The following is a 144,179-nucleotide window of genomic DNA, read 5'->3' as shown; positions in this document are numbered from 1 at the left end:
CAACAAGGATCTCTCCCGATGAACTAGTTTGAAAATAATTCTTAATTTTTGAGGTAGGGTAGTGGTGAGACGAAACATGTAGGTATCTTTTAGTGTGTGTGTTGGCTTCCTAAAGATAGACATCTTGAGACCATCAGTTGTTCTAGTAAGTTTTATATCCAGAAAAGCCAAAATACCATTCTTCTGGTTCGTATGTGATGTTTATATTTTGATGAAAATTGTTTAAATGATCCAGAAAGGTTTGCAAGTTTTCCGGCCGTGCTCCCAAATCAGCAAAATGTCGCTCATGTAACGAAGCCATATTATGGGTTTCAGTGTCGCTGAGGAAATGACTCTTTCCTCAAAATATTCAAGAAAAACGTTGGCTAATACAGAAAACAATGGGATACCCATGACCAAGCCACTTTCTGTTTGTAGATCTGTCTTCAAATAAGAAGTAGCCCGAATCCACACAATGAACAAGTAAGGCGAAAATATACTTAGATAACTTTTTTTTTGTAGAAGACTAAGAACTTCCTTGGGTTGGAACGTTCATGAACAGTGAGACCATGTCGAAGCTTACCATTCTGTGTGCTTCGGTAAGTTGGAGGTTCTTGATCTTTGAGACAAAATCCGCCGAGTTCTTGATATATGAAAAAGATTTTCCTGTGAGAATTTTCAAGGATGAAACAAGATATTTCGAGAGATTGTATGTAGGAGAGTCGATACCTGCAACTATTGGTCTTAAAGGTCTTAGATAACTTATATAACTTTTTACTTTTGATCTTAGGGAAGCCATATAAACGTGGAAAAAGTGGATAGAGAGAGAGAGAGAGAGGAGTAACAGGCGGATATTACTAGGTAATTCAGAGGTGGATTTGAGGAGATTATTTGTCCGGTTATGTAGTTCTCTCGTGGGATCACTTTGAAGTTCAGAGTAAGTATTACAATCTAATAATTCACAGATCTAGAGGCGATAATCTAGTGAACGTCATCAACAAAGCAATCTCTTATATCTCTTGTATCTTTTATAGTTTTGCTTTCTTGGTGTTTAAGTCAGTTAATAATTATAACCACGTCATTAAACCGAGTCAATCACTTTTTAAATATATTATATACAAGAAATATAACACGAAATGTTACAAGAAATGTAAACGTTAATTGAAAAGTCATAGCGATATATATGTTGAATTTTTAAATGTATTATTATTTGTTTATATACCGTTATTTTTTCTTTAAACTACTGCATTATAGGTGGCGTTGCTAGAAAGCGATTGTGATTTATATAGTGCCTTTATTTTTGGATGCGCCCTCTATAAAATATATCAGTTGAGATTTCCACGAAGTGGGATTTTTAAGTATTTTCTATGAGGTGAAATTTATTTAACGGTTGCTAAATTTGTTTTACCCTGTCGTTAAATGGGAAGAAAGGAAATTATCCTTTCAAAGGAGAGAAACAGTCTGTTGCTGAAAAGAGGTATGTATAAGATTTTCGCCTCTTTAATTTCCTAATGAAATTTTTCTCGCTGTACCAAAGTTTACGATAAGCGCGTAATCAGGGTTAGCAAGCACATGTATAATTAATGAGGTAAACGATGAGTCATGATTAAAATTATTCTCATGACAATAATATATAAGAATTTTAAATGACAAAGAACAAAATTATACATTGCAATAATATTTGCATTTTTGTAACAGTTTGAGTTTAGTGTTAGTCTGTGCCATATTCAGATTTTAAAAGGAGATTGCATGCTTATCGTTATTAAATTCAGCAATGCTTTATTGTGTTTATGTGATTATACTTCGTGGGTAAGTTTAAGTTATGCTTTCGAAACTTTTACGAAACCAAACTTATGGTTTGGTTTCGTAAAAGCCCTGAATTTATACATAGGGGAACTCTCAGCGTATTCCGTATTATATTCAAATTTGTGAGCACATGATAAGATAACGTTTAATGAAAATAAACTATCCCGCGGACCCCCTTGAATTACTCGCGGATCCCAGGTTGGGAATCACTGATCTAGATTATGTCTTTGAGAAAATACAAGACATCCATGTTTACAAGTTCATTCTTTCACGAAAAGAGCTTCCTTCAAATACAGTTCGCTTAGCCCAGCCTTTTGACTTTCATCCTGTTAAGCGCTACCACGTGATCCTTTTGTATGCGATTTTAAAATTTGAATGTATACCTGATTTCTACTCGAAATCGTTTCCTTATGCGTTACTAACTGTATATCAGTGTATATCCGTATTCTTTATTTTAAGAGTCTTTATTCTCTTTAATATATGTTTTCTTTAGTGAATAAGGTCATTTACTGAAGCGAGTTTCGTAGCGGTTTGGAACAATATTGGTTTTCCGTTGTATCTTCCGAAAGTCACTTCACATATGACAGAATCATTACATTTTTCGACAGATCGGTGTTCGATTGGTCATAACGCAAGCTGCCTCTAAAGGTATTGTCCTATAAACTTTACGTATTCATATTAGGCGTTGAAGGTTGTTGAAGATTTATTTTGCATTTTATGTGTGTACTTGTGTTTGTGCGTGTGTGTGCGCGCATTGCGTATATTACACGAGGCTTCTAAATAAGTGATCAAAATTTATTGTGATATTTTTCTATTAATATTCATGTGTGTGCGTGTGTGTCCGGTCAGGTAGCCTAGTGGCTATGCGCTCCGCAAATACATGCTCTGGGCTCGAATCCCATCGCCGACGATGGGATTCGAGCATGAGGATCTTTCTTAGACATAGCCAAGTTAGCCGGTCTTGGGGATGGACAGCAGGTTTTTTTCCAAAGTTTATCTGGGGTTTTTCCTCCCGCAAACATGCAAACTGGCCTGCATAGAATATACCGGGAGGCATAGGGCTAGTCACGTTATCTTTGGGAGGGGTACGACTTAGAAGGGCTTAAGATACCTCTGCAACAAGCCATAAGGCCTGACATGTAGAAGGGAGAAGAAGAAGAATATATATACACGTATTCGCAAGTTAACATCCATATTTTCATATTATTCACATTTATTTAATTTTATGTTTACATATTTTACATTACATAATTCAAACACTATGAGCAGTACATTAATTTACAATCATCTGAAGTTGATGCTTCGGAAAAATTTAATAATTTTGTGTACTGATAGCCACTGGTCTCTTGAAGTGATGAAGTCTTGTATTAGGGACATCCGGATGGAGCCCAGAAGTTCACAGTCATAGAGAAAGTGATCGACAATTTCTTGAAGGCGTTGACAATAGATGAAAAATGGCGATTGGAGAATATGAAATCTATTTAGATAATGTCTGATTTTCCTTTTTCTGTTAGTAGCATGGTTAAACCTGGTCTAAATAAATTACAAACCGTTCGTTTATAATTTATTTTGTATTTCTTTCTGTATGATTAATCCGAAATAGAAATGCTATTTCGGATTAATTTTGGATAAATGCTAAAAATAAACTGATACTTCTGTTGGCGTGGTTATAAAGCAAAATCGTAATACCATCGCTTTCCAAAACAGTCCTCAAATAATTTAACATAAGAGCTTCCAGGATGTCAGTCATAAGAACAAATCAAAAACATATTGCAATTTAGCACTAAAAACAAGTATGTAATTAAATTTATTCAACATTTTACATTTATCCTTAGTAATGTAATGTAGTTATCATAGTATTATTGATTATTCATAACCAACTTTCATTAATTATCTTGGCTGCAATTATCTTATAGCTTATTAATGTATTTCTGTATTTATATTATTGCAATTTCATAATACGCTTTGTGTTAATTAGCAGTTTAATTACTTTAAGTGAAATTAAACCAGACAAAAATTTCGACCTTCGTAAACAAATGGGAAAGTGTATGCAGCACGTCGTTGCAGGTTCGAAGTACTTGCACGAATGCAATTCAAGACTTTCTTTGTGTATATGTAATTATTTGTGTATATAAAAATATTGTGTAGGTAAATATATCATTATTTAACATATATAAATCAGAAAAAACATTATTAATCATATTCCTTTCTTAATTTATCGGATTCATCGTAAGAAAGTTATCTTGTCTTATGTAATTAGTTTAGTCGGAATAAACATCCTTTTGGTCGTCTACAATTCCAAGATTTATAATGGACTTTTTGAACGGGAAGTAAGTTATGCAGTTGCAAATAGGTTGCAGATTTTTTTCTTTTCGAAACCTCGCGGTTTTCATCTCGCAAACAGGCAAACCGGCCAGAAGATCACATGCGAGTGACAGACACAACACGCTATTTCATAGTTGCTTTGGATGTAATTCCTGATAATACCTTCGGGAATGCGAGCGATGATATATTTCTCTGTAAAGTGTTTCACACTCCGCACCCATAATGCTAAGATATGCTAAGATTCCGGTTACTGAAAAAAAAAAATCTGACCTCCTTTCCGTGTTAACTATTATCACTCATTTTCTAAAAATATTCATTCTGTTTTCATTCATTTCTTCGTGTCAGTCTTGCCTCTATTGTATTCAATTTTCTTCGTCGCGAATTTCCGTTTAATAAAACGACATTCGTGTCAAAGCTTATAACGGCAAAAGAAAAAAAATCAATTCCTTGTCTAATATCACTACAAGTTTTCTTAATTTCGACGGTGCTTGTGCTCTCGCTTTAAATAAAATACACCCTTACTCTTCACCAAGTTAATCTTGCATCGGTTTACCTTTGTATATAATTCCAATCTCTCCAAATCTTCTTGGTGATACTTTGTAAAACTTCTGTTCTTTATCTTGCATCAATAGCAATGACCTGCTATTGTATCGTATTAAGTGTAAAATTAAAATAAATGTATTAATTATAATTAAATATAAACTAGTTCTTGAAGAAATTATGCTAATCAATATGCACTATTTTCATTCATAAAGGAAATTAACCATGCTAGACCAATTGGTAACAGTCACCAAGGCCGTTATTTGAAAAACTTGTAATTTCTCTGAGGAGTTTCTTCTCCTTAACAAAAAATGGTTCGAATAACATGCAAATTGTGTAGATATGAATATTTCCCGCTTGTTAAGGTATCACGCTTTTCTGAAATCAATTTACTTGGCTGTAACAAATTTGTGACACAAGCACATTGAAAGGGGTAAAGAAAATGAAATAAATAATTTTGTATCAAATTTAATAAATGCAAAGTAAAAAAATCTGTAAACAGATTTCGTCGAATTTTAAGGTTCGACATCGATTTCTGAAGAAAGGTAGTTCAGTAGATTCTATAAAATTACTATAAATTACTATAAAATTCTGTATCTCTATAAACACCATCTCAAATAAATATACATGTATTTTTTAAAACTTTCTTATTATGTAAGCTTTCATGAATCGTATTATATTTTATATGACTGAAGTATGGTCCAAGCGAATAATCCTCTAAGTCTATTATGTTTTGTATTACTGAAATTACGGTGCTGGTAAACTACTTTTATAGACAAAAAGTAGATTTTGAGAGGGTTAAATATAATCTGCCATTTTCCTGGGGTTGTAGACGACATTCAATTCCAAATCTTTACAGTGAAGAGAGTAAATTTCTGGACACATCCACACTATTGCGCTACCGAGGAACGTTATAGAAGTTTGTACGAGTGAACTACGAGTTTGTAATAACTCAGAAATCTCGTTATTGGTACAGTCTTTTAACCAATTTTGTACGAAATTCATTAAATTTGATACAAAATTATTTATTTCATTTCATTTCAGTTTACAAATTATTTATTTCATTTCATTTCAGTTTACAAATTATTCCTAATTTAGTTCGTAATTTTCGTTAGTAACTAATTAGGAATTATTTTTATTTAAACTTTTGCACCAACGAAACCAATTACTGTTCATTTTATTTTGCGTTTTATTCTTTATTGCAGTCTACTACAGGAAAAGAAAATTATGAGAAGTTAGAATTCATTTCACAGGGAGTTATGCGGAAGATTGTCCTAAAAGCAATATAGGTGGTAAAAAGAAACTGTCCAGGAATATGACAATTTTAAGGATAGAATTGATTCAGTAAAGGAATGTGTGGTTGAAATATATACAAATACCTTACAGATGAAGATGACATGCACAAGCAGTTATTGTCGTTACTAGAATATAAATAGGATAATTTCGCAATCAAAGGGAATATTGAACATACAGCGGTATATGCTGAAAGTTCTAATATATTATTATGAATTATCTCAGTATTTCCTCATAAGTAGGAGCATTTCATTTGTAAACTCTACGGAGGAAGTAAAAACTGATTCACATAAACATTCTTGCAAAACTGTTGAAAGCAATTTAATAAAGGGCTGACTCAGAGGCGACATTCACTTTGATGTTAAACAGAAACTCTCAAAGTCAAACTCTATATAAAAATATTTTAACATAATTAACCATATGTGTTATTTAAATTCAAATTCAAGAAATGTCATTCGTATGTAAAATATGTGAGAAAAGATTTTCATCTAAGCTTTCTTTCACAATTCATATGAGAATTCATACTCGAGAGAAAATTTACTGTTCTGAAATATGTGGAAAGAAATTTTCACCAAACAGCAATGGAAACACTCACATGAGGGTGCACACTCAAAAGAAACCTTTCAGTTGCGAAATCTGTTTCAAGAAGTTTTCACAAAAACATCATCTCAAAAACCACATAAGGGTTCACACTCGAGAGCAATCTTTCACTTGTGAAATATGTGAAAATAAATTTTCACATAGATGTAGTCTCAAACAGCACTTAAAGGTTCATACTCGTGAGCAACCCTTCACTTGTGGAATATGTGAAAAGAAATTTTCACATAGATGTAGTCTCAAAGACCACTTAAAGGTTCATACTCGTGAGCAACCCTTCACTTGTGAAGTATGTGAAAAGAAATTTTCACAAAGAGGTAATCTCAAAGACCACTTAAAGGTTCATACTCGTGAGCAACACTTCACTTGTGAAATATGTGAAAAGGAATTTTCTAAAAGCTGGAATCTGAAACAGCACTTAAAAGTTCATACTCGTGAGAAACCCTTCACTTGTGAAATATGTGAAAAGAAATTTTCACGAAGAGGTAGTCTCAAAGAGCACTTAAAGGTTCATACTCGTGAGCAACCCTTCACCTGTGAAATATGTGAAAAGAAATTTTCACAAAGAGGTAGTCTCAAAGAGCACTTCAAGGTTCATACTCGTGAGCAACCATTCACTTGTGAAATATGTGAAAAGAAATTTTCACAAAGAGGTAGTCTCAAAGAGCACTTAAAAGTTCATACTCGTGAGAAACCCTTCACTTGTGAAATATGTGAAAAGAAATTTTCACATAGATGTAGTCTCAAAGACCACTTAAAGGTTCATACTCATGAGCAACCATTCACTTGTGAAGTATGTGAAAAGAAATTTTCACAAAAAGGTTATCTCAAAGTCCACTTAAAGGTTCATACTCGTGAGCAACCCTTCACTTGTGAAATATGTGAAAAGAAATTCTCACAAAAAGGTCATCTCAAAGTCCACTTAAAGGTTCATACTCGTGAGCAACCCTTCACTTGTGAAATATGTGAAAAGAAATTTTCACAAAGAGGTAGTCTCAAAGAGCACTTCAAGGTTCATACTCGTGAGCAACCATTCACTTGTGAAATATGTGAAAAGAAATTTTCACAAAGAGGTAGTCTCAAAGAGCACTTAAAAGTTCATACTCGTGAGAAACCCTTCACTTGTGAAATATGTGAAAAGAAATTTTCACATAGATGTAGTCTCAAAGACCACTTAAAGGTTCATACTCGTGAGCAACCATTCACTTGTGAAGTATGTGAAAAGAAATTTTCACAAAAAGGTTATCTCAAAGTCCACTTAAAGGTTCATACTCGTGAGAAACCCTTCACTTGTGAAATATGTGAAAAGAAATTTTCACATAGATGTAGTCTCAAAGCGCACTTAAAGGTTCATTCTCGTGAGCAACCCTTCACTTGTGAAATATGTGAAAAGAAATTTTCACAAAGAGGTAGTCTCAAAGAGCACTTAAAGGTTCATACGCGTGAGAAACCCTTCACTTGTGAAATATGTGAAAAGAAATTTTCACAAAGAGGTAGTCTCAAAGAGCACTTAAAAGTTCATACTCGTGAGAAACCCTTCACTTGTGAAATATGTGAAAATAAATTTTCACGAAGAGGTAGTCTCAGAGACCACTTAAATATCCATTCTCGTGAGCAACCCTTCACTTGTGAAGTGTGTGAAAAGAAATTTTCACACAGAGGTAATCTCAAAAGGCACTTGAAGGTTCATACTCTTGAAAATCGGTACAATGAGGTCTGTGAAAAAAAATAGCAGGAATCTGCATTCTTAATAGGCACCGAAAGATTTACACTTGTGAAGGTTTTCGGTTGTCACATCTTAAAAATAACACTTTTAATAATATCATCTGAGATCTTGTTAAATCCCCCAAAAAAATTTTTATTTAATTATTTCTTCCAATTTCCTTAGAGTACATTTCCACTGGAAATGTACTCTTAGTATTCTCTTCTCGTGAAATATAAGAAAAGACATCAACGTATTCTTCGAAAAGATTTAAGAGAACGGTGTAAGATTCACATCTTTACTTTCTGTAGAAAACAGTCTTCTTGTTTCACAACCAGGATTGTTCAACAGAATGAAATTGCAAAGAAACTTTCATATAATTATTCCTTTATATTTAAGGATGCATAACCGAAATCATATTTCTAGTTGTAAAGTCTATGAAAAATCTTTCGGATCATTGCAAACCCAGCATTTCGTAGCTCATACTGAAGAAAAATCTTTTTTGAGTTGCCTGTTAGCACAATATTAGAAATATATTGAACTATTAGAAATATTAGAGAGATTTTTGTATTTTGTGAAATTGTCTGTAATATTCTATGAACAGTTATTATTTGGATTAAAAATAAAGTCTCTGGAGGTTTCGTTTCATGTGGTGCTATTTCTTGAATGAATATCCGAAATATTTTTTTGATTTAATCAGTATAGTCAAGTGTATTTTCAATGGATATCTGGATATCATTTATATTTTAACAATTTCCTTAAGAAATTTTATACAAATTAAAATATCTCATAAAATCATCTAACTTATAAATCACCCACCTATGTGGTCAGGTATATACACTTGAAAAAGTTTATAATAATGAATTTTTCACAAAGAAAGCGATTTCAATAATTTCGAAATTTGTGATTCCATGAATTGTGTTTAAATACAGTAAGATCCTTGACGATATTAGAAATAATGACATTCCTGCAATTATGATTACATAAATACACTTGCTGGTATCACAAATATCAGTTTCAATTTTTATGTGCAAAACATATTTGATGTTACAAATTTTATTGCTGTGTAAGCTTTTTCTTCGTATATTTCTTCATATTTCTCTCTATTCTAAGAGAACATTGTAGTGTTGAAGTGGATCCTTCAATATGTTTGGATTCCGTGAAGAATCGCTAATATGATGATAATTCGGCTACGTTCAGCTTCACATGGACTACTGAATTCATATTTGGTAATCTGGCGTTTTTCGAGTTAGAAAGTGGTAAAGAGGATCCTGAGGACAAGTGGCGAATGTATACTATGATATGATTATTAATAGATATGATTCATATCTATTAATGAATATAAAAAATTATTCATTTCCCATGAACTACTTAATTGTACCTGATGTTAAGAATCGAATATTGTCATACTTGTTTTAAGACAATTCTTTCTTAATATTTGAAAAGTTTATTTATTTAGAATTTTTATAAAAATCTATCATGATTTATTTATTTTTGTGCTTTAATGAACAATTAATCATAAATTGAGAATGAAGTACACAGAAATCGTCGCTATATATATATGATATTATTTTACGACTCGAATATTTTTATTATCTATTAAACAAATATCAAAACCATGACTGTAGTGTACATTTTGTTACATGTTATTAAAATTATTATAATGAGGATTAGGGGATAATATAATTAGATAGTGCATTTTAGAATTGTCTGTTATGTTTAGTTGCTATTTTGTGATTTTGTAATGACGATGCCTATGATAATTTCTACTAATATGGGAGAGTTAGAATCCCACCACAGACAGAAAAGTTTTTTAATTGTATTTGGATGTAATTCTCTGCGGCTAGAACAACTTTAAGCTACAAAGCCAGAATGTTATGCGTGTAAATCGCTTGTATTCTTCTGGCGTGTTTATCTGTGTTTGCAAGATTAAAATGCCGGCATTCAGGATGAAGACTTTTATGTTGTATACTACAAAAGCAACGCGTAGACAAATGAAAGCTCTGTATACTATCATGATACATGATATATACTTCTGAAAAACAGTATTCCTAAAGCAAATGTTAAGTTTGCCTATTTGGAGTGAAGTTCTTATTTTATTCCTAATTTGTTACAAATGGTGAGTGAGGATTAAGATGTATATAATTCTGGAGCACGTGGTTTTTAGTGGGTGGTACTGTTAAACTGTGAATGAAATTATTTTGTATGTTTTTGTTCTTTATTCACATTTAACATAATATACCATATACCAAGCAAGACTTGTGTAAATATTATTTAATGTAAACAACTTATTTTACAATTTAATATTCATATAACTACCTTTCATTTTATCTAATATTTAATTAATTAATCAAAGATATATGTATTAATAATGAAAAGACTGTATTAAATATTATTAAGCTATTTTATTTATTATTATATTAATATTATAAGAACTTGTAATTGATAATTTAACTGCGCATTAATTCAAATGTAAATATTCTCTGTTTATTCCTAGTTGTAGAAGTTTAACATTATGCAATAGCTCAATTTTATTATGTTTTGTTTTGTTGTTATGGAAACGTATGTAAGTAAGCGAGCGCGAGTTTGGAATAGTATGTGAGGAGAAGGTTTATTGAAAAGAGTTAGTAAAAGAGATCACAAGAACAATTTAGGTGGGAAGAACGGATATATAAAGGATGAACGCTGAAAATATAGATTAGTGGAAAAATGACGGCTCACGTGTTAGTGTTAAAAAATCTGTAGTTTAGAACTCGCCATTTTAAGGTGAAATATTTGCTACCGATGCTGGTTGATCGATTTGATCTACGGGATATTTACATTGGGCTCTAGGACCCATTTCTCAAACTTTATTCTAATAGAGTTGTTGCCTTCTATCAGACATGACAAAACCTCTCAATGAAAGCATATTCGAAGAAGTTTACAGAGAATTCCTAAGATTAGGAAAACTATTGAGCAACAACTGGCCAGGGAAAGTAAAGCTATTAGATACATTCCCCTCCTACAGCAGTCACAGAAGATAGGATGGATGATTTTAATGAAGTAAGTATGTTGACTGAACCAGAATTAAGCCACTCCACGGATATAGAGGATGCTGCATCTCTGGACAATACTCCGCAGTTTTTGGAAACCAACACAGAATTCCAAACAGTCAAAAAGAAAAGGAAAATCTCCTCTACTGCAGATACACTCAAAACAGCTGAGATAGAACCAGATAATGTAATTAAAGAAAGGGTACCCCCAGTTGTCCTAAGGGCCAAGAGCACTGGGCGCCCGTTGCATCCACACTGAAATCTTCAGATATCACCTTCATTAAAGCCACAAACACAGAAGAAGGGATTCGCATACAACCTAAAACATCATCAGACTACAGAAAAATGACCAAACTTCTAGACAACAACAATTTGCCATACCACACTTTTGCACTCAACAGTGAGAAAATTTTAAAAGTAGTGTTAAGGGGAGTAACTGAAACATTACAAATAGAAGACCTCACTGCAGACCTCCAACTTAAGGGATTTAGCCCAATTAAAGTCAGCCGAATGCAGAAAGCTGATAAAACACCCTATCCCCTAATTCTGGTGGAAATGAGTAAAGACCAAAAACATATATACAATCTCCAAACCATCTGTGATCTAGTCATAAAAGTTGAGGCATTGAAACATAAATCAACTACAACCCAGTGCCATAGATGCCAGAAGATTGGGCATGCACAACGATGCTGCAAGGCTGAATTTCGTTGCGTGAAATGTGGTGGCAAACATGCATCAAATGAATGCCATAAACCTCGTACACTTCCAGCAAAGTGTGCAAACTGGAGAGGACCACACACTGCAAACTATAGGGGCTGTATAGCATTTCCCCAAAACCAAAAGATACAACTCAAAACCAGTAAACCTCTTCAAGAACAAGCATCCTCCCATCAAACCATAGTCTCCACAACTGATGGAAGATCGTATGCTGAAGTTACAAGATCAACCTTTCAAAAAGACCCAAAACCAAAGCAGTCACAGCAAACCAACAAACCTATCCTACTGAACATAACAAGCCACTTAGGTGAAATGCTTGCTGGACTCCAACAAATCAACCCAACTCAAGAAGCCAAAGATATCATCTTAAGGCATACACAATCACTCTTTATGGAAATTCTTAATGGATACGTCTAAAAGAAAACCGAAATCGTTACAAATTGTTTCATGGAACGCAAATGGTTTATCTATCAAATTACAGGAGCAGCAGAAGTTTGCAGCAGAAACCCAAGCAGACATTATCCTCATAAATGAAACACATCTTCGTCCAAGTGACAAAATCAGAATCAACGGTTATAGCACTTACCGTACAAGATGCTTTGCTAGAGGTGGAGGCACTGCCATCTTTGTGAAAAGAAATGCGAACCCCAAACAATAGCAGAACCACAAACAATACACATGGAAACTACAGGAATAGAAATACATATGGAAAACACAAGCAGCATTACGATATATGCAGCCTACAACTCCCCCCCAAATAAAAAACTCCTTGAATCTGACTTAGATGTGATACTAAATACAGCAGAGCAGTGATTATAGCTGGAGATTTTAATGCCAAACATTCAGTCTGGAACAGCAGAAACTCAAATATTAACGGAATACTCAACTCTTACACCACTTCAAGAAATATAACAATAATAGGACCCACTGAACCCACACATTACGGAGATACCAGACGTCCTCATGTACTAGATATAGCTATATTAAAAAACATAGCGCACAGTTATCAGATACAAGCAATCAACGGCTTAAGTTCTGATCATAACCCATCATATTACAACTAGGCACCATACAAGATTTAACAGAAAACACCACCACATTTATAAATTGGAAACAACTTCCCTCAGCCTTCCAGGAAAACCTTGGTCCAATACCGCATATAACATCTGCCGAAGATGTAGAAAAAGCAGTGAAGACTCTTGAAAAACAACTGCTGACAGCTATAACACAGGTACCAAATATAACCAAATGTACACCATTACATAAACTTCCAGAGGATATAACACGTCTTATCCAAGTGAAAAACAGAATAAGAAGACAATATCAGAGAACAATGGACTCAGCGGATAAACAAGCATCAATAGAGCAACAAACCAGGTTCGATATGCCCTAAAGGTCCGTAACCAACTCTGAAATAACAAAATTCTCCAGTTAAACACAGAAGATCAATCAATATGGAAAATGATGAAATCACTCCGTTCAAAGCGTTTTACATTTCCTTCAATCAAAGGTGAATCTAATGTTGTCTACAACGACGAGGAAAAAGGTGAAGCATTTGCTGACAATTTAGAAAAACAATGCAGCCCCAATTATATCAATACAGGTATAAATTTCATAAGTAAAATTCACACCCAATTGCGTAAAATAACTCAAAATGCCTCAATCCAATCCAATAACAAATCCGTGTCACCAAAAGAAGTATATGAGATTTTAAGAAAACTAAATAACAAAAAGGTTCCAGGTCCAGATGGAATAACAAACAAGGTACTCAAGTTATTTCCCCGCAAAGGGATTATGCATCTAGTAGCCATCATTAATGCCATCCTCCGGCTAAATTATTTCCCACAGCGATGGAAAATTGCCGACGTTTTCCTAATTCCCAAACCTGGAAAAAATACACAGTTTCCTGTAAATTACAGACCAATCAGCCTTCTTTCATGCATAGGTAAGATAGCCGAACGTGCTATTCTCACACGGGTTCAAGAGGCAACAGATATCAACCATATAATTCAAGATGAACAATTCGACTTTAGGAAATATCACTCCACAACGCTACAAATTTACAGAGTTATCGAACATATAACCCAAGAGTATGAATGGCACCAACACTCTGGCGCAGTTTTTCTAGGCATCACTCAGGCATATGATAGAGTGTGGCATCATGGACTAATTTTTAAACTACACGAAGTTGGTATCCATTGCCACTAGTTCTTCTTATCAAATCATATCTAAATAACAGAAAATTTAAGATAAAACTCAACGGTATCAGATCCACAGAGAGGAGAATCACGGCCGGAGTACCTCAAGGCTCTCTGCTATCTCTCCTACTCTTCTCCATATACATGGTAGATCTCCCCAAACTGTCTCCAGCTATCACCGTTTTGTATGGTGACGACACAATCATTATAGCCAGATCCCTCCGTCCACACCTGGCCACAATCAAGCTGCAGAGAGCAGTCAATGAATTGGAGGATTGGTACATCAAGTGGTGTATCGCAATTAATCCAAACAAAAGCTCTGCAGTACTTTTCACCAGATGTAAAGCAGAACCGAATACAAGCATACAAATGTTTGGTAAAATCATCCCTTGGCTCAATTCTACCAAATATCTGGGAATTCATCTTGATAGGCGTCTAAACTTCAAGTCACATATGGATAATGTTGCCACTAAGGCAAGTCAGACTATAGCACAGATATATCCACTTTTAAACAGGAACAGCTTCCTAAGCATAAGCAACAAAATCCTCCTTTTCAAATCGGTAATCAGACCGCAACTAACTTACGCATCTCCAACCTGGGGTCACACGACTAAAAGCAGCATCAACAGACTTCAGATAATACAGAATAAATACCTAAGAATGGCATTTAATGCCCAATGGTTCATCAGAAACATCCAGTTACATCAAGAAGCCAATCTTCCAGATATTAAGACCTACATGACAAGCATTGCAGAGAAATTCTTCACAATCACTGATAATCACCCAAATCAGCTAGTTCGACAGGCAGTGGACTACAAGCCCTCAGATCGTTTCAAACATAAAAAACCGAAATCCTCCATCGCAAGAGAAAGCTGATACAGCCTCAAAATGAGAGGGTAAATTACCCACAATCTAAAATCCAAATGAAGGGATAAAGAGTCAAGGACTCAGTCCATCAACCAATTAAGCTCAGAGTTCAAAGTTCAATATAGATTACAGAGAGAGAGAAAGGAAAGGATTAGCATTCGGTTGGAATTGGAGCATTGAACATTCGGGGAATCAGAGTGCGGTAATAGCGAGTGGGTAAGTCACTCAAGCAGCCAAATAAAGTCTACTAGTCGAGAGGTGGTTAGCTAATAAGTTGTAGAATAACAATTATAGCTACTGAAGACAGCTGAGTGACTACTAAATAGACTCGCAATACTTGAGTTGAGATTTAATTTCAGGGCCGACCTTCAAGGACACACAGAATCTTGAAGCATAGCATCGAGTAACTAGAGAATAGTAAAGGCTGTAAAGTTGAAGTTTACCGATAGCTGTGTTTAGAATTATAGTGCCTAAAGAATTAATTGAATGCAGGAGGAATGAATAACTGCGCATATAAAACCTCAAGTTAAGGAATTATTGTGTGTTGCCTTAATTCAGGAGTGATCAGTAGTACTTCATGCGAGAACGTTTGTTTATGTGTATTGTGACCGATGATTAATTCAGTTATTGCTTAGAAGATTTATTTTAATGAGTGCCGTTTACTGTTTAAAGTGTTTACAGTTATAAAAAGTGTTTACGGATAAGTAGATGAAGAAAAAAAGATTATTGGTAAGATTATTCCAACCTTTAATATTCCTATACAGAGAAGTGTGTGAGTTTCATCCTAGAATTTCCTTATACTAACAGCAACTATTTCGCAGAATTAGCTGAAGTGTAAAATTAAAAGTGTTTGTTTGTGAAGAGGTGTTACTACGATTTTATTGTATTTTGGAACTTAAGGAACTGTGAGAAGACTGTACTAGAGATAACAGATTTACCATTGTCTGAGTTTGTATGATTGTACTTATCAGAGAAGCTAAAATGTTTGTGATATCTTAATTACTGATTTGAAATTAAGTGTAAAATTTGTGATTTTAAAATTAAATGTTTCTTTTTGTTAATCAAAAGTTGTAATTTGCCTGAATCTCTTTTACTGCACCATTCATAAATTATTCGAACCAAAGCGGGTGAATTAAGTAAGTTAAATATACTCGGCCAGTATATATATTAATAACACATTAAGGAGAAATAGTTGAGAGTTGGTTTTTCTTCAGTTCTTGAACTAATTCAAATATAGAGTGGAGCAGTCAATAAATATAAATTTTCTCTATATTTGTATTAGAAATCAACTAGCAACTTAATTTTAGGTTAAGAACATCGTAATAACTAAATGTCGGATCCAAGGTATAGATTAAGACAAAGTAGGATCCAACAGTACATACACAGCTCCTGAGAGCATCCATTCTACAATGCAAGTTTCGAAATTGGTTTGACGTAATCGAAATGCTGTCCCATGTGCGAGTCAGTATATCGCGAGGGTAGCTCTTAACCTTCAAACAACCTTGAAGTTTTCTTTTTAAATTTTATCCGTAATTCACAAATGCGTGAGCGAACGAAAACCATTCTGGCTAGGACACTTGTTTGTGAAAAGAAATGCAGTCAACATTCCATAAATGTATGGAATGTTTACATACGCTTGCCTAAAACATCGATAAAACTGGGAATACAGTTTTCGCAGAATTTATTCTCCATCCTAATAGGAAAATATCGGAAAACAAACAGCTTTATTGCCTGTAACCAAACAAGCGGATGATTCACTTTATAAAATAGTTTGTCTTTTTAGATTATATAAGTTTATTGTATTGTTGTAATTCAAAATTCAGAAAGTGAAAAATATCATCCTGTAAATGAAATGTGTCCTTCGATTGGAAAAGACCTGGGTTCGATTCTCGTCGTGACGAGGAATCCTTATATGGGCTTTTTCAGTTGAAGGTGAGTTAGCTGATCTCATACGGTGGTAGCAGGTTTTTTTTCTCCCGGAAACTCGGGATTTTCATCCCGCCAATGCGGGATGAAATCGGCCTCCAGAACACACTCAATTTACAGACAAAAAATACTGTTGTTGGTGATGATGGGCGATAAATGGTGTTGATGGTAGTAGTATCGTAGTTGGAGAATTAAGTAGTAGTGGAGAGCATGAGATATATTTAGCGAAGTAGAGTACTGTGCCCTCCCATGATGAGTCCTTCGACTCCCTAGAGGAGTCACGTAATAATAATAATATATCGACCATAGATAAAGGTTAAAGACATTCACATTTTTTTACTGTAGCAATATTAAAAAATAATTGATATAAAAAATATTTGTATTATTTATGCTTTTCGATATCACATTTTTATTATCTTGAAAACACTAAAACTATTATTAAATTCATGCTTGAGTATTATACACACTTATTATGTATATATAATAATTAATATGTGTGCTAACAGTGCATTGAACGGAATTTTTAGGAGGTTCGTGGTGTGGTGCGAATAGAAATGTAGCTTAATATAAATTGATTTTGCTTTTTAAAATATTTTATTTGGTTGAATTGACTTTGATTTTTGCCTTCAAATTAAATATCTCTCCTATGTCTGTGTTTTATTCTGTGATAAAGTGGCCCTTTCGATTATTTCAAAAACGTATTACTCCAAAACTGAATTTTTGTTGTTCCAAATCATCAAAGAAGATTCTAAAAATTCCCTGACTTCTTGGAAGATTGTGTCATGGTAACTTAGTGCTTCAATTGCAAGTCCTACAGGTGTTAAATAATTTAATATATGTTAAATAATTTTTGTGTATTTGTCCTTTCGTAAATAATATATTTTTTTGGTATTAATAATCTGCCATTCCTTTCTAATGAATCCCAAGGTTTTATAGTTCAAAATGACCGGTGACTTTATTTTTTTACTCTTTATCATTTGTTTTTGCAAAACAGAATTTCTTGTTCGAGAATATTTAACCCAATTTTCTCATATACTACACATACCGGCCACTGAATTGGAAACTTCGCAGAAATCAGTAGTTTTCGTATGCGAATGCGACTGCCATTACCGATCCTTTTCAATTCCCTGTGCAAAGATATCGGTTAGATTTGGATCCGGAACAGCCTTCGCAAGGTGAGGAGCTTAGGATCATACAATCCTTCTCAGAGAGGACGGCGATTTCGTTCCTGAGGGACTGTCTTAGGACTGCAGATACACCTCTTAGACAAGCACTGTGGGTTATTTTTCCACTGATTAAACACCAGGATATCTCACCTTTTTGAGAAACCAGTCAGATCTGCTGTTTTCAGAATGGGGGAAGCAGCCAGACGTGCTTCCACAATACCCCTTTGTGGAACTCCGAAATATCCTTTTGTTTTTCCGATTGTGATCAACACTGTTGACGATTACTGACCAACAGCGTTCTTAAATAGTTTACTAAAACACGTAGTGACACCCGCGAACATGTATTTTCCATATACACTGCATAAGATACCTTTCGTTACGTTTACTTTACTTATATATTGATAATGCTTTCTAATTCAGTGGACGGTATGTGAGATATTAAAGAGAAAACATCATTTCGTGAAGCATATTCTTCATTATCAGAGCGAAATTTGTTTTGTTTCTTCTTCTTCATCTTATCCGAAGCGCATAGCCGAGTAGCTATGCGCTTCGCAACCACATTTCTGAGAAAGGGGTTCAATTCCCGTTGTTGACGTGAGGAGCTTAGGATCTTTCTCAGCCAGTCTTGGGTCTGGACTGCAGGAATTTTCTCCCCAGTTTCTCTGGGGGTTTTCCTCCCGGAAGCAGGCAAACCGCCCCGTGAACACACGCATCTACAGACATAGGATACACCGGAAGGTATAGGACTAGTCACATTATCCTCGGCACAGTATGGCTTGAAATATCTTAAAATAGCTCCGTAACAGGCTAGTAGGCCTAATACGAAAAAAGGAAGAAGAAAAAGAAGAATGTGATATAAAACTCTTCTCTCACAGAAAAATGAAGTGTAAATGTAACTTAAGTGTTGAATGACTGAAGATAATTTTCCGTACTTTTTTTCGTTTCTTTAACTAAAAAAATGGCCTTTACAGCATAACAAGTATCATGAATTCTTAATTACATTAGTCCTATACTGGACACTTTGAACAAGATCAAGGTCAAGATTAGATAAGGATTCGTGACGTCCTTGTGTGATAAGATGATTGATGTCATTGTGTGTGTGACATCATGAATTGGAATTTTTGGAATTTTCTGGGGAACATATGTATCAGTGACAGCACATGGTGTGTTTTTGTTTGCGTATGGAATTGTGGGTGATAGTTAGAGATAAGGAATTGTGTCGTGATTGATGGGGCACTTTAAACGAAATAGGGGCAGGATGAATGGTGGAAGCGACGTCAGTGTCATGGGTGTGTGTTGTTATTAGATGTAGATAAGTGACATAATTTGTTAGCTGTAAATAAGTGACATAATTTGTTAGCTGTAAATAAGTGACATCATTGATTGGAATGGAAAAGGAAGTTATAGTAGTGGATAAGGATTCGTGCCGTGATGGAACACTTTAAACTAAATTGGGGTAGGGTAAATGGGGGAAGCGACGTCAGTGTCATGGATGTGTGTTGTTATCAGATGTAGAGAATGGTTTGCGTATGGAATTGTGGGTTAGGGATAAGATAGAATATGGAATGATTGGAATTTCGCTGGGGGACCCCATCTGTCATTGACCTCACGTTTTGTCTTTAGTTGTCTATAGTTGGCAGTACGAATTTTCCAATATAGGTTTGTGGTATTTCATTCCTGTTATTGAGTATGGGAATTTTAGTTTGGAGTGAAGAGATGGCGGCTGCATTTAGACCTTTTCTCAATAATTAATTATAGTCTATCATTCCTGTCCCCTCAAACACACACACACACACACACACACACACACACACACACACACACACACACACACACACACACACACACACACACACACACACACACACACTTTTTTTCTTGTTCACATTTCTGAAATAATTAATTACTGACTATCACTGGAGTCCCTTAACCGCTCAAGCACACACAGTTTTTTTTCCCATGTACATAATTCATCCGAATATTTTGATTTGTCTAAAATTTTAATATCTTAAAGTTCATTGCTTTTCTAATTAATATTTTCTTTATTACAAACGTTTTTGGCTATTGGAATTTTTACTTTAAAGTCAAGAGATGGCCTCAGCCTTTTGATATTAAAATGAGTTATTTTTTGAATGAAAACCAAATTGCATTTTTTTTAAAAAGATAAACGGAGATTTAAATGGATTACAAGAACTTTTGTATGCAGTCTAGAAAAATTCTAACGATAATTATGATTAACTTGCATTCTCTCCAGAATGGCTCTTCTGAATGCAAATAGATATTCCAAAATAAATGAATTATAATCATATATTCCAGAACAACACACACGAACACAAGGGCTGAAAGAACGAAATTGCTGTAAATAACCTGGAAAGGTTATTGACTCTTGTTCCTTAGCGGTTTCCATCCGTTTCGCTAATTAATTCGCATCGTAGCTCATTTCTATGTTTTTTTCCCGAGATGCGAACGTGACATTCACGTGATTTTCTGCAATATGACACTCAACTTCAAAACTTTATTCATTCTGATCGTGAGAAATTGTTACTGTAGTAAACTTAATGCTTACATTTTATTTTTTCAAACCAATACATATAATTCTAATCAGAATAACTGGGCAAAAAATAGATAAATAAATAAAAAATAAATTGCGTGTGAATTCACTGTGATTTCAAAATAAAAAAAAAATAATAAATAAATATATATATATATATATATATATATATATATATATATATATATATATATATATATATATATATATATATATATATATATATATATATACAGGGTGGCCATAAATTAACTTGTCAATCGAATTGGGGAAAAATGGCGGAAGATGAATACCGGCGTGATGGTTGCTGTTGCGAAGAATGTTTTTGATTTCAGTGGTGATTAGTGAGTTTTAGATTTTGTGAAGCTTCTTTGATAGCGGAATACAAGGTACGACTTTGACTTTTGATGCAATTTTCCGGCCCTAGCCCGTTCTCTTGGCCATTATAATTTTTCTGTCCCTCATTGTACACAAGGATGGAGAATGTGAAAGATATAGTACGCCATTCAACAGTTAAACAAAGATATGTCACTTAACATTCTCAAATTCATCCTAAAGAAATTTAAAACAGATTATCCTGGTTGCTTGAATCTCTTCACTCAAGTAAATGACACTGAAGATGATGATTTGGACATCGAAGAGGGCATTACACCTATTCCACCTACAAAGACTCCCAGACAGTTCGATTCTTCTCAGGAGGAACAATCTAATAAAAGACGCCGAACATCGAAAGGTGGAATGGAAGATGATGTAACAACTCACCAAAATCAGATCACCCGAGATAGAAAAGAAAATGTCCCTCCAGTTATCCTTCGATATAAAGATAAATGGACCTCAGTCTCAAGATTCCTAGGAGAACAAAATATCAATTTCTCCTGAGCAAGAAATACTGAGGAGGGTGTAAAGATTTACCCTACCACTGTCACAGATTACCGCATGATGACGAAATGCTGGACAACTCTAAATTGTCCTTCCACACCTTTGCGCTAGCTAGCGAGAAGAACTTAAAAGTAGTTCTAAGAGGAGTGGCTGAGGGCATCACAACTGATGAGATCACAGCTGACCTCATCAATCAAGGATTGACCCCAATCAAAGTCAGTAGAATGTTGAGGCCAGATAAAACACCAATGCCACTGGTGTTGGTCGAAATCTCCAACATACAAAAAATAATCTATGAAGTTACCGACATTTGTAAACTTAAAATTACAACCGAACCTCTAAGGAAGAATGCATCGGCAGGGCAGTGCCACAGATGCCAGAGGTTCGGGCATGTCCAAAAACTGTGCAAAGCTGCCTACAGATGCCTAAAATGCGGTGAGTGTCACCAAACTATCTCCTGCACCAAGCCCAGATCCATACCTGCCTGCTGTGCTAATTGTAGAGGTTCACATCCTTCTAATTACAAGGGATGCCTTTTCCATCCAAAAAACCCAGGATCAACATGAACTAACCACGCTCCTCCAAGCAATGACACAAACAACGAAACAGGTCGCCCTACAGATCATAATACCTTACATTCGGCAACACAGGAAGGCACTCGACCTTCATCCATGTCCAAATCATATGCGGAAGCGGTAAGAACCGAAACTCCTTCATCGCAAGAGCGAAGAAGCTCTAATCTCACATCAGCTTTAACCTCGTCACTTGCAACAATGCTGCATGAATTCAGCAAAGCAAGCACCTCACCATCCTCCAGAAAGAGATTCTATCTAGAAACCCATTCCATATTAACAGCACTCTATAATGTTTAAAAAATTTAAACTGAATTCTCTCATGATAACAGCATGGAATGTCAATGGCTTAACAATAAAATTCTCGAGCTGCAAGAATTCGCAAAAAGATACAATCCAGACATAATCTTGATCAGTGAATCCCACCTCAGATCATCAAACAACCCAAAACTAAGAGGTTATAATTTATATTGGACAGACAAACTTAATTCTAGTGGAGGAAGCACAGCTATTTTTATTAAAAATTATTTAAGCAACAACTCGCTGACCAATCCCCAAACTCTAAACCTTGAGGTGACAGGTGTGGAGGTGCACACTAATAACGCAGGCAAACTCAAAATCTACACAGCGTACAATCCTCCCAGCATTCCACTATTGACAGCAGACTTAGATTCCATCCTCGGCTCCACTGGTTCCATAATTATAGCAGGAGACCTAAACTCCAAACATACGGCCTGTTCAGTTCATCAATCAACTCCAAAGGCCTTACCTTATTCAACCACACGTTACTCAACTCATCAATAGTAGCTCGGACCACTGAGCCCACCCACTACAGCCCATCAGGAAGTTCTGATGTATTAGACATAGTTATCCTCAGAAACATCAAATATCAATACCAGCTGGAGACATTAGAAGAGCTTAACTCAGATCATAATCCCATCCTGCTTAGGTTAGGACTTCAAGATCAGCTCTCTCCATCATTCTTTCATACCATGGGACAAGCTCTCTGAGGTTCTCCCAGTCCACATTGGTTTACCCCCTTTCATTCTTTAAAAAGAAGAAATAGACTAAGCTCTAAGCAATTTAACTAGGCAAATCAACACAGCAATAGCATCAGTAACTCAAACCGCTGTCTTCCACGCTCCCAACTGGATCCCAGAACAGATAATGGACCTGCTTAGGGCCAAAAATAAAGCCAGAAATTGAATATCAATGGACTAGGAAGTATCAATGAACTAGCAAACTGGTTCAACAACTGGAGGATTCAAATGAACCCCCTCAAACGCTCAGCCATGTTGTTTTCAAGAAGAAAGGTCTGCATTAAAAAGACATCCTGCTCTCTGGTCATAAGATAGATCCCATGGCAATCAGAGACCAAATATCTTGGGGTATTAATGGATAAGAAACTCCTTTTTAACAAGCACATCAATCTCATTTGCTCCAAATCTTCCAAAGTAATAGCACAGCTCTACCCATTGATCAACCGCAAGAGCAAATTGAACCTACATAATAAATTGATTCTTTACCGGATGGTAATACGTCCAGTCATTACCTTCGCCTTACCAGCATGGAGTCACACTTCAAGATCAAACATTTCGAAAATTGCAGAGAATTCAAAACAAATGCCTTAGGATGATCCTGGATGCACCGAGAAACCAGCATTCCATACATTTCCTCCTTTCTTATTAATCTTGCAGTCAATTTGAATTGCAATTCAATTTGAATGTGAAGTCAAGTTCACATTTAAAACCCACTAATCGTACAAGCTGTCAATTACAATGAGACTGATTTCTACAAACACAAAAGACCGAAGGCTATTCTTCTCTCAACTGATCATAGCTAACACAACAGCCCTCAGAGGGTGAGCTTAACTGCTCACAAACCTCCCATTCCCAATTAACTCTCATTACAGATAAAGCCTTACCAGCATGGTAAGGAATATGAAAAGCACTAGTGCTTCACCCATCCTGTCAGTAATGTTAATGGTTAAAAATAAATTAACTTTCCATCTTTGGAGGTATCTGTAGCTAAAACTAATACACGGAATAAAACCACATTTTATATTGAGACTCTCAAAGGCATGGGGAGATGAATAATGCTAAAAAAAATATTTAATACCAAAAGTAGCCGATAGGAAAAAGTTTGGCGCTGGTGGAGCCGAAAGCAATCAAATATTTGCAGTAAACGCAAGTAAAAAGGATTATGCAAATTTTGCTGTGCGTATGTGACAGAAGCGCCACCAATTCAAATTTAAAAGGGATTGGGAACATTCAGGCAGTTATTCGAATGCCTGAATTGTACTCAATATGCATCCGACCTTTCCTCAGCGTGCTTTACTTGCTAAGTTGTTTTACCTTACACAGTGCAATGCCGTGCAAGAAGAGACAGTAACAGACGTTGCTACTGCGGTGTTTGACGACACAGGGACCAGTACTAGTCCAAGCACTTGTGCCATAGCTCACAAACTTGGTATGGTTTGTGAAAATCATACAGTCTGGAAAATCTTACGGAAAATGCTTCCCTTCTATCCATATACCTTCGCGCTAATGTTTCTTGCCCGAATGGAGGTCGACAATGACTGGCCTTGGAGAATATTGTAGGGTGATGAGGCTCATTTTTATCTCAATGGGTCAGTCAACACTCACAACTGCAGAATTTGGGCATCTGAACATCCCCAAGCGATCCAGCAAGTACCATGGAATTCTTCACATCCGATTTCATAATACGACTATATTTTGTTGAGCATATTACCCCCACAAGTCCTGTAAAATGCTGCATTACTGGACAGATTCATTAACGAATGCTGGAAAATTTAGTCATTCCTGCATTGTAGCAAAGACAATGTTGGACTCCATAATTTTTATGCAGGATGGAGCATGGCCACACATTAAATGTTCAGTACAGCACCTTTTATGCCAACATTTCAGTAATGAGAGGGTTATCAGTCAGTTATTTCTGATGTATGGCCTCCTTGAGCCCTGGACATCACTTCATGTAACTTTTGACTGTGGGGGTATTTGAAATCCGTTGTGTAGTTTGGTGGCATTCCCAACTTGCATATCTCGAAAGAGAACATAAAACGTGCTGTTATGAACATCCGATCTGACTCCTTACGCTCAACTATAGGGCATGTCGCCCAATGGATGCAATTTGTTGTACACAAGAAAGGTGAGCACATTGAAAATCGTGTATGTGGTCCAGGGGACCCTGATTCTGATGAATAAAACATTATTTCCTGTGAGTTCAATCACTGCATTAATTTCTGTCTCTTGCAAGTTGTTGTTTTAGTTTAATAATAATTATTATTTTTATCATTGTAATGTGCCACATATCCAGTTGGAATAAGTGACACGGCTGTGGCTTACACCGTCGAAATGTTATTATTCCATTTTATCTGTATTTAATGCAATTATCCACTTGTTTTCTGCTCCGCTAGCGCCAAAATTTCCCATATCGACAACTTTTGGTATTAAATCTATTTTTCGCGGAAATCATCTCCCCATGCCTTCAAAAGTCTCAATATAAAATTTGGTCTCATTCCGTTTATTGGTTTTAGCTACAGATGCTTTCAAAGAGGGAAAGTTATTTTATGGCCAGCCCATGTGTGTGTGTGTGTATAACACATCAATGATACGATAAATTGTTCATTTAAGTTTACACATTTAATTTGACTGAATATTATTTACAATATTGTATTTATGAATCTAGCATACAGCAATTAAATAAAGTAAAAAAACCATTCTATTTTTGTTCCTTACTCTTATTGTGACATTAACGGTGTTGTTCAAAGGTATGATTCCCCACACTCTTGGATGTTTCCCAACGATTGTGGACGTCACACTCATCTACTAAAGTTTATTCATTTCTGACCGTGGGAATTGTTACTGTAGTAAAATTAACGCTTATATTTTTATTGTTTTATTCTGTTTTTAACTCTTTCAGGTAATTCTTTCCAAATACATGGTGATTTTATCATTGCATATCTTACAATAATTCCATCAGAAATACAAATTTCTTTAGGAAATAAATTTGACACCTTATCAATAAGAATTGAACATCAATAACACCAGTGATATCTGAAAATTCATGTTTTTCCCCCAATTTAGATTTTTCATTTCTGTTATCTTTAATGATGCCTCATTTCTGGTCTTTTGTGGCGACCATCTTGTGGGTGTAATGACAAATCGATGCTAAAGGATTTACAATCAGTTCTTATTTTCGAGTAAATGGACGATTTGTTTACATTAGGTTAGCTACCAAGGTTTTGGAATTTGGTCTCATATGAGTGGTTAGAACTATGGTGATTGGATGTCACATGTTCTTGTTGTTGGTTTTCCATTGGTTATGATTCTTTATATACAGTTACGGTTTCGGAAATTGCATATTGTGGTTATTTCAACTGTTTTGTAATATCTATTTTTGCTTTCAGAACTTCATTAGTTGTAAGATGAGCCATTCTGGAGAAAAAGTAAGTTAATGTTTCTTTTGTGTAACTTAAACATAGCAATTGATAATAGTAATTTCAACTGACCACTGCTCATATGTTTTGGTAAGCAGAATTCTAATTCTAATACTGAATAGTTTTTCACAAGATTAATCATTGGGTACATACATTAGAGACTACGTGTGTAGAGGCTTAAGTGCTCTGAGGACATCATGTTGGAGGCTTAATGGATTTTTACATCACTCAAAAAGAATTAAAATAGAATTTAATGCTTCCTATATTTTGTCCTGGTCACTTGGACATCTACGGGGATTACAAAAATAACTAATGTAACATAACATTAGTTATTTTTGTATCACAAATATAACACAAATATCATACAATACTAAGCCCAACACATGGTTGGGCTTAGTATTGTATGATATTTGTGTTATGTTACATTAATTATTTTTGTAATCCCTGTAGATGTCCTAGTGACTAGGACGAAATATAGGAAGTATTAAATTCTATTTTAATTTTCTTTTTGAGTGTTGTAAAAACCCATTAAGCCTCCAACATGATATTAGAGACTACATTAGCGAATTTTCATTTCTAAGTTAGTAATATATGGTTATAAGGTGTTTTGGGCAATGAAAAAATAAAAAATAAGATAAAAATATTTCCAAATGTTTTGTGTTAAGTGAAATGTCCATAAGTCATAATATTTTTGGCTGTTAGTGTGAGGGAAAGGGTGGGATGAATAGTAAAATTGTGTTAGAGAACGGATCATGTAATGTCAAAATTGCAAAAAAAACTTATAATGAGTAACATTTATTCATTTTGTAAAAGAGATCTCTGAAATCTAAAATGTATTTTTTTTTATTAGCGATCATCCGTAATTCGCTATGTTGATGCTGATGGGATTGTCTATAAGCAAGCTCCCTTAATTGTTGAGGTTGATTTGAGAGATACATCGGCAGTAGTAAATGAACAACACACAGTTAGTGATGTTAATCATTGTGTTGCAGTTGCTGGTGTGGCAGCAGGGAGCTGCAACCCTCACAATTTTTGCATTCCCATTCTGTATGGGAACCAAATGTCCTTCTTTTTCTAGTATTGAGACCTCACTCTACGGGCATTTTTATACAGTTTCAGTGGGTCGGTCACGATTCTCTATCAAATATCAAACTCATCAAATGGATTACCATATTAGATTTTGTGGCCTTGAACAATTCTCAACAGAATCGTTTTTCGAAATGTTTTGAGATATGCTTAATGAGATCATTCATCGATTATCAACTTTAGGAACTTTTTCTCACATTCGGTTGAGTGTTAGTGCATCCAGTTTAGGGAGCAACATAAATTTACCATTTATGTTGCCCTCTCAATTAACTAATCAAAGGATAGTTGATGCCTATTATGCTGTCACCAAATCGAAACGTGAGTTCCTTTTGGCAAATGATCTTTCTATTGATAATGTACTTATTAATATCAATACCCCAGGTAGTGGAAGAACCAATGCGAAACAAAGAATGCTGCTTAGCCTGGATGAATTGCTGAAAACCAAAATTGGTTTGTGAAACTTAACAACAAAGACAATCTTTGCATGGCCCAAGCAATTGTTCTGGGTATTTCTTCACACACTGATAATGTTGAAACATATAGACAAGGGCATTTAGATTGTAAAAAAATGATACAAAGAGGGCTTTAACTCTTTACAAAATTCCAGGGATTCAGCTCAATTCATGTGGTATTCAAGAGGCTCTTTCAGAATCATTTGACTCTGGAATACCAAATAGTAATTTTGCATATTCTCAAAAAAATCAAAATTGCAGATTCTGATTTTTTGTGATGTTTCGGGGGAACCAATTGCTTAAAAACAGATCTGTCTTTTATATCGCTCTTCTCATTATAATTTCGTGTGTAGTGTCCCAGCTCTTTTTGGAGGTTCCTATTATTGCCCCAATTGCATAAAACATTCAAAAATGCAATCGAATTGCAAATGCATAAATGTTTAAATTTATGGTTCCACAATCATAGTGTGTAGGACCTTCTTTTGTGCGAGTTATGCAATAAATTTTTCTATGGCAACGAATGTCTGAATTTGCACATACAAAATTATATTTGGCCAAAATTCTGTAATTGTGGACAATGTTTGGCTACTTTCTCTACAGATCACGTCTGTCCACCTGAAAATTACTGCCAGCACTGCAAGTTGGAACACTCAACACAGAAAAGTTTTGTGCGAAAATTGGAGGTCTCAAATAAGCAAATTTCTATGATCTATTTTGACACAGAAACTCTTGCTTAAAATCATCGTGATGTTTCAGTATTGTGTATAGCTGATTTTGGTAGTCACGAACGTGAGTTCTGTGGTGAAAACTGTGTGGGTCAGTTTCCAGATGAGTTGTTTTCTGTCAAGAAAATCATGAAATGGGGTCAAGATGGTAGGATCCTTCAGACTATCAAAACAAAAACGAAAATGTCCGTGTGATTGAACACAATGTTCATCGTTTTGATGGGTATTTTATGTTGGAATATCTTTTTGCAAAACATTTCCAGCCCCATGTAGTGTTTGATGAATCAAAGATACTTGCTATCTATTATGACCTGTTAAACATCATATTTCTTGACAGTATTTCATAGTATACTAATGTATGAAAATACATTAGTGTACCTCTAAGGAAATTGCCAGCCATGTTCGCTCTCCCAGAAGTTTGTAAGGAACTTATGAGGAAAGGTTTCTTTCCTCATAAGTTCCATACATCTGATTTGATTGATTATCAGGGAGTCATTCCCAAAAAATCATATTTCCAGCTGGAATTTTCCAGCTAGACACTGAATACTGTCTGAAAGTGGAACTTTTGACTTATATGAAAGATGATGTGCATGTTTTGCATGACAGCTGCAACACTTTTCGCACTCTCTTCATACAGCTCATGTAGATTGATCTGTTTCTCCATGACATAACAATTGCAGGAATATGTTTGAGAGTGTTTCTCCAGAAATTTTTAAAATCTAACACTTTGGCCATATGCATGGATAGGCTTATGTGTTCGTCAGACATGTTTGTAATAGATTTCACGGTTTGATATGAACACAGATGATTAAAAAATAACTATTTATTAACTTAAAAGCTAATATTTCACTGGTATTATATCGAGCATTTTCAGAGCACACAACACAAAGTTTGTGACAAATGCAAAACAACCACAATCTAATGTAACAGTGGGGCTAGTAAAAGTAATTGCAGCATGCAACACATGACTAAAGTCCTAATATGGCGCCATCTAGGTTTAAAAAAAATTCAAAGTTTTGAAATAGTTGTCCAAATGAAAGTCTTAGAAAGTTTGAAAAAATGAAATAAAATAAAAGTAATAAATGTTAATTTGGTCTTAAGATGACTGTCTCCCAAATCTTTGGTAGATTTATACAGTCATACTTGTTAAGGTTCAGAGTATGTTTTAAGGCTTCTGTTGATTCCAGGAACAATCTCTCTGACTTGTAGAAGCTTCTGTGCATTACTTTTGTTTCTTTTCAATTGATCCTGTGTGCAGGGGTATCTAAAGCATGGTCTGCCAGACCCGACTTGCCATAGCAAAAGTGTCAGATATATTTTTTGTGTTCACTGAGGCAGATGTCCACAGTTCTTCCTGTCTGTCCATAGTAGACTTGATGGCAAGAACAGGACACTTCATAGACTCCTGGATGTGATAAAGGAGTGCATTTGTACTTAGGTGAATGGATAAGAGTTGCTAATTTTACATGAGGTTTAAATACTGTGCATAGTTGGTGTTTGTTAAGTACCCTAGATATCTATTCAGGTGTGCCTTTAATGTGTGGGATGGTGATAGTTTTGTTGTAGTCTTCTCTGGTAGATAGAGGGGATTTCTGGGTAGCATTTAGTATGTTATCTATTTTATGGGTATTATAACCGTTGGTTAAGAAGGTGTGTTGTAGGTGAGAAAGTTCAGCAGTGAGAGCAATGTCATTGGAACAGATTGCTCTAGCTCTATGGGTTAGTGTTTTTAAGACACCATATTGTTGAGAAGGGGGTTGGTGTGATTGTTTGTGTGAGTATCTCCTGTATATGTGGATTTTCTATAAACCGAAAATGATAAGGAACCTTCTGGAAGATGTGTGATCAGTGTGTCCAGGAACGGTAGGCAGTCATTGGCTTCCACTTCCATTGTAAGGTGGATTTTAGGGTGCTGGCTATTTAGATGCACTAAAAATGTATTCAATGTGTCTGGGCCATGTGGCCAAATAGCAAACACATCATCAACATAGCCAGAGACTACGTTTGAGAGTGGCTGTGTTGATAGCTAATTTTTCCAGATGCACTATGTAGAAATTGGCTAAGGGGGAGAAAGGGGCCAACCCATAGCTGTCCCATCTAAATGTTTGTATATTTTCCCTCTCCAAGTAAAATAACCTGCCTGTACTGTGAATTTAAATAGCTGAAATATATCTGGAGGAAATTGTGAATTTAGTAAGTTAAGTGTTTCAATCAGTGGTACATTAGTGAATAATGAGGTGATATCAAAACTCACCATTAGGTCTGAACTATTTAAGGTGTGGTTTTCTAAAATACTTTTTAGGTGGGTAGAATTTTTAGGCCGGTAGAACAAAGTGACTTTGTTCAATAACTTGCACACCTTATTCTTTTGTGAGTTGGTGGGATCTCGATTTATGATTTGATATGTAGACCGGTCTTGGAGCAGTGTATGCATTTTGTTTTGTGTTGTGTGCTCTGAAGATGCTGGATATAATACCAGCGAAATATTAGCTTTTAAGTTAATAAATAGTTATTTTCTTAATCATCTGTGTTCGTATCAAACCGTGAAATCTATTACAAACTTTGGCCATACTTCCTGCTTGGGGTTACAGGGGGAAAATGCACAAAGTCAAAAGGCTTTGATGTGGTTCAAAACAACATATTGCTAGAACAACATATCCATACAACATGCACGTTCTGTGTGGTGGGAAGTACTCATCAGAACTTATTTTGTCGAAGGGAAAAGTGGAAACATTATATATGAGTTCTATGGTTGTTTCCACCATGCTTGTCAAAAATGCTACAGACCAAATACTTAACAATCATACAGAAACGAACATCATTACCCTTTTTGAGCAAACAAAGGATCGTGAAAACTATTTTTGTAGCAAAGGATTCGATGTGATCTCACTTTGGGAATATCAACTAAATACGGAAATTTCGGAAAACATAGCCATGAAAAACTTTATTGCTGCTCTTAAAATTCCAGATTCCATTTTACCTGGTAGTGCTCTGCATGGTGGCCGACTGCTACAAATTATATCACAAAACTCAGACAGAAGGGGAAGTTATTTGATAGTTGGACTTCAATAGCCTTTATCCATGGGTAATGAAACACCAATTATTCCCTATGGGACATCCCGAAGTTATTCTCGATAATTTCGACTATAGTCCTGGGGCATACTTTGTATTTGCAATGCAAAAGTGGAAGCACCTGCCGAACTCTTTTTACCGTTTTTGCCCATCACAGTGAATGAAAAATTAATCTTCCCCCTCTGTGGTATGTGTGCTTCTGAAATAGCCCCATTGTGCTCTCATACGGACCGATCGTTTACTGGTTTTTGGTGCACTCCAGAATTAGATTTAGCCCGTGCTCGCAGTTATAAAGTTTTAGAATTTTACAAGGTGTGGCATTTTTCTAAAAAAATTTAAAGGTGAAGAAAACTTCTTTGCTCAGTACATTGATACCTTTCTGAAGCTGAATCAGGAATCATCTGGATGGTCTGAGGGTAAAAACCAACAAGCTTATCTGGATGAGTTTTTGTTAAGGGAAGGTATTATGTTAAATAGTGAACATATTATTAAAAACCCTGGTAAACATTCGCTTGCTAAGCTTTTTTTGAATTCCCTATGGGAACAGCTTGGTATGAGAATGTTAAGAACTTAAACCCAGGTGGTTTCCTCTTACAAACACCTCATAAAACTGTTCCTAGATAACAGTATATTTATCCAAAATGCCAGGTTAGTTTCGGAAGAGAAGATAATTGTTGCCTATTGAAGGCACCGAGCCTGAAAATAGGAAAGGGGATGCTGTCATCTCTTCATTTGTAGCTGCCTACAGTAGGATAAAATTATATAAGGTCATGGAACTTTTGCAAAGACGGCTTTTGTACAGAGATATGGATTCTGTCATTTTCATTGAAAAACTGGGTGATTACTCACTATCCATTGGGGAGCTAGGCATCGAATTTAATGGTGATGTTATTGTTGAATTTGTTACGACAGGCCCCAAATCTTATTCCTACAGAACTCGGGGGAGGGGTAAGATTGGGACAAAATGCAAAGGATTACTTTAAATTCTTGCGCGGCAACTGATATTAATCTGGAATCTATGCTAGCAGCAGTAAGGGGCGAGCCACAAAACATCCAAATTCCTGTGGCCATTTTCTGTCCATAGAGACAAATGGAGCTGTCAACTCAAAATGACCTCCGTAACAAAAAGATTTGGATACACTTTTGCTAAGTGCATAGTGTCAACAGACACATACACTTTGCACTATGGGTATTTTTAAAGGATAATTCCTTACACTCACATACCCCATAAGCAAAAGATGCCAACTATGTGTCAGAAAACTAAACAACATTCTACCTGGTAAGTAAAAAAAAATTCCATGGTTGTTTCCGACACAATAATCTGCAGTGTTGCCTTTCTCTTGTGCAACATACACATCACTGTTATTGTTACTATTATTAAAAATAGCCCTTTTTTCTTAGAATTTAAAACGTTTAGAATTAAAAAAAAATCTTTGTCTTGGAATGATTACATGGCGACTGTGATTAAAAAAAATCTGGATGGGAAGATTTTATTGGTATTAAAAAACAAGTATGTATCTATTTTTACATGATCTCTGATTATATAAAAATAATCACAGTCTAAATATGTTATTATTTTCGCTATGTTCATACATCTATTTACATGCATAATTTCGGGAGCTACTCAGGTAGGAAAAACAACCTTCGTGTTGCCTCTCATAGAACATTGTAAACATCTAATAAGCCCACCACCGGAGTGAATCGTATACTGTTACAGTGGAAATCAGGATAATTTAAACAAATTACCAACATAGAATTCGTGAATGGTTTGAAGTTACCAGAATTTGATTCAAATATGAGAAATTTACTCATAATCGATGATTTGGTTCACCAGGGTAAGGACAGCATGTGAATAGCTGATGTTTTCATAAGAGCTTCACATCACCTTAACCTCAGCATCACTCTGCTGACACAAAATTTATTGTATCGAGGAACATATTTTTGGACAATATCTCTCAATAGCCATTATGTTATTGCTTTTAAAAATGCTCGAGAGTCATTTCAATTTTCTCATCTTGCTGTGCAAGTGTTTCCAGGGCACACAGGTGTGGAGATTTATAAAGATGTAACCCGGGAACCCCACTCATCTTTAATTTTATACTTTAGACAGGAAACACCTGATATTTTACTCTTACGCTCACGGATATTCCCTGGTACAAAGTGTTCAAGCAAATAATATTTGCTAGAATATAAATAAATAAAAATAAGTATTCGATTAATTAAATTTAATAATAAAATTGATTAACTTTAATTAATAACTTTCACTTGAGAATCTCCGATACATGTTCTTCATCTTTCCAGTCATGTATTAAAAAAAAAAAATAGACAACAATATGATTGTTACGATTTACGGCCACGAGATGACACCACTTGCTGTCATACAGATTGATTTTACCAGGGATATTTTAGCGCAGTGTGTCCCAATGTTGGGACACACTGCGCTAAACAGGGGGGGGGGGGGGGATTTGAATATTTTAGGGGACAAGTAGAAAACGATGTTACATTCGTCATTCATCAACCAATATAGGTCAAGAAATCACCATTGTTGGTGATAAATTATCGATGTTGCAACCCTGACTTTCTGAGAAAAAAAAGCTGGCAACACCATTGCAGTAGTCAACATAAATACTTGACAGCGTTAGTGTGTTAAGGTTAGATCACAGCACCTGCCACTTACGAAAAGTAAACAGTATAGAAACAACAAGTGTTTGTTTAATTTTTTCATTGTTGTCAATGTTTTTTATTGCTAGCAGACGTTTTTTATGTAACATTTTTACATGTTGTTAATTTTCTGGTTACCCAAAAGTTGCTTTTTTATTATTTTAACTTTTTATTTGTGATATGTGTTTGTATCAGGGGCGAATGCTGGTCTTGAAATTCACGCTTGCTCTTGTTATCATTCAGGGAGTGTGAGGTGTGATTGAAGTTTGATTCGGTTTCATACCCATTCCTCAGGATGAACGGTCACCATTCAGTCTATTGTGCGAATATTGCTTGACCAACGAATCAATGAAAAAAAGGTCGTCTCGAACACATTTGAAGGCGAAACATAGCACTTATGAACTATGATTTGAACCAATTTAAGTCTCTAAAGGAGAAGGTTGAAAAAAGATCAACAATAGATTCATTGTTCTCTGTACGAACTGCTACCCAAAATCGTACTCTTGAAGCTAGTTATGAAATTTCTCTGCTCATAGCTAAATCAGGAAAAAATCATACTATAGGGAAGGATTTAATTAAACCAGCGATATCAACTTTTCTCAAAACAGTTCTGGAGAAAGATGACAAAGTTATCAAAGGAATGCCACTGAGCAATGACACTGTTAGCAGTAGGATAGATGAGATGGCAAAAGATGTGGAAACACAACTTATTGAAAAGTTGAGATCAAGGAAATTCTCAATACAGTTGGATGAATCAACTGTAAGAGAGAGTAAGGCTGTATTGATGGCCTATGTAAGATATATTGACAATGGTGAATTTGCTGAAGAGATGTTGTTCTGTGAAGCATTGAAAACCACCACTACTTCCATGGATATATCAAATAAACTCAAATATTATTTAGGCGAAGCTCAAATATCAATGAAAAAAATTACATCTTGTGCTACAGATGGCGCGCCTGTTATGATGGACAAGAAAAGTGGCTGTTTAAAATTAATGAAGGATGACAATCCTGTAATGTGGCTTGTGCATTGTGTTATTCACAGAGAAAATTTAGTTTTCAAAAAACTTTCACCTGTTCAAAATGAGATATTGAATTCAGTTATAAAATGTATCAACACTATCAAAGCTAATATCAAATGTGAGTTTCTCTTCAAACAATTTTGCGTGGATAAAACTGCTGACCATGTAAGACTACTGCTTCACAACGAGGTGAGATGGCTGTCGCAAAGGAATTGCTTGAGAAGATTCATGGAACTATTTGATATTCTGAGTGAGTTTTTGAATGACAAACCTGAAATTAAACTCTTACAAACAGTTGATGGTCATGCATTTGTGAGTCATTTGGCAGATATCTTTCTAAAGCTGAATATGTAAAATAAGCAACTGCAGGGAGCAAATAAGATCCATGTTGATGCAATGGCTAAGATGGTTTCATTGCATTTCTTCAATTATGTCAAAATAATGGTTCAGACAAACCATTAGACCAATTTTATTGGCTAAATAAGTGTGAGGTAACTCATGCTACTGTTTGTTAGAGTTGATCATCTAAGCAAAATGGGCTGTGATTTAAATGACTGGCATTCAGATTTAAAAGAAATTTATTTTCAATCTTGGATAACTCAACCAATGCAAGTGGACCTAACTGTTGTGACCTTGCAGTATCAAGAAGAACTCTCAGAAATGCAAAATGATGAGTCTAGTAGAACTTTATTCAGCATTAAAGGAACAATGACGAGACAGAAACGAAATACCCAAATTCAACTAGTTTTGCAAGAAAATTACTGTTGCTATTCCCGTCATCATATTTAGTTGAATGTAGTTTTAGTGCTGTAAATGACTTGTTACTGAAAAACGAAATCGTCTGGATATTACAAACCGTGGGGATTTGAGATTGAAATTGACTAAATTAGTTATGCTAGAGGGGGCATAAAATCTTTGAGGCGTTCAGATGGGGCACGATCCAAAAAATGTTGGTAACTACTGTTTTAGCAGTTGGGATCATTATCAGTGAGCCTTGAAGCATGGAGACGAACTGCATGGCTATCTTGAACAGTTAAGATTAATATATATAATATTCATCAAAGCTTGATTTGCTTCCTCAGTCTTAAGAAAAGGCTGGTTATATTCCACTAATTCGAGCCCTACCCAAGGGCCTATGAGTTGTGGAAATACTTTCTGAAAATGAAAGCTGTGCCGAACAAAGCGGCCTTTTGCAGCTGTCCAATTTTTAATTCATCTAACTCGAGTGCTTCTAGATGTTCTTTCAATGTTTCAGGCATGGCGCCTAAAGCACCTATTATTATGGAAACAACTTTCGTTTTCTTTTGCCAGATTCGTTCAACTTCGATTTGCAAATCGCGATACTTTGTGATTTTTTCATTTTCTTTGTCGTCAATCCGACTATCTCCTGGTACTGATATTTCGATAAACTTAACACCCTTGTTTTCACTTTTTTCAACCACTGTTATATCGGGTGTATTACATTCCAAGATTTTGTCAGTCTGGATTTTGAAGTATTTTAGTTTTTTCATTCTCAACCACTTTCTGGTGAACTTTATGCTTCCCATAGTCTTCAGATACTTTAAACCCATACTTTTTACATAAATGCCAGTGAATTATCTTACCTACGTTATCATGCCTTTTACGGTACTCAATTTGTGCGATTTTGCTGCATCCACTTATAATGTGGTCCTTTTCTTTGCACAATCTATTTACTGTCTTCTTGAATTTCTTGTGTTTTTGCCTTCATAACGTTGGTTTTAATGGCCTGTTCTTGTGCTGCAAAAATTACCGATTCTGTTTCTTTCTTTAGTGCTCCATTTCTCAACCATTGCCAGGTCAAGTTACTGTCAGCGCTGTCCTATATGCTGTGAAGGTATTTTCCATCTTTCAGTTCTCACTTTTACTTGGTTGGTTTTGTATTCCAATTTTGTCTCCATGGGTTTTCCGTTGTTGGCTGCAGACAATCATTCAAATGTCGTTTTCTTCTTCAATAACTTGCTTTACTTGTAATAATCCTCTACCTCCTTTTTTGACTGATAGATATAGCCTATCAATGTCACTGTGCTGATTAAGGGAATGGTGCACTGTCATTAATTTTCGAGTTTTTCGGTCTAAATCTTCCACCTGTAGTTAGGTCCATTCAACAATGCCTGATGTTGCATCGCAGAACAGATATGGCCCAGGTATTAATTCCTTTTATCAAATTTCGAGCATTAAGCATTGACTTAAGGAGTTTTCTTAGTCGTCTTATGAATTCTTCTCTGGTTTTTTCTTTGATCTTATTTTGCAGAATTTGTGATGCTGCTTCTAAAATCCCCAAATATCTGTAGCTATCTTCGAATTTTATTGTCTTGATTATTTTACCACTGAGCAGCTAAGCAGCTATATATATATATATATATATATAAAAAAAACCACAAAATTTTAGCGCTATACAGGGTGTTCGGGATAAATTTGACATATTTATAATTAATTATATTTTTCCGTAAGTTACATGTATTAACACACACTTCTCTTCATTTAAAAGTTTGGACCCTTCTTCATTCATATACAAGATGTCAGAAAGGATGGATAGCTGGAACCCACCTGAATCATGGAAGAGAATAACTTGTATCATGATGATTCGTGCCCGCCATCAAAATAAGGATATTACGACTGCTTCCCAATGCTCCCTGAATACAGTAAAAACAATCAGGCATGAACTAGAGACTTGCAATGGTGACTACGAGGATGTAGCAAGAAGAAAGATCCCTAGCAGACGATCTGATTGCGTTCGTACAGCAGAATTCCTCGCAAATCTGCAGGAACAGGTGTTGAAGAACCCTGGCATTGGAATTCGGGCTTTGTTCGTGGAGTTGCTAACTGTAGTCAAGCCCTGGATAACAAGGGTAGCCAATGGTAGGCCGTATGTATGGCAGCAGGATTCGGCCCCTTGCCACACCTCTGGGAAAAGTCAAAAATGGTTGTCTGAAAATTTCTACGACTTCACCAGTCCAAATGTTTGGCCTCCAAACTCCCCAGACCTTAACCCCATGGATTATTTTGTATGGGGCGCAGTTGAAAAAGACACCAATCGCACTTCCAGTAATACAAAAGCCCAGTTAATGGATAAAATTAAAACAGTTTTTGCGGCCCTTCCCAGGGAGACTGTAGCATCAGCTTGTTCGAGGTTCCGAAGCAGAATTGAAGCTGTGATCGATGCTAATGGTGGTTATTTTGAGTAAATCTTGTTGATAGTATTGTAATTAACTCTGCCTGTAATGTTTTTTTGTCAATTCATTAAATTTAATAGATACAAAGAAGATTTTCTTTTTCCTTACGAAACTGTCAAATTTATCCCGAACACCCTGTATAATATACAGAATGCTTATATAGTAAGAAGATAATTAGGACATAGTGATACACCAGTTTGATTGTTAACTATATAATAACACGTAAGCCACAATAAATAACTTTTTTATTATGTAAATATTTCATCTTGTGTATCATAAGATCATGAGTACAATTTTCGAAGAACAATGAGAATTCCAAACCAGTAGCTCATGCTTAAATTGGAATCCCACGTAAGTATACAGTCGGGTGTTCATGGATTAAAACTACTGACCGAAATTAAAATTACTTTACTTAAATTAAAATATAACAAATAAATTATTTAATACAGTTGAGGATAGCAATTTTCGAAACTTTTGGGACAGTGAGACAATCGTTTCGATTAAGATTAGGTCCATGAAGTGAGGCTTCAGCACTTTCTTTATGATAATATGAATGTTTATATATGGATCTATGTAGTAGCTTAGCGTTTTGTCATTGGATTCTGTGGTTCCATGTTGTGCAAGGCTAGATTTTCGAGGTTTGATAAAACGGATGCGATCTTGATGTTCACAGATACGTTTATTTATGGATCTGCTTATTTGTCCATGAATATGGTACTTCGTATACACCAGGTAGCATCACTGGTGAGAGTGTGTCTTTTGAAGAAGGCAGCAAGTCGTGATTTGGTTGATGGGTTTATAGGTAGAAATGAGTTGATATTTTTTCATAAATTTTGCTACACGTTCAAAGATGCGTTTATGGTATAAGAGTCCTGTGGGCTTCTTCTTGTCTGGATTGCATTATAGGAGAATGGTTGATTATTTGGGGGAGGGGGTATTATTGGATTATATCCATTTAGTAAGGTTGCTTCTTTCATAATTTCCAATTCTTGTTTTATGTGTACATCAAGAAAGGAAACACTTTTTGATTACTCTTTTTTAGGGTGAACTGAATACGATGCAGGGTGTTGACGTTTGACTGTTATGTACCAAAGTATAAATTATCCAATTACTATTACAAATTTTGTTTTATTTATATGAAATATAAGTCATAATTTAGTGTTTCACGAGCATTTCTTTGAAACAATTCCACAGTTAGATACTGTATTTGATTTTTGTGTAAACACTAATAGGAAAAAATAACCAAAATGATTTCGAAATTTACTCTATGTTATGTTATAAATAATGCATGCAGATCATTTTCCTGAAATTTCTGCGTAACATTAAGAATCCATCGTGTCACAATAAGACATAATCATAATATGCGATTACTGAATGTGAGGCGACATTTAAAATGGACTTCGGACGAGGTTATTATCACAGAGTTAAACATCAGTTATCAAATTTTGAGACTACAGCACAATTAAACCTTCTGAAATCCAGAATAACTAATATTATTGTCAGGGTTGAGGTCAGGACTCTGCTCAGGCCAGGGCAGTCGTTTAACACCCATCTCTACATACCATTTCATAACAACCGCAGCTTTGTGGATGGGACATTGTTGTCTTGATAGTATCACGGGTCAGTTCCATAAAATCTCTACAGTGTAGGCAGAACCTGATTATCCAGAATATCAAGGTACTGAGCTGCCTTCATGGAACCACGGACAACGACCAGTGGTCCCACTTCAAACCAGCTGAATGCACCCCACACCATTACTCCACCACCACCAAACTTTACTGTTGTACAACGCACTGTGATAACAAGCGTTCACCAGGCTGCCTCTACACCCACACCCTATCATCAGATTGGAAACAGGTGTGTCCAATTGTCCCGTTCACATGCACTTTGCACCAGGCCAGACGAGCTGCCTTGTTCGTTGTTGTGATGTTCGGCTTGTGTGCTGCTGCTGTTCTTCTGTAGAATCCCAGTAAACAGAGTTCTTTTCTTACAGTATTAGTGCTCACCATGGTGTTACTGGTGCTCTGGAACTCATCATGGATGGTCTGTGCCGATTGTAGCCAGTTTTTGCGTGCCACCCGTTTTTAACACCTTCCTGTCCCTGTCAGTCATTGTTGGCGGCCGCCCTGAGTGTTTTCTTGCACTAGTGATGCCAGAACGTCTCCATTTGTTGATCACATCGCCAACTGTTGATTTTGGATGCTCTAGTTCAGCGGCAATATCACGTATAGACATGTCACCAATGTGACAGCCCACGATGATACCTCTCTCGAAGTTACTGAGTTCACGTCGGGTTGCCATACCACCTGTATTCCACTGCTACTATGTAAAAACTGCTTCCTACTATCTGTACGTATATATATATATATATATATATATATATACACACACGCTGAAAAAGTATAGTACTAATACTAATACATTAAGATAGAGAATAATCATTTCAACATAGAAGCCTTGGTAGTACAGTAGCGAATAAATTAATCTGACCAAGCCGAATTTTCGTCACGTTTTTGGTTTGTTTCAGTTCCGAATAATTTTGTTTTCGGTTTACTATTTCTGGTTTTGGTTTCAGTTCGCTATTGTGTTGTGCTTTTTCGATAGTTTAAACAAGTTGACATTCGTAGTGTTTTATTCATTTTGTGTACCTATAAAATGGATATATCTCCAAGAAAGCGTTTAAAAATATGTACTCTTTCCAAGTACACATCCATGACTTAAAGACAAATTGCCGATAAGTGTGGTGTTGGTTTGGGTACTGTTAATGCTATTTTAAAGAGAGACAGGACTTTTTCTTCTGAAAAGAAAAAATATGGGCGTAAAAGGAAATTACACTTACTCAAGATCGTTTACTAGTTATGAAAAGCAAAATGAATCCAAGATTGTTTATTGTAGACTTAAATATAGACTTGGCAGCTATTGGGATTAATGTTTCTGACACGGCAGTCCGACGAAGATTGTTGGAAGCAGGGAGGACTATCCACAGACCAAAAAGAAACAACTGATGGCGAAGGCTATGCAGAGAAAGAGGCTCCAGTGTACAAAGATTGGACTGCTGAGAAGTGGAAGAATGTCATCTTCTCAGATGAGAGCCATTTCTTTGTCCAAGAGAGCGAGTATCATATATTCACAAATCAGCGGTTGAAACGACTTTTCCCAATCACCTTCAACAAGCTCTTAAACACCCATCTAAAAAAGATGTTCTGGCGTTGTTTTATACATGCCGGTCCAGGATCACTTGTGCCTGTTGACGGTGTTATGAAAAGTGATCAATACATAAAAATATTGGATAAACGATTGGTCCCACAGATCCAGAAAGACAAAGAACTCAGCTTCCAATAGGATCTCACTCCATGCCACACTTCAAAAAACGTGAAAGAGTTTATCAAAAATCACAACATCCAATTGCTTCAGTGGCCAAGTAACTCTCCAGATATTAACCCAATAGAAAATTTGTAGGCCAGAGTGAAAAAGAGACGTGTAAAATTAAATTGTTATACAAAGGATAACTTAATACAGTCCATTATAAAAGTATGGTTTCGAGATGCAGAAATAAGAAAAATGTGTTCTACGTTGGCAGAGTCCATACCTAAGTGAATTATTGAACTTATTAGGAACAGAGCAGCACATAAATTAATAGGTAAAGTTGGAGTTGAAGTTTTGTGCTTATTTTCTTGCGATATTAAAATTTTCCTTTAAAATGTGAGTGTTCGGATTAATTTGTTTCACTGCCGTAATTGCTTCCAAGATTCTTCCTAAGATAGAGATATTGACTAATATTGTGACATGATCAAATAAAATAATTAAAATAAAAATAATTGCTTTACTTTCTTGGTTAACGGACGTTTAATGAAACGAAATTGGAGCTGCAGTAATTAATTTTTGAAACAGTAGAACGCTAAGGGTTGGTTTATCCAAAATTCAATTATGAAAAGCCGATGTTTCATTACTGCCCACGTGAGATAAATGCAGTTGTTCAGTAGTTTCACGTATACTGTCCGTGGGAGCATACACGTTTTTTTTTTTGAACAACTAAACATTTTTGTCCGCTTACAGTTTTTGATTAAATGAATACTGGATAGAGAAATGTCTGCAACATGTAAGAAGAAAACCTAGAAAATGTTGGATAACAATAAAATAATCTCATTGATAGATGAGCGAAATAAATGGAAAAACAAGCTAAATAATAAGAGTAAAGAGGAATATGGAAGATTAAGAAACTGAGTTACTTTAGAGTGAAGAAGACCGATGGAAACGTGGATGCATAAAGGATGACAGGAGATTGAAAATAAGCTAAAAGAGGGAGATGGAACGGACAATGCATACAAATTAATAAAAGAAATTAAATATTGTGGAAAAATCAGAAATACTGTAATAAAAGATCACAATGATAAGATAAGATGTGATCAAACCTGAATTTTTGAACTTATTAAAGAAATTTCAGAAATGGAGAAACACGTGACATACTGCAAACAGAACGTAATTTTCCTGACACCAAAGAAAACTAATGCTTCAGATTGTAAACATTATCTTATAATTAACTTCTTGTCGCATGCTTCCAAAAATTCTTTGCAATTCTTTAGATGTGTTTCTAAATCCAAACTGGTAGAAGGTAAGCAGCCCTTGCCTTAAGACAACACCTAGAAAAGAGAAAGAAGATAGGAAAGGATACAAACATTTCTTTTGTGGATTTATAGAAGGCATTTGACCATGTAAAGTGGGTAAGATTATTCAAAAGTATGCAAAGAACTAACATAGACTTGCGGGACACGGGGTTATAAAGAAACAGCTAAATAAGAAGAGATAAGAATTTGCTTAAATAAAAAGAAGTATCAAGTAGGGTTATTATTATTATTATTATTATTTCTGGAAACTCCAAGGAGTCAACAGACTCATCGAGGGTGGCCCTAACATCATGTCAAGAACAATTATTCGACATTCACACAGTATCTATCATATCTCGCCTTGAACTCATTCACGGTCGTAGCACCCACAATAGACTCTGGCAGCCTATTCCACTCATTCACCACTCTCCAAGTAAAAAACCTAGCTCTAACACCCCTGCTAACCATATTCTTGCCCAGGCTTCCATGTATGGCCCCTAGTCCTCCCACCACCAGTCCTATTCTCAAAAATATCTTCTGGATTAATCTTATAGAAACCCTTCAGTAATTTGAATGTCTCAATCATATCACTCCTTTTCCGCCTATCGACCAATTTTTGCAAACTTTTGACATCCTGTGCACTCACTATTGCTCTACCAACTTTGCATCATCAGCAAACAAGTGAACACTTCCTCTCAGATCCTTTCCTATATCGTTAATGAACAAATTGAAAAGTAGTGGTCCAAGAACAGAACTCTGCGGCATGCCACTAGTCACAAGCCATCTTTTGAACTCTACTCCTGAATAAACCACTCTCTGATATCTCTCCATCAGTCACCCTCCTATCCATCTCACCAACCCTATATCCATCCCCATATGATGCAGTCTACTGATTAGAGTTCCATGTGATATCCTGTCAAAGGCCTTAGTAATTGCCTCAACAACATGAGCAAGTTACTGAGCCATGATCTACCTTCACAAAACCATGTTGTCCCCCATACAGTATCATCTATCATTTTCATCTATCCAATCCTGTATTCTTCTCTTGACTAATTTCTCCAAGATCGTGACAACGATTCCTGATATGCTAATCGGTCGGTAATTTACAACAGCAGTCTTGGAACCTCATTTATGCAGTGGAAATATTTTCCCCTCTTTCAATCCCCTCGGGACTAACCCAGACCCGAGACTCATATTAAACAAAATGGTCAAGGGTACTGACCATTCTTTATCCGCTTCACGTACGACACCAGCTGGTATACCATCCAATCCCACAGATGTATTGACATTGAGGTTATGCAATAGACTACTCACCTCCACTTCATTCACCACAATTCCCGTAAAATCTACTGGTACATTCATTTCTGCAATGTCACCACCTGGATGAGATATTCTTGCAAAGTGCTCACTCAGTAACTCAACTATATCAACTGATTCAGTTACCTCCCTACCATCGGCATTCTTTAAAATCATTCTACCATGTACATTTTTTCTTTTACTTGCTACATATCTAAAAAACTGTTTAGGATTCTCTTTAGCCTGCATGGCCAATGTTCTTTCGTAATCCTTTTTTGCTTTTCTTACCACACTCGTTACCCTTCTGGCCTGCGCTTTATACGTTCGTGTGCCTTTCGGTCACCTTTCTCCTTCAATTCCCTCCATAGTTGTTTCTTTTTTTGCAGCTCAAGCTTAATGGTGTTATTCATCCATTTAACCCCTAGGTGATATATTATTCGGACTCTAGGTATACAGTCAGCCATTGCTTCATGCAAACACTTCTTAACTACCTCCCATGCACTATCGACTTCTAGTCCCTGCAGTTGTACATGCCATAGCACTGAACCAATCAAACTCCTAAGCTTGTCATACTTACCAGCCCGATAATTCCACATGTACCCTGTCTTAATTGAAAATTCCACACCTTTAGCTACCTCCCAAGTCAAGACCCTATGATCATTCTCACCAGTTGGTGGCAACGTGGTCATATTCGTTAAAGCCAAATTCTCAGATGCAATTACTAGGTCAAGCACTCTCTGACCCCTAGTATTTTCCATTACATGCTGTCGCAGATAGTTATCCTTTGATAACCGCATAAAATCCAATTCCTTCCTCTCATGTGTCCTCTCCTCCTTCCATTCAATGTTACCATAGTTGAAATCACCCATAATAATTACCCTCCTTCCATCCATTTCTTCTATTTGCTAATGCATACTATCCCCACCATCTATTCCATCACTTGGTCTATAGCAGCACCCAACTGTATATTTTGTTCTGCTAGTTTCAATCTCACACCAAATAGCCTCAAATGTGCTCTTTTCTCTATCCTGCACTTCCACTTCTATTCTCCTTGGCTGTAGCTCATCAGCTATCATCAATAACACTCCTCCCCCATTTTATTCTCCCTATCACTCCTGAACACACCATACCTCTCACATTCAATCCCACTAGCTATATCATCTTCTGTCAGCCATGTTTCACTAATGCCAATAACCTGTGGCCTGGAAATGCCAACCAAGGCCAAAAATTCTTCCTTCTTGTTCCTAATACTTCTGGCATTAGGAATTGCAGAAGCCGATTTGTCCCATCCATATTTTGATGCCTTATACTAACTATCCCATTCTGATTTGTGGTCTTTCGTACTCGCTTGGGCATATTACACACATTCATACATTCAACTGTTTCTCCCTAAAGTCTGCATATCTACTTCCCTCCCCCTTAATAACTCTAGTTTCCCTGATTCTGCACATTCACTTCCACTACATTCGACAACATCCTTTCAAGTCTCCGTACACCAAATCCATTGAAATGTAAACCATCCATCTTATATAAATCCTTTCGCCCATCGAACTCACTCCACACTTCCACAAATTCCACACCACTCGTCCTGCATAATTCACCCATAAAGTGATTAGCAATTATGGCCCTCCTTCTATACTCTTCACTGTCATACCGCGGTAACAAACTCACCATCCTAATTCTCTCACTCTTCTGTTTTGCTTCCTCAAGCAATTCCTTCTCATCCTCACTCATAGCCACATTTCTCCTTTCAGATCATTTTTACCTGCTACCACTATTAATTCTTTCACCCGCTGCTTTTGCATTCTAATTGACTCGCTTACATCCTTAAAGATCGCACCGGGTTGGTACGGTTTTGTTAAACTCTCAACTAACACACCTCTTACCAAGGAATCTCCATACAACACTCGCTCTTTCATTTTGTTTACACTCACTATCATACTCTTATTTTTTTTATCATACGTTTGCCGTTTATTAGTCGGTACACTTGGTAAACATTTTTGCCAACGCTCCAGCTGCCGATTTACTCTGTGTACCCCCCCCGCGTAACCGAGCGATCTCACTCATTGCATTAGTCTCATCATTTTTATTCTCCAGTAATTCATTCATTCGTTCTGTATGTTTACCTTCGTTCTCACTTTCAACGCCACTCTCACAGCTATCAGGTACTACCTCGCAAACATCCCTATTCATACCACACATATCACTGTTATCCAGATTCTCACTATCAACAACGATATCACTCACAACCTGAAGCACTCTTGAAATCCTCACATTCTTTACACTTTCTGCACACATTCACTCCACTATCGTTGTTAACCAGACTCCAACCGCTCTCCTCAATGCATAGATTTCGCAAATGGTACACTGAATCAAATCCTTTAAATTAAAATTTTTAGACAAAGATCGCGACCTTGTCGTCATCTTTGTAATCTTCTTTATGGGGGCCATGTGCACAAATAATCGTAATCTATCAATTTACTATTTAAAATACTCAGAAAACAAAAAAATCACCTAGATTTTTTTGTAATAAAATACGAAAAGTAAACAATACTATATAAATATTTTGCAAATTCACCAATTATTACTCAAAATAACACTTATCTGTTCAGGAGCTATCTGCAAACACTACACGCCATGTAGCCCTCTAGTGGCTACTTATGTGATGATAGGATTGCTCTCTATCATCACTTCTTTTTAGTTTATATATTGAAGAAGCTAAAATATACTCATCAGTGACCAAAGCGTACTCTTGATTAGATTTGCAGATGACATTGCAGTAACTGCTAAATGAGAGAATGAACTTCGAAATGTTTTGGAGGTCATGGAGCGATTTTTTTTAAAATAAAAAATGTCTATAAATACTAATTAAACCAAAGTTCTGGTTACAACTAAAAACCCCGCTGATCTATTCTAAAATCTCGCTGAAAAGTGATAAAATAGTACAAATTTCAAATAATAAATATTCAATGAGAGTAATAACGAACAATAGTAGAATTGAAAAGGACATAAGATGCAGAATTTCAATGGCAAAGGAAGGTTTAGCAAAAATGAAATATTCATTCTCCTTCAACATCAATTTGGGACTACGAAAAAAATTATAAATATTTATGTTTAAAGTTAGTGTCGTTTATATATGTGAAACATGGACTTTGTCAAACCAAAACATTAGAAGAATAGAAGCATTTGAGTTATGGTGTTAGTGCCAAACTAGAAAGTACTTCAAAGAATAACAGACGATAGAAACATCATTAGGAGAGTAGAAAAACGAAGAGCAAATGGACAGGGCATTTTCTGAAACACAGCAATTTTGTTCAAATAATTTTAGTAGGAAAGTTGATGTGTAAGAAACAGCATGGAAGACCAAGACAGAAGTTTAGGGAACAAGTGATGAAGTAATCATAATACGGCAAATAAAAAGGATGGTGACAGATAAGCCCGAATAGCATCAGTAGCATTCTTTTCCATGACTCTGAAGACAAGGAAAGTCCTTACACGCACATCACATTCAAACAAGAACAAAGGTAATCACAAATGCACCTAAAGACAAAGAGAAAGAACGAAATCAGATATTCCTTGGAGTACACTCGATCTTCCAGCAATATTTGGGGGACGCATTTCATACCACTGATCATGTCCCACGCCACGACATCTCCTCCAGAACTTTGAGTTGTGTTTACAAGGCACGCTGAGTTCGTTGCTTCATAGGGCTCCTGCAAAACTTACTGCCTACCGCCGGTACAGAAGAAGGTGTATATACCGTAACTCGACGGACCACATGTCAATTTTTCTAGTCTTCTAGTGTTCAGTCACGGTGTTGCTGACTGACTGTTCAGGTGAAATCAGTCAAGTGTTCTGACTACTTTCTGCGAAGAATATTTCGGTTCTTCTCAGAAATCAGTGGCTTCCGTTTGCCATTGCTATTGCCAATACCGATCCTCTTCAATTCCCTGCCATAGTTCATTGAGATGAATCGGGAAAAGCCTTTATTAGATGCTTTAGTCAGTTACTGCACAGGAAATTCTGTTTTTATCCGTACAAGCCTTCTCAGACGACGGCGATCTTGTTCCACACAGAGTTTCTTAGGACCACAGTTATGCCTCTTATACAAGCATCAGATTTTTCCCCATTGATTAAGTTTATCTAAACTGCTTATTAAATACGGAGCACAAATATCAATGCAGCGCTTCTCAAGAAAAGATAGTTAGCAAAAGCCTGTACGTTATTAAAGTTTAGTGTGTATTTTTTTAAACGTAGAGGGAATACCCATGTTTGAAATTCGAATCTGGCCAAATTGTCCTCTTTATGCTGTTAATTCCCTTTATCAATATATTTATTTTTCTTTAATTTCTGACTCATGTAGGCTTTCCTGCTTTCTTCAGAAAGCTAGTGCTAGAAAAGAATGTACCGAATCTTTATTTAATTCATCGAATGAAGACAAAGGAAAACTTTCCAGCTTAATTACGATGCCAAAGGGCATCGAACATGAGGATAAGGCCAGATTCGATTGATTTTTTGTAATGGCAGAAGGTGTCTCTTAGCGATGATTGCTGACTAGCAGAATTTCAAATTGTATGTTATTATTATTTATTACTGAGCGCTCACTGTCATCTTCACCACCGGGAACTCCTCGTTTTCGAGTTGGCTGGAAGTGGTTCATGTTCATTTTATCCTCCTTCCTCCGAATGATTTAGTTAATTAAGAAATATTTCCCAAATTTATGCGAATGTTGTCTCCGCACCATCTTTTCTTTCTTCTGTGTAAGTTTTTTTTTTTCGATTCCGGTAAGTTCTTGTACCTGTCGTTGGTGTATCAGAATGATTGAATATTGGTCCCTCGGAAATTAATTTGGCTTATCTCTCTGTCTTAATTAATTAAAGCAAAGAGTTAGTACGACTGCCATTTTATTAACATCGCTAACTGCACTTTGTACTTTTTTCCTACCAACCTAAATTAAGCTTTGAAATCAGTGTACTTTTTAAGACAATGATGATTATGGAGTTCAGAACTGTTTAACTGCAGGAATTTCTCGTTTTAAAGCGTATAAATAAAGCATAAAATTAATGGACTCATTACAGATAATTATAATACATGTGTATTCTGAATACTATCTAATAATATTGTTTGTTTTTATTTATTTATTATTCATTTGTAATTGTCTGTGAAAATAGAGTTGTGGTGTTGGGCGATAGATGGCGTTGGTGTAGATGATGATGATGATGGTAGTTGCGGTTGGTGGAGACAGAGTTGTAGAGTAGGTGCTCTCTCTCTCTCTCTCTCTCTCTCTCTCGATGAGTATTTGGACTCCCTGGAGGCGTCATATAATAATAATAATAATAATAATAATAATAATAATAATAATAATAATAATAATAATAATTTTATTAAAACAAATTTATTTATGTTTCTACTGTCTTTCTTGTCATATTGGAAATGTGGACATGTTCATGTATTCCTGATGTTTTGTTAATATAATAATAGTTTTGAGCTCAGTCCGGTCTTTTCTTCTTATTTTTTTCTCGTTTGGTTTATCATTTAGTATTTGTTTTTGTTTTCAAGTATTTGCTATTATTTTAGACGTTCTTTTTAGTTTTCCATTAATTTCAGTCTTAATTATTTTAATAAATTTTGTGTTAAACTAATGCATGTAATTTTCTAGGTTTTTTTCGTTAACTGTTATTTCGAATCATTGAATAATAATAGGCATTTCCCTTTATTGGAATGCTGGACTAGCTGATATCATAAACTGATATCACGTGTTTCACGTTAGATAATGATATCTTGTATTGATTTGTAATGATTATGCAATATTGCTATTCCAGATACTGGAATAAGTCTGGTGTCTCATATAGAGTTTATTATCAGTGTGTGTGTGTGTGTGTGTGTGTGTGTGTGTACAACAATCCCTCGATTAGTGCGCCTAATGAATTCTTTAAAACAGCGTATTAATCGAAAACGCGCTAATCGAGTATAATAACCTATGGAAAAAAGTATAATTCATTCCTCAAATTTCTTTTTTCACCCTTGATTTTTTTTATAAAAGAATTAGGGTATGTCTCAGGGCCTAGTTAAAGGAAAACTATGAAGCTGAAAGACAATAAAACATATTCAAAATATAAATCTATTATTCTAGCGGGCACTCTGTTTCTTTTTTTTTTTTTTTTTTCATACAAAATTTTCCTGCTTCTCTCTTCAGAAAGGCCAGTCTCTAAGCATTGCTACTCAAAAGTTTCGGTTGCACAAAAAATATTTTAAATTTGTTTCTGTGAAATCTCTTTGGGTTTGTCAGTGATTCAATTTTCTTCATATTCTTCATGATCTTCCCGCTGTGCATCTAAATTTAGCAGATCGGAATCACTCAGCTTCTGAGAATGAGAACCAATTAACTTAGATTCATTTGAAAAACCTCTAAAATCATTTGCACAATGTGGAAGAATGCGCTTCCAAATGGATCGCATTTGTTAGCAGTAATTTCATTCGACTTTGCGACTTTAGAACCAGGCTCAGATTTTTCTGATTTAGCCAGAAAAGTTTAGGAAGGCATTGGCTTCCAAAAAAAGGCCAGTTTCATCGACTAAATATTTGTTGGTCACAATAGCCCCCTTCTTATACAATTTTCTTCAAATCTCTGGATAATTTTTGGCATCCTCCTTATCGGTACTTGCAGCTTCGTCTGTGATTAAAACATCATGTAGGCTATTTCCCAAACCACTCAACATTTAACGTGGAATTCTCCTTTTCCATCATTGGTAGCCCTTTCTTTCAAGGTTGCAAAGAGACTTAATGCTTTTGATTTAACAAGGTCAGTTCTTAGCAGGATCCGTTTTTGGTTACAATCTTCGATCCGTGTACAAAGATGTCTCTCTAATTCAATCATTGTAATACTTTGTATTCAGCAGCTTTGCTTAAAATTTCTCTTATAGTTGATTCACCCATTTTTGTGTTCTTGTCTTATCTTTGCTCTGGACTCGCCTTGTTCACATTCTTTATTTCAAGTTTTTTCCCAATGAGATTACTTTTCGAATCATTTTCACACTTTCACTTTTTTGTTCACTAATCCTTTTACTCATGATGAAAGGTTGGGAAAATACTTTAAGATAAAATTTAAAAAAATGTAAGGAAAATAATTGCAAAGGAGGTACGATATATGATCAGGAAAATGCTATGTAATTAGCAGACGACATAAATTTTCGCGGTAAAAATTTGGAACAGAGTATGCATAGCGTACATGGAAGTAATGTAGTATGCCATTAAAAATAACTTTGCAAAATGTTTTAAATCAGTAACTAAATTATTTCATTCTGGGGAGTGATTTTTTTTTTAAATAGTTAGCCATAAATATGTATAGATAAAAAAATTTTTAAATCTCTAAAAGGCCTCCCCTACTCTCTATTAGGGAATACATTTTTTAATTTTTTTTAGAACATTTATTTTTATGATGTATATAGGCGCATTAATCGAGTTTTAGAGGCGCACTAATCGAATTTGGGTATCGAAAAAAAATGACGCACTAATCGGGGGCGCATTAATCGAGGGATTACTGTACATGCAAACGTTTCTTTGTTTGTTGTTGTTGTTTTGTCTTCCTTGCCTTTACTTGGTAAGAGAACCTAAACGGGAGATGATTGAATTTTCATTTCCCGTCTGTAATAACGATCTCATTGAGTTCCGAATCTGTAATTGTAAGCAGTTAGTTGTCACAGGATAGTACAATTGTTGAAACGTTTTCTTATCTTTCTATTTCTCCTGTCATCTACTAAAATTATCCCCTCTAATTTCTAATGGAAATTTTCATATGAGCCTCTTTTTACGACGATTCTAATTATGATGGTTGCAAAGAGAAAAAATTAAATAATAATAAAAAAAGAAAAAAAATTTCTCCATGGAAATAAAATCGAAATTCCTCACGAGAAAAAATAAATACATTGGAAAAATGTATAAAAAGTAAAAAAAAAAAGAAAGAAAGAAAATTAAAAGATGACCAGTTGTGGTGGAAGCCAGAGAACATGGCAATGAGAAGGCGCGCAAGCCCATACTTTTTGAGAGGAAAAATATGACGGTTACATGAAGAATAGTGACTGGAGAAAAACGATTATGTATTTTGAACTCTGAACTTTGCTAATTGAAATGTCACAACCATTGTTTCAAGACTTTCTTTATATCGAAAACCTTCAGGAAACTTACTCCGGCAAAAACTCAGGTCCATCAGTAATTTGTTGCATGATCCATGAATGTTGGATAACAATGATAATTTTTATTTGTTATTATACATCGAAAGGAGCTTTCAAAACCTGCTGAAATAAAATGAATTGAGCTGATTCGCATAATTCAGTTCAAGTCAGATTTACGATATTTAATGTTATTCAGCATTCTTATTATATGATTTACATGATTAAGGAAAAATAAAGCTGAAGTCTCCTTTTTTCTTTTTTACTTTCAAATGGCAATGTTAATAGCATGCGTATCAGTATTAAAATGATCATTTTTATCCACCTAGTAAAAGTATTTTGTCATTTTCATTATCAGAACAAAATCATAAATTGGGAGGCGGAAGTAATATTATACACAGTATTCGGCAACGTTCAGCTAGCGAGCTGCATGCAGTTCTCTAGACATGTACTCATATTTGCGGCTCTTTAACTTTTAGCCTCCAAGTATGAAAAGCGCACGCTCCAGACACTTCTCCGTTTAGTTTGTCTGTCGCGAATAGAGAACACATACTGCAAGGGATCGATAGCTAATCGTTGCGGCAGTTTAATATTTAAAATAGTTAAATATAAAATAGGTAAATAAACAACTTCAGGCTTTAAATAAAGCCAGGTTTTTGTGCTGCATAGGAAAGTGAAGATCATCTCCCACTTCGTGGGTCATTTTTTATTTACCTCATACATAGGTGATAAAAGAACATATAGTACGTCAGTGACGTGTGTGGTGTACAGATAGGATTGAGAAAGAAGAAATCTGACACTTTTCTTCAAGAGATGCAGGTTGTAGTTGTTGGGAAACACTTTATGAGGAAGGCTGTCCCAGAAGAAAGAGGTGGATGGAATGAGAACTAGGTTCGATGTGCTTGCAGGTGTACTGAAAAGGGATGTTACTTCTCTTGTCTTAACAGAACTAACAGCAATTGGAGAAATTATGTTTGCCAATTCACTGGATCAATGACCATGGAAGTACCCTCAGAAGAGATACGGTTGCTGAGCCAAATTTCTTCCATGGCTTTTCAATTTGTAATGAGCGATTCGTGGAAATGGGGAGGGGAATTGTAACTATAGATGAATGTCCTGCTAAGCGCCTGTACCACAATTGGAAGAACAATGGAAGATTGGCCCACCTCAGTTCGATTCTTGTTCAACAAGAAGAATTTTTTTTTATATGAGCTATCTCACTTAAAGATAAGTTAGCAGCCTTTTTTTGATCCCGGAAATTCGAATTCTCTCCCTAATACAGCCAAAGAATGCACGTCATTCACAGACGGTAATATACTATTAGTGGGCTGTAGATGGTATAATGTGCAGATTATGGACAGTGATATAGTGTTAAGATGGAAGATAAAGTAGACAATGGATTTTGTTTTGTGGAGGATGCTCCCGTGGTGAGTCCTTGGTCAAAATAATACAAACTTTTGTGTAAAGAGACATGTTTTGGTTTTTATAAAGAACAACCGTAGAGGTGCGAGACTATAAGCATTATTTGAAGTAATTTCTTATTCGGATTATGAAACAGCAACAAAACATTTCAGAACTAACAGGGAACTATTTTATAATTCGGACATATGCGATTAATGTAAAAAAAATACTGTACTTCTTTCATGAAACTTACATTCAGTACAGTTTTTCGAGAATAAAGAATGCACTGTCAATCAAGCGTACTAAGGCAAATTAACAACAACAGCAACAAGAAAATTCAGATATTGTTTTTATCAGGAAGATACGATATTTATATGAAGCACATGTTTAAGTTTCTCAATGATGAAAATATATATATATACATGCTTCCATACATGCATGCAGAGAAGAAACATGGCATGACATGATCTACTTCGGGCTCTAAATAAAGGACAATTTTGTTTATACACAACACACAAAGATTTTGTGTGTGTATGTATATATACATACATACTGTGTAGAAACATGAAATATCTATCACTTATTCTAATTAAGCTAGTTCAAATTCATTGAAGAAGTTCGATTTATTATTAAATTCAGTATTATACAAAAAAAGTAATATATATTCTATCTAAGTTTTAGAATGAGATCAAAATAAGGATCAAACCTTTTATTTATCTAGGTGGCCATTCACTGCAAAGGATAACATTTCTGATTTACATTCTTTGTAACACTTTGTGTATACACATTAGTGGTCACAAGTATGGGTTGATAGCAAATGCAAATTACATTCTTTCAAAATTTCAAATTAATTTAAAATTATGCACTTTTTATTTGAAATTAAAAAATAATTTTAAATAAAAGTAAAGAAAAGGACGGAGCAGCAGCAATTAACAATTCACATCTACTCTGATTCACCCACCCACACATAGTGGTCCATATGGAAAGAAATATGCTACCTTAGAGTCCAGTCGCAACATTACCCCCTCGGCCATTGTAGCCAATCATAGAATGGTTCCCAGTAAACGTAATAAAAGTTCGGGACGGAAATAGATTTATATCGCTAGTACAAAAGTTGAAAGAAATAGTTTTTCGGCATTTAAGTGATTAAAAAAAATCTTCCAAAAATTCTTTTTTCTTTTTTTTTTCTTTCTTTTTTTTTTTTGAAATGTTGAAATTAACTTTATGTTAATTATTCCAATAAACAAATAAACAATATTCCAAAAGAGTGGAAAGAGGGTAAAATTGTTCCAATTCATAAGGGAGGTGATAAGAGTAAGGCTTTGAATTATAGACCAGTCTGTGTGTCTGGAGTTGTGGTCAAGGTATTAGAGAAGTTAGTTAGGAATAAAGTTCAGAATTGGGTTGACAACAAAAAAATACTCTTTGGTGGCCAGCATGGATTTACTAAAGGAAAATCATGCTTTAGCAACCTGCTTACTTTTAATAATAAAGTGACAAATGCGTTGGATAAGGGTATTGCATATACAGTGGTATATTTAGATTTTGCAAAGGCGTTTGATAAATTGCCACATGACAAGCTGGTAATTAAATTGGAACGGATGGGGCTGAACAGTAGATTGATTCACTGGATTGGAGATTGGTTGTCTGATAGGTATCAGCGAGTTGTCTATGGAGGAGCGATATCCCAGAAGAGGAAAGTTACTAGTGGTGTACCTCATGGGTCTGTTTTGGGTCCATTGCTGTTTAATTTGTATGTAAATGATATCTGGAGAGGTCTGAATGGGGATGTGCAGTTGTTTGCAGATGATGCAAAGTTGGGCAGAGCTATCAGGAGTAGTGTGGATGCTGTAGCTTTGCAAGAGGACTTGAATATACTGTCTAAATGGGTAAATAAGTGGGGATGTCACTTCGATGTCTCAAAGTGTAAGGTTTTGAAATTTGGGAAGCAGAGGTGGGATGTAAAGTACACAATCGGTGCGAATATCTTGGAAGAGGCAGAGGAAATGAGAGATCTGGGAGTGATTGTAGACAAGGACCTAAAATATCGGGGACATGTTACTAAAATAGTGAAGACAACACAGCAGATAACGGGAATGATGCGGAGGACATTGACTTGTAGAAGTAAGGATGTTATGGTTCCTTTGTATAAGGCTTTGATCAGGCCACATATGGATTACTGCACAGATCTGGTCACCTGGTTTTCAAAAAGATGAAATTGCGTTGGAAAAAGTTCAGAGGCGATTGACTAAGGTGGTTTCTAGTCTCTGGAATATAGAGTATGAAGACAGATTGACAAAATGCAATTTGCAGAAATTGGTGGATAGAAGGAGGAGGGGGGATATGATTGAGACATATCAGCTGTTGAGTGGTTATTACCAGATTAACGTCGGGGAGGTTTTGCACAGAATGGGTGAGGATAGCAGGAGAAGAAGAGGTCATTCCTGGAAGCTATATAAGGAGGGTGTGAGCAAGGGAGTGAGGAGCAGGTTTTTTTGCATGGAGAGTGGTGAGTGATTGGAATGCTTTGCCCGAAAGTGTGGTGTGTGCAGAGACAGTGAATATATTTAAGGCGCAGTATGATAAACTGTGTGTATAACAGTGGACCTCCCACGATGAGTCTTTGACTCCATGGAGGTTTTTATAATAATAATGATAATGATAATAATAAACGACCACTAGTTCCGTTTTCAGCGCAGAGGGCGCTAGTGCCATTATAATAAAGCTGTTCTAATACACGTAGCTTGAATTTTATTAATTTCATTAGAAAAATGCAAAGGAAAATAGCAAGTTGTCTTGTTGATTTCTTACTAGTTGAGTTACACATTTAAACTTACTAATTGAATTACACAAAAAAAAAAAATTCATATGTGACCAATAAAAAAAAATTTACTCTTTACTTGATCCATTCTTTGGACATTTGAAATCAAACATTCCTCACCTACCATAACAATGGAAACAACGCTAAGCTTGTACGAACTGAAACATTCGAAAGTAATTTTATGACGAAATACATAAATTAAAATGAGATTAGCGTGAAGACTGTGTTTGCTTTATAACGAAAGAACTTAGCTATATGAAAATTGAAAACAATTACCAGCTTCCTTCTTTTAACATCACAGCTTCAATCACGTGCAGAATACTGCGCAGTAATACTTTCTCCTGATTGGCCTATTTCACATTTGGAGCCTTTTTATCATGAAACTGAACATTTAAGTGAATTAGGAGTATTCCTTATAAGATGTCACTTTTAGAGACTTCTCGTCAACTCCCAGCCATAAAAATTATCAGGAACTTCAGGCATGGCTCCTTTTTTATTTAAATGTATAAATTCGTACATGAAGTTTTGCAGTGCAATTTTTTATAAATTTATTTCTCTTTTAAAATTTAACTCTTATCAATACTTATTGATATTTTTATAAAATATTATAAATTGAGTTTATTTTATTTTTTTACTTCTCGCTATAAATCAATGGGCGGTTTTAATATTTATTAAAACTTAATAAATGTTCTTAAATATTTATTAAGTATTTTCTCTAAAACTATTTTGTTATGTAGAGAGATAATTGGTATAACTTTTATGATTTCTAAAATTTTCAAAATGCATCAGCATTCTTCATTCTAATCTGAAAAATTAAAAATTTTGTAAGATATTCAATCATTTCAGGTACAAAAATACGAACTATAATTAAGGAGTCGACTTTAAAAAAAAAAAAAAAAGAACACTATGGATTACTCTTAATATGATTGGCTAAAGCCTTTACACCCGCAAAAGTTTCTTGAGCAGTGGGGATGATCAGTGATTTGGGCAAGAGGAAGCCGTAACGGCCTTTATCCCTAAGCTCAACTGCGAAACTGTATTTGGCTTTAGTTGCATCGTACACCCAGTCGGTAGAAGAACCAGTTGCAGGATCTGAAATAATATTTAAAAAAATAATAAAATAAAATGTTCATTAGAAATATCAGATACATAAGAACTACTACATTTAGAACAATTTTTCTACATACAAAAATTCTGTTGTGTATGTATGTATGTACGTGTTATCGTTACCAAAATGTAACTCTTATTTGATTGTTGTACCAATTTAAGATAAATAACAGATGTATTTGATTTCTCCATTTTGGAATAAGCATTCAGGATGTGTGGAGTATTAGAAAAGCAATATATATATATATATATATATATATATATATATATATATATATATATATATATATATATATATATATATATATATATATATATATATACACAGCAATCCCTCGATTAGTGCGTCTAATGCGTTCCTTAAAATAGGCGCATTAATCGAAAACGCTCTAATCGAGTATAATAACCTATGGAAAAAAGTATAATTCGTTCCTCAAATTTCTTTTTTTACCCTTGATTATTTTTATAAAAGAATTCAGGTATGTCTCAGGGTCTAATGGTCTCTAAAGAGAAAACTATGAAGCTGAAATACAATAAACCCTATTCAAAATATAAATCTATTATTCTGGGCAGGCATTCTGTTTCTTTTTTTCATAAAACTGCCTAATCTGCAAATTTTCCTGTTGCTCTCTTCACAAGAGTCGGTCTCTAAGCATTGCTACTTAAAAGTTTCGGTTGCACGAAACATATTTTAAATTTGTTTCTGTGAAATCTCTTTGGGCTTGTCAGTGATTCAATTTTCTTCTTATTCTTGAGGATTTTCCGTTGTGTATCTAAATTTAGCAGGTTGGAATCACTCAGTTTCTGAGAATGAGAATTAATTAACTTAGATTCATTTGAAAAGCCTCTAAAATCATTTGCACAATATGGAAGAATGTGCATCCAAATGGATTCCATATTGCTAGCAGTAATTTCCTTCTTCTTTGCGACTTTATAACCAGGCTGAGATTTCTCTGATTTAGCCAGAAAAGTCTTGGAAGGCATTGGCTTCCAAAAAAAAAAAAAAAGCGAGTTTCATCGACATTAAATATTTGTTGGTCACGATAGCTCCCTTCTTATGCAATTTTTTTCTTCAAATCTCTGGATAAGTGTCACCTCCTTATCAGCACTTGCAGCTTCTCTTGTGATTAAAACATCATGTAGGCTATTTCTCAAACCACTCAACATTTAACGTGGAATTCTTCTTTTCCATCTGCTTTTGATTTAACAAGGTCAGTTCTTAGCAGGATCCGTTTTTGGTTACAATCATCGATCCGTGTACAAACAAGTCTTTCTAATTCAATCATTATAATACTTTGTATTCAGCAGCTTTGCTTAAAATTGTTCTTATAGTTCATTCACCCATTTTTGTGTTCTTGTCTTATCTTTACTCTGGACTCGCCTTGTTAACTTTCTTTATTATTTCAAGTTTTTCTTCCAATGAGATTACTTTTCGAATCATTTTCACACTTTCACTTTTTTGGCTCATTAATTCTTTTACTCATGATGAAAGGTTGGGAAAATACTTTAAAATAAAATTTTTAAAAAATGTAAGAAAAATAATCGCAAAGGAGATACGAGATATGATCATTAAAATGCTATGTAATTAGCAGACGACATAAATTTTAGCGGTAAAAATTTGGAACATAGTATGCATGGCTTACATTGAAGTAGTGTGATATGCCATTAAAAATAACTTTGTAAAATATTTTAAATCAGTAACTAAATTATTTCATTCTGGTGAGTGATTTTTTTAAATAGTTAGCCATAAATATATATAGATAGAAAATTTTTAAAATCTGTGACATTTATTTTTAAGATGTATATAGGCGCATTAATCGAATTTTAGAGGCGCACTAATCGAATTTGGGTATCGAAATAAATTGACGCACTAATCGAAAACGCGCTAATCGCGGGCGCATTAATCGAGGGATTACTGTATATATATATATTGTATACGGAAAGATATCTGTTGCATTTGTGGCATTCAAGAAAAAAACAGAAGAAACAAAAATAAATAATGGGTGATATTTAATTGTACGGTTTAAATGAAGACGTTTAAAAAATAATTTGATAGGAATCCTCTTTGCTTTTCAAATTTCAGTTTAAATTTGAATGTTCATTCTCAAATTTCTTTTTTTTTCTTTTTTTTTTTTGCTAGATGGGTGAACTTTTCATATTCCCCGTTATCTGTAGAAGAAATTTTATGGATGTTGCATTAATATAGGGCTATAAACTCTGATCATGGCAGGAGGATAACAGCAATAGCCGAACATCAGTTAAAACTTCATTGGCTACAGCATTGTCATCCAATACCCTCCCTAGGTACCCATTTCAGTTGCCTCGTGCGACATAGCATGGGCTACAGTGGGACTATTCTTAACCTGGCCACTAATTAAATTTCATGTTCGTATAGATTATTATTTAAACTTCCTTTTAATCAGTAAATAAATGGTATCTTTTAATAATCACGTTTTTTATTAAAATATTTAAATAATGCACAAATTCTTATTTCATTTTTTGTTATTTTTCTTTTTCTTTTTTTTAATTTTTTCTTCTATAGTTATATCTTCAATGCAAGATACTGTAGGATCTGTTAGTAAATACACATTTAATTTACCTTTAATTTTTTTCTCTTTGAAATTTCGAAAATTTCCTTTTAATTCTGGATAGGAAAAGTTCTTAAAAGTCTTTAACTTTTAAAATTCATTGTAATTACGATTTAATTACTAACTAATACAAAGATCTTGTCAGAGGTAACTCTGACAAGACCTTTCTTTTAGTTAGCAAACTTGACTTACCTGTCTCTTTGCTTACTTGGGAAAAAAAGGATTAAAACCAAGTTTATAAAATTGCTTAGTATCTCTAACGTATAGTATGCCCAAGGTAAAAAAGTTTCTACATCTTTCTCTCATCCTGAGATTTTTATTTAATAAGGTCAAAGCACATTGTAGTAACTTGTATAGGTAAAATTTATAACTTCTGCATTACTTCAACCTTGGCATCTCAGGATCTGGCTCTCGCTGATGAGACCTGAATATAGGTCGAAACCCGTCTGGGTCTGGCTCCGAGAGGCTCTGCTTTGGAATAGGTTTTTGTCTGTCTGAGTGGGGCCACCGCTGAGATTGCGGCTCAGCCTGGTGGTAGGGTGAGCCTGTCACTGAGTGGAACAACGCTGAGTTGGGCGATCTTTCGGGATCGTCTTATTTTTAGCGCCCTCTTCACCTATACAATGGTCAAAACCGGCGCAAACTTGACTTACCTGTCTGTTTGCTTACTTGGGAAAAAGGATTAAAACCAAGTTTATAAAATTGATCGGTATCTTTAATATATATATATATATATATATATTCATACTACTTACATATGACATGCGCAATTGTTCCAATCCGATAATCTTCCCAATGAACTGATCTTATGGCATTAGCAACAACCTGCAGTGCTCTCATCTGAAATGTAATTAATATATTATTATATAAATAGAAAAATAGTATATCAATGTTTAAATTAAATCCCAACATTGTTTATTGTCAAGTATTATTTAGTGTGGGTATTAACCATTTATTTGAGAAATATAACTTTACAAAAAAGTCCATTTTAACTAAAATTGTTATGGTAATTCTGCCAATATAATGGCTCAAGAACTTATAGTACAGCAATGTAGCATGAAAGACAAGCGTTAGATAAAAATAAAAAGTTATTAGCGTGTATTTCTGGAAAATAAATCAGTTCGATGGATTGTAAGACGAGAATAAAAAATTAGTTCGGTAAGTTTGAAGGCTTAAATGTGTGTTGCTGGAGGAAAGCAAATAGAGAAGCGCCCATACGAATACCTGTAGATCGAGGCGGCTGTAACAGATGCCATTTAACTAATCATAAAAATGACGACTAAATTTCTTTAGAGATCTTTGGTCTATACATATTGATAACATTGCCGGAATGCGCAAGGAAAATATTTCAATAACAATGAGACAGACTAGATTTAAGAACTAGTAGTGCTTTCAATAAATATCACGTGATATCAAAAATCGTACTTGCCATATCATTATAGTCTTGAGGAACAGTGTAACTGTGTCCAAATGGACACATCCATAGCTGAGAAAATGAATGGAAGCTAAGGTAAGCTTTCAATCTGCTTTTTACTTGGAGTACACCATCCCGAACGGCTCTGCTTTCGGCTTCTGAAAATGCGTTTGCACCTCTGTAGATATCCGAGCACGGATCTGGACTGGTCCCTGCTCCTATGTTAAGGAAACGATTAAATAAACAAAAAGTAAATAAAAAAATAAAATACATAATTTAAGAAAGTTTAAATTTAAAAACTTAAATATAGATAACAAGAACCCTCTGCAATATGACAACTTTTTTTAATTAATTAATTAATTTTTTAAAAATTCGAATTCATGTAAACCAATCCATGGAGGAGAACTCCGATGATATGATCGAATTATGAAAATGTAATTAAATATTCTTACGTTCGAGATTTACGGTACACACACACATACCGGCTACTGAATTAGAAATCTTTATGCAGATATACATAAGCGTCACTTACGCAGTGTATATGCAAAATACTTGTTCATGTGTGGCACCACTTCTTTAGGCAACTATTTAAGAATGTTGCCGGTCAATAAACAATAGTGTTGAACACAAATGAGAAAAACAAAGGATCTTTCGTAGTTACATAAAGGACTTACTGTGGATGCACTTCTGGCTGGAGCCACGATTTTGAAAACAGCAGAGCTGAGCTGGTTTGTCAAAAGGTGAGATATCCCGGTTGTTTAATCATTGGAAAAATAACCCAAATTGCTTCTCTAAGAGCTGTAACTCTGATCCTAAGACAGTCTGTCAGGAACGAGACCGCCGTCATCTGAGAAGGCTTGTACGGACAAACAGAATTTCCTGTGTGCAGCAATTTGACTGAAGCATTCAGTGAAGGCTGTTCCCGAACCATATCTCACCGAACTATGTGCAGGGAATTGAAGAGGATGGTATGTCATTCGCATGCCTATACGGAAACCACTGGTTTCTACGAAAAAAACCGGAAAGTTCGTCTACATGGATGTCAGGAACACCGTGACTGGACACTGGAAGACTGGAAAAAAGCCATGTGGTCTGTCGAGTTACAGTATATATATGTTCTGTACCGAAGGTAGGCAGAGGGTTTGATGAGAGCCTCATGAAGTAATGAACCCAGTTTGCCTCCTAAATACACTTCAAAATTCTGGAGGTGGTGGTATGTTCTGTTGGTATGGAACGGATCCTCTGATGTTGCTGGAAGGTCGGGTGTCCTCCAAGGAATATTCGAACATTGTTTCCAATCAAGTCCATCCTGCAAAGTTGAGTTTTTTTCAGCACGTGACAGTTGTTTTATGGACGGCAATGCTTCTGTCCATCGCTCAGGAACTGTTGAGCAGTGGTTCAGCGAGCATCAGCGATTTCTACCATCTTTCCTGGACACCGCAGGGTCCGTATCTGAACATCATTGAGAATGTATTCGACGTGTTAGAAAAACAGATCAGTGGAAAGTCCTCTTACGTCAAATCTGAGCCAGTTAAAGGACTGTCTGGTGAACGCCTGATAGGTTGTTGTTGACATAGATGCAATCCAGCACCTTGTGAAATGTATGCCAAACTGCATATGTGCTGAAATTCGGGCTAAGAAGTTGAACACGGTATTAAATAAAATTTTTTAATTCAGTGGCCGATATGTGCAGTTTTAAAGTAATCCCACTCTCCTCCTAATATATTCCAATAATCAAAATCTAATCGGATTTGTGTTGGGGTGTTTACCGATGGTTTGGTGTATACACATTCACTAGAAATAAATAATAATTTTTTTTTTTTAAATAATTCTATTCAAAAGTTTATTATTTTAAAACTAATTTGACTCAGTAGTGATTGACTTTAGTATAGAGATCATTATAAAATATTAAACAAAAAACTTTTATAAGTTTTGGTTTTCAATGTACTTCATTTCTTATTAATTGCAATAGATTGTTAACTAACAATTAAGCCTTAGATGAAATAATGTACTTCATCGCACTAATAATGTATAATAAACTGCAATGTACTTATTTCGGACTGTTCATTCGTTTTGCTTTTTTTTTCTGTTGTTATTGTTGTATTTGTTCATCCTGCACAAAGGAATAATGTTCAATATTCATTCTCATTCAATGGATCGATTTTTTATTCATACGTAATATGAGGTTCTTTTCGGCGAGTAAAAAAAATCACTTTCGTCTCCACTATGCAAACCATGTTTTTTCCAGTATTCATACTAACTCATTCGAAACACGAATATCCACTGCTATTTATCTCGGATAAGAGTTTTCCTTTCATGAATCGATCGTAAATTGTCAATAAAAATAAAGATGGTAATTATTTAATTAAAACTAAATCCTCACCATAAATGAAAATACTTGAAATGAATCCATACATTAATAGGACATTATCGTGGCAAAAAAGCATTGTATTTTAAGATGAAAAGCCAAACGGCTATATTTTCTGGCGAAGTTAGTTAAATTAAGGGGATAAAAATCCTTTATTATTTTACAGCCAGTATGCGAAACTCTAAGATCGAAAACCACGATCTACGAACTACTCGTAGATCGTAGTTTTCGATCTTAGAGTTTCGCATACTGGCTGTAAAATAATAAGGGATTTTATCCCCTTAATTTAGCATTATATTTTGTTTCAATATAACAAGAAAGACTCTGTAACCAATATTGAAATCAATAATAATAATAATTTATTTTAAATATTACCTCCAAAGTGAATGTCGAAATTTCTGTTTGGATCAACCCCTTTACACCAGCTGTTCTTAGAAGATGCTACAGTGTTTTTCCTCCACATTCGATTCTGTTTCAATGAGTAATCAATGTAAATATAACGTGTAAGTGAAACTGGAAGAAAATTTAAAACAAAAAGCACACAACACATTCCTTTGCTTTTTGTTTTTTGTCCAAGGTTATAATTTTGTTCAAAGAACAATTAGAATTAAAAGACTTAAAGCATTGATATTACATTACGTTAAATAATTAATTCCTTAAAAGGATTGGCTAGATGGGCAAGCAAGAATGCTTTTCATATTCCCCGCTATCTGTAGAGGAACAGTGTAAGGATAGGGTGTTGTTAAGCTATATAAAGCTCTGATCATGGCAGGAGGGTAACAGCAATAGCCTCAGCTAGAACTTCATTGGCTTAAATTTTAAACTTAAATTTTTTTTCTTAGATTTTTATACCAATTTATATTTCCATGAAGTTTATATAAGAAATAAGTAAATATATAGAAGTAATAAAATAACACAACATAAAGTCGATATAAAAAAAAACTAAATTTCATCATGATGATTACATTATTACACATCACTTTGTAAATAAAAAAGAAATCGTCATTGTGTTAATTTTATTCACTACATTTAGTGCATGAAAGTACATCTGGACATATTTATATTCGAGCTTTTAGAATTATGAATTTTAATTGAGAATTTTTACATGCGTTTATAAATTATGCCGAAAAACTACTTACATTCGTCCATGTATACTTATAACCATCAGGGTTAATTACGGGAAATATCTGCCACTCAAAAGTGTCTACTAAGTCCTTAATCTCAGTATTATTTTTGTAACCAGACAACAGTTGATCGATAATGTAGATTGCTGTAGCAGGGGCTACCCACTCGCGACTATGAATTCCAGCATCGATGAAAATCACCGGCTTATCAGCAGCGGGACCAATCTACAAACATATTGCAAATATTAAGATTGCAGATATTATGGGGAAAGGAGTATAAAAATTCAATTGTTGGAATAATTATTACAAAATGTAATTATAAAATATTATCTCATGAATGTAATCTGTTTGTTTAATGATAATTTTGAGGGTTATATAACAGACAAGATTATTAGTTTCATGTTTAGTAAATCATCTGCACAATATATTTTATTTCAGTCGGGGTGTGACGTTTTCGTATTCTAATAAGTATTAAAAACTGTTCCACTTACTTTCACACCTCGAATTGCGTTTCCTTCAGCTGTGGTTCCAATCGTGGCGAGCGTTGCTAGGTTACCATACTTCGAACTAACACTGGAAAGGTACGTCATGATCTAAAATGGTGGAAGAATAGTCTTTATATTAAAATGAAAAAGAAGCTTGGATTAAAAGTCATTATTTTTACTGACAATCACGTCCACTTTTTCAGGAATAAAAATGATTTATTAATGTACTAATTGTATTTCATACGACTAATCGCCTGGTAGAAACATTCTCCATGTTCACCATTGATAGCACCCAAGTTAGGAGGAAAGAAATCCAGTGAATGCAGAAAGAGAGGCTTTGATGTGTGAAACCCCACGGCTTCACATACGTGTAATATGTCTTTTACGAGATCTGCTGTTATTTAAACAGATCCTAAAAAGTGGTGTTACTTATAGTCTGACTGTAAGTGTATACAAATTTGTTGGCCATTAAAAATGCCTTCTATCAATTTTGCATCACTATGGGGAACTCGTCCTTCATATACCAGACACAATCGCCATTCTTTTGTTTAAAGTGATGGCGAAATTTTCCATCAAAACGAGTTAGTGTGAGGGAAAGACAAGAGAAATGTTTCATACTTCGCAAAAAGAAGATATGGGACTTTTTTCCCCGAAAGTAAACTTCATCAAACTGGACATTTTCTTAACTATTAGGACAGCAAATGGTGTTAGCGAAATAATATCTTAAATGCTATCAGGAAGGCTAACAATGTCCAGTCCTAATCTTGCACTGTACATCCAGATTATAACTCATGACATTCTTGATTACAAGCATGAATGATTGTCTCATTCATTTTAATATCACACCTCGATAGAGAGTTTGCACAATTCAAATTCATACATTTACGAGATATCAAGCACCCTCATCTTCAAACAGAGATCAAAGTCTCACAAAATTGTGATCTTTATTCATAATTGTAAGAGCAACTTGATGCGTGACAAATGAGTAACTATTAACAACAATATCAACAATATCTAAGCACGAACATATACAAATGAATACACGCTCTTCACTGATGAGCCAAAATATTATAAGCACCCAATTAGTAGTATGTTGGGCCTCCTTCGGCAGAAGACTATTTTAAGTTCCAGTATTCTGGCAGAGTGAGGTGTCGACCGGCTGTTGCTGACTTCCACACGATCCCACAAACGTTCGATATGCTCTTCAAACTATGCTTATGCACAAGACTTATGATGCAGGCGTTGTCTTGCTGGACTTGTCCTGATCCATCTGACTACACTGTTACCATGTAGGACAATACCCGGTTAAAAACAATCCCCTGGTAAGAATTAGCTATCAAGTTTTGTTCATTGAGAGATGATAGGACCTGGTGATGTCCATGATAACAATCCCCATACCAGGACACCGACACCTATTCCTGGCTAACTGTGCAGTCTGAATGGCTGGAAACAGGCTGGTTGGTCATAATGTTTTGGCTCATGAGTGTATATTAATCTAGGAATCATGAAACTCAAGATATTATTCTCATATCTTGTGATCTATTAAGCCCTATCAAAGAAAGTAGTCTGATTTTTTTTTGATAATACAGATTATTTTGCAATAATAATCTGACAATTTTCCAATTCTCAAAGACAAACTGGAAACAATTTTGTAGACCTTATTCTGTACCACTCAGTCAGTGACCGAAGTTTAATGCAAACGAAAAAAAAAAGATTAAATGAAAATTTTCATGCATGACCAAATGGTCATGTAAATTGTCTAAAGTGTTACATAATGTTCAACAGATATGGAGGGAAGATGGAGAAATCAGTCTAATAACTTTTTGATAGGCGTATCAAAATGCTTACCAAACAAAATTCAGGCTATAAATATCTTACTTCATCATAGCTATGATAACTGTCAAAGGAAAACGGAAATCTTTCTGTAAGAGCTTGAGTGATTTGGGGATTCTCTGTGTTTTCTCGATCAATCCATCTAAAAATACAGAAAAGATTAATATCAGGGAAGTACTACAGTGAACGGACTAAATAATTAGTTGAGCTGAGAAGTAATGCAATTATAGTCAAAAACCAAATTGATTACTTGCTAATTAATCAACGATTTCGAAGTTCCATAATGAGCACATAACCTATCCTAGTGCGGGTCTTCTGATCATAATCTACAGAGTTAAAACTTAGACTGAAAACTATACTTAAGAAATATCAACAAAAAAAAAGATTTGATCCAGGAAAGTTAAAAAACTCAAGAGATAAGAAACAAATTTAAGTCAAGATCTGAATCAAGAGATAGCACTTATCAAGAACGATGACGTCATGAGGGCTGATGAATCATGGGACAAATTAAAATCTGTCTTCATAGAGAAATGTGTCAATACTTTGGGTCCTGATAGAGCAGTAAAAAAGAAAGATTGGATCACCGATGAAATTCTTTCTCTCATGAATCAACGCAGATCATATAAAAATCATAGTCTAACAAAATATAAAGAGTTTAAAAAACTTCCAACAAAATATAAAGAGTTTAAAAAACTTCCAACAAAATATAAAGAGGTTCAGAAAATTATTAAAGAGAAGATCAAAGAGGCAAAAGAAATCTGGATGAATGAAAATGTAAAGACACAGAATTTCTACAGGAAAGCATGACAATTTTAATCTACTCAAAAAGCTGAAAGAGACTTCGTGTATATTTAAGAAAAAAACAACTGTATCCTTCGCTACAAAAAGAGAGAAATAATATCCGAAAAGGATAATAAAATACAAGAATGAATGAAATATGTAGAAACACTCTTTACTGATCAGACAAAATCCAGAAAATACTCATGAACAGATGGAAGGTCCATGTATTCTAAGATCAGAGATAGAATATGCGCTGAACGCAGCTAACAATGATAAAGCTTTAGGCCCTGATAGAATATCAGCAAAAAGTAGTAACGTTATTAGAAGGTGATAACATTAGTTTTTAAATAAAGCTATTTAATAAGATCTACGATACAAGCATAATTCCTAAACACTGGTTACAGTCGACCTTCATCATGCTACCTGAAAAGCAAAGGCCAAAACTTGTAATGACTATAGAATGATCAGCGTAACGTTCTCAAAATGTTCCTGAAAATAATTAAAAAGAGAATATACAGAAAATGTGAGGCTACCATCAGTGATACGCAATTCGACTTTAGAAGTGGTTTTGGAAGAGAGAGAGAGAGAGAGAGAGAGAGAGAGAATGCTCTTTTCTGTTCTCAAATCTTATTCCAAAAATGTACTGACCAAAACAAGGAAGTATTCACTTTACCAACTTCGAGAAAGAATTTAACAAAGTCAAACACACTAAAACAATTGAATTATTAAAAAGAATTGGATTAGATGGTAAAGACATCAGGATTATCGAAAACTTATTTTGGAACCAAAAGGCATCTGTTCAAGTTGAGGACATTATTACAGCTCCATTAACATCAAACGAGGAGTAAGGCAAGGATGAGTGTTGTCGCTTCTCCTTTTAACATATACTCAGAAGCCATATTTCAAAAAATCTTAAAAGGAAGAGGAAGGAATTAATGTAAATGATGAAATCATCAATAACATCCGATATGTTGATGACACAGCTCTCTTGACTGACAATATTCAGGATCTACAAAATCTTCTGAAACTAGTGAAAGAAGAGAGTGAAAAAATGGGATTAAGAATAAATATCACCAAAACTAAATTCATGGTCACAAGCAAGAAACCAATTCTTAATTCAGCACTTTTTTAAACGGGAAACAAATAGAAAAAGTGATACAATTGAAATATCTCGGATGCTGGTTAAATGAAGAATGCAACCCAGAAATGGAAATAAAAGTTAGAATTGAAATGACAAGGAAAAACTTTTCTGCTGATGAAATCAACACTGTGTAACCGCAGTTTAAATTCAAAGGTAAAATGCTATATATGGTCTGTATTGCTGTACGGTACAGAAACTTGGACCTTGAAGACAACATGAAAAAAACACTTGAAGCCCTTGAGATGTGGTTATACAGATGAATGTTAAAAATCCCATGGACAGCAAAATTTCCAATCAAGAAGTACTTGGAACAAATGAGAAAATCACGTGAACTTTTAGATACCATAAAAGGAAGAAAAACTGAATATCTTAGTCACCTACTTCGTAATGAAAAATATAAGATACTTCAATTGATTATTAAAGGAAGATAAATGGAAGAAAAGGACAAAGAAAACGAAGAAAAACATGGCTGGCAGACATTACCCAGTGGACTGATATGAACCTTGAAAGACTATTCAGAATGGCTGAAGATTACTCAAAATTTGCCAAGGTGGTCATCTACCTCCGATAGGAGATGGCACTCCAAGAAGAAAAAGAAGAAGAAGAAGAAGCGCATTAAAAAAAATACACTCCTTTTAAGAAAACTTGGTATAAAAGTTAAATCTAATTATCTGTTTTAGTATTGACTATATAGGAATGAATGAAATTGCTTACTCTTGAAGGTTTTCTGTGTTCACTGAATAATAGATTCCTTTAAGCTTCAATTGTTCCTCTACCCTTTTAGAAATCTTCGGGTTTAACAGCAAGCTTACCTTTTCGAATAAAGCATGCGGTTCGTTCCAGAAGTCAACCTGTCAACGAAATACCGAAAAACCGCAATGTAGGTTAAAATGAAATTTTAAAAAAGTTCACCATTTTATAACTTCTTTTAGTGCCCGAAACCTACAAGGGCAGTGTATTTATATTGCATAATTAACTGTCCATATTTAAATCGTTTTAATTTAAATTATTGAACCCATAACTTAATTCGCATTAAATGGAATAGGCATTAAAAAACATTTTTGAGTTTTTACTGATTTAAATAATTCAATATAATAATAAGTAATCTTTATTTTTTAAAATTTTCTATAATTAATTTGTTATGAAAGAAATTTTCTACCTGTCATACGATAACAGAAAGAGGAAATAGGCAATCATTGTTGCTACTCGAGATAGGAATCAAAAGATGGTCATCATTTATTTGATAACATAACATATAAAATAATAACTGTCTTTTCTACATTGTGATTATGTATATATGAATGGTATCTTTTACAATCAGCAAGTTTTTATGTATAAAATTTAAAATAAAATAAGTAATTACCTTAGATTAAAACTATTTTAGTTTTTATACGTTTATTTATACCCTCTGTCCAAAAAGAAACCGAACTTTTCCGAAATAGAAGAAACTAGTGGTGCCACCTGTTGTATGTTTTTGTTGTCGAAAGCGGCAACCTTCATTAGTGTTGTGTCAACTGTTTATAACATTCATTTCATTAGAAGCCAAGTAATAGTGCCAAGAGTGACTGCGTTTTGACGAACGGTTGGAAAATGAGTTTCAAAGAGAGAGCTGCGATTGACTTTTGTATTAAACTTGGTAAACGTTTTATCGAAACGCATTAAATGATTCAAAAAGCATACGGTGATGAATGCTTATCCCGTACTCAAATTTACGAGTGGCTTAAGCGATTTCAAACTGGTTGACACGCTCGAGGACGACGAAAAACCGGGCCGTCCAAAAACTGAACTGAGCGAAGTTAACATCCAATAAGTGTGATTTCATCAAAGAAAACCCGAAATTGTCCGTGAGATTGATTGAAGATATGAATTCGGGATTCCAAAATCAACTGTGCACAACATTTTTACCCTAGAGTTTGGGCCTTCATAAATTGAATTCGCGATGTGTTCCCCACAAGTTGACCGACGACCAAACAATTTATATAATTGAACACTGCAAGGATCTCATTAAAACCGCTCGTAAGGACTCAAACTTCCTTGAAACTATCGTTACTGGTGACGAAACACGATGTTTTGAGTATGAACCCGAAACAAAGCGCCAGAGTGCTGAGTGGAGACCACCAGAAGAGAGACATTCGAAAAAAAGTCACTTGGAGAAGTCTAAAGTAAAGACAATGCTGATTTATTTCTACGATTCCAAGGGCATTCTCCACAAAGAATTCGTTCCGCCTGGCCAAAAGGTCAATGGTGAGTTTTATCTCGAAGATGAAACGATTGATAGCAAGAATTCGTCGCATACGGCATGAATATCGTAATGCAGGCAGCTGGTCACTTTTGCACGATAATGCACCAACTCATCGTTCGAACATTGTGAGACAGTTTTTGAGCAAAAACCAAGTTTGTGTGTTGGATCACTCGCCGTATTTACCTGATTTAGCACTCTGTGATTTCTTTCTCTTCCCCCGACTTCATTTGCCGATGAAAGGAAAGCAATACGACACCATTCAAAACGTTCAAGTGGCAGTAACCACGACCTTCAAGAGTATCTCAAAAACCGATATAAAAAAAAATTCATTTTACGAATTAATTGACCATGAAAAACGCTGTGTCGAAGCTGAGGGAGAATATATTGATTGAAATAAATGATTGGAATTATTATAATTGGCCTGTGTTTTATTTTCTATCAAAAGTTCGGTTTCTTTTTGGAGGGTGTATATCTGTCTTACAAGTTGATTTAAATAAAATTCTATTGTTGATAATGGAGGCGTAATGATGGTTGCATATATTTAAGAAAAAGATTCACTTTTTCGCTAACACGAGAATTTATTATCAATTTGCTACTACCAATAGCATTTTTTAAAAAAAATCTATTGTCTTAGAGACAATCTAGTTGTCTTTAAGTCTGTATTTTTTTAGTTGTCTCCATTGTCTGTATTTTAGTGCTAATTCTTCTACACTATCAAAGATTGGTAAAGGTGAATAAATCCTTGTCGATCCATGATCCAAATTCACATTAGTGATCCTTAGAAATGAGATTTCGGATACTGTGGAAGTTCAATTTAATGAATTTCTTCAAGTATTTAGAAGGCACTGGTGTAAGAATCAGAATAATAATTACACAGAATAAGAATGGTTTTGTCATGCTTTTATCTTTCGTTTTCTCTTATCTCATTATCTCAAGGAAGGTGAGCTTCTGGGAGAACTCTTTTCTTTCATCTCTTGTACCGATGACATTCCTGATAGCCTTTTGTTAGAAAGACACCAGAAAAATCCTGAATAGTACTGATCTCAACAAGTCTTTTTGAAGATCAACAAAATGTACTCCTCGACAAAATGTCCTCCAAATCTGTGTTCCAGATTTAAAATCCTTTTATATCTTGTTTACAATCTTATTATTTAGCGTCGGCCCCTACAACATGGAATTAAGCTTATATTCAACATATTCCACCAAAGAGTCTGTCACCAAAGTATTGTTTTATTGCCAATCGCCTCAATTCACTCGAAAACAGTGAAGAAGTCCATCGACAGCCAATTTCTTTATTACATAAAGACTCGTCAATTAATTAATGATCATCCACGGTAGAACTTCTAATCGAACTAGCAATCTTTTGAAAAAAAAAAAAAAACTATAAGAAGGTTTAGAGAAATTTATGTGATTGCACGACATTTCCAGCATCTGCGATCGGTTCTGCTATATAAACTTATTCAGAAAGCTACTATCTTATGGTCGTAACCTAACCTTTGAAATCGAGTCTTCAGATTCTTCTTTCTCAAGTGTCACATTGGATGACTTTCTCTCATCCGATTTTCTATTTTAGAAAAAAATACCGAAGCTAAGCTAAAATCTTTTGCCCCAATGACCGTAACTTCTTTCGTCCTCTTTATTTGCCAACTCATCTGACAAACCAAGATGACCTTCCATCTTAGTGTTCAAACATTCCACACTACAAGTTCTACAAGTAATTTCTTAAATACTGATTTCTTTGTTATATGTCAGTGAGGGTAGGGAACATATTGACATCTTCCCTTTACTCTTAATAATACCTGAATCTCTAGACAGATTTTTCTACTTTCTTAGGTTGACTTCATCTTTCCTAGCAGAATACACCCATAGCCTCCTCCTCAACCCTATATTCCTTTTCCCGTTTAAAACATTACTTCTGTCCTATACAAGTTCCAAAACTGTATAAATCCTAAATCTGTCCAACTTTAGAATACTGTTTCCACATTTGGGATAGAACCAGAAACATCCATAAATGCGTGACGTTATCCATAAGAATGTAATTCGGTTAAAAGATGACCTTCCATCTTATATTCACTCCAATCACAAGTCTAATGAACTATCAGACCAAACAGACAGTTATTTGTGAAAAATGGGCGTTGTCGGCTTAACTCATAAAATGAACATAGTTTTTTCGTGAAATTTAAAAAGATTAAACTATTCTTAACAAAAGAAGATTAATAGAAAATTCTGCTTACTTCGTTATCCTTTCTGAGCTCTTGAAGTATTTTCAATTCATTATCGTTACTAGCAAAAGCCCCAATCAGTTTATGTCTGAAAAACAGAGTAGTTAATTTAAATTGAATACAATATTAAATTCAGTTTAATATTTTTTTCTGAATATATTAAACTAATTATTAAGGTTTCAGTAACTTACCCTGTGAAATTCTCTCTAGCGTATATCCTTAAAATCATCACCAAAAGAAGAATGTACGAAATATTTTCCATGATATTTACTTTTTTCCTAAATTAAAAGCAAAAAAATAATTATAAAGAAATAAAATATGAAGGCATTTATAAAATAACATTTTATAAAAAATAGATCATTTTAAATTAAATAGTATTTTAGCAAAAATTAATAAGATTTAGAAACACCTTTTTGTATTTTGCATTTCATTATTGACATTAAAAGAACATCGTTCTATTTTAATATTGATTACCTCCTCTTTGAGAGTTAGTCTTTCCTGCAATCTTCAGCAGTGAATTCTGATGATTACGATTATGCTTTTGCCTAGTGTGTGCTTGTTGATTATGATCTCGAAAAAATGATATTATAGATATGTTAATGTGAAAATAGATATTATACTCTAGTTTTGATCTCTCCTGTAGCGTCAGCAGCGTGCTCGTTCAGCAGAGCAGGTAAGACTTGTTTTCGGTAACGCAGTATTTCCGGTAGCGGTCAGAAGGGACAAGGCAGGTCTTGTCCCCCACATTAAAGCTTTCGTCTTGACATGGATTTTCCTTTTGACAATCTGAGTTTTAAAGACGTTTTGGCTCTTTTCAGGTATTTAGGCAACACAAAATGGCCCGACAAAATCGGAAAACGCCAGGTTCTTGAAGTGGAGACAGAGGACCTCCAGCCCTCTGAACCTCCTCCCTCTTCACATGTCAACGCCAGCGAACCAGCAACAACAACTGAAGACATCCCTAATTCAAACTCCAGTGGCTTTCAGGAGGTCAGAAGGAAGAAGAGAAAGAAAAAGTCCCCCGCAGCAGATCCTGAAATAATACCCCAGCCCTTGGAAAGTACAGCTCCAATGGACACAACAGCACTACCTGATGAAGAAAGTGCGACGAACTCAGGGGCACAGCCCAAAGAAAGGATTCCTCCAGTTATTCTAAGATCGAAAGAAAAATGGTCATCAATCGTGGAGACAATGAAGAACAGCAACATCAAATTTATATCAGCTAAGAACACAGATGATGGAATCCGAATTCAACCAGAAAGGGCGTTGGAGTACCGCCGGATCACCAGACTTATGGACGAGCTGAATGTCCCATATCACACATCTCAACTCAAGAGTGAACAAAACCTAAGAGTAGTCATCAGAGGTCTGGCAGAAACCATTACATCTGATGAAATAGCTACTGACCTCAGATCACAAGGCCTTGAACCAATTAAGATCTCGCGCATGTACCGCGCAGACAAGCGCCCCATGCCTCTGGTCTTAGTGGAGATCAGTAAAGACCACAGAGAAATTTACGACCTTAAGATAGTCTGCAGCTTAGCCATCAAGACTGAACCACTCCGAAGAAAGGCATGCACAAAAGCTCTGTAAAGCAGATTACAGGTGTGTAAAGTGCGGTGACAGCCATCCCTCGCACACTTGCACAAAACCACGATCTACACCTGCTAAATGCGCGAATTGTGGCGGCCCACATCCAACTGTAAGGGCGGGCTAACGCCGCTCTTGTCTTCTGTTCTTCTACAGAAGACAAGAGCGGCGTTAGCCCCGCCCACTCAGAATCAAGCCATGAAAGCTGCGCCAGATTTCACAGCACGGAGTGTTACAGCCAATAAAACTTTCGCTTCTGCGGTTTCTCCGCGAATTTTACCCGAAGCTTCGGCAGCTTATAGCCAAAACTCTGCACTGATTCTTGATGCCTCACTAGGGGAGATGCTAACAGCCTTTAGCAAAATGAATCCCAGCCAAGCCGACACCAACAAATTCCTCAGGAATACCCAAGTCATCTTCTCCATGATCAACAAGTGACATGCTCTTCTGCATCTCGATGCTGATATCCCAGATATTTCCACATTGCTCCGTAACACTACTTATTCACCTAAGCGGCTTTTCATCCCAAGCAACTCATCCAGGAGTTTTCTAAGCGCCCGAAAGCTGATCTGCTTTTCGGTTCAGGCCGCTTCCGCATTGACCTGAATAAGGTGAGCCCAGTGCTCGTTAATCTTTAACACAAATCTATTTCCTAGCGATGAAGGGATAATAATCCATGGGATTAAGGTCCATGAAGCCACAGAAGTTAACAGTAACATTTTAATATTGACATTAAATTGACATTAAAAAAAACGATCGGATAGTTCTATTCTGATAATGCGTAAGAGTTGCATCACGTGATATTTTGTTAGCGCCACAGTGACAGTGTTAATTACTGCTGTTGATAGGATATCAAGTCTTAAGCTTAATGTCAAATTCAGTCGATCTGTAATCTCTCTTTCTATTAAATACCCTTTTTATCTACTTAACATGTCACGGTACACTATTTTTGGAAAAGTCGGCAATCTAATCCGAAACTTCTTAAAGGTTTACCGCTATGAACGCTATCGTCCTTTATAGACTTATTTCGCTGAAATAAATGAAATTGAGTAATATGCAAAGAAAATATTAACTTTTTAATGACAATTAACGTTGTCATTAAAAAGTTAAACGTTGTAATAATCTTTGTACTAACTCTAATTTAATAAATATTACTAGGAGAAAATCTTATTATTCGAGATTCAAACCGTTGGTCGATAAAAACATCGATAATTATATCAATAAATCAGAATTTATAATAAATATAAAGTCATTAGGTATTGGATGACTGTAGTGCTCCTGTTATAATTTTATAATATAATCTTATTATGAATTCTATTAATTTCTTATGGCATTAATTAAAATTTCTTATTTATGTCATTTATAATTATGCTGAAATTATACTTTCAGTATTTCGCGAAAAGAATATTAGCATCTTGAAGATTTAGCTAAATAAATAATTTTCAAAAAAGAATTATCAACTTTTTACCATTATACTATACAACACTGAAAAACTAGCATGTTTCAGTCATAAAATTATAAATTAGAGATTTTACAGAGTAAAAAAAAAAAATAATAATAATAATCCTGAGAATTCAAGCCTTGAAAAACCGAAGATTTATTCTATAGCTCCAGAAAATATAGCTCTCGTGCATGAATATATAGATATATTGCTGAGATTATCCCACAGGCGATATATTTTGTATCTAAAACATACAAATAAGTCTTAAAACCTTGACTCTTATATACTCGTATATAAACATACGTATTCTGCTTTATTAACAGATCGATATCTTTACTGCAGTTAACCCCAATTAAACTGCAATAACAGCAGGAAGAGAATGCGACTTTTTTACTATTAAAATATCATTATAAATGCCAAATTTTAAGATTGAACTATATTCTTTGAAGCAAATGCAATTGCCTATGCATGAAAGACCTGTTTCATGCATAATATATAAACCAAATCGTTTATATATGCATGAAAGTTTTATATAATTCAAATAATTTTTTTTGAAGTTTATATATGCATTCATCACACAATAGTTTCTTTTGAAACATAAACAGGAAAACCTCGCTTAACATGAATTCGATATGCGCGATTGAGTGAAATGATACTATTTCCAGCTTTAATCGAGTGATTAATCAGTTAACACGATTTTTGACGTTATGCGAATTTTTGCGTTACTCGAAATTTTTTGTCGCCAATCTGCAGCGAGCGGAAAAGCTGGAAGTCATTAAGAGATATGAAAGTGGCGCTGGTAATACAATGATTGTGAGAGACCCGGGATACAGTAAGTCCATAGGTTAGACTATATTAAATAACGGCAAAGATTACAAAGAACAAGGGAAAGTTGCTACTGCTTCTTTAAGCATGCAGATTACCCAAAACAGAAGCCATTTATTGATCGAGATGGAGCGTCTTCTGTCACCAGGTTTGAGGATTATAACCAAAAAAGAATACCTCTTTTTAAAGATGTATTCTTTTTTTTTTTGTACAGGAAATATTCCGGCAAAAACTCTCAATATTTTTACCTCATTGAAAGAAACCAAATTTCAAGAGGAATGTGAAAGCTTTATTGCGATTTAGAATGGTTTGACCGTTTTAAAAATCGAACTAGACTACAGACATAAGAATAACTGGGGAATCTGCTAATGTTGCTTCTGTGGCCAAGTTTCCTGAAGAATTTCAAAGGATAATTCAGAAGGGTAATTGTGACGATCGGTAAATATTCAACATCGACGAAACTGGTCTCTTTTAAACGCGTATGCCAACCAAAACTTTTCTAGCTAAACCTGAAGCATCTCAATGAGGATACAAAGTATCTAAAGATCGTTTTTACGCTTTTATTAGAAGAAAATGCAGAAAGCGACTTTAAACTCAAGTCTATGTGAGTTTATCGTGCCCAAAATCCAAGATCTAACATTATTGAAGAAATCTTTTTTTTTCCAATAGGAAAAAAAAAACTTGGATTTAGTGAACTGGATAATGAAGATGTGAGAAACTTACTCGATTCTCATTCAGAACAGTTAAGCGAGAATGATCTCCTTCAACTAGAAGAACAGCGTGTGCATATGAAGAAGAAGATAAGGAGCGCGAACAAGAAGAGAATGTTACGACTAAGAAGCTACCTGTAAAAGAACTTGAGCTAGTTTTCAATCCCATTGGGCTTGCTAAGGAAATTTTGTTTGATGCTGATCCTGATATGGAATGAAGATTCGACGTCCGCCGAAATCTTGATAAAGCGATCGTCGGCTATCTCAAATTACATCACAAAATGACAAAGTGAAGCACTATTCAAACATCTTTACTTGATTTTATATATATATATATATATATATTTGTTTTAAAAAAAAGAATTGAATGACATAAACGAGAGCAAAGGGAAAAGGCTTAATAGTATCACACGAACAGTGGCATCTTTTTACAGCCTACTTCAGGTGTTTTCATAAAAGAAAAGAAAAAAAACATCAGTTTTTTTTCTTTTCTTTTATGAAATGGGGATTATAGATCAATCAGTTCCTCTCTGATTGATCTATAATCCCCATTCATCTGTCCACAACAACTTTTTTTTGTAATCCCCATTTATCTGCCCGCAACCATTAAGCTCCGCCCACAACAACGTTTATCTTTCATCCCCACTAATCTGCCCACGACAAACTACGACTACACTCTGGTTTTCGACATGCGACATCCGGGTTAGTTTAGGTTAGGTTAGGTTAGTTTATAATGATTTCTGATTTCTGATTTCATTGAGTGCAAAAGAAGTACTTTCCTTACGTTTTTCATTATAAACTAACCTAAGCTGTTATAATTTCTATTGAGAATGAAAACCTATAAACATGTTTTTATTATATTTACCAGACTCCTCTAGGAATTATTCACTTTAACCGGTTAAAGTGATTAATTATCGTAAATTATTCACTTTAACTGGTAATTATTAATTACCAGTTAAAGTGAATAATTTACGGATTTATGCCGTAATTTATTCACTTTATGCCGGATTTATCACTTTAACCGTAACATATATATGATGAACACTCATAAAGAAGCACTTGCTGGTTTTCGATTTCCTAATGGTCAAACTAGACACTTACCTAGATACGCTGGTTGAATTTAAAAATATAAAAACTGAATGGCAACAATGAAAACCGCATGTTTGGTAGACGTCGTACATATAATGTTGCATGTACAATCTTGAGTTTACCGGGTAGTTAAGAACGCATTACACTGTACTTCTGTCTACTACTTGAAAAGTTGTCTCTAAACTGTTAAAATTACTTCATTGGATAAACTAGACAATATCATTTTCTGGAACCTTAAAAGTATAACTTATTTTACTTATACTTAATTAATACTGCTAATTGGCAGGTTGGGGAAAATAATTTTCGCATTAATTTCTTTTGGTACACACGTTTGGTGGTACTGAAGTCTAATGTAACACATCACAAGTAATATTATTTAATAAATCACGCTACAGTACTAGAAGTAATTTACTGCATTGCAAAGAATCTTTGTGATGATCAGAATTATTCATTTCAGAATTATTCTGAAAGGAATTAAAATCGACGAATAAAATGTCGGTGAGAGATAATTTATAACATTTTGGGTTAATATCATCGATATGAGCATCCATAAGATTTTTCTTGGGATGGAGAAATGCACAATACACAGGAAGTACAATGTAATACCTTCTTAAACTACACGGTAAACTCAAGACAAGATTGTATATGCATCATTATATACGACGTATACAGACGACAGTTTTTCTTATTATTCATAGAGAATTTTATAAACAACCATCATAACATTTAGAATTGATTCTGGATTTTTCTTAAGAGCGTTGAAAATACAAATTTATCGAGAGTATAATTCAAAACTTTTTAGTGTTATTGTTCTTGAAAACAAGGTGTTCTACATTTTAAGTTCCAATTTTAATCATCTGATGAGGAAGAAAGAAGGAAGTAGAATAGAATAAACATCAATAAAGCAAAGAAAATCTATACAGAAATATTTAAAATTTAATTTGTCTTAAAACTTTTAGTATTTTAAGTAATTACTAAGTACGTCATTGTTTTTTTTTATATGTATTAGCTACACCATATAATAGTTTGCATATTAGGAATATTTCAGATTTAACTAACTTAAAGTGTGTTTGTAGAGAACGAAAGTCCTTTTCAGGACTTCCAGGGTAACGGATGGCAATTCTGTAGCCAAAAAAGTTTTAACTGAGGCTCGGCTATTGCCGTTACCCAGCCGTGACTGGAGCCTTTAGCTCAATAACACCCCATCCACACAGATTTTCTTCATTCCGATGACGGGATAAAGAGTCAAGGACTCAGTCCATCGCCCAGTTCTTTTAAGAACTTTAAGTGTATTTGTAGAAAATGAAGTGGCTTTTGATGTGAACGGACGTATTTTTTAGACTGAGCCTGATTAGTGTGTTTACAAGATTTTTCACGAAACGCGCATTGCACTGGCGCAGACACAGTTTGTTTCCTACTGTCTCCCCCTCTGCATGAAACATGCAAGAGGTCTAATGGCCAGCAAGCCCCACCCGCAATGAGGACCAGTGGTGGATTTTTGGTTTTAATTAGGGAGAAAAGATTTCAATCTGTGGCCAAGTGATTTCGTGACACTCCTTTTCCCTACTATAGGATAGTTAGTTGTATTTCATTGCTGGTAGACACCTGAGTGTGTCTACGGGATTTGCTAGTGGACCGTCAAAAGTCCACAGGATTATCTGTAACCTGCTCGGGACACCTGAACAATCTACTCTTTCTCCATCTGTGTCTTTACACATTTCTAAATTATTGTTGTCATGGCAAAACTTCTGAATGAGGCCAAATTCGAGGAAGTTATACAAGGAATTCCTCAGACTAGGAAAGCTGCTGAGTTATAATTGCCCGGAAAAGTCAAGCTCTTTGACACTCCCCCCCCCCCACAGCAGTCACAGAGGACAATATGGATGGCATAAGTGAAGAGCCCATAACTCTGACGCAATCAGATTTTGCACACTCCCTAAGTATGGAAGATGTTACATCCCACGACAGCAGTTATCAGACCTTGGAAACAGATACAGAATTACAAATGGTCAAAAAAAAAAAAGAAGAGAAAAATCTCACCAATATTGAAGAACCCAAAACAACAGGCATAGAAGCATGCAATGGTCCTAAAGAAAAGATACCACCAGTCATCTTAAGGGATAAGGAAAAATAGATCCCAGTCTCGTCAGCCCTCAGAGAACAAAACATCTCATTCTCGTGGGCCAAAAACTCAGATGAGGGAGTTAAAATGCACCCACTACTGTCATCGATTACAGATAGATGACCAGATTTATGGCAATGCTAATGTCCCATACCACACCTTCACTTTACCCAGCGAAAAGAACCTGAGGGTGGTTCTACGTGGGATAGCTGAAGGTAATACCCCTGAAGATGTGAGCAATGATCTCTCCAGACAGGGCCTGTCCCTAGTAAAAGTGAGCAGGATGCTCAAATCAGATAAAAGTGTAAAGTGGAAATAAGCAACACACAAAAGCAGATCTATGAACTGACAGTAGTATGTGGACTCAAGATTTCAACTGAGCCTCTTAGGAAATGAACATCTACAGGTCAGTGTCATAGATGCCAAAGGTTTCGACATGCACAAAAATTATGTAAGGCAGCCTTCAAGTGCTTGAAGTGCGGCGAGGGACTCCAGACCATCACATGCACCAAGCCACACTCACCTCCAGCCTGCTGTGCAAACTGCAGAGGACCTCACCCCGCCAACTACAAAGGATGCCTTTCCAATCCAAAAAATCGAGGATCAACAAGTCAATCTTGCTCCTCCACATAACAATGTTTTAAGCAACCAAGCAGATCGTCCACCAGTCCGAAACACCTCGCCGTCAACCTCACAGGAAGGAACAACCATGACCAAAACATATGCTGAGGCTGCAAGAAATAAGCCTCCTACATCTCTCGAGCTAAAAAAGCTCTAACATAACATTAGTTTTAACATCCTCACTTGCCACCATGCTGCAGGAATTCAGCAAGACATGCCCCTCACCATCTTCCAGAAAGAGATTCCTGCAAGGCACTCAAACCATTATAACAGCCATCTGTCGTGATTAAAAAAATTAAACCGAAAGATCTTAAGATAATGGTATGGAATGCAAATGGATTGATGAACAAGGTCTTGGAACTTTAAGAATTTGCGACTCGTCTCAGTGCTGATATCATCTTGATTGGTGAAACACACCTAAGACCAGCTAATAACCCGAAAATCGGAGGATACACTATGTATAGAAACGACAGAATTGGCACAAGAAGTGGAGGCACAGCCATATATTAAGAGTTATTTGAATTATAATACAACAGACAAGCCCCAAACAGTAAACTTGGAGGTGACTGAAGTGGAGGTACCTGTAATGTTGGGAGTCTCAAGATCTATGCTGCTTATAATCCTCCGAGCATTCCTCTGCTGACAACAGATCTGGACTCCATACTAGGTCCAAATGACTCCATAATAATAGCAGGAGACCTCAACTCAGAACACATAGCTCGGCACAGCTCTTCAAATAACACCAAAGACCACACACTATTCAACTTTGCAAGCTCAACTCTGTTGTTGTGGCCGGTCCTACCGAGTCCACCCACTTCAGCCTTTCAGGCAGCTCGGATGTGCTAGACATTGTCATCTTTAAAAATATAAGATACCAATTCAAATTGGAATTAGTTAACGAATTATCTTCTGACCACAATCCCATAGTGCTTAATCTAGGTTCATCAGATCAATTCTCTCCTCTGCACACATTCATACCATGGGACAAGTTAGCCAAGGTTCTTCCCGATCATATTGGTCCGGTGCCCAACATCAGTAAAAAGGAAGAGATAGACTCAGCAGTAAATAACCTAACTCTACAAATTCAGAAAGCAATAGAATCAGTCAGACAATCCACTGTCTTCCACCAAACCAACCGTATCCCTGAAGAAATCATGGAGCAAATCAGAGCACAAAATAGAGCCGGAAAGAGATACCACAATACCAGAGCCCCACAAGACAAAACAGTATTGAACAATCTAAACAGGCAGATCCGGGAAGCTATTCAAAAACACAGAAATCATCAATGGGAAACCAAATTGGCTAACATCAATACTGAAGATCATTCGGTATGGAAATTCTTAAGAGCAATCCGCACCAAAAACCAACTCATACCTCCTATACAAACCAAGAAAGGGACACTTCACAAAGATGAAGAGAAAGCTGAAGCACTAGTAGACAACCTTGAATCTCAGCTCATTCCATCTTATACAAATCTAAATATCAACCTTATGTACAAGATTCATCGTCATGTTAGAACAACCTTAAGACAGAACAATAACTCCGAACATATCACTCCTACAAATCCGGCAGAAATGATAAATATCATCTCCCATCTAAACAGTAAAAAAACTTCTGGACCGGATGGCATAACTAACAGAATATTAAAACTACTCCCAAGAAAGGCCATTGTCCATTTCATTAACATTACAAATGCCATCTTTAGATTCCAGCATTTCCCTACTACATGGAAAACAGCCACCATCATGCCATTGAAGACGCCAGGAAAAAATGCTCGCCTTCCCGAAAGCTACAAACCCATAAGCCTATTGTCCAGCCTTGGAAAGGTGACAGAGAAAGTGATCCTCTCAAGATTCCAAGTAGAAACAGATAAGTTAGGAATTTTGCCTAATGAACAGTTCGGCTTCCGTTAGGCCCATAGTACAGCTCAACAAGTACACCGGCTGGTAGAAATCATTACTAAAGGTTATAACTAGAAACTCAATACAGTTGTCAACTTCATCGACGCAGAGAAGGCGTTTGAGAATGTATGGCATCAAGCCCTTCTCTACAAACTGATAAAGTTCAACTTGCCAATCAGGTTGATAAGAATAATACACTCTTTCCTGAAAGACAGATATATGCAGGTCAGGGTCGTCGAAACGGTTTCGACCAGGCGCAGGATCTCGGCAGGAATCTCTTCTGGCTCCATCTCCTGTTCTCAATCCAAGTAGCAGACATCCCTCTGAACCCAAGAACAGCATTCACTGCATTATATGCAGATGATACTGCACTGATGGCAAGATCTCTAAGCCCAAAACTGGCAACTAGAAGACTTCAAACCAGCATACATATTTTAGAAAAGTGGATGGCAGACTGGAGAATCCAAGTTAACCCCCAGAAAGCTCAGCCATACTGTTTACTAGAAAGAAAATCCATACCATGGAGAATCCATAACATTTATTTATTGGAATAAAGATTCCATGGCAGACTGAAGTTAAATATTTTGGAGTGATTCTTGATAGTAAACTCCTATTCAGCAAACATATAAGTTACATTACTTCGAAGAGATCCAACGTCTTAGCACAGCTCTACTCTGTGATCAACAGACAAAGTAAACTGGACACGCAAACAAAATTAACAATTTACAAGATGGTAATTCGACCGGTCATCACTTACGCATCCCTAGCTTGGAGCCACACCGCGAACATAAACATTCTAAAACTTCAGAGATTACAAATAAATGCCTGAGGATGATTCTGGATGCCCCTTGGTTTATAAGAAACACCCAGATCCATAGAAAAGTTAATATCCCTTATATCTCTTCCCTTCTCCTAAATCTGGCTGAGAAGTTCTTTACCAAGACAAGCAACCATCCAAACCCATTAATCAAGGAAGCCTTGGAATATAATGAAGCGGAAAGTTGCAAATATAAAAGACCAAAGTCTATCTTAAGTTCAGCTGAACACAACTAACTTCACTGCCCTCAGTGGGCGAGCATATAGCTCACAAACACTCCATTCAAAGCTCTTTCATTACAGACAAAGGGGGAATATGAAAAGCAATTTTGCTTCACCCATCTAGCCAGAAATGCTATTATGTTTAAAAGTGTATTTGCGGTTATTGATAGAGGATAGTTTTTATTCAAAGTAAATAAATAGAAATTGATGCTTTTACCATTAGAAAGTGTTCTGGTAATTTGGATATTGGTTTATACGTTGACAATATTGAAAAACGTTTTACTGCAAACCCCACCTATCGTTCCCATACTACTTTAAACTATGGACGAAGTTTGCCCCAGTAGCACTCTGAATTGGTCATTTTTATAAAGAGTTTTATTGTTATTATGCTTAAAAAAATGAAATCAGCATTTCATTTGTGGTAACAGAGAAAAGCTGCAATCGCAATCAGGGTAGTACTGCTATTAAGGCGATGATGAACATCACCTTAATAGCAGTTTATACTGTTTTAGTTCACTTTTCAGATAAATCAAGAAATAACAAAAGAAAAAGAAAATTACAAATAAAAAATAACAAAAAGAAAAAAAGTTGAAGGAATCGGCAAATATCAGTCATAAGAGGATAAATGCCCATTGAAATTTACAGTCTACCCTGTAATGATAATGGGTATATTTTTCTCGGGGATTTAAATGATACTTATCTGTACAAAACGTCCGGTTTAGACATGAGCCATCTGGCTGGTTAAAGAAACAATTAACGAAAGGTATCCCACAGCATTATTCTTTCAAGTGACCACCTGCAGATTCAATCTTGTCATCAATGATTTGGATGAAAGAATTGAAAAAAAACGAAATGCATTTGAAACTCTAAGAGTTTTTCTTAGTGTTGCATTGAACATGCAATAAATACACCTAATCTGCATCAGTCAATCGAAAGATATTTCCCCACTATTTCTGAAGCACTAAAAATTGAATTAACATCAATACTTCCCTTTCTTATTTCTAATAATTGGAATATTTTGTTTTTTATTAAGATTAATGTTTATTTAATTAATATAGATTAAATTAGCTTAATATAAAATAAATTAATTAATATTAATTTTAACGGAATTTCTCTTATTTTTAAGTTAAAAGTTATGTATTAGATTTTACTGCATTTTAAAAGTTATAATTTATAACTTTTATAAGGTAGTAAAATTTTTAAACAATTAAGAATAAAAATTATTTCCTAAATGCTAATTTAAATACACCATAATTCAATTCATATATTAAAAATATATTATTAATATTAAAAATAAATAAAATGGAAACTTCTCTGCTTGTTATACATGAAATTGTCGTATTGTATTGTATTAAATAAAGAAATAATTAACAAATTATCATCTGTTGCTTTAGTATACAGTTTAAAAATAAAACTAATTCTAGTCGCAATATTAAAAATTTTAGTGTAACTTTATTTCTAATTTTATTTTATATTTAAAATTCATGTTCACATGTAACCCTTTAAACATAAAATAAAATTAGAAATAAAGTTACACTAAAATGTTTAATATTGCGACTAGAATTAGTTTTATTTTTAAACTGTGAATCAATTGTGAAAAAATAGTTCGAAGTCGGAAAATAAGTTATAAAAAATAAAATATTTGACTTTAAATTTTTAGGGTATTGGCTAACAAAGTTACAGCAGAAAGCTATCGAGAGTTCTTACTTGCTGGCTGCTGCACCAATTATCCACGACAAGTTTCTTCTGAGCGTTGAGAAGGGCTTGTTCTTAAGTCGGCGGCGGCGTTCAGGAAGATGATGCGGAGAGAGCCTACAAAGATGCGTGTGATACAGACATTTTGGACTGACTCTTAGTACGCAGGCGCGAAATTTCGAAATAATCTCTACTTTGTATAAGAAGTAGTCAACAAGCAGGATAAAGGAGGAAAAAAAGAAAATTAAAGAAGAAATTGCGAGCTGTTCGGTAGAATAAACTGACCATGAACTTCACCTACGAAATTTTTGCAATGTCCCCAGGTCATTCCACTCCGATGAGAAATAGATAACATGCGTATTTCAGATGAGAGCAGGTTTTTATCTGTTTTTCTAACCATTTCACTCTCTAATTAGGACTGATTTTGTAACAGAAAAAAAAGTTAAATATTTATAACTAGTACAGTATACTGTCACTACTAGAAAGCTCAGTACTTATTACTTATATATATATATAAGTAATAATAATAATAATAATATATATATATATATATATATATATATATATATATATATATATATATATATATATATATATATATATATATATATATATATATATATATATATATATATATATATATATATATATATATATATATAGGTTCCGTGTGGCTGCCGGGATAAGAATTGTACCAATGTAGCTCATGCATGTCGTACGAGGCGACTAAAATGAGTACCCTGGAAGGGTAATGGATGGCAATGTTTTAGCCATTATTAGCCTAAATATGTGTTTAACTGATATACAATAAAATATCACAATTTTTATTTCGTTCCCCGATGAATACACATGGTTTATTGCATAATTTGCATTATAATACTGATTTTATTAATATGTTTGACAGGGTAGATAGAATGTTCAGGCACTCTCGCTAGTATAATTGATTGCCGATTTATAATATTTCATCCCATAAATCCGAAACGTTACCCTACCTTATTAAAATAGAAATTTTAATAATCTAAAATTAAACTTTTTAAGCTATTATTATTCCTCAAATAATCTGAACAAACTTCCCACACCTGTTAATGAAATTCATCTCTTAATTAAAAATATGATAGATACGTTTTATGAGTGACAGGTTCCGTGTGGCTGCCGGGATAAGAATTGTACCAATGTAGCTCATGCATGTCGTATGAGGCGACTAAAATGAGTACCCTGGAAAGGTAATGGATGGCAATGCTTTAGCCAATGAAGTTGCAACTGAGGCTCGGCTATTGCTGTTACCCTCCCTCCATGATCAGATCGTTCTATAGCTCAATAACACCCTATCCTTTCACTGTCCTCTTCAGATAACGGAGAAGATGAAAAGCATTCTTGCTTCGCTCATCTAGCCAGTGCTTTAAGGATGACTGACGGGATGCATAAATAATGCATCCCGTTCGCTGAAATCAGGATTTTCGTTGATCTTGAGTTAGTGGTATTTTAGTTGGCAGAGGATTTCAGCTCTAAAGTTCGAACCATACATTAGAATTACCTTCAAGATTCTTGTGCTCTTACAATTTCATGGACAACGTTTTGCATAATTTAGAACATAATATTTTTGTATAATCAGAGACATAAATGATTAATTCATATCCCTTACCACTCACGTTACCGGTAAAGTACTATTGGTATACGCGGTACTGCTATAATATAATAATAATATTGTTATTAACAAAATACTTCTTCGCTTTTGTAATTTGAGAGAATTTGAATAGTTCTATCTTTCACTCTTCTATTTCACTTGACCATGTTGTCTAATTCGTTGGTATGCTGACAGGTGTGTGTGTGTGCGCTACATTGAATCACTGTCAAGCTTAGTATATGAAGTCAGATCAAAAATATCCAGGACCGATTTTTTAATTAAATTAGATATGTTTGGTACTGACGCCATCGGGATGGATATAGAAAAGTATTTAATGTTGGAAGAAGCCGACTTGATCCCTGCCAAAGAAAGCAAGGGAATTAAAAGAATGATCAAGGCAATTCTGATCGCTTTATTTAACATCCGTGCATTAGAGGCTTTCCTCAAGGTTAAACTGAACTTGACTATGTCTACCGCATCATTTTCCAAAGCCTTTAAGATAATGGTTCGTAGAAAACAGCCTCACCTAGGATTTCCAAGCACTTGAGAACACGACTCAAACATTTACCCTTCGGTTGGAAATGACCTCGTTTCGAATTCCATCTAGGATGCGAAGAACCTTTATAAGGGCTTTGCAGGGCTTTTCCTTACGGCGACTCGAATTTTTCATCCCACAGAAGAGATAAATCGACCGAAGCGATTAGCTAACTTGATATACTCGCCTACAATGCGGATATATAGCTGAGTGCGACATACACACTGTAGTTTCATTCCCAAACAGAAGGCGCATACTAAATAATGTTTACTTTAATAATAAATAAATAAAACATAAAAATATATAAAAAATTACATGACATCGTACCTTGAAATGTTCGACAACGCCTCTTTTATAAGATTAAATCTGCAATAAAAGTTTATTTTATCAGCTTGGAAATGTGATAATGATAATAAAGGCCTTCTTCGGTTTGCACACAGCCAACTTCCTGCACAATATGATATGCAAGAGGGAAGGGAAAAGAGAACATCCATGACTAGCGTGACTATTTGAAGCCAAAACGTTAATAGCATTGTTGTATGGAAAATAATTTGCGGTTTTTTCCCTTATATAATTGAATATAATTCATGAACATGGATTAAAATTTGAATTTTATGAAATTATTTACATAAAATTTAATATAATGTTATGTAAATGTAATGAAATTTAGATAAAATTTAATAATTTTATCTCTAGATCGAGTTGATCCAATTATAACTAGCTAGTTATGATAGGTTATTTGTTATTAATGGTTTTCGATTTTGTTTTATGATAATCATACGTTGATTCCAGCTTGTATTAAAAAGAAAATGACAAAATAAACAAATCCCATATTATTATAATATATATATATACTGTATATATATATATATACAGTATATATATATATATATATATATATATATATATATATATATATATATATATATATATATATATATATATATATATATATATATATATATATATATACAGGGTGTTCGGGATAAATTTGACATATTTATAATTAATTATATTTTTCCGTAAGTTACATGTATTAACACACACTTCTCTTCATTTAAATGTTTGGACCCTTCTTCATTCATATACAAGATGTCAGAAAGGATGGATAGCTGGAACCCACCTGAATCATGGAAGAGAATAACTTGTATCATGATGATTCGTGCCCGCCATCAAAATAAGGATATTACGACTGCTGCCCAATGCTCCCTGAATACAGTAAAAACAATCAGGCATGAACTAGAGACTTGCAATGGTGACTACGAGGATGTAGCAAGAAGAAAGATCCCTAGCAGACGATCTGATTGCGTTCGTACAGCAGAATTCCTCGCAAATCTGCAGGAACAGGTGTTGAAGAACCCTGGCATTGGAATTCGGGCTTTGTTCGTGGAGTTGCTAACTGTAGTCAAGCCCTGGATAACAAGGGTAGCCAATGGTAGGCCGTATGTATGGCAGCAGGATTCGGCCCCTTGCCACACCTCTGGGAAAAGTCAAAAATGGTTGTCTGAAAATTTCTACGACTTCACCAGTCCAAATGTTTGGCCTCCAAACTCCCCAGACCTTAACCCCATGGATTATTTTGTATGGGGCGCAGTTGAAAAAGACACCAATCGCACTTCCAGTAATACAAAAGCCCAGTTAATGGATAAAATTAAAACAGTTTTTGCGGCCCTTCCCAGGGAGACTGTAGCATCAGCTTGTTCGAGGTTCCGAAGCAGAATTGAAGCTGTGATCGATGCTAATGGTGGTTATTTTGAGTAAATCTTGTTGATAGTATTGTAATTAACTCTGCCTGTAATGTTTTTTTGTCAATTCATTAAATTTAATAGATACAAAGAAGATTTTCTTTTTCCTTACGAAACTGTCAAATTTATCCCGAACACCCTGTATATACTATATATATATATATATATATACAGTATATATATATATATATATATATTATAATAATATGGGATTTGTTTATTTTGTCATTTTATATATATATATATATATAAGTAAATCTCGACTTTTGAAACAGCAGCGTGACTCAGAAAAAATTGACTGTAGAACTCATTCTATTTCACATACAAACATCATCTAGGGCAAATCATCACAGTAGCCTGCCGTACTCATGTTGCCGTAAGGCTTAAGAATTATCCCTAACTATAAACTCAACACCAGTACAGCCGCTCTGGGCTGGCAGACCATGCCTTAGATACCCACCATAAAATTCGTTGGAAGAAAACAAAAATAATTCATCGTAGCAAGTTTAAATACGAAAGATTATTCAAAGAATCTTCAGCAGCTCTAAAAAACGTTCCTAACCTCAACAAATTTGGCTGCATGAAACTACCCCAAATTTGGGAGACTTACATTATGAGAATTTCAGCCCAACTGCCAAGACTACCAAATTAGCCCTCTAGAGGGCACCATTAGGACTTTAGGAACAATATTAGTTTCTTGCTTTCTTCCTCATTTGCTTTGTGTTAGTGCCTGCGTGCACATACCATATCTTTATGTTCCTGAAGATGGCAATGTGACGTTTCCGAAATATAGAAGTTATTCATTAAAGTTACCTTTAATTAATATACTTTATTTGCGTTGTTAATTCCGTAAACTAATCACCAGTTATGTCTGACCAACGTATAAGCCTTGCTACTAGAATTATAAACTCAACTATGAATGATAAGTGCGAGGGTGAAGAAGAGAAGAGAATGAAGATCTATCGATGATTAGAGCAATTTTGCCTAGATTCTTTGAAAATAAAAGATTTTCGAGATTACGATTTAGTCAATGTGCCTTTGCATATTAACAATTTGTTATATTATTCAACGAAATGTTAACAATCTGCTATTTTTTTTCCTTCTCCTGCAGCTTCCACATTAACAATCTGTTATTATATTATTATATTATTTAACATTATGCAAGTTCTTAAAGTTCTTAAAAGAACTGGGCGATGGACTGAGTCCTTGACTCTTTATCCCGTCATCTGAATGAAGTAAATCTGTATGGATAGAGTGTTATTGAGCTAAAAAGCTCTAGTCATGGCTGGGTAACGGCAATAGCCGAGCCTCAGTTAGAACTTCATTGGCTTTAGCATTGCCATTTGTCACCCTGGAAGTCCTAAAAAGGACTTTTCCGGGAATCAGGTGTTCATTCCCTACCCAAAACCATAACAAAACAACATTATGCAACCAATATTCAGTGTTTATTCATAAGAACTATATATTGGATTCACTTTGGTGTGTTAATGACAATAGTTATTTCATATTATTTGCTTGGTTTGCTGTGCTGAATAATTAACTTATTAGTACATTTTGAATTTTCTGTTATAATAGGAAACATTCTCTCAGTTTTTGAGTTTAAGGATGGAAATCTATTATATTAAGCTCATAAATGAGATCTTTGCGTAAATTTGCATTATGCTGTTTTGTGATTACTGCCGTTTTTACCTATTATTAAATATTTGCATCAGATATAGCTCGCAGCCGATTTGATGTCAATTAAAATTTTTGAATAGTCTCTTCATATGAAGTCATAGTTACTGCAAAAAGGGAGGGGGGGTGATCATTAGCTTATAAATGCAAATACCGGATTGGCTGATCTGAGTGATTAGCATACCCACTCTCCAGTCAAGAAGACATGTGTGAACAGATCTGAAGTGACTTTAAAAAGTGTCATATTTGATGTTTATATAAAGATTTGTGTATTTGCTAACCCTTCGCTCATCCACAATACTAATACTATAGATGACCACAGTATTAGCACTGTAAATGGCTAGTACTAGTACTGTAGTCATTTGTAAGTGGGATTCACATAAAAAAATGTAAAAAGGAGATAATGAAAAGATAGCTAATTCAAAATAAAAGTTCTTGACTGTCTAGCCAAGCATTAATTTCTGCTATATTTTTCGTGTATTGCACCGAGATCGATATCTAGATTTGCTAGCCATAAATAGATTTATCCTCGTTTTTCTCCACAACATTCTCATCTTTAAAAGATTGAAAAGATTCTTATTTTGAACGAACTGGGATAAACTGAGAACTTTGAAATCCAACCATAGTTTCATGTGCCTGTAATAAGAAAGGCAATAAAGTCATACTCGCTATGAAAATCGATTAATAAATTACTAAAATTAAGGGGATATTAAATCCCACATAGTTTTAAAACCGAATAAGAAACTCAAAGATAGGAATCAGAGAGTTTCTTGCCGAATATAGTAAACTATAAAGTATCGGCGAACACTAGCATTAGCAAATGCAAGTGATCCAGTACGTAGTACAATCTCGGGCAACTCGTTGCAAAGGTGAGTAAAGTTCAAATCGCTATTCTTAGGTATTATCCATAATGTAAAAACACATTTCCTAGGAAAAGTATGCTGTTATTACATTATGGAGGGAGGTCACCACCCAGACCGGTTTCAGCCTTTTTTGAGGCCTCATCAGTGAGTGGCTAGACCTAATAATAAATTGTTCTTAATAAATAATCACGTATTATCTAGTTTTTAATAATAATTTGATTTCTGAGACACGAACTAGAGATGCTATCTACCAAGCCGAGCAGATGCCATTTCACTTAAATGGAGACTTGATAAAGCTTTTTTTCAGTTAGCCTATCCTCAATACTCATATACTAACAGGTTTATACTCTTTAATGGGTGAGCTACACATTAAAAAAAAAGAAAACGAAAATGCGAAATACAGTTTAAAGGGATATGTAGACAGCATCCTCAATGTTAAACAAATCATTTCAGCTAAAGACTCAACAAACTGTCACACATTGCAACAGTGACATCACGTGACATGATAAACCTGTAATTATAAAGAATTGGTTGATGATTTTCTCTCACCTATAATAAGAAATTTGGATGGTTCGAAATGAAAAATGCAGTTTAGCTTATTTAACACTTTCATTGCCAAGCTGAAAATTGGAATTTCGTGTGGTGGCCAAATTTTTTTTATTTTTTTATTTAGTTAGCGACGTCCATGCGATAACGCGTGATCGGCCGTTTGGTGAGAACTCGCATCGCGTGATCGCGGGATATCGTTCATTGCCAAGCTGTAAATTGGAATTTCGTGTGGCGGCCATTTTTTTTTCATTTTTTATTTAGTTAGCGACGTCCACGCGATAACGCGTGATCGGCCGTTTGGTGAGACCTCGCATCGCGCGATATCGCGTGATTGGCAATGAACGTGTTAAACAGTAAACAAATATTCTGATATGCTATAAAATTATTAAATTATTGTTACAGCTCATTACCTCTAATCTACTTCTAACGCAAAAAAATTACAAAATATTTAATTATGATTTAGGTTCCTAGAAGAATTTTAAGCGTTGGATTCAGCGGAAACTTGACTGATCATTATCAATCCACTCAGGCTACAGGAAGTAAAACCAAGGTTACGAGGGAAAGTTTTAGTTAAGATCTATTATACGACCGGAACGAGCCAAGCCAGTTTTGTGAAGAGGTGAAGAACCTCACCCAAGTCCTACAAACAACAAAGTGTCATTGTCCTTTTTACTCTGCAAATATTTTTTCCAGTTTGTTTGAAGTGTTGAATATTAATGACAATTACCGGCTGCAGATGCGTGTTAAAGAGAAGTGATTCGCAAAATTAGAAATGCAAAAAAATGATAATAAAATACAGTAAATAAAATATCTCTAAAATGATTTTTATGATTTATCTTTCTTACGCTATAATACGACTCTGTATAATCATTTTGTATGATTACTTTTTATAGACTAAAAATTATAGTTTTATACATTACTGACGTCTCTATTATAACAAGAGTTCTAAACTCTCTGAAATTGTTATTTTAATTGATATTTATTTAAAGACAATGACAATTAGGCAATTAACAATTGTTCCGCACAGTTGACAACAAATGCAGAGTGTGATGCAGGTGTCTCCGTTAACACGCACTCAGATCTGATTGATCCAAGTAGGCCATCACATGCAAACAAAGATGTCAATTGGGCTGTGTTGTATTGAATTACAATTGAAGCATCTAAGGTAGGGATGCACAGACCGTGGGCCGTATACGACCCTCCGTTGATTTGCTGGCTGCCCGCCTCACCATGTATTATTTTAACTTTAACAAGTTACACGATAGGTAATTTTTAAAAATGGTACATGCGCAAAGCAAAGTAGCTGTGACGTCACGATTGCATGTCTACTTACGATAATCGGTTAGTAATAATGTTAACAAATTTTATAATTCGTGTATTTGTCATATGAGTATTTTGTTTTCGTAGGTGCGGTTGCTACAATTAATTATCACCCTTAGGAAACGGTAAAAAATTAATTCTACAATGGATAAAGCAGGGCCAAGTAGGAAACGCAAACTACAGGATGAAAAACGGCAGTTTCAGGATAGCTGGACCGAAAAATATGGTTTTGTGCAGTCGTTTAATAATATAAGGAGACACTATGAAAGTCTGCTTTCTACATTTTCATATCTACCCGAAGAACTACGTAAACAAAAGATTTCATTTTTGAAACGAGAATTGACAGGTCAGCAAGTGATGTTTACAAAACCTATTAAAGATTCGAAATCGCAACAGAAATAAGTTTTGAAATATCTCGCCTTATAGTAAAAAGGTGCCGACCATTTTCAGACGGAGATTTCGTTAAAGATTGCCTTGAGATAGCTGCTAAAAAAATTTGTCCTGAATCAGCCAAAAATGTTGAGAAAATTCAGTTAAACAGGATGACTGTGCAAAGAAGAATTACTGCAATGTGGAAAATGTAAAGGACCAATTAACATCTTATTCAAAAAAAATTGCCTATTTTTCATTAGCTATTGATGAATCAACTGACATTACTTCCACAGCCCAGTTGTTAATATTTGCACGTGGAATAACGCAAGAGTTTGAGGTAAGTGAGGAGCTGATTGGAATGAGTTCATTGTCAGATCAAGCGAAAGGTAATGACATGTTCAGTGGGCTTTTGGAACAGTGTTCCAAAATTGATTTAGATATGACAAAATTATCAGGTATCACGACTGACGGAGCTCCTTCCATGATAGGAGCTAATTCTGGATTGGTAACATTATTGAAACAGCATTTGGGACGGCACGACGATGAGTTGATACAATTGCACTGTATAATCCACCAGGAGAGCTTGTGCCCTAAGAAACTTGGATTTGAACATGTCATTGAAAGTTGTGGTTTCAACAATTAATTTTATAAAATCCAGTCTTCATGAAACTTTTTTAAATTTTATAAAATTTAAAAACGTTTCATGAAGACATTGAAAGTGAATATGGTGACTTAATTTTTTACACAGAAGTGAGGTGGCTAAGTCGCGGACAAACGTTGGAGCGGTTCCTAAATTTAATGGATGAAATTGAAATCTTCATGACTGAAAAAAACAAAAACGTCCCTGACATAAAAAATCCGGATTGGTTATGTGACTTAGCCTTTCTGGTTGACATTACTAATCATTTAAATACGTTAAATACCCGACTTCAGGGCAAAGATCAATTGGTTACTCAACTTTACGGCCACAGTTTGTCTTTTCAGTGCAAGTTAAATCTATTTCAAATCCAACTGAAGTCGGGGAATTACATCCATTTTTCTAATTATAAGAAGGTTTCTGAAAAGTTCAATGTCAACTTCAAAACTGTGTATGTTGAAAAGATTGATAAATTGATATCAGCCTTCAAAGATCGGTTTTCTGATTTTAAAAAAGTAAAACCGTTTCTAGATTTATTTAGCAATCTTTTTGCCATTTGCCCGAAAATGCACCCGAATTAGCACAGCTTGAACTCATCGACATTCAAAACTACGAGAGCCTGCGAAATATATTTAACGAAGACAATTTATTAAACTTATATCGTTGTGTCGATAAAAACAAGTATAAATGGTTGCTAGATAATGCATTAAAATGTGCAAGCCTCTTTGGCTCAACATATATTTGTGAACAAACTTTTTCTGTCATAAATATTAACAAATCGAAAAATAGGAACCGCTTGACTGATGAAAATTTAAAATCAATTTGCGGTTGGCTACTACAAAACTCGAACCAAATATCAAAACAATTGTCAAATCAAATCAATGCAATGTCACGCATAAAATTGAATTCAATTACTTTTTATTACCTTTTTTGTAACAATTATGATAGGTATAAATAAAATAAACAATATATGGTAGATAACTTTCAATTTTTTTTTTTTTTTGGCGGCCCTCCCATAAGTAACAGTGGAACTATGCGACCCTCGGCCTTAACAAGTTTGTGCATCCCTGATCTAAGGCTATGAGGTCAGTTTATGATGTCTATAAATTACGTTTGTTCTTCTAGCCGATTTGCGTATTTTGCACGAAAAACCTGAGAGTCAGGAAAAAAAAACAACCCTTCATCCATCACGAGGCTAGATGCGTCACTTTCAGCTGAAAAGACCTTATAGAAGGTCTTCGACCTGGATTCGCATTCTAAACTGAGAAAACCCAGGTCTTCCTAACCTGGGGTCATCTGCCAACCAAACTACGGAGGGCCTCCAATCCTACGGAATAGATTGGTGAATTCTTATTGCGGGAGTGTGTGTTCATTGGGAAGATTTGCCTGTTTTAAGGGAATAAAATCCATGTTTCCGGAAAGAAAACCCCTCCACCTCACAGGTGGAGAACTTTTCAAATTTCAAAACAATCAAATGACCGGATAACTTACCATTTCATTGTTTGATTGAAAATATCTGATAAGGGTTTATCAGGTCATAAACGAGACTCGAACCCGGGTCTTTCCAACCAAAGGTGTGTGTGTGTGTGTGTGTGTGTGTGTGTGTGTGTGTGTGTGTGTGTGTGTGTGTGTGTGTGTGTGTGTGTGTGTGTGTGTGTGTGTGTGTGTGTGTGTGTGTGTGTGTGTGTGTGTGTGTCATTTATGCATCATGAATATTCCTCTTTTTTAATAAACAACGCAAAAACAAAAATTCCTCGAGAGCCGAAATTTGATCACCACTGATCTATACGCTGTTTGGAAAGAAGTGAACGGATATCATAATGTGAGCAAACAGCTTTAATAAGAGGTAGGACCTCCTTTCGCCAGGATCACTGCAGCAATCGTACAGGGTATACTTTCCACAAGCGTACTATAGCGATCAATGGGAATTTTGGACCATGCCTGCCGGAAGAATGTAATGAGGCCCTCGACTGTTGTGGAGAGAACGTCTCTTGACTTCACCTGATGCTCCAGTTAATCTCACAGATGTTCAATACGGTCCTGAGATCAGGACTCTTTAGAGACCAGTCAAGTGTGGTGACGTTCATATCCACAAACCACGCAGCTGCAGCAGCCTTATAACACGATGCATTGCCTTGCTGAAAGAGACAATGGTCAGTTCCGTAGAAACTACATAAAGTAGACAACACATTGCATTGTCCAAAGTATTTAGATACCTCTCAGAATACAATATTTGTGGCGCCACAAACAGAGGTTTGGGGACCAAACAAGGAATAACAAGACCAACTATCACACCGCCACCTCCAAATTTCATAGTTGGGGTTACGCACTTTGGTAGGAGACCTTCATCTTTCATCCGCCACATGGCACACCCACACCCAACCATTTGCTCGGTAGAGGGTGTAACATGATTCTCGCCACAGCTTTCCAAATTTCCACGTTTAAACGTACATGCTCTTTGCACCTCTGAAGACGATTCTGCGTATTGGATCGGGTAATGTGGGGCTTGCATATTGTGGTCCTACCATGGAAACCCATGTTGTGAGCCTTGGTTCTGAATGATTTTGCGCAGGTTCGTATTTCAGTTCATGCCCGGAACTCCGCATTCAATGTGTCGCAGGCACAAATGACGATTTTGGCATATTATCCTTACGGTCAGGTTCGGTGAGTGTGGTAGATCGTCCACTGCGGGTAGCACTTGCAATTGACTCCTTGCATTTCCATCTCAATATGGTTTCACTGATGGTTGACCTGGGATGGCCCAATTTGTCAGCAATTTAGCGAAGAGATAGGCCTGCAACATGATATCAACTCGTAACGTCTCTTTCAAACTCCGTCAGTTCCCTTCTCGCAGTCATCCAGACACAGTTGTGCTGACTTGGAAGGAATCATATTCCTCCAATTTATAACGACTATAAAAAGGTGACTCGTTTACATGGCACAATACACCTTCTCCAAAGAGGTCTGCTTTGAATTATTTCCAAGTAGTGTTCATTCAGTTTAGTCTTGTCTGTTTTGATGAAGCAGAGATAATTTGTGAAACATGAAACAGAACGTAATTGAGATTATCTCCTGGAATCAACTTTCTCTGTCATTTCTCCATGATCCATGCAGCTCTTTTTACTGATCTACATATATAGTATTTGAAAAGTCTCATTGTATCAAGCAGTGTTTACAGAAACTTTTCTTTCTTAACCCACCATTAAGTGTCACACCCAAGTATATTTATTATTATTATTATTATTACGTGACACCCCCAGGGAGTCCAAAGACTTATCGAGGCAGGGTACCTGCTCTACAACTCTGTCTCCACCACTCAATATACCAACTAACCACAACTGCACCAGCGCCATCTACCGCCGACTATCGTCACTAGGATTTCCACAGACAATCACAAACATCCATGCCCATGGTGGGATTCCTACCTGCAACATTCTGGCTGGAGAATGGATACGCTATCCACTCGGCCAGCCAGGCTGACCATATTATTATTATTAGTAGTAGTAGTAGTAGTATTACGCCCTCTAATATATTATTATATATGAGAGGGCGCTGTGCAGGCATATGAACGGTTGCATGGTCGCTGGTCCAGTTTTTTTTATACTTTAATGTGGTTCAAACTCCTGTTATTAATTTAAAAGTGTCACACAGTAACTCTACTTGTCACGCTGAAGACAGTGATATATAATTCATCGCAATCGGCCAAGTGGAACCCAAATTTTGATTGTGCTGAAAATTGAGCAGAGTTCACCGTGGTCACTAACGAGCATAGAACAAAGGATGTTAACATCTTTACAGTTGTCCAAGGGATAAACAGGTGAGTCATGAAGTGCAACAAGTGCCTGCAGGAATTATCGTCCGACGGAAGTCATATAACCTGCAGGAAATGCCTCAGGAATCCTCACTTTACATGTTCCAGAATTTCAGAAACAACATGGAAACGCAAATCCAATGCCAAACGAGAGGAATGGAAATGCCTATACTGCAGAGAGAACAAAGAAATGCCGCCACCCACGATGCAACTGATTATGCCGGAGGCAGAATCGGATGATGAACTGAACAGACAAAAAAAATACCAGTGAGTCGTATAATTTAAATTCTGTAAATTTATTTCTAGAAACAGGTTTAGAGAATGTAAAAGCCAGCTTAGAAGACCTTGTCCAAAAACTCTTTGATAAACAGAATAAACAAATAACAGAAAAAATTCGCGAATATGAAGAGTTTGTTAAATTTAATAATGCAAAAGTCAAAGAAGTTTTACAAATGGTAAAAGACATTAACACACTAACTGACAGGCAATACATATTGATAAAAGACACTCCAGAACTCCGTCAAGAATTTAATTCCCAAAAACTACAATACGAAGTTTTAAACCAAAAACAACATAAAGAAGACCTTATCATAAATGGCCTTTCAGAAACTGAATCCACAGAAAATCTCAGAGATGTACTTTTAAAGTTAGGCCTTGCAATTTACATCCCCTACAGCATAATGATATTCAGACCATAAATCGGATTCCAAGGAAAAACAAAAAACAAGGCTTGCCACGACCCACACCAGTCATAATCCGTCTGACAAGCAAGGCTACAAAAGATGATCTCATAAAAGCTAGCAGACTGAAAAAACCAGTTGTCAAGGATTTAAATGCCTCACAAGACAATATGCTAATCTTTCTATCTGAGTATTTAACACCTTTCAGTCAGAATCTTTTGAACCAAGCAAGAAAAGAAAAAACAGTTTTTATCAATTTTTGTGGATCAAAGACGGCAAAATATTCTTGAGAAAGTCACAGACCTCAAAGTCTATACAAATAAAAAGCTCAGAAGATATAGATAGGTTGCCAGAGCAAAACAAAAGGCTCCAACTTACTTCAAAAAGAAGAGCTCAACACAACAAAAATGAATGCGAACCATCAGATAGATGAAATTATACCAGATTACATCCGGAATTGTACTTTCAAATCACTTGATGCATGGAAACAACACATAGTACAAGCGAGAGGTCTCTCAATCTTGCATATTAACATCAGAAGAATCAGAAAACATGGGATATTGTTACAGGCTTATCTGAGGAATTAAACTGATATTATTGATATATTGATTCCAACAGACGTATCCATAACTAATGACGAAGCGACTGCTTTCGAAATTCCATGCCTCAAACAACAGAGATCATACTGCCAAACAAAACGAGGGGGTGAAATATTAATATTTATCAAACATAAATTAATAGCAAAAGGTGGTATTAGTGATTTCGAGGCAAAGGGTTTCAGCATGCTGAAACCCTTTGCCTCGAAATCACTAATACCACCAATAGACAGCATCCCATAATACGAAATGCTATTTACTGACCACCAAACCTAAAAATGATAAATTTCTTACACGAACTCAATTGCTGGCTTTCACACCAAGAATTATGCTCAACCGAATACCTAATGATAATTGGCTACATAAATATAAATATTGCAAATGAAAACCAGACCAACACTGTACAATACCTAGACACGCTATCCATGTATAATCTAATACCAACAATAACATCATGTACTAGAGAAGAAATATTCTCTAATACTATTACTGCCTCCTGACTAGATCACATAAACGTCCACGCACCACCAAACAATGATATTATTGACATATTGCTTCCAACTGTTACTCTGCATCAGTCGTAAATTGCAAAGCAGATGACCATTACTTCAAGGCCCTAAACCTGCACACTAAGACAATATCCATGCAATTTCACACAGAAGAAAAACGACAGAAAACAATAATAGACAAAGAAATAGTCAACCACGAAATAAGAAAAACAGACTGGGAACACCTGGCGTCAGATTCAACAGATATCTTATACAACAACATTAAACTCACACTGGAGGAAATATATAAGAAAGCGGCAAACAAAGTCAGAATTCCTTCAAAAACAAACACGAAATCCTTGGATAACACAAAACTTAATCCGAGAAATACACAGAAAGGATGCGTTATGGAAAAAATTAAAGCGATATCCAAATAACACAGCTTTAAAAATTGAATATAAGATGACAAGGAATCGCTTTACAACACAAATCAGAAATGTAAAAAGAAACTCCTACAGAGACAAACTAACCGCTGCACAAAACAACATGAAACAAATCTGGCAGCTGATCAATGAGATGCTAGATTGTGCCCTGAATACCATCGCCTTTGAAACCATAAAAGACAGCTTCATGAAAGACGCAAAACATATCCAACAACTAGCAAATTACTTTAACCAATACTTTGCAGACTTCATCCAAGAAATGCACAGAAATATTCCCCCAATCACAAAACGTGAACCTCCATTTGGACCACAATCAAAACAGACATTATGGTTTCCAACCATAAAAGAAGCAGAATTACTCTCTGTAATACATCAAATCAAAACAAACAAAGGCCCAGGAATTGATATAACACCTAAGGATATCAAGTAACATGCAACTAGCTTAGGTCCTATCCTATTACTATTACTATTATTACTATTATTACGGGCAACTCTAGGGAGTCATTAGACTCATCGAGGGAGGCCCCAAATCATATTCATCACAACTATTTGACATGCATACAGTATCTATCATACCTCGCCTTAAACTCATTCACTGTCACAGCATCCACCACAGACTCAGGGAGAGCATTCCACTCATTCACTACTCTAAAAGTAAAGAACCCAGCTCTAACACCTTTACTAACCACACGTTTGCCCAGTTTCCATGGATGTCCCCTAGTCCTCCCACAACCAGCCCTGTTCTCAAAAATATCTTCTGAATTAATTTTATAGAAACCCTTCAGTAATTTGAATGTCTCAATCATATCTCCCCTCCTCCGCCTATCAACCAATTTTTGCAACCCACAAATCCTCAACCTGTTCTCATACGGTTCATTCCACAGACCTGCTATCATCTTGGTCACTCGCCTCTGGATCCTCTCCACCTCCTCCCCATCAAGAAGAAACTTAGGAGACCAAATCTGAGCACAGTAGTCTAGATGGGGTCTTCTCAAGGCTCGATACAGAGGAACAATAACCTGCTTGTCTCTGCTTGTCAACGTATTCTTCAGCAACCAAGTGATTTGATGAGCTGTTTTGGTCACTTTTGCAATGTGCCCCCTAAATTTCAATTCTTTATCTACCAACACTCCTAAATCTCGTGCCTCATCAATTTCCTGGAGCAGGGTTCCACCAATGCAGTAAACTGCCGCCAATCTTTTCACCCCAAAATGCATAACCATACATTTTGCCACATTAAACTGACATCCATTCTCCTTAGCCCAGACCTCCAATCTATCCAAATCATCCTGCAAAATTTTGACGTCATCTGCATTCACTATTGCCCTACCCAACTTCGCATCATCCGCAAACAAATGAACTGTTCCTCTCAGATCATTTCCTATATCATTTATGAACAAATTAAACAGCAGTGGTCCAAGAACAGATCCTTGTGGCACACCACTAGTCACAGGCCGTCTTGTGGACTCTACTCCCGAGTAAACCACTCTCTGATATCTCTCCGTCAACCACCCTCCTATCCATCTCACCAACCCTATGTCCATTCCCATATGCTGCAATTTACTGATTAGAATTCCATGTGGAATCCTGTCAAAGGCCTTGGCAAGGTCCAGTAGAATCACCGTAAACCCATTACCCTTATCCAGTTCAGCCCTCACTGTGTTATAATACGTGAGCAAGTTACTGAGGCATGACCTACCCTTCACAAAACCATGCTGTCCCCGATACACTATCCCATTTTCTTCTATCCAATCTTGTATTTTCCTCTTGACTATTTTCTCTAAGACCTTGACAATGATTCCTGATATGCTAATCGGTCGGTAATATACAACAGCAGTCTTGGAACCACCTTTATGCAGTGGAACTATTTTCCCCTCTTTCCACCCGCTCGGGACTAACCCAGACCCGAGACTCAAATTAAACAAAATGGTCAAGGGTACTGACAATTCTTTAGCTGCTTCTCGTACAACACGAGCTGGTATACCATCCAATCCCACAGATGTATTGACAGTGAGGTTATGCAATAGACTACTCACCTCCACTTCATTAACCACAATTCCCGTATAATCTACTGGTTTATTCGTTTCTGCAATGTCACCACCTGGATGATATACTTTTGCAAAGTGCTCACTCAGTAACTCAACTATCTCAACTGATTCAGTTACCTCCCTACCATCGGCATTCTTTAAAATCAATTTGCCATGTACATTTTTCCTTTTACTTGCTACATATCTAAAAAACTGTTTAGGATTCTCTTTAGCCTGCATGGCCAATGTTCTTTCGTAATCCTTTTTTGCTTTTCTTACCACACTCGTCACCCTTCTGGCTTGCGCTTTATACCGTTCATGTGCCTACCGGTCACCCTTCTCCTTAAATTCCCTCCATAGTTGTTTCTTTTTTTGCAACTCAAGCTTAATGGTGTTATTCATCCATTTAACCCCTACTTGATTTATTATTCGGACTCTAGGTATACAGTCAGCCATTGCTTCATGCAAGCACTTCTTAACTACCTCCCATGCACTATCAACTTCTAGTCCTTGCAGTTGTACATGCCATGTCACTGAACCAATCAAACTCCTAAAGTTGTCATACTTTCCAGCCCGATAATTCCACATGTACCCTGTCTTAATTGAAAATTCTAAACCTTTAGCCACATCCCAAGTTAAGACCCTATGATCACTCTCACCGATTGGTGGCAATGTGGTCATATTTGTTACAGCCAAATCCTCAGATGTAATTACTAGGTCAAGCACTCTCTGACCCCTAGTATTTTCCATTACATGCTGTCGCAGATAGTTATCCCTTAATAACCGCATAAAATCCAGTTCCTTCCTCCCGTGTGTCCTCTCCTCACTCCAATCAATGCGACCATAGTTGAAATCTCCCATAATAATCACCCTCCTTCCACCCATTTCTTCTATTTGCTTGTGCATACTGTCACCACCATCTTTTCCATCACCTGGTCTATAGCAGCACCCAATTGTATATTTAGTTCTGCTAGCCACAATCTCACACCAAATGGCCTCAAATGTGCTCTTTTCTCTATCCTGCAATTCAACTTCTATTCTCCTTGGCTGGAGCTCATCAGCTATCATCAACAATACTCCTACCCCCATTTTATTCTCTCTGTCATTCCTGAACACACTATACCCATCACATTCAATCCCACTAGTTATATCATCTACTGTCAGCCATGTTTCACTAATATCTATAACCTGTGGTCTGGAAGTGCCAACCATGGCCAAAAACTCTTCCTTCTTGTTCCTAATACTCCTAGCATTAGTGTACATGAATTTAAAACCCCCATTAGCCCCAACCCTACCTTGATGCCTTATATTAACTATCCCACTCAGATATGTTGTCCTTATTTGCTCTGGCATATTATATTCATTCTTACATTCAACTGCCTCCATAAGGACTGTATCTCTACTCCCCCCCCCTAACAAATCTAGTTTCCCTGAATTTGCACATCCACTACATTCAGCAACACTTTCTCAAGTCTTCTTACACCGTAACCATTCAAATGCAAGCCATCCATCTTATATAGATCCTTTCGCCCATCAAACTCACTCCACACATCCACAAATTCCACACCACTCGTCATACATAACCCACGCATAAAGTCATTTGCAATTATAGCCCTCCTTTTAAACATTTCACTGTCATACCGTGGCAAAAGACTAATCATTCTAACTCTCTCACTCTTTTCTTTTGCTACCTCAAACAATTCATTCAGGTCTTCTGTCATTTCCATTTTATCTCCTTTCAAATCATTCGTACCTGCCACAACAATCATTTCTTTCACCCTTTCCTTTTGCTCTCTAATAGACGCAGTTACGACCTTTATGGTCGCACCAGGTTGGTACGATTTTGTCAAATCCTCTACTAACACACCTTGTACTAACGAGTCTCCATACAGCACTCTATCCTTCATTTTGTTCATGTTCACATTCATACGTCTATTTTTCCTGTCATACCTTTTATTATTGGTTGGTTCATTCAGTCTACTTTTGTTCATGCACTCTAGCTGCTGTTTTGCTCTTTCTATCGCACTATTAAACAACGCGACTCACTCAATGCATCTATCTCATCTTTTTTGTTCTCTGAGAAACCATTTATACTATCATTCACACTCTCACAATTTTCATGTACAACCTTGCCGTTTCTTGTCATATCCCTATTTCCTTCATTCTGAAGGTTGACAAAAATATCACACTCACGATCCCAAATACACTTCAATTCCGCATTCTCCCTACATTTTCTACACACATTCAATCCTTTATTATCATCTAACCACACTCCGACCGCACTCCGCAAAGCGTACATTTCACAGCTAGTACACTGACTCATTTCTTTTATGCTACCGTTCTTTGATAACGATGGCGAACCTTCATTACTGGCCGCCATTTTCCTTCGCACAGGTGCCATAGTTATCTGTAACGTGTTTTGTCAAATTATACGTTATAACACACCAAAAATAGACGCACTAAAATACGCAAGGCAAACAAAACAAAACTACACAATATTAAGTAATTTGTATCGATAACTGAAAATGATACTTATCTTATCTGGAGCTTGCACGAACACTACTCATTACGAATTCATCTAGCGGCGACTTCCCGGCATAGATTATGTTATAAAACACTTTAGTACACTAACCACGCTAATAAGGCTCCAATAATATACCAAAATTAAACACTTTAGTCGATTAAATTGAATCCAAAACACCAATAAATCAACAAAAAACACAAATCTCTCAGGAGCTCTCCGATAGCACGTCCGTTCACCAGCTAGCCTCGACAGCAGCCCCCATCCTACTAACATTAATAAACAAAATATTTAAAACAGGACAGATACCAAGTATGCTAAAGACCGCCATAATCACACCCATATACAAAATGGAAAAAGAAATTTAAGCAGCAATTACAGACCTTAGCAACATTACCAATTATCAATCAAATTATGGAGCGGATCATACTGAAGAAACTCACAGCATACACTGATATCTTTCATATTATCCCAAAAACACAATATGGTTTTCAGAAAAATAAGGGAACAACATCTCTCTTGGAAGACTTTACAGGCAGTATTAATTACAAACGCAATTAATACAGCCTTAGACAAAAAGAAAATTTCCATGGTAGGCTTCATTGATCTAACTAAAGTATTCGATACACTCACACATCAAACCTTGTTACAAAAACTGAGGCATGTCTTTGTAACATGGGCCTCTGCACAGGTGGTTTACAAACTACCTCCAAAATTGAAAGCATATCACCGCTTTTGGATCAAACCGAAGTAGAGAGCTACCAGTAACCTGTGGAGTGCCACAACGAGCTGTACTCTCCCCAAATCTATTCAAAATTTACACGCACGATATTAATCAGCTACCACTCAAAGGTAAGATATTCGAATACGCTGACGATACAGCTATAATATCCATCCATAATAACACAAACATAGCCCTAACAAATATGCAACAAGACATAAATCTGATCACAGACTGGCCCACAAAAAACTCCATACACTATTATTAATTTTGTCTCAGATAAGACAAAATTAATAATATTCAGAAATCCACTGACTCGACCAGTTGATAACAAAAATGTAACCATCCAACATCCACTATTGTGTGTGTGTGCGTGCGTGCGTGCGTTCGTGCGTGCGTGTGCGAATTTCTCAGTGAAGTGGAAATCAAGGCAATTAAACATTGATTTGATTTCATAGCTTCCCAACACAGCAAATAAACCAATAAATAATAACTGGTGTCATCCTCAGATTAGCTCAGAAATAAGCTTCGAGGATGAAAGCTGAGAAAATACATCTCATCCCATCCAAGATAAAAAATAAAATAAATAAATTCAAAAAAAATAAATGTATCTGTAATGAAATGCATGTAATGTACGTATCACATGTAAGCAAATGTATGTAATGTTGTATCATATGTAATGATAAGTATGTAATGTGTGTATCACATGTTATAAAGTATTATAATTATTATTGCGAAAAAAATTATTATCAGAATACATATGAATGTATTAAATATAAAGAAATGTACATAATATTGTATCATACGTAAACCAATGTAAGTAATGTTCTTTTACATGTAATATGTAATGTTGTATCATACGTAATCAAAACTATGTAATGTATGTATCATCTGTAATAAATTATTATTATTATTTTTATTATTATTATTATTATAATTATTATTATTATTACTTAAACGCAACGCAAGACAGCACAATACTCTTTTTCTCTCTCTCAGTATTTAACAACTTTAAATCAGAATCTGATATACCAAGCAAGAAGAGCAAAAACAGAAACAAATTATCAATTTTTGTGGATCAAAGACGGCAAGTTACTCTTGAGAAAGTCACAAACTTCAAAGTCTATACAAATAAAAATCCTCGGAAGACATAGATATGCTGCCAGAGTGAAATAAAAGACTCCAATTTAGTTCAAAAAGAAGACCTCAACACAACAAAAATGAATGTGAACCATCAGTTAGATGTAATCACACCAGAATACAACAGCAATTCTACTTTCGACTCGCTTGATGCATGGAAACAACACATAGTACAACCGAGAGGACTCTCAATCTTGCATATTAACATCAGAAGCATCCTAAAACATTGGATATTGTTACAGGCTTATCTGAGGAATTACACTGATATTATTGATATAATGATTCTTATAGAAGTATCCATAAATAATGACGAAGCGACTGCTTTCCAAATTCCAGGCTTCCAACAACATAGACGATGCCGCCAAACAAAAAGGGGGTGGAATATTAATATTTATCGAACATAAATTAATAGCAAAAGAAACTGCCTATCAAATGGAGCATGCAGAACCCCTTTGCCTCGAAATCACTAATGCAACAAACAGACAACATCCCATAATACAAAATGCTATTTACAGGCCACCTAACGTAAACATGATAAAATTCTTTGCACGAACTCAATTGCTGGCTTTTACGCCAAGAAATATGCTCAACTGAATACCTAATGATAATCGGCGGCATAAACATAAATATTGCAAACGAAAACTAGAACAACACTGTACAATACCTAGACACGCTATCCATGTTTAATCTAATACCGACAATAACATCATCTACTAGAGAAGAAATATTCGGAAATACTATCACTGCTTCCTGCCTAGATCATATAAACGTCTGAGCACCACCAAACAGTTACACATCATCAGTCATAAAGTGCAAAGTAGCAGATCATTATTTCATGGCTCTAAAACTGCACACCAAGACAATATCCATGCAATTTCCCACAGAAGAAAAGCGACAGAAAACAATAATAGACGAAGAAATAGTCAACCACGAAATAAGAAGAACAGACTAGGAACACCTGGCATCAGATTCAGCAGATATCTTATACAACAGCATTTTCACACTGGAGGAAATATATAAGAAAGCTACAAAGAAAGTCGGAATTCGCTCAAAAACAACCCAAAGTTATCGATAACACAAAACTTAATTCTAGAATACAAAGAAAGGACGCTTTATGGAAAGAATTAAAGCGATATCCAAATAACACAGCTTTAAAAACTGAATATAAGATAACAAGGAATCGCCTTACAACACAAATAAGAAATGCAAAAAGAAACCAGTACACAGACAAATTAACCTTTGCACAAAACAACATGAAACAAACCTGGCAGCTGATCAACGAGATGCGAGATTGTACTCCTAACACAGCCCCCCTCCAAAACCATAAAATACAGCTTCATGAAAGACGCAAAACCTATCCAACAACTAGCAAATTACTTTAACCAATACTTTGCAGACTTCTTCCAAGAACTGCACAGAAATATTCCCCCAATCACAAAACGTGAACCTCCATTTGGACCACAATCAAAACAGACATTATGGTTTCCAACCATAAAAGAAGCAGAACTTCTCTCTGCAATACATCAAATCAAAACAATCAAAGGCCCAGGAATTGAGTATAACACCTAAGGATATCAAGTAACATGCAACTAACTTAGGTCCCATCCTACTAACATTAATAAACAAAATATTTAAAACAGGACAGATACCAAGTATGCTAAAGACCGCCATAATCACACCCATATACAAAATGGAAAAAGAAATTTAATCAGCAATTACAGACCTATAGCAACATTACCAATTATCAATCAAATTATGGAGCGGATCATACTGAAGAAACTCACAGCATACACTGATATCTTTCATATTATCCCCAAAACACAATATGGTTTTCAGAAAAATAAGGGAACAACATCTCTCTTGGAAGACTTTACAGACAGTATTAATTACAAACGCAATTAATACAGCCTTAGACAAAAAGAAAATTTCCATGGTAGGCTTTATTGATCTAACTAAAGCATTCGATAGACTCACATATCAAACCTTGTTACAAAAACTGAGGCATGTTTTTGTAACATGGGCGTCTGCACAGGTGGTTTACAAACTACCTCCAAAATTGAAAGCATATCAGCTTTCAATTTTTGGTAGCTCTCTACTTCGGTTTGATTCGATAGCGGATCAAACCGAAGTAGAGAGCTACCAGTAACCTGTGGAGTGCCACAACGAGCTGTGCTCTCCCCAAATCTATTCGACATTTACACGCACGATATTAATCAGCTACCTCTCAAAGGTAAAATATTCCAATACGCAGATTATACAGCGATAATATAAATCCATAATAACACAAACATAGCCCTAACAAATATGCTGCAAGACATAAATCTGATCACAGATTGGCCCACGAAAAACTCCATACACCTAAACTCAGATAAGACAAAATTATGATATTCAGAAATCCACTGACTCGACCAGTTGATAATAAATATATAACTCTCCAACATCTACTCTCCAACATAAAAAACACACAGAACAGCAAAACCACCACAATCACTTAGGTTGAAACGATACGATACCTTGGAATTTACCTCGATGCAGATGTGAACTGGAATAGCCACATAAACCATCTACACAACAAACTCCCAACAATAACTGGCAAACTCTACAAGTTAGAAGACAGTTCCCACATGCCTAAAAACACTATTATACAAAGCACTATGCCAAAATATACTAAGATTGATACGCTATAGCAACGTATGCATTCTGTGCACCCAACAAATTAAATAGATTAATGTCGCTACAGTACAAAATGACAAAACTGATCTTTTGGGAACAAAGAGAAAATCACGACCTTATAAACATTGCAATGGCAGAACACAAAATACTGACAGCAAAACATTTATGTCACTATGCAGCTTTGCTAACACATTATTTCGATGCCAACTACAGGACAGTCAGAAACACATCGCATAACAAGACCTCAGGCAACTAACTATATCTCATATAAATAGAATAATCACTACGGAAAGGCCACGCGAGACGTCTACATCCCAGACATGATAAACAAATTACCTTTTGAATACAGAAACCTTACAAACTACAATAGCCTGAAAAGGCGTCTAAAGACATACTATGAACAAGAAACACGCACCCAAAATACCATACAAACTTAATGAAACAGAATATATTCGTTCAGGCTTCCAGTTCAGCGACGCATCAATACATTCCAAGTTTGTGTGTGCGTGCGTGCGTGCGTGTGCGTGCGTGCGTGTGCGTGCGGTGTGTGTGTGTGTGTGTGTGTGTGTGTGTGTGTGTGTGTGTGTGTGTGTGTGTGTGTGTGTGTGTGTGTGTGTGTGTGTGTGTGTGTGTGTGTGTGTGTGTGTGTGTGTGTGTGTGTGTGTGTGTGTGTGTGTGTGTGTGTGTGTGTGTGTGTGTGTGTGTGTGTGTGTGTGTGTGTGTGTGTGTGTGTGTGTGTGTGTGTGTGTGTGTGTGTGTGTGTGTGTGTGCGTGCGTGCGTGCGTGCGAATTTCTCAATCATAGATTTCGTAGCTTCCCAACACATCAGAGAAACCAATAAATAATAACCAACTGGTGTCACTCTCAGATAAGCTTACATATAAGCTTCGAGGATTGAAGATGAGAAATTATATCTCATCCAAGATGATAATAAAAATAAAAAAATAAAAATAAATAAAAAAGTATGTATCATATGTAACCAAATGCATGTAATGTACGTATCACATGTAAACCAATGTATGTATTATATGTAAACAAATGTATGTAATTTGAGTATCATATGTAAACAAATGTAAGTAATGTATCATATGTAATGAAATGTATGTGATCTATGTAATAACTATAACAAATGTATTTAATGTAATTAAAAAATTATCTGAGACCTCCAGGGAGTCAAGGACTCATAGAGGGAGGCTGTGAATTACCCAAACCAGCTATCATGCCTTCCCTTAAATTCATTTACACTAGGTGCACTCACTATCCCTTAGGGCAAATTATTCCACTCACTCACTGCTCTTTGGGAGAAAAATCTAGCTCTTATCCCTTTCTTGACCGTGAACAAACTTAACTTCCATGGATGCCCCCGTATTCTCTCCCCGTCTTCCATATAATGAAAATTTTCATCAGTTGATTTCCTATAGCATCCATTCAAAAGTTTATAGACCTCTATCATATCACCCTTCTTTCTCTTGTTAACCAGAGTCTGCAATCCACATACTCGCAATTTGTCCTCATAATCTAAATCCCATAATTTAATCTTTGTAACTCTTCTTTGCACCCTTTCCACAGCTTCTTTATCCCCTTGGAACCCAGGAGACCCAATCTGCGCACAATAATCCAGGTCTTATCAAGACCTTATAGAGAAGAAAAATGACTTCCTTATTCTTACAAGGTTCGCTTCAGCACTGCAGGTATTCTCTGAATTGTATTTGCAACTTTTGCTATGTGATCTTTGAACTTTAAATTCCTATCCATCATTATACGCCCGCCAAGATCCTAAGCCTCATCTGTTTCTTGTAGCATAACCCCGCTAATATAATATGCCACTGGAACTCTAATCACGCCGAATTGCATAACTTTACACTTAGTAGCATTAAATTGATAGCCATTTTCTTTTTTTCCAAATTTCCAGTCTATTCAAATTATTTTGTAATTGCTGAATATCAGTAGCATGCATATTTCTCTGCCTATCTTCAGCAAACAATTGCACATCTAATGTTAGACCCTGAATAATGTCATTAATGTCTAGATTGAACAATAATAGCCCAAGGACTGAACTCTGAGGTACACCACTGGTCACTTTAAATTTGGCACATTCACACCCACTGTATTCCACTTTTTTGATATCCGTCTGTCAACCATTCCCTTGATTCAAGTCAAGAGTTTGTATTCCAATCCCATATTCTCTAGTTTGTGCAACAGCCTTTCGGGTTGTATGCAATGTTTTCAAATGGCTTAGAAAAATCTAACATTATCATAGTGTATCCATTCCCTTTATCCGATTCGGCCGTAACATGTTATAAAATATGAGCAAATTGCTAAAACATGACCTTCCTTTAGTAAACTCATGCTGCTCCTTGCAGAGTATAGCTTGTTTGTCTACCTATTTCTGTACCAACTTCTCTAAAGTCTTCACTCCCACACCAGAGATACTGATAGGTCGGTAGTTAGACACATCAGTTTTTGTAAATCCTTGTACAATGGAACTATCATACATTCCTTCCCCCTATGTTATCATTCCTGAGCTGACTCACGTTATACAAACATATGAAAGGCATAGTCAATTCGGCTGAGCATTCCTTCAGCAACGGGTTGATATTTCATCTATCCCTATAGACAAATTCTTATTCAGGTTATGCAACAGCTCTTTAACCTCATTTTCATGAATCTCTAACACTTCATCCAGCGTAGCAGTGACACCATGCTACATACACCTGGTTGATATATCTTAGCAAAGTGAGCACTCATTAATTGAACAATGTCATTAGCTTCCGACACCCAAGTACATCTGCATTCAATAAAATTATTCTTCCACATTCTTTCTTTTGCTTGGCGTATAATGATAAAATTCTTTTGGATTGCCTTTAGCTTGCATGGCCAGTTTCCTTTCATACTCCGATTTAGCTTTCCTCATACTCGTTACTTTTCTGGCCTGAGCTTTATATATTTCATAAATCCTCTCACTCTTATTCTGAAGATATTCATTTCATATTGTCTTCTTCTTGTGTATCTCTTGTTTAATAAGGGTGCACATCCATTTCACTCCTAACCTATTTATTCTCCAATCACTAGTGATACATTCAGAAACCGCCTCATTTAAACAATTTTTCAAAGATTCCCATTCAGTAACTCGTTTTCATTGAATAATTTATTTATTTTTACGGTAAGAAGGCATTGTATTTGGCAGATATCGACACGGAACTAGCTTAAGACATTTTGAATAGTTGTTCTTTAACAGTTTACACCCTGTGTGTGTGTTGACATGTAAGGTCTCAAATAATAGGGATCATGTTATTACAAGGCCAAGCAGTGAAATGTGTCATCATGAGGGAAATACAAGAAAGAGAGCGAGAGAAACCTATAAGTAATATTCTAATCGCCAATATGAGGAAATTTTCTTCTAGGCCTTTTTCCGAGTTGCCGAGCTTTAGTACAGGCAAGTAGAGATTCATCCCTCCCTCTAGGAAAGAATTCGAATTTATCTCTGCAATTTTGATTGATAGTATCAATCCTTTACGAAAGTTAGGGATGCAAGAATTTTGTTTATTCCACTTTGGCGAATAAAAATGTGTTACAAGATGATTTTTTTTTTCTTCTTCAATCATATCTTCAAGTAGTTCGATATCTTCTCAACATTACTTTTGTAAGAACAAAAGTCCTACTCTCTTCCTCCTAGAGTATAGTGTTGTTCACTATGGGAAAAACATCTTTCGGAGTTTAAAGAGTTTATTGTGAGTGTCCGTCTGATTAGAGCCACGATTTTGAAAACAGTAGAACTGACTGGTTTCTCAAACGGGGAGATCTCGAATGTTTAATTAATTAAATAATCACTATTCTAAAGAATGAATATGGTTTACGCTTTAGGATGTTATGTCAGAGCAATGCTAATATTATGAACAGACTTCTTACGAAACACAAGTATTTTACATTAAAAACAAAAGTTCCAAGTAATGTTGCCAGTGCTATTGTAAGTAAATAAATGCAGCCTTGACTTTTTTATGTATAAAAGTGTGGTTAACTGTTATTTTATTAACACATGCAGTCTCAGTTAAAAAGCATTGTTTTTAATTCAAATTAGATTTAAAAAACAAAATATTACTGTACATTATGATCTTGTTTGTTTTATATTACAAACTTTCATTCAAATTATGATTATCATCTTATTCCGAATAATAGATTAATTGTATTAAAACTATAATCCGAGATTTGCAAGACTTCTGCCTTTCAATACAGGCAACGCAAAGTACAACGCTAACATATTAACAAAGGAGCCATCTTCTCTTTGTTGAGATAACACGTAGTTTATGGCATTGATCAGATTCCAATCTTCAGTACTGCTGTTTGTAGCAATGAAGGTCTATAGAAAATAATTTAAAAATAAAGACATTACAAACATAGAAACTAAAACTCTTTCCGAAAAATTTTAAATGATAGAAAATGCATCTTTAAAGTATTGCATAGTGATGATTATCTAAACTTAGGTACTAGGTATATTGCTTTATTTTAGTGCATCATTAAAAATACATAATTAGCATACCATATTACCCAGATGCAAAGAAAACAAAAATATTGCTGGTTTTATTGACCGAATGGTTATTGAATTGCAAACTCGAGAACTGCTGAAGTATTTGGAGCGCCACTTATCAAATCTGCTTCTAAACAAATCATGAAGATGATCAGGTGCAATACAAACAATTTTGTTAATGTGTCTCTGTCAAATGACACAGTTCACATCGCAGAATTAGAGATATAATTGAAACGAAAATCAACAATTATTATTCCAAAAAAACAGCGATGATACTGTACTATACCATTCACTGTAAATTGATTCTACTTCTTCCTATGCCTCTACAACCCAATCGAGCCTTGGCCTCTTGGATTTGTTGCCTATAACACAGTATATCCAGGATCTCACTTCTCCAGTTTGGAACATTGTAAATATGATGATACTTTCTTGACTAATGGGATCTATCTATCTTTTTCTTGGTTTTCCTTTCGGTCTTTTAGCAAGAATTTTACTGTTTATAATCTCCCTAAGAATATCAATTTCGATACAAAAAAACGTGTCCTGCCTGCTGCAAATTTTGATATTGATTATACTAGATAGTATAGGTTATTTATAGAGTTGGCATAACTCATGGTTGTACCTGATCTTCCATGGATCGTTTCATTCAGTAGGTCAAATGTTTTAAAGAAAATATTTGACCTTTTTCCTTTCAAAAACTAAAATCAAATCCTCTACCCTTGTCACAATTATCCAAGATTCACATCCATAAATAGCAATTGGGTGAATTATGGATTTGTGTATTCGTGAATGAATATCCTTTGAGCTGAATACAGATGAAATAGAACAAGAAGTCCTACTTACTCTTCCTAATATGAATCATTATTTTATTTTTATGTTGCTTCATTTTAATCCTATCTCATATGTTGATTTTTTCTAATTCTAGATATATTTCTTGTTACTTGCTGCTTGGTTCTTTACATGATGCTAATTTCATTTACACAATTTGCGATCCATAATCTACAATTCGCAAATTGATTATTATTATTATTATTATTATTATTATTATTATTATGTGACACCTCCAGGGAGTCCAGAGACCCATTGAGGGAGAGTGTGCCAACAGCAACGAACGATTTATCTCCTTCCAACTACTAACCGCGCTCAAACTTGCTTAACTTTTTGCGAGCCATTAGTAGCAGAGGCTTTACCCATCGACCAACCTTTGCTGCATTTTATGGATATCGTAAAATCAGCTGATGATCTGGTGCTTTTTTTTTGCTAAATATAAACTGAATAAAAAAGCCGATGAAGGTGTTTTGTGAAGCCAATCATTGTCAACTCTACAACTGAAGAAGGGATTTTTGAACTTACTGAAGGCTTCATAACATATACTGGAAGCAATGTACTGGGACAGGCATAAATGGAGTTAAGCCATAATTTGTCGGATAAGAGGACTTGTTCCACATTCATTCTTTAACCCTGTAGAAACATTTACTCACTGTTATATATATACAGGGCAGACGAGGCCATCTGAAATATTTATTTGGATTTGAGAGGTACTTAATGAAAGCTGTAAAAATTATTTATCTTATTATGGGCAGTTCACTGAATTCTCAACTTTTCTCTCTTTTTTGTGAGGAAAAAGATAATGTTTATAAACAACTACTTTCATATTGGAGCTCGTTGGCTTTTGCTTGAGAAAGTCCTCGCTTGTCTGTTCAAGCTGCAGAAACTTCAAGAATACACGAAAAACTTGAATAAAGTACTTCAAGTTCTTGAACTTCGAGTCTTTTGGATTTGCGTGATTTGAACTTGTACTGGAAATTAAGATATCTTTCAGGCATATTTTCTCATTTTAACGAATTAATTTAGCCTAAATGAAAACAACAGCTAATGCCTTTTATTCCCTTGTAGGGAGAATGACCTTATATCAATATTCCACTTAAAGTGAATGCAATAATTGAAAAAGCAGCAGCTACGGAACTGAATTCATTTCTTTGTGTAAACAGCAAAGACATGAACTCATCTTAAGAACACGAAAAAAAAATCGAGACACTGATGTTTTGAATGATTTGATGAAAGGCCATCCTAAGTATTTTTCCAAACAGCAGTAGTGAGTCGATAAAAACCCTTTTCTATCACATTGCATATATATTGCCAAATAACTAGATGCATTCAGAAGAAAAAGAATCGATTATAGAGTTCTCTTCAAATGGCTTTTTGAAATAAAAGTTTGTTCAACAAAAGTAATTTACATCATTCTAATTAGAAATAATTTCTCAATATCCAACTCTAGTAGAGAAGAAGGTTAAATATATTTTGCCCTTTCCGAGTGCATATATACACGTATCTGCGTTATATTCTCGTAGTTAGTTAGGAATTCGTTTTATTGTTTTAAAGCACCTCATCTTTGTCTTAGACTAAGAAGTTGAATATTTCTTTATTAATGACTGATCATAAACTTTTACTCACTGAGGAACTTACTTCAGGTATGAAATTTTGAAATTGTACTAACTAGTTTATTCCTTTTTTATTTTTCATTTTCTTAAATTCAGTAACATTGCTTTTGTTTCATTATGTTTATTCATGTTTTATATTTCATTTTAATATATTAGAATGAGTTGACTTAAAGAAAATGTCAAGTAAATATATAACAGTACCAGTGGTACGCGAATAATTGAATTTTGGGAAATATTGCTTTAGTATATTATTATTATTATACATCCAGGGAGTCAAACACCAATCGAGGGAGGCGATACATCACAAACACCATCAATCATGCCTTCTATTAAACTCCTTCGCTCTGGATGTATACTGCTGCTACTTCAACAGATAAACTGTTCTATTCACTCACTGCTCTGTGAGAGAAAAATCTAGCTCTTACCCCTTTCTTAACTGCATACAAAATAAACTTTTATCGATGCTCCCTTGTTCTCTCCCTGCCTTCCATATAATGAAAACTTTTATCAACCGATATCCTATAAAGCCCTCTCAAAAGTTTATACACCTCTATCATATCACCCCTCTCACCTCTGTCTACCATGTCTACATTCCGTAATCCCTATATCATCTTTATAAATCTTCTTTGTGGTTTTCCACAGCTTCTTTATCCCTTTGGAATCCAGGAACCAAATCTGCTCACAGTAGTCCAGGGGCGGTAGTATCACGGCCTCGTAAAGAGACAAAAGCATTTCCATATTCTTACAGGTCAATGTACGTTTCAACATCGCAATTATCCTCTGAGTTGTATATTTGCATTTTTATGTCCCTTTTGAACTTTAACTTTCTATCCACCATTATTACAAGATCTCTAGACTCGTCAGTTACTCCAATCATAATTCCACTAATATAATATGAAATGTTGGATATTGCATCACGCCAAACTGCTAATAACTTTATTCTTACTGACATGGAATTGATAGTCATTACCGTTTGTCCGCGCTTCCAGCTTATTCAGATCACCTTGTAAATGCTGTAGGTCAGAAGGATCTCTGAATTGCCCTGCCTATCTTGGCATCATCGGGAAACAAATGAAGATCTGTCAGTGCCTTTCCAGTATCATTAATGTATAAATTGAACATCAATGGTCTAAGGACTGTTACCTGGGAACACCTTAAATAAGTCGCCTTAAATAAGTCAGATTCACATCCACCGCGACTTTCTTATACCTATCCTTCAGCCATCCACTTTATCCAAGCCAACAATTTCCATTCCAATCCCACATTATCCAGTTTATGCAACGGCCTTGAATGTGCTATGGTATCAAATGCTGCCTTATCAAAGTCCAACAGTATCATAGCATATCCATATTTTATTGAAATATTTTAGAGAAGTTGGCAAGATCTTGCCAACTTCTCTAAAATATTTACAATCACTCCAGTTTGCGCCACCCTCGTGCAATGAAACTATCATACATTCTTTCCGTCCTTATGGAATCTTTTCTAAACTAAGACTGAAATTATGCAAACATGTCAATGGCTAGCCAGTTCGGCTGGACATTCCTTTAGTATTTGTTCTGATATCTCATTTGTCTCTAGTGCCGAATTCTTATCCAGGTTATGCAACAGCTGTAGGACCTCATTCTCTGCATTTTTATCTCTTCGTCCAATGAAGTGGCAGCACTCTGCACTATGTGACATACGCCAGGTTAATAGATCTTGGTAAAGTGAGCACTCATTATTTGAACTATTGCATCTACTTCTGATGCAAAGCTATGATCTGCATTCAGTAAAGCTATTTTTCGGGCATAAAGAGTCATAATTCAGTATGTAGATAGGATTAGAGCATTCATTCCACTTTAAAGAAACCAAGTGACTTCTAGCCTAATACGATTGGAAAAATTAGCATGGACAAATGAAAAATTCTTATCCTAGTGTAAGAGGAGAGATTGTTATAAAAAGTGCGGTTTGAAATCGTGTTCTTGCATAGCAATATTGGTGTGTTGCTACGATTGCAACCGAATCTCAAGAGTCGTTTTCGCTTTATTTGCTGTAGACATACATTTTCATTTTGGCCTGCATTTGTTATTAAAATTGTCTGATCATAACCAAAATCGAGTTCAGTAGATGCACTCAGAGTTATTCTAAATATCACACTTAATTAATTTCACTTGAAAAGGAAAAATTATTTTGTATAATTTCAAAAACCTTTTTGCAAATTTTTCTGTGAAAATGATTCTATTGCAACTTAAGTTTAGAAAACTTAAGTGGAAGAGTAGCTTGTCATATGAAAAAAAAAAAATTAAAAAATGACTATCTGAATCTCTTAAGTATAGAGAGGATGGTACGTAAAAGAACGAGTTAAATATCATACATTTATATAAAGATGAAGAAAGTCTGTATGTGCAAAGTTTTTGAATTTGGAATAATAAGAATGATAGGATCCTATCGTTGACCCGTTTTGCAGTGTTCTGCTTAGCACATTTTCACAAAAAAAATAAACATTTTTTGTGTCAAAGTTACTGAAACTATTTTCAACTAAGCTCATAATCGGTTTTCAGGATTACTATAACTTAAATTAGTCTTAACTATTTTTATAGGCGACTTGTCTAGCTAATTAATTTCATTAAAACTGTTTATCTTACCTGTATAACTATACCAGAATTATATATATTGCCAAAACTTCCATCCGCTTCCTGTTTTGTCTTCAGAATTGCAATATTTCTTTCAATCGTTGAAGATATATCAGGATCCGGTTCGTTAAAGCGCTTCTGAACACAGCTTAGTGCTATGAGAGCCATCGCTGGGGTATCTAACAAGAAATATACAATTGTGATTAGCTAAAACTGCAAAATGAAGTAAAAAGTGATGCAATATATCGGAAGCTGATATAATCCGTTATCCCCCCCCACACACACACACAAGAAAAGGGAAACATCAGAATTTAGCGACAGGACTTATGCCATCTCAACCGATGTCAAAAAAGACAGAACGTGAATTGGTATATATATTAAATAGAATAGGACATCTTTAAAAGCAGTAATATCAAAGTTGCTTGTTGCTTTTAGTCTATTATACAAAATCATATTCATCTTCAGCATACAGAAACATCAATGTCATTCAAAAAAAAAATTGCGAGTGTTCAAAATATACCGTACATTGAATATTGCTATGTCGCTTCTGTGATGCATAATGTCTACACCGTAGTCGCGGTATCCTCCGGACTGCGGAAATACCTGGGTTCTAATTCCGTGTAGGATCTCGTGAACCCTTTCAAGTTTTTTTTCAGCTGAATTTTCCAATTTCATACAGCATTTTCCTGCTCTGAACTTGGATTTTTCAAAGCTCAAAACAGACACGCGAGTTTGCATAAAATTAAGAAACTTCATACACGAACATCATAACCACAGCTCCTTTGGCCTTCATAGCAAAAACAATCTAGAAACAGAAGAGCTTGGGTCTATTGTTTGCATATATATTTAATTTAGATCAGATAAATATGCCTAAATCGTACGTAATAATAATAATAATAAAAACAGCTTAACGATGTCGTTAAACAATTTAAAATAAATAAATAGACCGTTAATTTTTTATTTACAAAGGAAATGGGAAGCACTTGTAGCCCTAACTTTTTAGAAACTCGGTGGGCATATACCTATGCACTCCTCATTCTTAGTGGCCATTCATAGCTGAGCCCAGTGCATCCTGGAACTAAACCTTAACAGGTATATATTGTTGTCTGAAAAATTGTGAGTTCGGTCATAATTATTAATTATTCTATCAATAAACAGAGAGTTTAGATAACTTGGAGCTCATGAAGTATGCAAAAATGTCAGAAAATCCGTAATATTGCACTTTCAATCTCATCAAAATAAAGTGTACATAGAAGTAACATCTCTCAGCTACTAACTTTCGAGCGGTCTTCACGTTTCAATGATTAACGATTATCATTTCTGACATAAAGGGTGAAGCAAAATGCTTTTCATACCCCCCGCTATCCTTGCAGATATTGGGTGGCTGTCCCCACATTTTAGACATTTAAACTCAGCCTTACACATTTTCCGGGCGTGGCCAAATTTTTAACATCTGTGGCACTGACTTGTTGAAGCCCTTTTCCTTAAGGTTCTGGGCTGATTTTCAGTCCACAGATGGATGTCAGGTTAGATATATGTTTGTAAGCTTGACTGATCTCAACTAATACTAGTGGCATCGGAGTCTTGTCTTGTCTTTTTTTGTTCATTCTGCTCACCTTGATAGATGGTAGGTCCTGTGATGTCGACGCAGCCACTTCTTATATGGATACGTCTTGAGACCTCCTCTGAGCACTACCTTCAGATTTTTCTCTGAACCAAGTGAGAAGGTGTGATACTGAATGCCTCTGGCATTCATTTCCCCTGTGAGTTTTCGGTAGTCCATCACTGTGGTGGGCTGAATCTTGATGCCGTCAGTGACATTTTTTGCATATTTATAAGAGATCTGTAGATTGGACATGGCAGCCCTTAGACACATCCATCTTTGTTTTTTTCGCGCAGTATAATCGGAGGTATCTTTTCTCTAGTGGAGGCAGAGGAGTCCGAAACGGGACTGTCTTCTTCCATTCCATCCTCTTTTGGTGGCTCGGAGGCCGTGGTTTTGCGCTTCTTGCGCGCACGGACCTCCGTGAAGTCTGCGGGGGTGGAGATCACCAAGTCCGGTCTCATTTGCTGGAGCATTGTCATCGTCCTCCCCCGACATAGAATATAAATTAAGTTCAGATTTTTTGAGAATCTTTGTCAGTATTTATGGCTAGTCCTCTGTCCAGTGACTCTACCAGGCCGTCAGCATCAAACCCCGCTCATACCGAGAAAACGAGGTGCAAAATCACTTTTTAAGATCGTGGGTTCTTGAGGTCGCGTAGATATTTCGTAGACCCAATTTACATAGTGGTCTACCAGCAAAGAGAATCCCGCAGTCGCAAAAGACAGCCAACAAAACCAAGCGTTGGAAAAACGCTCGAAGAAACAACAATTTTTAGTTTTTTAGTACCCTAATAAAATGGGGAAAGGAGGTTCAAGAACTCGCCTGGCCAAAGAGTGAAAACCTACCTCCCTTGGATGTATGGTATTTTAGGGAGGTAGGTTTTCACTCTGGACATAGCGAGTGGGGGCCTACATGGCCATCAGACCTCGTGCATTTTTCATGCAGAGGGGTAAACAATAGTTTTCAAACTGTGTTAATTCCAGTGCAATGTGAAGTTCCCGAAAAAACATATAAAATTCAGTCAGGTAAACCTAAAATAACACGTCCGATCAAATCAAAAGTCAATACCGAATCTCATTCCCTCCAATTATTTTGATCAAATCCACAATTGAATTCCTTCACTTTTTCATTTATTATAATCCTTATAAGGACTGGCTTAAAGGGGCGAAGCAAGAATGCTTTTCATCTTCCCCGTTAACTGTAGAGGAGAGTGTAGGGATAAAGTGTTATCGTGCTATTAAAGCTCTGATCGTGGCAGGAGGGTAACAGCAATAGCCAAGCCTCAGTTAGAACTTCATTGGCTACAGCATTGCCATCCATTACCCTCCAAGGGTATTAATCACCGCATCTCACAGTCGATTTTCCTGTTCTCACTTTTTTCAAAATTCAATACTTTTTATTAATATAACTGAATATATAAAAATAATTAGGTGTCGGTTATATACTTCATTTTTTTACTGACATAACTATATTTTAACATTAAGATATTAATCTGATATATCATTTTAATTTATTTAGATTTATTAACATAACTTAATTAATTTTATTAGAAAAAATCGAAAAATGATTATTTTTTGGCAATTGTACTGCATCTATTTTGCTTTGTTTAGTAATGGTTCTACAGACATCGAATCTTGGGTTGAGCTAACTGCAGAATGATACCAGACGGCTAAGGTTTAATCGTTTTGATTCAGTATCCACTAAAACATTAAGTTATCTATTGAACTGTATATATATATGCTTCTGGTTTAGCGTGCAGAAAAATATCTGCACGTATAAAATCATTTTAAGAGATGATGCCATGCTGCATCAGATAGCCATGTTTTTCTGTCTGGTGACAGTATGATTGTTAATACCGTAATGGAGATATTTCAAAATGGTGAGCTTTCATCATAATATCACATAGTATCCTTTACTATTCCTTTCGTTCATATCTTGACTACGAAAAATCAGCTAACGCCTTTTGGTTCCAGTATAGGGAGTAGGCGAGGCCGTTTAGCCCAATCTAACTTTGGGAGACTGAGTGGGCAGGTCAATCTCCACTAGTACCAAATCATAGATAGCTGGCCCAAAGCTATCACTAATTAAGCGGCATGCAGTGAAGAGAGGCGATTCAACAAGAGTCGCCATCTCGTGGTTCATAGCCCTAACACAATATATTTAATGTCTGAAATAATGTGGGTTCTACGGTCGATTTTCTTGAGTTTACGGGACGAAAAACCCTAGTTTCCAGGAGAAAAAAACCCGCTTGCCATGCCAGAGATCGACTGACTCGGGAACCGGTCGAAAAAAAGGCTTAGAAAACTTTCCTCTAGTCGAAGACTAGATTCGAAACCAAGTCTTCATTCGTCCAGTTAAGCGGCGTGGTGTGCAAACGCCACATCCACTGAGTTACACAGTATAAATGATTCATTTACTGTATCATTATTATATATAGTTTTCAATGGCGGCTGGTGAAATTTTAAGTGAGGGTGCTGTCTATACAAAATAAAATAAAAAAAATATTTTTTTCTTAATTAGTAACCAATTTATTAATACATAAATCTGTAGATTTATTTATTAATAAATTGGCTACTGATTAGGAAAAATAATTATTTTTTTTTAATTTTTATAGGCAGCATTCCTACTTAAAATTTCACCAGCAGCCACTGATAGTTTTAAAGAATATATACAAGATAATATAAAAATTATCTGAGATAATTATTAAAAATAGATCGAGAAAGGAAAATCACAAATCGTAGACATAACAGAAGGGCATTTTGATCGCTTAAAGCAAAAAATCTACTCTTTGAACTGCATCGAGTTTGTTTGGCGCGTATGGTTGACGAGGGTACTCATTACGAGAATGGAGAAGTATGATTACGAATTAGCTGCTCGCGTTTTTTGATTGGTGCGATATTGAAACTTTCGAATGATATATTTAGAAGTATGCCTTCTTCCTTTTGACTATTTTTGTGATTACACATTGTTTAGCTGGTAGACTTCTGCCTGAATCTAAAGGATTTGTCAATAGACCCTCCTACGTCGTCAGGAATAAGACATCGAAATATTCCTTCATTGTACACAAGGATGGAGAATGTAAAAGATATCAAGGACGCAATTCAACATTTAAACAAAGATATGTCACTTGACATTCTCAAATTCATTCTAAAGACATTTGAAACGGATTATCCTGGTTGCTCGAATCTCTTCAATCAAGCAAATGACACCGAAGACTATAATTTGGACATCGAAGAGGACATTACACCTGTTCCACTTACAAAGACTCCCCGATTCTATTGTTCACAGGAGAAACAATCTAATAAAAGACGGAGAACATCGGAAGATGGAATGGAAGAAGATGTAAGAACTCACGAAAATCAGGTCACCCAAGGTAGAAAAGAAAAATCCCTCCAGTTATCCTTCGAGATAAAGATAAATGAACCTCAGTCTCAAGATCCCTAGGGGAACAAAATATCAATTTCTCCTGGGCAAGAAATACTGAAGAGGGTGTAAAGATTCATCCTACCACTGTCACAGATTATCGCATGATGACGAAAATGCTGGACAATTCTAAATTGCCTTTCCACACCTTTGCGCTAGCAAGCGAGAAGAACTTAAAAGTGGTTCTAATAGGAGTGACTGAGGGATCACAGCTGACTTCATCTGTCAAGGATTAACCCCAATTAAAGTCAGTAGGATGCTGAGGTCAGAGAAAACACCAATGCCACTGGTGTTGGTCGAAATCTCCAATACACAAAAAAGAATCTATAAAGTTACTGACATTTGTAAGCTTAAAATTACAATCGAACCTCCAAGGAAGAAGGCATCGGCAGGGCAGTGCAACAGATGCCAGAGGTTCGGGCACCCCCAAAAACTGTGCAGACAAGGGATGCCTTTTCTATCCAAAAAACCGTGGATCAACAAGAACAAACCACGCTCCTCCAAGAAATGACTCAAACAACCAAACAGGTCGCCCTCCAGATCATAATACCCCACATTCGGCAGCACAGGAAGGCACTCGACCTTCATCCATGTCCAAATCATATGCGGAAGCGGTAAGAACCCAGACTCCTTCATCGCAAGAGCAAACAAGCTCTAAATTCACACCAGCTTTAACCGTCACTTACAACAATGCTGCATGAATTCAGCAAAGCAAGCACCTCACCATCTTCCAGAAACAGATTCTATCTAGAAACCAATCCATATTAACAGCTATCTATAATGTTTAAAACATTTAAACCGAATTCCCACATGATAACAGTATGGAATGCCAATGGATTAACAAATAAAATTCTCGACCTGCAAGAATTCGCAAAAAGATACAATCCAGACATAATCTTGATCAGTGAATCCCACCTCAGACCATCAAAAAACCAAAAGCTAAGAGGTTATATTTTATATAGGACAGACAGACTTAACTCTAGTGGAGGCAGCACAGCTATTTTTATTAAAAATTATTTGAGCCACAACTCGTTGACTAGCCCCAAACTCTAAACCTTGATGTGACAAGTGTGGAGGTGCACAGTAATAACGCAGGCAAACTCAAAATCTACGCAGCATATAATCCTCCCAGCATTCCACTATTGGCTTAGACTCCATCCTCGGCTCCACGGATTCCATAATTATAGCAGGAGACCTAAACTCCAAACAGTTCGCCTGGTTCAGTTCGTCAATCAACTCCAAAGGCCGTACCTTATTCAATTACACGTCACTCAACTCATCAATAGTAGCTAGACACCCACTGAGCCCACTCAATACACCCATCAGGAAGTTCTGATGTATTAGACATAGTTATCGAATGATATAATCACGTAATCACAAGAAAGATATTTATTTAACCAAATATTTCGGTCTGGAAATAGCAGACCATCGTCGGTGGTATTACAAGAACAGTTTAAAAAATATACAAGCTAGAATACTAACAATAGATCGTTGAAATTAGAACATGCCGCGTGATGTTATATCACTAAGTATGAAACGAAATATTTTGAAGTAGAAACATGATTGAATTTGCTATTAAAAAAAAAAAAAAAAAAAAAAAAAAAAAAAAAAAAAAAAATTAATGGGTAATCTTGATTAGGCTTTCCCAGATTTTTGATATAGATATGCAGTCATTACGATTCAGGTTGGGATGATGGAGCAAGGCCTCCACGCTTTCCTTGAACAAACGTTCGAACCTATAACGGGATCTATGTAAGAGGCGCGTTTTGGACCAAAGGATGCTGTGGTCAGTTTCAATCCCGTGTTGAGCCAAACCAGACTTTTCAGGTTTATTGTGAAGAATGGATGATTGATGTTCTTGGATTCTTTTTTCAAGAGAACGTCCAGTCTGTCCAAAGTAAGAGAGATCACAGTTGCAAGGAATTTGATAAACTCCAGGAAGAGATAAAGTTGAGCGTTTGTCTTTAGGAGAAGGAAATTGAGAAGACAATTTGTTAATAGGAGAATACGTAGCTGTTAAATCATATTTCTTCAAAATTCTTGCGATAGGTTCTGAAATACCGGAGATATAAGGAATAGGTACTCGACGTATTGAATCTTTGTTGTTTTGTGGAGGATTATAAGATGTAAGAAGACGTTGAATACTTTTTTCAGAAAAGCCATTGAGTTTCATGTGTTGCTGGATAGTAGAAAGTTCTTTCTGTAGATAATCAAAAGTAGAACAATTAGTTTTGGCTCTTTTGATGAGACATTTTATAATTCCTGTTTTATGACATGGATGATGGGCTGATTCTTTCAGAATATAACGACCTGTGAATGTTGGTTTCCTGTATACTGTAGTTGTAAGAATATTTGAAGATGATCGGATGAGGAGAACGTCTAAAAAAGATAACTGGTTGTTTTCTTCTAATTCCATAGTAAACTTTATGCGATGATGTAAGGAATTAATACTGTTTAAAAAGGAAGATAAAGTGTTTTTACTGTGAGGCCAAATAGCAAATATGTCATCTATATATCTTACCCAAAAAGATGGTAGAGGGAAACTAGATGTGAAGAGGACTTTTTCTAAATGTTCCAAATAAAAGTTGGCTAAAGCTGGAGAAAGAGGACTTCCCATGGCTGTTCCTTCTACTTGGCTATAAAATTTGTTTTGACATATGAAATAACCAGAATGTATAACGAAATCGAATAGTTTTATAATATCTTGAGGAAAGATGTCAGCAAGTAGTTTTAAAGTTTCCTTAAGAGGTACATTGGTGTATAAAGATTCTATATCAAAACTAACCATAAGATCTGTAGGTTGTAATGAGACATCTTTTAATTTTTCTAAGAAATCTGAGGAGTTTTTTAAAAAAGAACTCGAGTTGCCAATGTAAGATTTCAGTAATTTAGCTAGATATTTGGCTATACGGTAAGTAGGAGAATCAATGCAATCTACTATTGGACGAAGAGGATAGTCAATCTTATGGATTTTTGGAAGGCCATAAAATCTAGGAGGTCTTGCAAAATGAGTTTTAAGTCTTTCAATTGTGTCTTTATCCAAACTGATGACTTCATCAAGGAGAGAATTTAATTTCTTTAGTTGTCTGTTGGTTGGATTATAATCAATTTCTTGATATGTGGAGCGATCTCGAAGCAAAAGAGAAAGTTTTCTTCTGTAATTTACTGAGTCCATAACTACTGTTGCTTTTCCCTTGTCAGCTTTAGTGATAATGAGGTGATTATTTTTTCTCAAGGACTGTAAAGATTTCATTTCAGAAGGAGATATGTTAGAAGGAGGAAGTTTAGCCTTAAGTAGAGAAGAAGCGACTTCTAGGCGAAGAGCATTAGCTTTATCGCTGGTTAGATGATTAAGATTCCTTTCAATGTTAACTAGGAAATCTAGATATGGTATTTTATTTGGAACAATAGAAAAATCATGTCCTTTTGAAAGGATGAGGGTTTCGCTTTTAGTCAAAGGACGTCCGGATATATTTACAATCCAATTATCTGGAGTTATGAATGGCTTGGATTGTTTAGACGAAAGAGCCTCATATTTACGGTTAAGATGTTGACTTAGTTTATTATAAGCAAAAAACCTGAAAAGTCTGGTTTGGCTCAACACGGGATTGAAACTGACCACAGCATCCTTTGGTCCAAAACGCGCCTCTTACATAGATCCCGTTATAGGTTCGAACGTTTGTTCAAGGAAAGCGTGGAGGCCTTGCTCCATCATCCCAACCTGAATCGTAATGACTGCATATCTATATCAAAAATCTGGGAAAGCCTAATCAAGATTACCCATTAATTTTTTTTTTTTTTTTTTTTTTTTTTTTTTTTTTTTTTAATAGCAAATTCAATCATGTTTCTACTTCAAAATATTTCGTTTCATACTTAGTGATATAACATCACGCGGCATGTTCTAATTTCAACGATCTATTGTTAGTATTCTAGCTTGTATATTTTTTAAACTGTTCTTGTAATACCACCGACGATGGTCTGCTATTTCCAGACCGAAATATTTGGTTAAATAAATATCTTTCTTGTGATTACGTGATTATATCATTCAGTCTTATGTCGCAAGTATCCTTAAAACAACAAATTCTTATCCTTCACGGGGAAAATGCTACCAAAATAACTGGTAAATTAGGAAAACTTTCAGTTATACAAGGTAGGTTACGAGCAAAGATTAATTTCTTAAAAAAGTGCCGCGACAACAAGATTATTCCCAATTTCGCTAAGATTAAAGAAACAATAAAATCTCCTGGAGCTCATAATATTTACCGGAACACAAGTTTATCTCTAATCCGTAATCAACTTAAAGCTGCTAAACGTGATCTTGCTATTCACAGTCATCAGACTTCTGATTTACGCACCTATATATCCACAAATTTGGATCCACATCTTTCTCACATAGTTCTAAATGTAGCTAAACGTTCTACTCAACGTGCTTATAATAAACTAAGTCAACATCTTAACCGTAAATATGAGGCTCTTTCGTCTAAACAATCCAAGCCATTCATAACTCCAGATAATTGGATTGTAAATATATCCGGACGTCCTTTGACTAAAAGCGAAACCCTCATCCTTTCAAAAGGACATGATTTTTCTATTGTTCCAAATAAAATACCATATCTAGATTTCCTAGTTAACATTGAAAGGAATCTTAATCATCTAACCAGCGATAAAGCTAATGCTCTTCGCCTAGAAGTCGCTTCTTCTCTACTTAAGGCTAAACTTCCTCCTTCTAACATATCTCCTTCTGAAATGAAATCTTTACAGTCCTTGAGAAAAAATAATCACCTCATTATCACTAAAGCTGACAAGGGAAAAGCAACAGTAGTTATGGACTCAGTAAATTACAGAAGAAAACTTTCTCTTTTGCTTCGAGATCGCTCCACATATCAAGAAATTGATTATAATCCAACCAACAGACAACTAAAGAAATTAAATTCTCTCCTTGATGAAGTCATCAGTTTGGATAAAGACACAATTGAAAGACTTAAAACTCATTTTGCAAAACCTCCTAGATTTTATGGCCTTCCAAAAATCCATAAGATTGACTATCCTCTTCGTCCAATAGTAGATTGCATTGATTCTCCTACTTACCGTATAGCCAAATATCTAGCTAAATTACTGAAATCTTACATTGGCAACTCGAGTTCTTTTTTAAAAAACTCCTCAGATTTCTTAGAAAAATTAAAAGATGTCTCATTACAACCTACAGATCTTATGGTTAGTTTTGATATAGAATCTTTATACACCAATGTACCTCTTAAGGAAACTTTAAAACTACTTGCTGACATCTTTCCTCAAGATATTATAAAACTATTCGATTTCGTTATACATTCTGGTTATTTCATATGTCAAAACAAATTTTATAGCCAAGTAGAAGGAACAGCCATGGGAAGTCCTCTTTCTCCAGCTTTAGCCAACTTTTATTTGGAACATTTAGAAAAAGTCCTCTTCACATCTAGTTTCCCTCTACCATCTTTTTGGGTAAGATATATAGATGACATATTTGCTATTTGGCCTCACAGTAAAAACACTTTATCTTCCTTTTTAAACAGTATTAATTCCTTACATCATCGCATAAAGTTTACTATGGAATTAGAAGAAAACAACCAGTTATCTTTTTTAGACGTTCTCCTCATCCGATCATCTTCAAATATTCTTACAACTACAGTATACAGGAAACCAACATTCACAGGTCGTTATATTCTGAAAGAATCAGCCCATCATCCATGTCATAAAACAGGAATTATAAAATGTCTCATCAAAAGAGCCAAAACTAATTGTTCTACTTTTGATTATCTACAGAAAGAACTTTCTACTATCCAGCAACACATGAAACTCAATGGCTTTTCTGAAAAAAGTATTCAACGTCTTCTTACATCTTATAATCCTCCACAAAACAACAAAGATTCAATACGTCGAGTACCTATTCCTTATATCTCCGGTATTTCAGAACCTATCGCAAGAATTTTGAAGAAATATGATTTAACAGCTACGTATTCTCCTATTAACAAATTGTCTTCTCAATTTCCTTCTCCTAAAGACAAACGCTCAACTTTATCTCTTCCTGGAGTTTATCAAATTCCTTGCAACTGTGATCTCTCTTACTTTGGACAGACTGGACGTTCTCTTGAAAAAAGAATCCAAGAACATCAATCATCCATTCTTCACAATAAACCTGAAAAGTCTGGTTTGGCTCAACACGGGATTGAAACTGACCACAGCATCCTTTGGTCCAAAACGCGCCTCTTACATAGATCCCGTTATAGGTTCGAACGTTTGTTCAAGGAAAGCGTGGAGGCCTTGCTCCATCATCCCAACCTGAATCGTAATGACTGCATATCTATATCAAAAATCTGGGAAAGCCTAATCAAGATTACCCATTAATTTTTTTTTTTTTTTTTTTTTTTTTTTTTTTTTTTTTTTTTTTAATAGCAAATTCAATCATGTTTCTACTTCAAAATATTTCGTTTCATACTTAGTGATATAACATCACGCGGCATGTTCTAATTTCAACGATCTATTGTTAGTATTCTAGCTTGTATATTTTTTAAACTGTTCTTGTAATACCACCGACGATGGTCTGCTATTTCCAGACCGAAATATTTGGTTAAATAAATATCTTTCTTGTGATTACGTGATTATATCATTCAGTCTTATGTCGCAAGTATCCTTAAAACAACAGACATAGTTATCGTCAGAAACATCAAATATCAATACCAGCTGGAGACATTAAAAGAGCTTAACTCAGATCATAATCCCATCCCGCTTAGGTTACGACTTCAAGATCAACTCTCTCTCTCTCCATCATTCTTTCTTACCATGGGACAAGCTCTCTAAGGTTTTTCCAGTCCACATTGGTCCACCCCCTGTCATTCGTAAAAAAGAAGAAATAGGCCAAGCTGTAAGCAATTTAACTAGGCAAATCAACACAGCAATAGCATCAGCCACTCAAACCACTGTCTTCCATGCTGTCAATTGGATCCCAGAAGCGATAATGTACCTGATTAAGGCCAACAATAAAGCCAGAAAGCGATATCACAATTCTAGAGCCTCGCAGGACAAAACACCCTTAAACAACCTGAACAGACAGGTTTGAGAAGCCCTCCAGATGCACAGGAATTCCAAATAGGAATCCAAACTCATGGAAATCAACCCAGAAGATAACTCCATGTGGAAATTTGTAAAATCTCTTCGTACCAAAAGACAACCCCTTCCCCCTTTCAAGACCAATCTTGGAATTGCACATTCAGATGAAGAAAAAGTAGAAGCCCTAATTGACAATCTGGAAAATCAATGCAGCTCATCTTACGTAAACTTAAATATCAATCTTATTTACAAAGTTCATCGTAAAGTTAGAAATGCATTAAGACAGCCTAAGGATGATACAGAAACCATCACCCCAACATCTCCAACAGAAATAATAAATATTATTTCCCATCTGAAGAATAAAAAGGCCCCCGGCCCTGACGGCATTACCAATAGAATAATAAAGCTACTCCCACGGAAAGCCATAATTCACCTAGTTAATATTACCAGTTCCATTTTAAAATTCCAGTACTTTCCCACAGATTGGAAAATCGCGGACATTATACCTCTGAAAAAGCCTGGTAATAACCCACAACTTCCCCAAAGCTAAAGGCCCATCAGTCTTCTTTCTTGTCTTGGCAAAGAAATAGAAAAGGTCATCCTATCAAGACTACAATCAGCAGTGGACAAACAGAAAATAATCCCAAATGAGCAATTTAGGTTTTGCAAAGCTTACAACACGGTGCAACAAATTCCCCGACTAACAGAACATATCACTCATGGTTTTAACTAGCACCTTCACACTGTTACTGTATTTTTGGATGTTGCCAAGGCCTTTGATAAGGTCTGGCATCAAGGCCTTATCATCGAACTAATTGAAAACAATATCCCAATTAAACTTGTGAAACTCATATATTCATATATTAATGAAAGATACATGCAAGTAAAACTCAACGGAATGGTGTTATCAAGACGCAAACTTCTGGCGGGAGTACCTCAGGGTTCTCTTCTGGCCCCAATACTATTCACAACTTACATAGCAGATATTCCTCTCAATTCAAGAACAACTACTACGGCCCTTTATGCCGATGACACTGCTATTCTAGCTAGATCGCTCAGCTCTCGCCTAGCAATCACTAGACTCCAAGGAAATATCAATGAGTTAGCAAACTGGTTCACCAACTGGAGGATTAAAGTAAATCCCCCCCCCCACCTCAGAAGCTCAGCCATGTTGTTTTCAAAAAGAAAGGTCTGCAACAAGGAAGACATCTTGTTCTCTGGTCATAAGATCCCATGGCAATCAGAGACCAAATATCTTGGTGTATTAAGGGATATGAAACTCCTTTTTAACAAGCACATCAATCTCATTGGCTCCAAATCTTCCAAAGTAATAGCACAGTTCTACCTATTGATCAACCGCAAGAGAAAATTGAACCTACATAATAAATTGCTTCTTTACCAGATGGTAATACGTCCAGTCATTAACTACGCCTCACCAGCATGGAGTCACACTTCAAGATCAAACATTTTGAAATTGCAGAGAATCCAAAACAAATGCCTTAGGATAATTCTGAATGCACCGTGGTTCATCAGAAATTCACAGATTCACCGAGAAACCGGCATTCCATACATCTCCTCCGTTCTTCGTGATCTTGCAGAAAAATTCTTCGTGAAGTCAAGTTGACATTCAAATCCACTGATCGTACAAACTGTTAATTACAATGAGACTGATTACTACAAACACAAAAGACCGAAGACTATTCTTCTCTCAATGATCATAGCTAACACAACTGCCCCCAGAGGGCGAGCTTAATTGCTCACAAATCTCCCATTCCCAAACAACTCTCATTACAGATAAAGGGGAATATAAAAAGCACTAATGCTTCACCCATCCTGTCAGTAACGTTAATGGTAATGGTTAAATGAACTGCAGCCTACTTACATACTGCTAATCAACTGCAATGGAATGGATAAATTCAGTCACCAGTTCTCCAGAAGACTCACAGTTACAATGCTGTCATTCGTTATTATATCAGACTGTGCGGTCCTCAGTTCTAGATTAGTACAAATAGTCACTTATTATTATTATTATTATTATTATTATTATTATTATTATTATTATTATTACAATAAACACAATATACAGACCCCCAGATAATAATCTACTCAGCTTTCTTCATGAGTTAGAAGCATGGCTAAGCGGCATCGAACCCCGTGCAACATACAGGCTCATCCTAATAGGAGACATTAACATAAATACTCTTGACCACGCTTCTTCATCCACTAACACATATCTTGATATACTAAGTCAGTACAACATAAACCCTACCATTAACTCCCCAACAAGAGAAGAAATACTCAAGAACTCACTGACACAATCATGCATTGATCATATCAACATATGGGCTCCCATCCATACATATGCATCATCAGTAATTAACGTCAAAATTGCCGATCACTATTTTGTCTCAACTTCGTTTTATTACGTTATCTGCTCCCCCCCCCACCTCCCACCACCACAAATATCGACAAAACTCGATCATATTAAAGAGCATTCTCGATAACCATGTAAAAAATACACACTGGAATTGCCTACTTAAAATAAATGATCCTGTAACATTATATGAGAATTTTCAACTAAAGTTCACAGAAATATACAAAAAAGCAACAAAGCCTACACAAACGAGGCGACAAACAGACAACAATCCATGGATAAATGGCGACATACTAAATAGTATTACTGTAAAAGAAAATCTATGGAAAAAACCCAAAACGTCACCCAGTAACACATATTTACAAACCTTATACAAAAACGCAAGAAATCAACTAACAACAAAACTCTGTAGGGCAAAAAGACACTACTACTTCCAAAAATTCATGAAATATAACGCCAACATGAAGCAAACATGGGCTACACTGAACGAATTAGTAAGTCGAAAAAATAAACTTCAGCACAAGATTTTATTGTAAAAAGCTTCGGTCAGGACACAAACCAAGAGGAACTAGCAAACTCATTCAACCATGCCTTCACACACAATACCACACAACTAAAAAAAAAACAAACTACCAACGATCAACAAAAAACTACCCACACAAAATAAACAAAAAAACGATGTATTTTCCACCTATAACAAAACAGGAACTGAAAGAAGCACTCCTACAACTAAAACCAAAGACCACTCCAGGAATAGACAAAATAAGACTCACAGACCTTATAACACACTTTGAACAAATAAATCCAGCACTTTTGAGACTCGTGAACATAATATTCGACACAGGCATTATTCCACGATAACTAAACGCCAACATACAAACGTGGTAAAAGAAACGATACCCATGTTCAAGTGCACCAAAGCATTTGATACACTTGAACATGACATCACCAAACTATACTCAATAGGTATAAGAGGAACACTGCATACATTGTTCAGGAACTACCTCTCAAACAGAACACAAGTAACAAAAATAGGTACATGTCAAAGCCGAGGTATACAAATTAAACACGGTGTTCCCCAAGGTACCATATTATCACCCTCTCTATTCGACATATACATTAACGATGTTCATAACATGGTCATAAGAAGTCAAATATTTCAGTACGCAGATGACACCGCACTACTAGCAATCCACACAGACATCAACACGGCTCTCTGCAAAGCACGACATACTTCTACCAAAACGGAATTCTAAACGCAAAACTGCGGAGGACCTCACCCGCCAATTACAAGGGGTGCATTTTTCAAACAGAAAATCCTGGATCAACTGGGGGGGGGGGGTGGGGGGGGGGGGGGGTGGGGGGGGGGGGGGGTGGGGGGGGGGGGGGGTGGGGGGGGGGGGGGGTGGGGGGGGGGGGGGGTGGGGGGGGGGGGGGGTGGGGGGGGGGGGGGGTGGGGGGGGGGGGGGGTGGGGGGGGGGGGGGGTGGGGGGGGGGGGGGGTGGGGGGGGGGGGGGGTGGGGGGGGGGGGGGGTGGGGGGGGGGGGGGGTGGGGGGGGGGGGGGGTGGGGGGGGGGGGGGGTGGGGGGGGGGGGGGGTGGGGGGGGGGGGGGGTGGGGGGGGGGGGGGGTGGGGGGGGGGGGGGGTGGGGGGGGGGGGGGGTGGGGGGGGGGGGGGGTGGGGGGGGGGGGGGGTGGGGGGGGGGGGGGGTGGGGGGGGGGGGGGGTGGGGGGGGGGGGGGGTGGGGGGGGGGGGGGGTGGGGGGGGGGGGGGGTGGGGGGGGGGGGGGGTGGGGGGGGGGGGGGGTGGGGGGGGGGGGGGGTGGGGGGAAAGGCAAGAATCCCTAACTTCCTGAAAATTATAGACCCATTAGACTCATATCAAGCCTTGGAAAGGTCACGAAAAGGTTATCCTCACAAGGCTACAAGCAATTGCTGACAAACATGGAATACTCCCTGACGAACAATTTGGATTCCGTAGAGAACATTCCACAGTGCAACAGATACATAGAATGGTAGAATATATAGCAAGTGGATTTAATTCGAACCTCCACACAGCAGCGGTCTTCACTGATATTGCAAAGGCCTTTGATAAAGTTTGACATCAAAGTCTTCTCTATAAGCTTATAGACTTTAAGGTTCCAATAAAATTAGTTAAACTAATTTTATTGAAACTAATCAAATCATATTTCAATGACAGATATGCATAAATCAAACTAAATGGAACAGTGTCGTCCAAACGCAAGATCCGTGCAGGTGTGCCACAGGGCTGTCTTCTGCACTACTTCTGTTCTCGATCTATGTAGCCGACAACCCGGCAAACCCGAGAACGATTATCTCAATACTATATGCGGACGATACTGCGATACTATCTAGATCTCTCTCAGCCCCCCCCCCCCCCAATTGGCAATCAGAAGACTTCAAGGGGGCAGTATCAATACAATAGAAACTTGGCTGGAGGAATGGAGGATCCAAGTAAACCCCCTTAAAAAGTTAAGCCGTACTATTCTCCGGAAGAAAGATCCCCAGCAAGGACGACATTCAGCTCAATGGAGTCAAGATTTCATGGGAAAAACAAGTGTTTCATACCTTGGAGTGAAACTAGATAATAAACTCCTATTTAACAGTCACGTCAAACTAATAGGATCGAAGACATCCAGAATAATTGCATAACTCTACCCTCTGATCAGCCGCAAAAGCAAATTAGACATCCAAAATAAGTTAACTCTGTACAAAATGGTAATTTGTCCAGTTATCACCTGCGCTTCTTCGGCATGGAGTCACACCTCTAAAACTAACATAGTGAAACTGCAAAGAATCCAGAATAAGTATGATTCTGGACGCTGTATGGTTTATTAGAAATACCCAGATCCGTCGTAAAGTAAACATTCCTAACATTTCTTCTCTTCTGCATGACTTAGCAGAAAAATTCTTCCCTAAGGCAAACCTTCATTCAAATCCACTGATCAAGCAAGCTGCCAACTACAATGAAGCAATACACTTCAAATATAAAAGACCGAAACAATTCTACTACAAACCGAACATAGCTAACTTCATACCCAATAAGGGCGAGCTTTAAGCTCAATAATACTTTATCCATTGATTCTCTTATACAGATAAAGGGGAATATAAAGCCGTTTTGCTTCCTCCATCCAGCCAGTAACCATTAACCGTTATGCATTGTAAATAGGATCCAGAGGGCAATGCTTCAGCCAATAAAGTTTTAACTGAGACTCGGCTATTGCAGTTACCCTGCCATAACCAGAGCTTATAGCTCAATAACATCTCATCCATACATTTTCATCTACAGATAAAGAGGAATATGAAAAGCATTCTCGCTTCACCCATCTAGCCAAAAAAAACTGTATGCATTGTGTGCATGAAAAACACACACAATAACAAAAATTTAAAAAACGCAAAATCATAGGGTTAGAATAATAATAAAAAAATATAAATATACAAATTTTTGTATAAAGAAATAATTATATTTGGCATGTCAAAAGTGAATGTCGTGTGTGGATGTGTGCAAACGTATAACTAATCGCTTGATATGTTTTTTTTAATCAATACCAGAAGAAAAGTCTTACCCAAAAAAGGAGCAGGCTGTCTCATTTGATCTGCTATGATTTGCAGATGGTGAATCCTGTCGGTCTCCAAATTTTGCCCAGCGTTGCATAGAGCCAAGGCTATTAAGCTATAAGAGAAGCTTGATAAGGAATAGGTTCTTTCTTTTAATTCTTTGACTAAATCGAAAGTTCCACGGAAGTTATAGGGATTTTCCTGTGCAGCCAACAATCCATGCATGAACAGTGCAACTTGTCCTGCTGACACAGGATTGCTGTCATTACTGAAAATAAATAAATAAGAATATGTTAGCACTTTAAAGTACTGTTTTCATTTATACAATTCCACCTATTACGTGAAAGCTCCATATTAAAATGGTATTATTAAAATACTAGAAGGAATTGAAAGTTTAAAAAAAAAAAGTGAAAAATCACTCTACTTGTTTTCAAGAGGTCTTGGAGTTCTCTCATCGAAGTGCGTGTTCCTACGCAAAAAAGTCTTCAGCAGATGCACAAATGGAATGTCTAACAGCGTAAATAGAATAGGGGAAAAAAAAAGAAAAGACCCAAGAAACGTCCTTATGAAAGAAAATTGACAGCGATAAATAAAGGAAAACTTGATATAGACAAATAATATGTCCCAGTTCAGAGGAATTCCATCCTTAGCATTTGATCCGGATGGGAAATAGTATCTTCATGATAATATCGATTATCATGAAGATACATTCAGTATACAGCGGTTATACTGAAGGAATGTAAACTGCAAAGGTATATATAAAAAAAAATTTAAAAAAAACTGATTGGTGCTACTTTTACCTAGAACTTCGTCAAAAATTTTGAAACGCTTTGTATAATAGAATTTCAAAAGAATTAAATACGCTAATATTAGAGGAGCGTTGAAATCTCCATGGAGAAGAATAAAAAGAAGAAGAAAATACTATCTGAATTCTTCAATATCTCAACCTCCAACATTGGTATCGAGGAGGGTTGACTGCGAAGAATGTTGACATGCGAACTTCATGCGGAATGTTTACCACTCTCTGACAATCTCATCTTTAAATTTACCTTATATCTTATTAATTCGATTATGGCTTGTTATCGTCTTTTTAGATTTCACTTCAGTTATCCCTTAAGACAGCATTAATAATTAAAAAGAAAAGAAAAAAAAAAAAGCTCTGTCCATGCTGTCTTACAAATGCCATACGAAATATGATGCATTAAATCTCGAAACGCTTTGGAATTCTGTAAGAAAATGACCAACTAATGGTACAGACTTGACTCGGAATTTAAATATAAAAAAAATTGAAATTCAATGACAAATTTTACTTGCAAGTAGGAAATATTGACTTACTTCAGCAATAGTTCGGCTAGCATTCCTTCCAAACGTATTAACATTAACTCCTTCTTCAATGTCCTTTCAAGGAAGAAGTTCTTGTCGGCTAAATATAAAGCAGTGATCATTCTATGCGTTTCACTTCCCCATGCCCAGTTCCTATTAAACTGAGATACAAGCCATTTGACACCATTTTCAGCTCCGAGACTAGTACTGGGAATTGCTGCTATTCTTCCTTCTGTAAAATGATAAAATAGACATCTAAATGTTATTACTTGTGTTCACAATTTAATTAACAAATTACCTGTGTATGTTTGTCTGTTTCATTATGTAAATATATTACGTATTTACATAATGAAAATTTGTACTGGATTTGTACGGAGCTGAAAATACATGAGTCAGGACTGTTCTCCGAAGCGAGTTCATTCACTTTTTAGAAGACCTGGGCTCGAATCCCTTCAAGGGTGAGAAGAACCTTTTAACAGTATTTAAACTGAAGGTATGTAAGCCAGGTTCATGCGGAGATGCAAGATTTATCTCCTGGAAATTCGGAATTTTTTTTTTTTTTTATTCCGCAAAACGACCAAATCTCTGGCGGAGCATATATAATTTCCAGAGACAGTACACTAGCCATCCAGGCTTAGTTGCTTCTGCTATAGCAAATACACAGCTGCCCAGCACATGCCGCCTAGAGCCATCTCTAAAACGACTCCTTTTGCGTGTGTGTGTGTGGGGTGGGTGGGTGGGTGGGTGGGTGGGTATGGGTGCAGGTGGGTGGGTGCCCATAATCTAGCATATATTATTATTATTATTAAGAAAGACCTCCAGGGGAGTCAGGGATTCATTGAAGGAGGCCACATACTACACGCACCAACTATCATACTTATTCTTGATTTCATTCCACACTGCTTGCACTCACAGCATCCAATGGCAATCCATTCCAATCACGTACCACCCTATGAGAGAAAAATCTAGTCCTCACCGTCTTCTTAGCGGAATTCATTCTCAGCTTCCAAGAATCCCCTCTTTTCTTTCCCCCCTCCATAAAATGATAAATTCCATCAACTGAAGTCCTGTATGACCCATCAGAAAGGTCTCAATCTAAATTAAATAAGTCGATATTTTAGGAAACTTAAAAATATTAGAATCTATAAAATTTTTGTCAGAAACTATATGTCGTTTTATTTCAGATTAAGAGTATAGAATATCAAAACTAGGAGCATTTAATTTTTTTCAAATATAGAAGCTATTCTTGAGAGTCTGTGAGACTACAAGAGCCACATTAATAATGAAAAACTTTCCGTTTCATGTTAAAAGCATAATATCTGTCATGCTATTAAAAGGGTAATCAAATTTAAAAACTTTATCACTGCAGTGTGTTCCTTAGAATTACATCTCTCATCATAGAGACGAGTAAAGCAAATTATACTTAAACGTAACAGGTTTAAACATTTTATGAAAAAAGAACGTTATATATTGTAAGATTCCTGTGTAACACTGTGGAAATGGTATTTGCTTCGATAGGGCTAGATCGCCCAAAAGAAGACACTTATGGATTCGATTCTAGTTGCCAATTAAAACATTCTATATAACCTTTCTATAGAACGGTTTTTTGACACAAGCAAGTAGAATAATTTTCTCCTGGAAACTCGGTTTTTAACCCCACAGCTCAAATGTGGATCATAGAAGTCGCACTATTTAAAATATAATACATGTATTAGGATTAAATATTAAGTATTATAATATCTCATCAACGGATAAGACAGTATGAAAAAAATGAATGATATTTAATAATTCTTAAAAGAACTTAAGAACAGGTCCTTATCAGGTGCGTTTGGAACTCTTTCCATAAGTGCGTCATCCTTTCGAAGATTAGAAGAAGAAAAACGTGATAGACAGAGAAACAGAGGTTCTTAATTTACTTAAATAAAATGTAGCACCTAAATTTTAATAAATATGTCTAACAGGAACAAAAATTTGGTTTAGTTTAATAATAAAATGTGCTTACCGTAATCCACACCGAACACTAAAACAGAAACCATTAAGATTAGCAGAACTGAGATCATTTTTTTTTTGTTTAACTACTATACTAGATGATTGTCTGCTATTAAAGGAAGTTAAACGATCAAAACTGAATCGCGTTATATAATTATAATGATCGTTTCCAAGCTACTTCAACTCACACACATTTCGCTGCAATTGGAAGAGACATATCACCTCTGACCAGAAAATGACACGTTTGGAATCTTATCTGTATTAACTAAGAATTAAAAGGATATATCATGAAATAAATACCACCGATGTGTACAAGCCGGACACAATCTACATCATAATTGGAGTAGACAGAACTGAACTTGGAACTTATTTTCATAAAATAAGTATATAATATTGATAATTGAATATATAATCAATTGCAGTTCGCGTCATGCATTTCCTTCAGATTATAGCCGGATGTCTTTTCGATGTAAGATAGCTTAGTTGAGCAAATTAATAACGGTACTAAGAATATTGAAGTAATAGCGGTAAGCAAAAAAACAAATCCTGTTTTACTTTTTGTTAAATCTTACAAAAGCATCCTGTTATGAAAGAACAGTTGTTCGGTCTGGAGACTTTCTTGGAATTACCAAAAAGCAACATAAGTCACATGAAAAATCCGCTTAGTGGCGTAGTGCCTGACGGTTTTGTGAAATAGGGCTCCGTAGCAAACAACGTGCGAAACAATTATCTTATTAAAAAAAAAAATGTTTTATATTAATCCTGAAGTGTAGCCTCCTATGCGCTTTACTAGTTGATGTAATGCGTAGCTCATATGAATGCAATGTGAGTATTAGTACTAAGTTTGTGAAGATGTATGTATAGACATTACATCTATTATAAAGTATTCAGATAAATACTTCTTCTCCTTCCCTTCACGTATTAGGCCTAGTGGCCTGTTATGGAGCTATCGTTAACTCTCCTAAGACGTACCGGTCCCGAGGATAAGGTGGCTAGCCCTATGCCTCCCTGTGTGTCCTATGATTGTAGCCTGTGTGTTCAAGGGGGCCGGTTTGCCTGTTTTCTGGATGAAAAGTCCCAAGTAAACTGGGCAGATAAATACAAAAGCAGTTATCAGTTTCACTGGCCTCGGCGAAAGCCAGAAAACACGTGAACGACTTAAGACATTCGACAGAATATACTTCAAACAAGACAGATGACTTTATTATTATTGCTGGTCTGATATAAGAAATTAAGGAACTAAAAACTAAAACGCAAGTATCGAGCTTAAAAAATTCAATGAAACAGAGGATGACCTGAATTAACAGGCGATAAGTCAAACCTGGAAATTGTTAGTGATCTCCCGTGAGCCACGTGGAAA

The 144,179-nt window shown here is 35.8% G+C and overlaps 3 protein-coding genes across 3 annotated transcripts; 1 reads left to right on the top strand and 2 right to left on the bottom strand.

Moving 5' to 3' along the window:
* The first annotated feature begins 35,002 nt into the window (after nucleotides 1-35,002).
* Nucleotides 35,003-35,980, top strand: LOC150103308 (protein ZBED8-like). Its single transcript, XM_090398441.1, has one exon. The coding sequence runs from the start codon at nucleotides 35,003-35,005 to the stop codon at nucleotides 35,978-35,980; it is 978 nt and encodes a 325-aa protein (XP_090254567.1).
* Nucleotides 35,981-58,014: 22,034 nt separating this feature from the next.
* Nucleotides 58,015-111,387, bottom strand: LOC150103307 (carboxypeptidase B-like). The gene is made up of 9 exons (XM_090398440.1): nucleotides 111,167-111,387; nucleotides 74,606-74,692; nucleotides 74,427-74,502; nucleotides 66,203-66,304; nucleotides 65,727-65,936; nucleotides 64,963-65,056; nucleotides 62,235-62,437; nucleotides 61,561-61,645; nucleotides 58,015-58,202 (listed from the first exon to the last, which is right to left on the bottom strand). Exons 1-9 carry the CDS (start codon nucleotides 111,385-111,387, stop codon nucleotides 58,015-58,017), a joined length of 1,266 nt encoding a protein of 421 aa, XP_090254566.1.
* Nucleotides 111,388-115,911: 4,524 nt separating this feature from the next.
* LOC150103306 (cobalamin binding intrinsic factor-like) lies at nucleotides 115,912-143,157 on the bottom strand. Its single transcript, XM_090398317.1, has 5 exons — nucleotides 142,833-143,157; nucleotides 140,843-141,062; nucleotides 139,516-139,775; nucleotides 121,456-121,622; nucleotides 115,912-116,222 (listed from the first exon to the last, which is right to left on the bottom strand). The coding sequence occupies exons 1-5, from the start codon at nucleotides 142,888-142,890 to the stop codon at nucleotides 116,058-116,060; spliced, it is 870 nt and encodes a 289-aa protein (XP_090254443.1). The 5' UTR covers nucleotides 142,891-143,157; the 3' UTR covers nucleotides 115,912-116,057.
* Between the last annotated feature and the right edge of the window lie 1,022 nt (nucleotides 143,158-144,179).

Source organism: Typopeltis vanoorti, chromosome 9, assembly GCF_054136105.1.
Source record: "Typopeltis vanoorti isolate ZY-2024b chromosome 9, IOZ_Tvanoo_1.0, whole genome shotgun sequence".
NCBI lineage: Eukaryota > Metazoa > Arthropoda > Arachnida > Uropygi > Thelyphonidae > Typopeltis > Typopeltis vanoorti.
Note: the sequence above shows the minus strand (reverse complement) of the source record. Positions and strands in the feature narration are given on the sequence as shown.

Excerpts from the sequence above, each read along its gene's own strand:
- LOC150103308 (XM_090398441.1), top strand. The coding sequence starts at position 35,003 with ATGAACTATGATTTGAACCAATTTAAGTCTCTAAAGGAGAAGGTTGAA.
- LOC150103307 (XM_090398440.1), bottom strand. The coding sequence starts at position 111,387 with ATGTCGAATAGATTTGGGGAGAGCACAGCTCGTTGTGGCACTCCACAG. Across the intron at positions 65,057-65,726 it reads ATAAGTATACATGGACGAAT|AATCGAATGTGGAGGAAAAA; the intron begins GTAAGTAGTTTT and ends TCATTGAAACAG. Across the intron at positions 61,646-62,234 it reads CTCAAGACTATAATGATATG|ATGAGAGCACTGCAGGTTGT; the intron begins GCAAGTACGATT and ends ATTACATTTCAG.
- LOC150103306 (XM_090398317.1), bottom strand. The coding sequence starts at position 142,890 with ATGATCTCAGTTCTGCTAATCTTAATGGTTTCTGTTTTAGTGTTCGGT. Across the intron at positions 139,776-140,842 it reads CTAGCCGAACTATTGCTGAA|TAATGACAGCAATCCTGTGT; the intron begins GTAAGTCAATAT and ends ATTTATTTTCAG. Across the intron at positions 116,223-121,455 it reads ATTCTGGTATAGTTATACAG|ACCTTCATTGCTACAAACAG; the intron begins GTAAGATAAACA and ends TATTTTCTATAG.